Below are 144179 nucleotides of genomic sequence, written 5' to 3' on the forward strand. Positions count from 1 at the left end.
AAATCCAAGTATTTCATTGCCTTGAGATGTCTGGATCTTGTTGTTTCAGACCTTAGGTGGCCATATATTTCCTAGTACAGTAGGGAAAGTACAGTAGGACTGGTTCATACAGGGTTTGAGAACAAAAATACAAACGGCTACAATGTAATTTAGTATTCACTACTCTTTGTTTTAGCCACAAAAAAAATGAAATAAAACAAAATTGAAAAAAAAGAAAAAAAATGACATCAAAAACTGAATATTGTATGCCTGGTCCTTATGGTTTGTTTGAATATGCCAATAGTGGTGTTGCAAAAATCTGTTCCAGTACTGTACTACGAAAAGATATGTCTGAACATAGACTGAGGCTGGATCCACATCATAGATATATAGATACTGAGTCAGAGTTGCATCTAGACAATTTTTTATATGTGTGATGAATTTATATATCCATGGAGTAGATGGACTTGGAGACCATTATCAATACTATTGTAGTGTATGCATACTGCAATGTTTTTCTACATGGAAGAGATGTGTGATGTGCAACATGCCTCTACCGTAGGTAAACGTGCACACTACTGTAAACCTACCCAGCACATGGACCAAAAATACAACTGTGTGAGTAAGACTGTAGTCCTATTTTGTGACACAAGTATTTGTTGCAGGTTCTCTGTCACTTTTTTTTTTTTTTTTTTTAGAAACATAAGCACATCACTGATGATATGTTCACATCTGGGCTGGGTGGGCCATTGGGGGACCAGAAGAATGGTCCAAATTATGATGAAAGTAATGACGGCCACAAATGTATCCCAAGGGACCCTACTGACTTTTTTTCCCCACCCTACCATTATTACAGTCGGTTGCTGTCACCCCCCTCCTATTAGAGGCTCTTGCTAATCCCCTTGATAATTTTTCTGCAGTGTTTTTCACAGAAAGTCTGTAGTTTTCCGCTGCGGCCTTCCTGCCTCCATTATACTCATATAGAAAATGCCAGTGTTTCCGTAGTTATAATTGGCGTGCTGCGATTTACAAAAACATTTCTGCTGCAGATTTTATTTATGGATGGGATTAGCACGTTTTTGCTACGCGGGCCCCCAGCCTTAGGCTACATTCACATTGCAGACCAGTGTACACCTGAGGAGAATCGGACTTCGCAGATCCCCCATAGACATGACTCTACTAAGGGATCCACAAATTCATGCGTCAAATGCAATGTTCTATTTTCTCTCAGATCAGTCACATGGCCATTAAAACAATAGTATTGTGAATAGATCCATGGGGCCATGCACTGGCTTTGGAAAACTGTCATGTGAATGAGCTCTTAATGTTTGATGCTCTAATTCGGTGATGGATGAGAGCAGTGGGCATAGAATAATGGTGGTGTGAACCCCCATAATCTGATAGAAATTCAGCATTGCAGCACCTTTTCACCTCGCATTTTCTTATTGATCTGTGATGGCTGGACCCCAGCACAGGTGTGAACATAGTCTTAAGGTTATTTATAACTATAATGAGCTTACACCATGTTTATGATACATAAGCTTTCTGTATTTGATTTGCACAACCATAAACCAGGTAATTATTTTAAGGACCACTGAGCAATATTTATAAATATTCATCTCCAAGATACGAGAAGACGGTGCATACATCATAGAGTGACGCTGTATGAGCCACACAGCCCCGGCTCCTGCACGTCACCGCCTCACTAAGCAGACCCTCCACTGGCGACCCCCAGTACCTCACAGCGCTCACTACTCCCTGTGCCCCGCCCGCCGGTCACTCTGCCAATCACAGGTCACATCTCTCCGCAGCCCCTCTTCCCGCTGACCAATGAGCGCGCCCCTGACAAATCTCGCCCCTGTGCCTGGCAGCACCGGACTGTGGACGCGCAGCGAGTGCTCGTATTGTAGAGGCAGAGAACGGTGGAGGTAGAACATGATGTCGGGGGGAGGGGGGGACCGGAGCTGACAGGAGCTGCCTGTCCGGGACCGGATACAGGTGAGTGACATCTCTAAGGACTTCTCCAATGACTTACTAGGAGGTACTAACCGTACTGTGTGCATAGCCCGGTATTATGGAGCGGCGCGTAAGTTATTTCCTGCCAATGTGTTGTGATGGCATCAGCATTGTCCATTACTTCAGGGTTGGGGCACATTGGCACAGGGTAATATCTCCCTGCTGGGAGAATAGAGTCCATAGCCCTGGCGGGCTGGGTGGCTGTGCCCGGTGCATTGAGGTAGTCAGAGATTCTGTGCCCTAGAGCTACATGTATGACAGACAGGGCTATGTGCATGCCAGCTCTCTGGGCATTGTAGTGCCATCTGGGTCATTGCCCAGTCCTGGTCTGCAATCCTCAGGTAGGTGCTGGCTGCTCACTAGCTAGTCCCTGCTATAGAACTACTTTCTTACCTACAGCTGGGGTTCCTGCCATGTTGCCACATCTTGCCCATGGGCTACTTCTATCCTAAGTGCGTGACTCCTGGCAAGCTTGCTATATTTCTGGAACCAAAGCGGGTCATTTTACAATTCCCAATAACTGTCCCAAAAGCGACTTATTGCCCTGCAGCCTGTATGTGGCACTGATCCAGACTCTAGCTGACAACAGTCTGTCCTGTTAGTTGGGCAGTAGATGCATGGGATTCTGCAGGGAAGTCTTTCTCGGTGTCCTGGATTGCTTACCTGATTATTGCACAGATCCGCATAGCTAGTAGTCATTTACAGATACATTTACACTCGTGGTGCTTTGTCTTTTGTTTAAGACATACGAAGCACGTCAGTGCCCACAATGAAGCAACGCTGACATTCTGCCACTTCAGACCACTTGTTATAGTTTCATTCCTATTGCACTATGTAACATTTTTATCCATTTTGTGACCAGCATACACAGCGCTGATCTTGAATTTATACCATGAGTCAAATGGACAGTGCTTTTGTAGATTTGATATTGGAAAGCTTTTTTTTTTTTTTTCTCTAAATCTTGTCTATAAATCGTTTTATTGTCCAAACAATTGTTTCTCCCATTGTCACTTTGATCTACTTGAAGAGATCAAACATAATGCTGATACAATGGGGCATGTCTGCTATTGTAGAGTTTCAGTGGAGCATGTACAAAGGTTTGTGTGAGGTCATCTAGGTGAGACTAAAAGCAGGCTATAATACCTTCTTCGCGTAGATATTAGATAGTGTTTTAACCCTACCTGAGATCCAGATCTCACGTTAAAATCTGCTGCCCACAATATGCTGTGCAATATGATTTTGTTTAATAGGCCAGAAATAACACGAAAAGCTGTATGATTGCCAGCATTCTTTATAACATCTTACTGTATGAATCATCAGATCTACAAGTGATAAATTACATTTTTGTCATCCCTGATCTGTTTGTTGTATACAAGTAGAAATTATACTAAGTTAGTTATCACAACTGCAGTTCGCTTGGCGAGATATTGGACTTTGCGAATCATTTTTCTACCTGGTTTGTTGCTCCTCTTACACAGCAGTAAGACTCCAGATGTTTTGTTTTAATGAATGGGTAGTAATGAATTCCTATTTATGTAAGGCGCTAGTATAATATGCCGTCTTCAGCTAGTTTTAGATTGTAGTGATAAAGCTGCTAAAGAGAAAAACACATGTGTATTGTCTACATGTGTTACTGCATGTGTGGGTTTCCAATGGGAAACATCTCTAGGAACATTTCCTAAAACATTCAAAGAAGTCCAGCATGTTTATTTTCATATCCGGAATATACTGCCAAATAAAAGTCAAACTGGCAAAATATAGAACTATATTGGTATTTTAGGATCCTTAAAGGGTATATCCACATGGGACATATACACTGAAGATTTTACAGGGGGAAACCCTCATCTTTCATGGATGATCACTTTTAGGCTGGGCCCCACATGGTGGAAATGTAGTATTTTACAGTTGCAGCAATGTGGATGGGATTCTGTTGTATCCCATACTAACTTTGGGTTAAAATATGTGCTGTGGACATGCAGCGTTTTCCAAAACCGTTGAGGATTTGGAAATCACAGCATGTCAATTATATCTACAGAAATGCTGCTGGTTTCCCTATAGATATAATTGAAACAGAACAACCACAATGCATTGCTGTGGCGGCTTTTCCCACAGTGCTTTTTTGCTGCAGGGTGCCACATAGGGCCTTAGCCTAAGGCACATCTTAAAGGGGCTCTATCATTACATTTTAGTGTTTTGAGATAAAGATATGCCTGAAAAAGGCTATTCAGGTGCTGTTAGTCGTTTTTAATAAGACCCCCCCCCCCTGTTTTTTTTTTTTATAATTACCTTTGAAATGGTTATGTAAATCACTCTCTTCGTGCACAGTGGGAGTTCTGTGCACTCCCAAGCGTCATCTTGCTTTTGCTGCATAACTCCTCCTGCTCCTTCTTCTTCACCGCCTCCAGCATTGTCCTTCCCGGCGGTTTCTATTGAAAATTACTGCATGCGCAGTAGCTATTGTGCTATTGTGCATGCTCCAGCGCCAGCTCGCAATGTTCTCTACAGGAAAATGGTGCTGGAGAGTGCACAGTAGCGATCCAGAGGGAGCTCTACTGCGCATGCGCAAAATTTCAATAGAAACTGCCGGGAAGGACAATGCTGGTGGCGGTGAAGAAGAAGGGGGGGGGGGTGTTACTTAAAATGTATATGAAATATGACTAATTTATTTATACCCTTTTTTGTAGCTAATGTTTGTTTGTCTTTTATATCTTTGGACTTCAACCTGGTCACTCCCAAGCTGATAATTCTACTTTTCTTGAGTTTACTTACTTGGTGGGATCTTTTGGTGTTACTACACATACCCGTGACTCAAAAAACATGCAACTAAAATTTAATACCTCAATCTCATCTTAATGGGTGTTGTTGGTGTGAAGCACATGGGCTCCTGGAAGATACATTTCAGATAAATGTGACTATAGAATCTATAGAAATTTCAGCAATTACCATATATGCATATGTTTTCTTTTGTTCAGATGGTTCAATTGGTCCTTCCAAACAAATTTACCGTATATGTGAGAAATACATTTAAGGCTAAGGCCCCATGTCACTGGCCACAGCAAAAAATCACTGCAGGATCACTGGCATTATTAGAAACCTCCACCTTCCATTATACCTATAGGGAAACACCCGGCGTTTCCGAAGGTACAATTGACAAGCTACATTTGTAAAACTGTGGAGGTTTTTTTCCGCCAAGTTTATGCTACACGGGGACCCGTCCTAAAATTTCTGTAAAATTGGTTGAAACTGGTTACAGATCTAATGTGCATACCCCAAGTATTGTTTTTTATGAGTAACCTGGTACAGTGCACCTGAGATTACAGCCTTATTGATAATAAAATGTCTGTGTAGAATGCGTCACGTCTTGAGAAGTTGGCATTTTATAGCTGGAGAAAGGCACTGAGTTTGCCAGTGGTTACAGCCGCTTTGGTGTGAGCGTTGCTAATAAGGAGGCTTCTCTGTGTATTATTTCGATGCTGTTTGTGAGTAAAATACATTATGCCATGCTTCATGAGAGACAGTCTATCACAGTTACTGATCTGACTGTGTATATACATTGGATATGGGGGATATTGTCACTCCTTAGGGAGAGACCACCATATAGGTGTGTGGAGACTTGTTAAGCCTTTAGCACTCCACTTTGCAAGGAACTATGGGAAGAATATGCAAATCTGCCTTCCATGATGTAATTAGGAAGACAGTTGCTGCCTCATTGTTGCAAACCAATAGAGGGCGCTCACTGGAATGTGCAAGCCCGTCTTAAGACAGGATTCCAGTGAAACAACCCAATAATGGCTGCTCCCTTTAGCCTCATGCCCGACCTTCCAAGAGGCCTTTGTTTAGCAATGACGCTGGGATTAATACCAGGTATAGTTTCTCAATCGAGGACAGCTGTTTCGATCTGGTTGGATCTCATCAGCCCGATGTAGAGAGGACTATAACCTGGTATAGGTGAGAGGCTTAGACAGGGTTTGGGGGATATTGTCACTCCTTAGGGAGAGACCACCATATAGGTGTGTGGAGACTTGTTAAGCCTTTAGCACTCCACTTTGCAAGGAACTATGGGAAGAATATGCAAATCTGCCTTCCATGATGTAATTAGGAAGACAGTTGCATGTATACATTGGATAGGAAGTTGTTGTTACATCCTGCACTGTCAATGTGTGTGGCATGGATATGTCACACTGTGGTTATCAAAAGGAGAACTTTCCCTGACCTCTTCTCTAACCTTATATTTGTCTAAACTCCTAAAAACCAATAGAATTTCTGATGCAGATCTATTGTGCATCCATTTTTGAGTGTTTAGCAATTCACAGAATGCCCAGTGAGAACATGCCTATATAGTGCAATCCCGTGCGTGTTCATGGCATATATGGTGTCCTTCTGGCTACATTTCTGCATATTAAATGGTAAATGATACATCTAGAACATTGGGAATGTATAGAGATACTAAAAAGGAGCTATTGCATCTTACCCTTTAAGGGCTAAGCCAATTTTCATTTTTATACTTGTGATTTTTTTTTCTCCATCTTCCAAAGACTATAACTTTTTTTTTTTTTTTTCATTGACCCAGCTTTATATGAGAGCTTTATTTTTGCATGACAAATTGTATATCACCGTGGTGCTACTTATTGATGGATTTTGAAAAATTCAGAAAACAGCAGTTGTACCATTTTCTTACTGGTTTTTGCTTTCACTGCATTCAGTGTATAACGGGTTGCCTGCATTCTGTGGGTCAGCACCATTCAGGCTCGTTCACACGGGGCCAGTGGGGCGGAATTTGGATGCGGAATACGCCTCCATACAATAGTGGTCTATGTAGACTGCTAGCGTTCGTTCTTCCGCTAGCGTTTTTTTGTCGCTAGCGGAAAAAAGAAGCTACATGACCTTTCTTGTGGCGGATTCCACCTCAGGAAATCAATACAAGTGAATGGGAGGTGGAAACCATGTCGCGGTTTTTTGGCAAAAACCGCCAGGCGTTTTATCAAGGTCCATTCACTGTGCTGGAGGGAAAAAAACACCTGGGGTTTTTTTGAGGCAGTTTTTACCGAAAACCGCTACAAAAAACGTCTCTGTGTCAAAAGACCGCTTCCTAATTCCTGAAGTGGTTTTTTTTCAGTACCAAATTCTGCCACCCCCTATTCACGTGTGAACTAAGCCTTATGGCAATACCACATTTACATAGTTTTTGTTTTGCTACAATATCTTAAAAAATGTAAATCTTTGAAAAAACAATAAATATCTTGGCTGTGCCATATTCTTTCCTAGTGTGGTACTGATACTATTTATACTATTTTGGGGAATGTCTGATGTTCTGATCACTTTTTATTACGTTTTTTGGAGGAGAAAAAGCAAAAAATTACCTCTGATTTTTGCATTAAAAAAAAAAAATAAAAAAAAATTCTTCTTCAATCCATGTCATTCACCTTGTGGGATAATATTTTTTTTATATTTTAACAGACTGAGCACTTTCAGAGTACAGAACTGAAATCTATGGATAGATAGATAGAGGAAAATAGGCACAAGAGACTTGGTAAAAGTCCCCCCTCAGTCTTTCCTGTATGAACAGGTGGATAAACTATCACTGCAGGTTTGTGGGAGATTGAGGCTGTATTAGACTTGTTCTCACCTCCTCTGATCCCTGTCCATCTCTGCCTACTTTTCTCGAATGTGCGAGTAGGGTGGAAAATGGATAAACTGGTACTGTGATTCATAAAGAACATTTAATATATGCTTTTCTGAGCAAACTGTTCTGCTTAAATCAGTAGGAATGTTTTCTAACCATACAGTGAGTTGGGTTGTCTATTGGCAAACGCCACCTTTGTCCAACAGATTGACCTACGAAGGGGTCTGTTGAGTTTTATTTCATGTTTTTTTACACTGGTCATTTGTTGTAATGTCTTCTCATTCCAATTACAGATATACACACTCATTAACCTTAAAGCTGATTAAAACTTTCACTGCTTACCTGCAATCACTCACATGCCAGCTGTCTAGTGTATGTGCAGGTCACTTACAGAAGAAGTCCGATATCACTTTTAGTAGACAGCGGACACAGAGGTTTGAGAAGTAGAAACATTAGCAGACAGGGCCTTGTGGAGGATAACAACAAGGTTGGGAAGGGAAAAATTTGACTATAAGGCTGTTGTGTTACTAAAACTGATGTTTCCTGGGCTGCTGGGTGTTGATGTCAGCCCTGAAGGGAGCATATAACTTCATATTAAGGCCCTTTCACATGAATTCTTTTTCTGTCCAAATGCTGTCTGTGGAAAAAAAAATGGACGTTATCTATGTAATGTCCATGTTGATCCATTTTTGACACATTCAGTGCTAAGTGATGCTGAAAAATAGAGACTGCATTTTTTGGGGGCACTTTAAACCCCCCTCCCCCCACAGATGTGATGCAGATTGAAAATGGATGCTGTACATCCTAGTGTATTTCCATTATTTTTATTTTTTTGTAAGTACAGTAGGTTGTATTGATATAAAAAGTTGTCTAGAATTGTGTGTCTCTGCAATGTAGATCAGCTTATTTGGCGACTGTACAGTGATAACAGTTTGATGAGGAACTCCCTGACAATATAATGATGTAGTACATGGTAGTAAAGCCGTACTAAATTACCACACTGGCGTGTGCTGCTTTGGCGAGATTACAGTGTGGTTTTCATTGACTGTTTCAGCTGTTTGTTGGGTAGCTTACTACATGCCAGCCATTGCAGTTTTGGCAAAGCATCTGTAACACTGGGTTCCGGTACTATGATGTGACACTTTTTGACAGGAGATGGATTTTATTGTGCAGCGCTGGCATGACTGCAGTTTAAGAATGTAGGAAAAATTAGCCAGACATCAATTCTCCTCGGAACAGGTTTTAAGAATTACACAGTCAATTAGGAAGCGAAATAAAATATCAGAAATATATCCTTGCACTATATAAGCCAACTGTTGCCAAGTCCTTGACATTTACAAAGGCTAAGATTGTATATGTCGTGCATGCAGCTTTCAGTGTGAACGTGCTACCTTTCTTATTATTCTTCTCTTTTGGTCTACTTTTAACTTACATCTTTTAAATATATATGCAAAACTCACATTTTTGCTAAATGGTGCAATTGTTAAGTTTCTAGCATATACACCTGTATCCAACCAAGGTTTCAACAGTACGGACAATGATGGTTGATAGGATTGTTGATTGCTATTAATGCTAAAGATAATATACATTACCGAGGAGTTGGACTTTGTTCACATTATGCTTTGGTCATACATCAGATTTACACTAGCATTGACTTATCTGTTGTACCGGTCTGTCAGAGCACCAGAACAACAGATAGGCGGACCGCTGTAATAACAGTTACATATGGAGTCTGATGGACCCCATTGACTATAAAACTAATGGAAGAAAAAATTCTTTGTGCACAACTTTTTCGTCCACTGTTTTCAGGCGGACGTTGTGATGGATTAGAGAAATGGTACTTGTACAGACGTAGCAGAGGTTAACATGACTATTAACACGCTAACAACGCTGTGGCGCGGAATGTTAACTTGACTCAATTCATTTTTAATGGTTTTTGATGTCTTGTGAGATAGGATATAACACTAGACAGTCATGTTTAAACCATTATACATCTGTATATAGAATACTAGCATCTGCCTGCGACTTCGTCTGTGGGTTGGTGTTGGCGCTGATCTACCTGCGGCCACGTGTCGGCTCTGTAACTGTGCAGTATACCTAGGTGTGCCCCGGCCCCGCCTCAAGCCACTTCCCGTGGGCCCCACTACCCGTGGGTATCGGCTTTCATTTGATATTTCACAAGACAATGTTTTTTTATATTTGTTTTGGATAAATGAAATTCAAAATTTCGACGCGCAATTGTGTAAAAAACATATGTTTTAAAATTGTGAAAAAATGGTTATATTTGTACAGGGTTTCAACTTGATCCTAGTTTTTTTTTTTTTTAAGCCTTGAATCATCTGATGTTATGTTGGTGTGGCTTCTTCCTTTTTTCTTTTCAAATTACAACTTGCTGAATTCAACATGCAAGAATGAAGAAATATAAAACACAAATCCTGTAAGTGCCTGAATAAATACATCTTATCATCAGAACACAACTTGTTCAGTATTTTCAACCTGAATGCATTGAACAAACCAAAAGAAAAAAGGTGATCACATCCGCAAGTATAGTCGCAAGATTTTGCGCGGACATTAGCATCGGACACTAGCTATCGGACACCGACGGTAGTGCAAACGCTCCTTAAGACGTGTATTTTCTTGTCTTGCAGCAGTAGGGACACACAACTGTATAGTGCACACTGCAACTGTTAAAGATTTATTTATTTTTTTAAAATAAATACAAGAATGTATTCTTACAGTCAGTGGTTGGTGCATGGGAAGCCACTTCTGGTACTAGTGATCCCTGACATACTGCTTCTGCAGGAAGAGATAAGTAGCCTCTATGTTACACCAGAAACCAGTACAATTGTCAGGTTCTGACGTTGGAACATGATATTTCTAGAAATATTATTTACGGCTTGTCAATGAACATTTTCTATAACCTTTTCTAATGGTATTATTTAAAAAACACTCTAAACACATATCCCATCATTATGTGATGTTTCATTCACAGCACAAATGCAGCAGTGCTAACACTTCCAGCAGTACTGAGCCATCTGTTCTCCAATTCTCTCTGAAGTGGCCATAGATGCTGCTATGTGACAAATGGATGCTGCATGCTTTTCCTATGAAGTCACTACAACGTCTGTCATAGAAACCCCCTGTTGCTTCTAATGGGGAAGTGTTTTTTTCCCCACTTAGTTCAGTTGAGCAAGTTCCCCCCACTGTACATAGTGTGCACATATGCATTGCTTTTTTTTCCTATCCTTCTGTACCATCTCTAGGAACGAAGAACTGAAAGAGCAGTGAAAATGGATTCCTTTAACATTGGTCACCAATGGAGATCGACAAATCTTATTGGCTTTAGGGCTTATTGATTATAGGGCTATAAACAGAACTAGAAAGAAAATTAAAATTATCCAGAAACAAAAGTATTTAGAGGTCCACATGGAATACAAGACTGGTAAATCTCAAATACCAATTTGTGCTGGATGCCCCTAAGTTGTGTCATTCAGAATAGTGGTATGTTTTATGTGGTAAAGGGTAAGTTCACACTGGGTTTTTTGGTCAGGAACCTGAGGAGGAGGCTTCCTCAGTTTCTGGACCAAAATACGGGTAGCTGCAACTGGATGCCACCGGTGCACTGTACCGGCATCCAGTCGCGCATACACTCTGGATTAGGCCCAAATGAACGGGCCTAGTCGGGAGGGAGTGTCCTCAGGCGGATGTCACGAGGCGAATCCGCCTGAAAGAATCAGCATCTCGCTTCTTTTTCCGGGAGCCGAAACAAACAGCTCCTGGTAAAAAGAACTGACCGGCTCCCATTGATTTAAATGGTATCCGTGTTTTTGGTCAGGATTATGAGACGGATACGGCCTCAAAATCCTGACCAAAAAACGCCATGTGAACTTACCCAAAGGGTTCTTTTGGGACCCTCAGTATATAGAGCTTCGGTAGGTACTGCTACCTTTGCATCACCCATAGCTATACCTCTATTCAAAGTACCCCCTCAGCCTGGTATTGTTAGGGCATGTAAAGCTTAAAGTGTACCTCCAGTTATAAACAGCATTTAATAAATGAATAATACAAGTGAAAATAAGAAAGTTTGTAATATCTTATTAAGGTGAACTGTTCTCTTCATCACTTTTTAAGCTATCCTGCTTCTCTTCAGTCGGCTTAGATTCTGTCTCCAAATCCAGCCTCATACACAGAGCTCTATGGAGAAGGAAGATTTTGAGTACGGGGCTGCTATTGACTGGCTAATTGATTCATTGTCTCGTTCTATGCGCTGGTAGCCTCTTATCTACAAGCCTAGCAGTGTTAAAAATAAATAAATAGCATTGAATGGCAAATAGCAATTATTAGCAACTGCACTTTAATAAGATTGCAAAACCTGTTTGAAGGGCCTTTTCTGTGCCTCCAATTTTATTTTTTTTTGTGTAGGCTTCTACATTACTCTGGAGGAAAAAACTGTGATCTGCTCCTTCCGAATCTCTCTGCACAGTGGTATTGTAGTCTAAAAGCGTTTCCTCTCTGTGGCAGTGCATGTTTGGGTGCCATCTGTACAGGCTTCATTGTACTGGTCTTTGCAAAGCTCTGCTAAAGATACCCAGTGTACTTGCAGCCTTTGTTTTCTGCCGGTCCAAAATGCTTACAATATTCTCAGTTGGAGTTCCCATAGGATTTTTTTGTTGTACATTCTTGTGTTTTAAGTTTTTCTCCTTGGAGACGCAGGCAGCTGCTATAGTTTTTAGATCCCTTGTTAAATTGGCCAAGTTTACACGTCGTCCTATGCAGTTTCCATTGCTCTTGTGAGTAACATAAGTGATTTTTTTTTTTTTTTTTTTTAAATCCTCTTCCTATTCCTGCTCTTACAAACTGTTTGTATAGCGTATATAACATTTTAATTGAAAATATATTAGCCTCGGTCCTTGCTGCAGGGTTCTACGTGATCGGTTGTTATCTGAATGTCCAGTTTTTAGTTAAAGCAGAACTACATATTATTATATACCCCAGAAACCTCCTGCAGTTCTCTTGCATATAGTACTTTACCAGTTTGTGATTTATCTAGCAGATGCTGGATTTTCAAATGTGAGCTGTGTCTTCTGGATTATTGTGTAGTTACACTGTATTTTGTATCTACCATCATCCATTACTGCCTGTGTGCCTATGCACACAGGACCAGGACTACAAAGCAACTTAAAGGGTGTCTTTCATTGCAAAAAGGCCTATTCCAAGGTTATTCCAGCAGTAGATTTTGAATAAAGTGACTTTTGCTCTTCACTGCAGCATCTTCGGTGAGCGGGGTGTTTTCTTTCTTTCACAGAGCACAGACTCATCACTGGATCCCACCTATTTATTGTTAGGTGCCATCCTCTTCTGATTGTAGAGCCTTCCTCCTAGTCTTCATGTCAGTGTTGTCACTAGCATCTCAGCGCTGATGTGATGAGATTTTTTTTACATGTTTTTACTTTATATCCAGGAAAATATAAACAAAAGAGGAGGGAAAATGTTAATTTATTTTGATTTAATAGCACAAAGTGCTACTAAAATTTTTTTTACAATAGTTTTTCCTCTCCGTTACGGTAATTTTTATTTTGTATTTGCCATCGGGTTGGGGCTAGAACTTGTGATGAGGGCATGTTATTGGCATATTTTTTATTTATATTTTAAAGGGATTCTATCACTCTCACACAATTTTTTTTCTGGGTACCACGTTGGAATAGCCTTAAAAAAGGCTATTCTCCTACCTTTTGTTGTCTTCTCCACGTCGCCGTTCGCCTACAATCCCGGTGTCTCTTGGTGTGCAAATTAGCTCTCTCGCAGCACTGTGGGTGGGCCCCAGCGTTCAAGCAGCACTGGGGGCGGGCCCCAGCGTTCAAACAGCACTGGGAGCGTCCCCAATGCTGCGAGAGAACTCTCTCCAGCACCACCTTCATCTTTGTCAGCAGTGTCCTCTTCATCCTCTTCTTCCGGCGGTGGCTTGTAACTTCTAGGCCTCGGGCCTTGGGCAAAGCAGACTGCGTATGCCCACAGGCTACGAGAAAATGGCCGCTTACAATACTAGTCTTGGTTCTGGAGTCCTGGATTTCGAATCCCCCCAGGAACAACATCTGCAAGGAGTTTGTATGTTCTCTCCTCCATGTTTGCGTGGATTTCCTCCCATTCTACAAAGACATATTAATAGGAAAAAAAAAATTACATTGTGAGCACTATATGGGCACTCCAATGATAGAGCCCCTTTCAGTTTGCCACCATATACACATACTCAAAAGCTGTGAACTAAGTAGCTTACCAGTGCTGCATCAGGATTACCTAATACAATGGGTAACAATGGAGTAGGACACAAGACAATAGAGCTGGATTCCTATAACAGGAGAGAGTCGGTGGGAATACTGTACTCAGAAGAGTTGTTCGAGTAGGTACATAGTTACCGACTACTGTCTGATGGGCCACTACTGGTCGATTCTCGTCTCTCCAGTGGTTTTCTTTGTACGAGTTGTGTTTTCCTGTGTATTGGAATATGTGACAACCAGCCAGTTTTCCTTGCCGTGGGGGCAGCTGTGTTTGATCAGATCTGTTTTGAGTTGAGAAGAATGTCTAAACAGAAATGCAGTTATTGCTGGGAGGACGGTCCTCGTGTATATTCCACAGCTCTGCCACGCAGTCATCCTGGTTCATTGTCTGCTCCACTTCCAGGAGACTTTATGGATGTGAATTTGTTGGTGTTTAATGGCAATCACATTCCTGGAAAAACTGAGTAAGACGGCTCTGTCTGAGAAAAACCTGTGTTGTGGTTCAGACGAGAGGTTTCGAGTAACCGAGAGAGCTATTGCTGGCTCTAGACTGTGGCACATCCTTCTGTTTAGTAGGTTTTACTGTGACTAGCGTAAAGATCAGGTAGCAATGACTGAGGTGTATTATTGGGAATTTCCTTATTATATTAGTCCTTCCCATTGTATGAAGACTTTACATATATAAGAACGGGTTGTCTAGGGTATAGGTTTAGGGTAGGCAATGTATTGGGCTCTCTTCATGGCTACACTTTGTAAGTTTATGAGGTGGATGACCCTGTCTGCCATGAAGGGGAGGGTAGAAGTGAGCTTGGGGATCATGCTCTTGTAGTTTCAGAGTGGAGGCAGGGAGACATGACTACAGTTCCTTGAGGTTGTCATATGTCACACACACTTTCCTGGTCTTGGATAAATCCCCCTCAAAAGAGCTAGAGGTTCACGTTAGCTATATGTTTATTACACACATGGAACAGTTTATTTTACGGGCTACATTAATTATATAAATACAAGCTTGTAATATCCTTAGAGCTTAATACCCCATATACATAGACAACCCTAACCCATGGATTTTGGCATTATTAGAGTATCTTTCCTGACAGATGATTTCAGGTGAAGGAAGGATGGCACATGTTAAATTATATTATGTCCGATCCTTTATTTTCCCAGGATAAAAACCACTGCCATAGTATTCCAAAGTGGCTTACTCCCCTCTTCCTGTTGAGAAGATATGAATGCTGAGTGTGCCAACAGCTATTGAAGGTGTATGGGCACCTTTTATATCTATATGTAACCTTATTACACAGTCACAATGTATCTGCTTTGTTCTTTGAATATTCAAACTCACTGCCACAGAGTAGAAGTAGCTCTGTATGTGTTGTTTATTTCTACACAGTCAAGTTATATTATTATGACCCCCTCCTACTTATGACTTCAGAAGTGCGGAGCTCATTTAGGACGTGACTTGTAGTGGATGGCTTGTTGGCTATATAAGGCGTGCAATAGGCTGTTTGAACACATATCACATTAGCTGCAAATATGTGCAAGGACCAACCAGCAAGCTACAATGGAGCAGCTCATCTTTAAAATGGACCAGAGGGCTACCAGATGTGTTTCTGAAACAGATCGGTAAACCGTACTGCGTATGGGCTTCCAAATCATACCAAATTTGACCACCGCTGATTGGCAAAGGGTTGCCTTCTCTAATCACATATTCTGCTTCATCGAACAGATGGACACCGGTGTGTCAGATGAGAAACATTGAGAGAACAAACACCATGTAACCATTGCTGGAATAGCTGCCAGCAAACAGTAGTACCCACCGATAACCCATGCGAACATGAAAAAAACCTTAGAACTTATTACTTATACATTTTTAGGCACAACTTATGTCAATTCTATGCACTTTTAGCACCTGTCATTTGTCCAAAGCTGCTGCATGCTTCTGTATTTCTCTGCCAAGCTCAGACAACTTAGGAACCTGAACACTGGGACACAAGAATAAATGAGTTCCATACTTCTGAATCCACCCCCTCCATATTTAAGGAATGTTTCAGATGTGTTCTCACTTATGGTGACAACCATGTCAATAGCAGGTAGATATTCCTTGTGTCCTATGACTCACTGAAGGCAGATGCTACTAGCTCTGAAGATCAGTGCATTATTGGGTGTAAGATAACGTATGACATTTCTTTTTCATCAATGTGTCACTTTCCTGCATGTCATAGACATTGTTGCTTGGTAGCAAGTACTCCAGAGTGTATACTAATGACTTCAGCTCTGTCAAACTTCCTTCCTAGGAATGTATTAACATTTAATAAATCTGACCTGAAAATGACACTGTTGGACTTTTCGATCATGGTAGATTTGACACCAGGATGTTCACTTGTTTCATGTGGTTGGTCTTTTTTCAATCCCCTGTGTGTGTGTGTGTGTGTGTGTGTGTGTGTGTATGTATATATGTGTGTATGTATGTCTATCTATATATATATATATATATATATTTGTAGAACTGTGTAATGTTCTCCTATGGATCGTTACCCAATTGTACCTAATGAAACCTATATGTTGTATCAATCTGCCTACTAGCCCACGTAGTCTAGTTTGTGGTAGGGATGTCATCAAGCAGACTTCTCGAATCATTGCACCTTAGCCATGCATGTAACTCCATGAGAACATATTGGCAGCTGTGGTGTCCTCATATCCCATATGATTCACTGTAACAGAATAGAGCTCTAAATGTTGGCTCTGATGTTTCCTCTGCTTTGGCCATTCTCCAGACTGAATGGTTCTCGTAAGTTAATTCATTGTAACTCGCTTCTTTACTGAATGCGTGTCTACAGCTGCTTATTAGCCATGTCTAACCAAAGGCATGCTCCCATGCTGTGTGCATATTACAGTAATAGGGTAACTGACATGGATGTACTCGTTGTTAGGTCAGGATTTGGGAGTCATGGCTTAAAAAGAATGTTCTGGAATGTAGATTAAAGCAAAATAAGCCCTGCAACAAGTGTGTATGATCAGCTTACAGCTGTACTTCCATTAGCTGCTGTGCTTGGTCTTCTGGTGAATATAGTTCTTCCTGATATTGGCCTCACAAGCTGGCTATATATACCATTAAAGGGATAGGCCAAGGTTAAATGTTATCTCTTATCCATGGAATAAGGAATGGGGTTCCTATTAGAACAGGGCCTGTTCCCCATCGAAATGGAGTGGTAGGCTGAGTATCAATACTGCCAATTCATTCATTGTCAGTGGTTCTGATAGCTGAGCACTCAGATGTCTTCAGCAGTTCCATAGACAGTGAAAGAAGCGGTAGTGTGTGTGCTTGGGGTTTCACTTAATTTTGATGGGGGGAACGGGAATCTGTTCTTGTCTTCATTGGGGGTCCAAGCAATTGGACCATGACAATTGGTCCATGGTGGCACTGCAGGATTGGCATATATTGGCCTTAATGACCTGATCCCCTTTTTTTTTTTTTTTTTGAGTTGTAATTTTCTACTTTTTCCTTCCATATAGTTTATTGAAGGCTTGTTTTTTGTGGGTTGTGTTATAGTTTTCTAGTGGCAGTACATGTGTATCTTAGACTCCCTTTAGGAAAAGTTAAAATTGCTATCATTGGCTCTAGTGATTTTTCAGGGAGGCTGCTGCTGATGACTCTTCAGCCTTCCCTGCTCTGAAATAGATTCTACACTATATGTTGTGTATAAGATTGTCAGTATTTTTCCAACTGGACTCACAAAGCACAGTTGGATGCAGAGTGTTGCTAACAAGTGGATCCCGAAGAATGTAAAAGGCACAATCTCTTGTTTTTTATTTTATCCAATAAAATCCTATATCCAGTGTTAGAAAAGTATCAAGATAACCTTTCAATGTTTTTAAATAATAAAAAAAAAATTGGATGCATTGACTACATAGAAATTTATGGCTGTAAGCAGACTCCAGTTTACATTTGTGGCCATCAAACAAGATGTGTTTCCTGTGTAGTTTTCCCAGCTGAGCTGGCCTAATGAGTGTGTTTGGATGTTTAGCGATCAGATGTTAGCACATATGTTACGGAATAAATAGAGGAGGGGGAGACAGACACTACCCTTCAATTTTCCCGGCAAACAGGTCAATATGCGGTTCTGTGGTCTAATCTAGCGTATAAATAAGATGGAAAACGACTTCTTTACACATTTTATTTACAAGCTGCTAAAGTGTACATTATGTGCAACCAAAATATGTTATTGACAATTTCAGGAATATGAAAAAATACGAGTTTTTCTTTAGTCTGGTCATTCTTTGTATTTTATCAATGTATTGATCATCTGTGAGGGATTAATGATATGAAGGATGGCCCAATATGCAATGTCTTATTAATGTGCCTATGAAGTTCTAGATGGTGGGAATGTAATAATACGGTAATATTCAGTGGAAATGCATACAAAGAAAATGAATGTAAATTATGGTTTGTATGATGGACACAAACAAATCCTTGTTCTTGTATGGTGGCCCACAAGTATACAGTCAGTTTCCAGAGGAATGAATTGTAACTAGAGAGGCTCTAAATGAACAGGTATTCACATCATAATAGGGAGATGCTTTTTATGCAGTTACAGAACAACACCAGGAAGACATTGGCTAAGATTTACTGATGAATAGACATTGGAAATGTAGACCCCAGGAAGATTGCAATCTCTCTTTGTGACATTGTATATATTGATCGTGAATATGAATGTGGTCTTAGAAATCCATATCTGCAGGATTTTTTTGCCTTACGTCTGTTTGTTATGATAGACTTCAATATATGGCTGTGCTCACAAAGGTGCCCCAATGGTCCTTATTGACTATAGTTAGTCCCATCTTCTTTCTGCCATGGAGCTTGCCCGGCATGCTGTATTTTGTCTGCTTTTTTGGAGATAAAGCCCCATATGGACCTTCAAGTTTAGATGTGAATTTGGCCCTAGTAGCACATAATTGTGACATGCTTGTGACATCTCTAGATATACATATAATTCTTTTTTTTTTGGTTGAGATCTGATCACATTTAGAAAAATATATTTATCCCGGGAAGACTGATAGCAAATACGGAGTGTAAATCCATCCTAAGGGTGCATTCACACTGAGTAAACGCTAGCTTATTTTGTAGAGTAAAATTACACTTGTAAATTTTGCTATCCCATTGACTTCAATGACATTTTACAGGCGTATTTTTACAGGCGTATTTTTTACAGGCGTATTTTTTACAGGCGTATTTTTACACTTGTAAAAAAATATCATTGAAGTCAATGGGATAGCAAAATTTACAAGTGTAATTTTACTCTACAAAATAAGCTAGCGTTTACTCAGTGTGAATGCACCCTAAGGGTGCATTCACACTGAGTAAACGCTAGTTTATTTTGTAGAGTAAAATTACACTTGTAAATTTTGCTATCCCATTGACTTCAATGATATTTTTTTACAAGTGTAAAAATACGCCTGTAAAAAATACGCCTGTAAAAAATACGCCTGTAAAAATACGCCTGTAAAATGTCATTGAAGTCAATGGGATAGCAAAATTTACAAGTGTAATTTTACTCTACATAATAAGCTAGCGTTTACTCAGTGTGAATGTACCCTAAGGGTGCATTCAGACTACGTAACGCCGGGCGTGTATGAGAGCCGTACACGCCGGCATTACGGCAGACTGCCGAACACTTCCCATTCACTTCAATGGGAGCGCTCGTAACAGCGGCGTTTACGAGCGCTCCCATTGAAGTGAATGGGAAGTGTTCGGCAGTCTGCCGTAATGCCGGCGTGTACGGCTCTCATACACGCCCGGCGTTACGTAGTCTGAATGCACCCTTAGGCTGCATCCTGCTTTTTACATCAGTCATACAGCTGTTACATGCACAAACCATGCTCCCCATGTTCACTAACTTCTGATTAGTTCTTTTTCAGTTTGATTTATGTTGTGCAGTATAGATGTATTTATTATGCATTTATATGGCTGTGAATATACATGATTACATGTACTATTGTGGAATGAGTTGTGGCTATTTCTAGTTCTGTGTCTTAATGATAGTACGACAAGTGACATTTTTTTACTACAACCTTTTTGGAGTTCTTTTTATCACACCTCTTTCTTAAATGTGCAAAACATTCTAAGTATTTATATGATGTTCCACCTGTCTCACATGGAGGTTACATTTACACGTCATGCATTTAGAATTCAGAAAGCAGATTTGAATGTTCAGATGAAACCCTTTTCATTTCCTGTACACATGTAATCTGCTGATATTGGTATAAACAGTAACGCTCAAGTCTAGACGTGTGCCCTGAAATTAAGAAATGCTATGTAAAGACATTCCCTATTATTGGTATTGCGGCCTACATTCTAATTACAGGTCTCGTGGCCCTTTTATCATGACTGCTGCCCTGTCTTCTGCACAGTCTCTCTAGCTGTCTACACCTGTTAATTGCACAGATTACTGGATTCTGGGTATTATTATTTCTAAATTTGTATCCTTCCTGAATAAACTACAGAAGCTTTCAAGTTGTAAGGCCAAGTTCACATCTGTACATGGGTTTCTGTTCAGGATGTCCGCTTGGGGACCCTGCTGAATGGAAACCTAATCCACATAAAAAAGCTGTTACCTAAGGAAACCTGCAGAACCCATAGACTATAATGGGGTCCGTGTGATTTCTGCATGAAAAATGTTGAGAGAAAAGTGCTACTTTTATCCTTATGGCAGTCTTATAAAAAATCTTTTTAATGGTCACAGTTGTTTTAGCATACTTTGCATAAATCAGTAGTACAGTAGTACATCCCTGCTAAAACTGACTTTCACTTATCTCTGTTACATTCAGCTCAAGGTGGACTCAAGATTATACATGTCTAGAGGAGTCGGTGGAGAACTTAGGGGAGCTAAAAGTGTGTCGGCGTAGACTGGTCCACAGAGAAACAGATGAATCGCTGGTGGGCCCAATCCCTTTCATGAGCAGTGTACAGAGATGTTTAATAATGTATCTACCTGACTATGAAAACAAAATTTTATGATAACATTGAACTTTCTACTTTTCAATGTAATCCCCCTTGACTTCAACACCCTTATTCCACTTTGACTTGAGTGTTTCGATGCCCTCAGAATAGCAGGACCCTGTTACTGCCTCTTTTACTGCATTGTCATCAGGAAATAGTTTCCTATGCAGGAGTGTCTTCAGGTTATAAAAGGGAAAGTAATGACTGGGAGCCAGGTCTGGACTGTAGGGTGGATAGATTGTAAGCCCTCACCTATAGATTGTAAGCCCTCGTGGGCAGGGCCCTCTACCCCACCGTGCCAGTCGGTCACTGTTAGTATTATATCTACCTGTATATTTTGTGTAGTGTATGTAACCCCCAAATGTAAAGCTATATAAATAATAATAATGGTTAACCCCTTAACATTCAGCACTGTAATAGTGGGTGCTGTAAGGGTGCGGGCACAAGAGCCGTGCCTGTGGTATTATTTCTGGCTCTCAGCTGGGGTAATATCCTGGGTTCCAAGGGGTTGCCACGACAGCGAGGAGGCTGGGCAACAGCCGCCTGACTGCTTATGCATTGTTCCAATAGGAACTACTGTGCAGGGATCTGCAATACTATGTATCTATGGATCTGAGATCCCAGCTTCAAGTTCCCTTGTGGGACATGTGAAAAAAGCACACAAAAATAAATAAATAATAAAAAAGGGGGGAAAAAATCCAAACGAAAAACTTTTAGATTTAACATCCACGAAAAATGTGTCCAACAAACCAATATTCATAAAACACATAACTTTTGCTTCATTTGTTAAATAAAAGGAAACATCTTACATATGATTCCAGGAACATGATGATGAAAGTGCACAGATGCCATGGGCATTCAGGACTGAATACCATGTCCTGAAACGCGTAAGCCTTGGTATCTTCTTTTTGTTCCTGGAATCATATGTAAGATGTTTCCTTTTATTCAAGAAATGAAGTAAAAGTTATGTATGTTTTATGAATATTGGTTTGCTGGACACATTTTTCGTGGATATTGAATGTTGTTTAGCCCTATTTAAGTCCTGGGCTTGTTCTGTGCAACCATAGGAGTTCTACTTTTGAGCTAGATGTAGCGGTAATCATTTTGGAAATTACTTTGTATTTAACCCCTTAACGACCAAGGGCGTAATGGTATGGGGATATATGGAAAGGGCTCTGGAGCGGAGCTGTCTCCATACACGGCAGATGCCAGCTGTAGAATACAGCCAGAATCTGCAGCTTAATAGATGCAATTGGTGCTGACCCCAATCACAGCTGTTAATCCTTTAGATGCCACACTCATGTTTAACTGCAGCATTTAAAGTGCACAGATGCCATGGGCGCCACCATCTTTGACCGATTGCAGTGATTGGTTGCAATGACAACAAGGAGCGTATTGAAGGCTCTCAGGCTTGCCATTACATCAGTTCTATTACATGCTGCCATATGCAGTGTGTAATAGAAGTGAATGGATTATTAAAACAAAAAAACACAAGTTCAAATCATCACACCCACCATAAGCATAAGTAAACATAAACACTTGGTATCTCTGTGTTCAAAAATGGCCAAACTATTAAAATATGAAAAATATTTTATCCTATATGGTGAACAGCAAAGTAGTGGGGGAAAAAATCAAAATAACCAAATTGTGTATTTTTTCAGCACTTTGCCTCCTAAAAAAATTTAATAAAAAGTGGTTAAACCATCAGATGGTATCAACACAACGTCATCTTGTCCTGCATAAAAAGACGCCATACCCAGTTCCATACTTGTATATTTGAAAAAGTTACAAGTGTCAGAACGTGGAGACACATTTTTTTTTTCGATTTGCAAAGATTTTCATTTTTTTTAAGGTATTGTAACATTACAGATACTATATCAATTTGGTATTGCCGTGATTGTACTGACCCACAGAATACAGGTAACATCATTTTTACCACACAGTGAATGCTGTAAAAATTAAACCCATATGAAATTGGCAAAAATGTGTGCAATCATCCTCTCTTGGATTTAGGCTTCTTTTATTCCTTTGTAAGTAATTTAATCAAGGAACAATACTCCAAATCCGTCCTTTTTTTTTCTAAACCTGCACTTGCCATCCTATCACTTCCTGGGCTTTTATCAGACTGAACAGCTATTGTGTGTGGTGCATATCTAGACTTGTCTCAACCTGCACAGACACTGACAACATAACGAGGTAGATAACTTATTAAACGCTCCTGGTATATGGATTGTGTCTGCAGAATAACGAGGAAGTATTGGTAGTAACCAAATAGTACAAAATTCATAGATTAAGAGAAGAGGTTGATAAGTCAAAATCAAAGTTGGAGGGACTAGATTGAGCAGAAGGTAGAAGTATAAGATCTTTTTATCCCAATCCCCCCCTCTAGGATTCGCCTGTACTTCTTCGATCCCTTGAAAAGACAATGTTTGAAGATTCCCATCATGAACCTCCCACATATGACGGCTGAGGGTACGGTCCTCCCGCCGTCTAATATTGCTGATATGGTCTAGAACGCGCCTGCAAAATTTGCGGCGAGTTTTCCCCACGTAATTCTTAGGACATCCACAGGTGGCCATATACACAAGGCCGGAGGTCTGACAATTAATAAAGCTGCGGATATCGTACGAATTTTTTGTAGTGACACTAGTAAAAACAGAGCCTGCTTTGATAAAGTCACATGCTTTACAATGTCCACAACGGAAGTTCCCCGTTGGGATATGTTTATTAAGCCATGTAGTGTGTATTGTTGGGGACAGGTGGCTATGGACCAATCGGTCCTGGAGGTTTCTACCCCTGCGATATGTTATAGAGGGGGATGGTGTTAATAACGCATTGATGTCTGGATCCAACCTCAACACATTCCAGTGTTTAGCGATGATTGATCTTATTCTAGAATTTTGATTGTCGAATGTACCAATGATTCGTAATTGATTCTCTCCTGTGGCTTTTGGACGAGGATTAAGTAGAGCTGTACGATTTTGTATGGATGCTTGTCTAAAGGCTTCCTGCAACACTTCAGATGGATAACCACGATCCACAAAACGATTAGTCAAATCGTCGCAAGCCTTACGGAAGTTTGAATATGATGAGCAATTTCGTCTTATGCGAAGGTACTGTCCCCTAGGTATCCCTTTACGGAGGGGAAGGGGATGAAAACTGTTCCAGGATAATAAGCTATTTGTTGCTGTTTCCTTCCTGAAAATTTTTGTGGACGCGGGGGATGGCCATGGGCAGTCCATACTATGGAACATGTGACTGCTTGCTAGCGAAAACTATATTTCCCAGGTGCACCTTACTTTGTGTGCTTCCTTCATGCACTGCATATGCTCCATCTGTTACTTAGGCTTGATCTAATATGCAGCTACATTGAAGTCATAGAAAACCTGAGCATGCTCATACTGGATGAAGATGGACTACAGGTTGTATTTATTGGTGACAGTGCTCAAACTTTGGTAGGGTGGGGGAGGGAGTTTCATTGGGAGTTTTCTAGAGACGTACACTTTTGCTAATTGCTTTCAATGGGTGACAATGATATTTTGCAAAGTACTTCTACTCCTTTCTCTCTCCTGTGGTGTTAGTACACTAAGCTCAGTCAGTCACAGTTCCCTGAAATCTCAGTCTCTATCTAAAAATCAATAGTGGCTTCCTTAATTGTCAGTGATAGAGACTACTTTCTAGCTGTGATTGGTCCCAGACATTTCATGCTGACCTTCTCCACATAGTGCAAAAATCTATAAATACTGGCAATGTGCGTCACTGCATCATAATACAATTGTGCACTAAAGCAACGGTTGCTGCTGCTTTGTGCCATTAATACGTAAACTCTTTAGTTGGTGAGGCAATCCACTGAAGGGCTAACTCACTGTGAACACTGCCTGTCAGATCCGGTTATGTCCTCTGTCCTCATCCTGTGAGCTCTGTGTGTACAACAGTAAGTAAACTCATGGTGGTAACAGAATTACTGCTAAGAGATTTTTATTATTTTTTAAGAATTTTTTTTGTCGTGATGATTTTTTTTTCATTCAGTATATTTTATGCCATACATATTTCAATTTGCATACAGGGTAAAGGCACTTTGGTTGCAGAGAACCTACTTCCTCTCCTGACATGCCTAGTTTAGTGAATACTTGCATTCACTATGAAATAGTAATTGCGTCTCATTCTTTTTTGTAAGTCTGCCTTGTGCCGCTCCTCTGTAAATCCTTCTCAGTGTTTGTGAATAAGCTGACAGCTGGGCGGTACCATGCAAAGGGATGTGTCCCTATATAGCCTGGCACTGATTGGCTAGTATAAGACTATCGCCTTTAACAGGTAATACCCGTTGTCAGACATTTCTCAGTGGAATAACAGAGGAACCGCACCATGAAGAGTTCTAAGAAAAAAAATGCTCAAGGGCTGCTATTTTATGCTGGAAGCAATTTATTTACTTAAGCAGACATTACATAGTTTCCGCAGTTTATCAGCTAGACGTCAGCATTTCGGCCCCCTCCAATGTTGAGAAGTAACTGGTCGCACTTCATAGTCAGGTGAGCGCTCCTACGGGGTCACTGCTCCATACAATCTGGTGGAAGTTATGAATGGCAGACCCCCCACTGAGGCTCTTATGATGTATATCATTGACTTTTCATACATGAATAGTAATGAGCGTTATGTCTATAGATGAGTGTTCCAGACTTGAGTTCTCAGAGCTTGCTAGGATAGTCACATGGATACGTTATTAAATCTGTATAGCTTCTCCTTACTACTTGGTTGTTGTTTTTTTAACTGTATGAACAGGATATATTGTAGTAAGAAATGAATTGAATTTTATTATGGTTGCTTTAGTGTGTGTGTGTTTTTTTTTTTTTTTTTCCAGATGGTAATTTTTATTGTATTCTGTAAGTGAAGGTTGGCTGTATTACACAACTTGTGTCTTTTTGTCTATCCTAGTTAATGTGAGTTTGTTTTCTTCTGCAGATAAAGCAGATGGCGCTCATCTTTTTGGAGTAGAATCTATTTGGCATGCTGTTATAAATAAAACCGCAACAATTCCATCCACCTCGTTCAGGGAGGCCCGGCTGTCAAAATGATTGGAAAACTAAAACAAAACTTGCTGCTGGCCTGCCTTGTAATAAGCTCAGTGACTGTGTTCTACTTAGGGCAACACGCAATGGAATGCCACCATCGAATAGAGGAACGCAGCCAGCCTGTCAAAATGGAAAGCCCCAAAGCAACACTAAGAACTGAGCAAAGAGCAAATTCTAGTTTTGCATATAACAAGGACATGCCATTAATATTTATTGGAGGAGTACCTCGCAGTGGAACTACACTAATGCGTGCCATGCTTGATGCCCACCCTGAGATTCGATGTGGAGAAGAGACAAGAGTTATTCCGCGAATCTTGGCTGTCAAACAGATGTGGGCGCGATCCAGCAAAGAGAAATTACGCCTAGATGAGGCTGGGGTCACAGATGAAGTATTAGACGCAGCCATGCAGGCGTTTTTACTGGAGATTATAGTTAAACATGGGGAACCTGCACCATACCTGTGTAACAAAGATCCATTTGCTTTAAAATCTCTGTCTTATTTAGCCAAAATATTTCCCAATGCCAAATTTGTGTTGATGGTGAGAGATGGACGTGCTTCAGTGCATTCGATGATCTCTAGAAAAGTTACTATCGCTGGCTTTGATTTGAATAGCTATAGAGATTGCTTGACCAAGTGGAACCGCGCTATAGAGACCATGTATAATCAGTGCATTGAGGTGGGCTATGACAGGTGTATGATGGTGCATTATGAACAGTTGGTTTTACATCCAGAACGCTGGATGAAAACATTACTGAAATTCCTCATAATACCTTGGAACGATGCTGTGCTACACCATGAAGAGATGATTGGCAAAGCCGGAGGTGTATCTCTGTCCAAGTAAGTATTGGTTGTATAACTTCTAATCAATGTCCATGTATCCCTATGTATATCTTCTTTCTGCATTACCAGATTCCAAGCCCATTGTATCATTATAGACCCCCAGAAATTCAGCCAATGACATTTCTAAGTTAAACCTCACTACATTCCGTGTTTTTCTTTTTATTCAAGGTGATATAATGTACTAATAACATAATAGGACAACTGCTCTAAGGGCTAGTTCACACGTGAGTATAAGGGGAGGTTTTTGACAGCGTTCGGGTCTTCGTTCTGTGGTTTCCGTCTTCTGCGTGCAGAAGACGGAAAGCTGTCAGAGCGGGTCCGGCCGTGAGCGGTGGTGAGCGTTTTATGCTCTCCGCCGTGAAACCGTTTTTTTTTAAATCGGACACAGAGTACTGCGTGTCCGACTCTGTCTTCGGTTTAAAAAAAAAACGGTTTCGCGGTGGAGAGCATAAAACGCTCACGGACGGACATCTTTCAAACTCATTCAAATGAATGGGTATGAAAGAGTCCTGCAGGTTTCCGTTTCCTGCCTCTGTTTTGTGCAGGAAACGGAAACCTGCAGAACGGAGACCGGGCGCAGATGTGAACGATCCCTAACTGATGCTAGTCCGTTTTTTTTTTTTGTTTTTTGGTTTTTTTGATTGATCCATTAAATGGATCAGTTAAAAAACTGGCGATATTAACATCAGTTAATGTCTGTTAGGATAGGTGTCTGTTTTTTATTTATTTATTTTTTAACGGACACCTTCATAACAGAATTTAACTGTACTGTGAACCCAGCCTAAGCTGCGAGACATTTTATGGAATGTGTCACAAATATCACTGATGCGATATTTTAACTAATTGTAATTCCTGTTCCTACGACCTTGATTCTGTGGTGGTTTTCATGATCCATGTGTAATATAATTCACAATAGTCTGCACTGTTTATTTTAGCCATGCCTGGTCATTGTATTTTGCAGTATGGTGTCTGGTAATATTTGTATTGTACAGCTGAACTTGTTAGTTTACAACATGGATAAAAATGCTACAAGGTTTGTGGATTGTGAATCCTGTCTGTATAGTAAGATGAACACATAGTAGTGGTAAAGAGCCTGGCATTCATCAGACACATGTGCTTTCATAGCGCTTATTCAGAATGCAGGCCATGAAGTCTTGAATCACAATTTTGTATAGAGCGAGGCAGCTAAGAATGTCAGTGTAACCTTTAAAACATGGCTCTCTCCCCCTTTCTTTGTCAAAGATAAAGTATATTGGAGGTTTCACACTAGACTAGAAATTCATTGCTAAACTGAAGCAATATAAGTATTTCAAGGTCTAAATCAGTATATGAAACTGAAGGCTCTTATTGGCCGTGTTTAGATGTAGACCTACTACAGTACCTGGGGCCATATAATACGCATGGTGGAAAACAGGGTATCCTAAGATATTTTTTTTTGTCAAAATGTGTCATGTAGAAAGTTTATTGACCTTGCCAATTCCAGTAAAATAATAATAATAAATTTTATTAATATAGCGCCAACATATTCCGTAGCACTGTGCAATTAGTACTAAAAAGAAAAAGTGTCGCTATTGGTGGAAAATTGCACGGATGGTGCAGCTTTTTGATGCCAGGAAACGTAAAGTGATGAGTAAGTTCTCTCATTTGTCTATCATTTTAAGTACCGTATTTTTCGGACTATAAGACGCACTTTTTTCCCCCCAAATTTGGGGGGAAAAGAAGGGTGCGTCTTATAGGCCGAATGTGGCGCCTGGCATCCGCTGTAATAGAGAGGCGGAAGCCGGCAAGTGATAGATGCCATTACAGGTGCCGGGGCCTGCGACATCGCTGCGCTCCTCTGCCCTGCATGAAGCCAGCAGCGGGAGGAGTGATGCTATTCCGCTCCTCCGTCCCCCCGCCGCTGGCTTCATGCAGGGCAGGGCAGCGATGTCTCAGGCCCCGGCGTCTATCCCTCCCCGGCATCCGCCTCTCTAGTACAGCGGATGCCGGGTCAGTATCAGCGGCCCCTTCTCCCCCGGGCTGGTCCCCACCGGCCCCGTACATGTAAAGTTGCAGGCCGGCTCCTGCGCGGCGATATCGCAGGAGCCGACCTGTTCGAGAGACAGCCGGGAGCCTAATGAGGCTCCCAGGCCTGTCACTGCTATATATTAGTACTGCGGCTGGGCCTATGACCAGCCGTAATACTAATACACAGAATGTCCCATAGACGGCAATACAGTTGTATTGCCGTCTATGGGACTTGCAATCAAGTGACCGCAGGCTCAAGCCCCGGGGGGGGGGGGGGAATAAAATAGTAAAAAAAAAAAAAAAAAAAGCTTTAAAAATATATAATAAAAATATGAAATAAATAAAAGTTCTAAATCACCTCCTGTCCCTAGAATATATATATAAAAGTAGAAAATCATATATCATAAACCACCGTTTTTTTTTTCAATAAAAGGTGATCTAAGCAATAGATATTCCCCAAAATGATATAACTAAAAAGTACTTCTGGACCCGCAAAAAAAAACACTCTATGCATCCCCGTACAGCTGCAGGGTCACCTGTCAATGTGGCCTTGCAGCTGTTGCAAAACTACAACTCCCATACATTAAATATTTTACCAGTTTTTGCTTCAAAATTTTTTTTCCCTATTTTCCTCCTCTAAAACCTAGGTGCGTCTTATAGTCCGAAAAATACGGTATATTAAATAAAGTTTCCATTTCAGCAGTCACTTCATATTTACAGCAAAGTTCTCTTCATGTCTTGGACCTTATAGCCAGCTGCTGGTGCTGGTACCGGTTGTTGCCCCTATAGACCACTTGTCAGTATACCTTACAAGTAGGGGTGAACCTGCCCCTTTTGCCGCCCAAGGCGAACTACAGAAAGCCGCCCCCCCCCCCTCGGGAAGAGGGGGTGGAGCGAAGGGGCGTGGCCGCGTGAAGGGGCGGGGCTTAGCACCGTTCGCAGGCAAAGAGCAGGCACGGAGATGACCTGCTCTCTGCCTGAGTGTGAGGGGAGGCTGCTGGAGCAGCCCTGCTCCAGTGGCCTCCCCAAACCACCGCTCGGTGCTAAGCCAGTCCAGGACAGCTTGTCCTGGACTGGCTTAGGTAATCAAAAATGCCGCCCTCCCTGGGGTCCTGACAAAGCGCCGCCTGAAGCGCTCGCTTCAGGTCGCCTCATGGGAGGTGCGGCGCTGCTTACAAGCTGTTAGTTTCCAAAAATCTTACATTAAAGGGGGCCACACGGTGGCTCAGTGGTTAGCACTGCAGCCCTGCAGCACTGGAGTCCTGGTGTTCAAATCCCGCCAAGGGCAGAAAACCATCTGCAAGGAGCTTGTATGTTCTCCCCGTGTTTGCATGGATCTCCATCCCATATTCCAAAAAAGACATACTGATAGGGAAAAATGTACATTGTGAGCTCTATGTGGGGCTCACAATCTACATTTAAAAAAAAAATAAAAAAAAAATCTTACATTAATTTATTGGCAGCAAAATAGCTCAGCTTTGAGGTCCTAGGCTTTGAATACGACTAAAAAAGACACATACATAAAAAGGTTGTGTTCCCATATCTGCAAATCATGGCAGAGTCGGGAAGAACTGGCCACAAGTCCAGACGACCAGGGTGAGAAGTGAGTAGACAAGCTAACAGTTCTGCCATATTGTGACCATAGATCTCCAATAGAAGTGAATGAGGGCTATGGAAACAGTGTAACTAGGCTGTGCTAGTAATTGGGAAATATGAAACCAGCATAGAGCAACACCACTTGCCTGTATCAGTATTTGTATGCCAGATCCAAAAATAGGTCCAAAATACAGATGAGGTGCAAATTTTTACAGTATAACTTTATCTCTATAAAGTCCTCTTCAATTCTGGTGTTGGCTTGTAAACACTGATGCAAAACACTGGCGTGTGAATAAGGCTGACCTATTTATGTCCGTTTTCATGGATCTTTTAATAGATTAAAGTCTATTGCTACCTCACGGATGCAAAACCGCAATGAAAATCTGACTAAACAGACGGCTCAATACTGTTTTCATGGCCGTTTTTTTTTTTATTAACATTTGTCTTTAATATAGCCTGACTGAATATAAGCAAGCTAGGCAGTAATAAGAAATAGCGAACAACATTTACCCAGGAAGCTTTTACCTTCTTCTTGACTAAAATTGCTAGGGCTTGTGAAAAATTGAACATGACAACCATAGTTAACCATGTAACTACTGAAAGATGTTTTAGGAAATCTGAGTTTCCATAAATGCTCTTTCTGGTGTGTCATCTAGGCTGTGTGTGCTTGAAATCCTGTAGTAATACAGTATATATATGGTACGGTATGTATTGGATATTCTAGTTGTGTTGACTACTCAGCTGAATATTGAATTCATCGGATGTGATGAGCTCTGTATAGTCATGGATGGAATGCCAGAGGCCCTGCAAGGAGGAATATAGGATGTGTGCCAGGCAGTTTACATGAGGTAAAGTTATGGGGGGGGGATGCATTGAGTGACTTTAGTAATGGAAAGTAAGGGGAGCCATAGATGAACACATTTATACCATGAAAGCAAATGTCTGTAGAGAACTTACATAGACTCCATGTATGCTGTGACTTGGCGTTTTCTCATCACTTGCCACCTAGTTGGCAGAGTCATATCCTGTGAAAGGGACTGGTAATTACTCACTTGGCACATCCTTGCTGATGGCTCACACTACTGTGTGAGTGACTGTCACAACTACATTACTTTTCTGTCTGCAGTACAAAGCATCTGGAGTTATAGTTTAGAAAAGAGATCAGTGAGAAAAATCCGCATACATTATAAATGCTTTTAAATAATAAGAAAAAACCCAATAAGCAAAATTCTTGTTGCCTATTTTCTTAACTTGATTTCAAATCGGCAAACCTGAAGACTCTTGGATCACCCCTATGTTCCTGTGTAATATGTTCAATTAACCGGGGTATCCCGTCTCCAGTTGTAACAGATTTATACAAACATCTGATTAATTTACCAATATAAAATTATCCATATGAGAAGAGGTGAGATGGATTTCCTGGGCAAATGCCCTTGGACAGCTGGGTCTAAGTGACAAAATTGATATGTCAGTATTTCTCTAATTTCACTTCAGAGTCCTATATGCTTCATTAATATGTATGTGAGCAGCCTCCTAATCTGATAGAGAATGGTTTCTTTTGTATGATCACTATATTGTACTTAACCTCATAAACTTAAGGAAGGGCTCCCAGTTTCCAGTTGGCGAAACTTCACTTGCCTGTGTGACCAAAGGGGTGAGAGCCTGAGAATGAGGATTAGTGTATTAGTGAGGGTGTGTTCAAGGAATCGCAGATCTCGCTGGATCTGAACAGCCATAGTGTCATTTGACATCACTTCAGCTGCCGTAATAGGAAGCTGTTTTTAAAGAGATGCCGGTGAGAAAGTTTGAAGTGCAGATGCACAGTACAATATGTTATGGCGTCTTTGTTCATGGGGAAGCGCATGTAATGCGAATCTTTACAATCTTATTGGTATCCATGTGCATTTCTGTCACCATACTGTACAACTATAAACACTTTGCTGTATTAGAAGCTATGTTTCATGGACAGCACTGGTACCTTGTACTCTATCCTCTCATTTTAAAAGTGCCAGAATAAAGAACTGTTCTTATTTCTTTGGTAATTGTTAGTTCTTTTTTTCTATTCTGTTGCTTTTTAATAATCTGTGACCTCACAGTGCCAGTTTCTGCCCTCCAAAGGAGAGCAATTGCACCCAGTGAGTGTTTTCAAAGTAAGGTCCTCCCATATGCGTGTACTGCCATATCGCATATTATTCCACCATTTGTAACACAAAAAAACGACAGCTACATTATATCATTGCATTAATTGATATAGCACGAGGATATGTCACAGTGCCGCACAAAGACTGGCATCACTTGCCTCAATACCTATCCTCATTTGGGCTACAGTGTGCTTTTGGGGTTTGAGAAGCAACCAAAGTACTTGGTAGCAACACAAGCATATACAGGAGAACATACAAACTCCACGCAGATGTTACCTTAGTTTGGATTCAATCCCAGGACTCCAATGTTGCAATGCACCATTGCTAACCACTGTCCCACATTACTGTGTGATCCTACTATACAAGACTCACTGTAAGAATTTCTCATATTGTAACACCACAAAGGGTATCTACACAGGAGTGCCATAGGAAACTCCACAATGACTTTTTTAGCATAATTAATTTGATATTACAGAGTATGACTTAGCCCACTGTAAGGCTTTGATAACTATGAAGATGGCAAAATCCTATTTCCTTGTGTTGAAGCTGCAATACTGTGTCTGTTACAGGATCTCATAGCCAATGGGGCCACCTCCATTTAGATGATGATAACTGGATGATAGAGTGGTGAACAGGAATAGTACAAAGGGAGGAAAAGACCCCAGGGCAGAATGGAGATTAAAATCATTGTATTACTATGATGCCCTGACCTCACTTGTTACTTCAGGTAATTGTTAGAATGCAGAGGAACAAGCCTGTCTTCTAAAACCTTTGACCCCACTTTCTGTGTGTCTGGCTAGGTTACTGCTTGTGTTCTTTAGAATGTAGACCGGTTACTGTAACTGATAAATATATCATTTGTCTATATATACCTGTAGAATAAATTGCCCCTACCAGGGTAAAGGAAGCATCTCGGATTATAGAAGAAGAGTTAGGACACTTTAGTGTTTTATGGGATTCTAATCCGTCACGCTGTTTATACATGATGTGACTATGAGAGGACAACCATTAATGATTTCCAGCAATTTCATTCAGCACTCATCTCCATTTCCATGTGGCTTAATGGAAAAAAAAATGTGTTATTAGTTAACAATTGGGCACAATCTGTTCCTGGGCAGTCATACTCACGTATGAGTGTTGTGTATTTGCTTACTGATCCACGTTATACATCTCTGGCCATTAGACATGTCATTACCCTTGTAGTTGTCATGTTTACCTGGAAGCAGTTGTCATATCATCTGCAAATAATGTGGCTATCTGGAGTGCATTAGAGCTGTCACTTCACTTTAAGCGTTTGCTGGAAAGCCCTATTTTTTTCCTTTATCTCTCACCTATCCTTCAACACTTACTTAAAATTTAAGTGAAAGAAATGCCATTAACATGACAGCGAGGCCACTGTAAAATACAAAAATCTGATTTATTAAATCATATAATAAATGTTAGTCTATTAAAGGGGACGTCCTGCAGATAACAGTTGTCTCACAATGGATCAAAATAAATAAAAGAAGCCATGCTTACCTGACTAATAGTCCACTGATCCTGTTCTACCAATGTCTGGGTCCAACTATATTGCATGCGTGACTTTTCCATTGGTGGTTTCTGTTAAATCTAAAAACTAGGACACACAACAGACCTACTTATAGTCCACAGTTCTGTCATTTGTGTTTGTTTGCTATTTTAGCAGCCCTTGTGTCTGTTTTTCTGGTCCTAACAGACCAGAATAATGGACGCCATGTTGCAGATTTGAACGTACCCTCAGCTGTTTTTATAAATTCGGTTGATCCCATTTGCCAGTTATTCCACATTGTCCTTACTAACAGATACAAAAGAGAGAGGCAGATATGGCCAAATAACCATTAGTAACTCCTGTGAGGGGGTACAGATATATATAGGACTTCATGTTTGTAGGTTAGGACTACACGGTGAATTAGTTTGAGGCATTCTATGAAGTTGTACTACAAACGTTGGTGGAGATTTGTTAAGCAAAATGCGCCAGAATTCTGGCAGAATTTGTGCCAAAACTTATGAAGTGTTTTAGACACTTTATACAACTTGGGACATTGTCGTCCAAAAAAATTCACTACAATGTTGGTGCACATTTGGTTAAGTCAAGACAATCTGAAAAAATTACAGGTTCATCAAACCGAATTAGACACTTTGTGAAGTCTCATCGATCTGCGCAGAGCTATGACTGGAAGGCCTGCCCACAGTTGATGATGTGGTGGGTAATGGTTCGTGGAGACTGGTATACATCACTTACACAGAAGTTAATGGAACTGAGTGGTGTATCACCAGACAAGTACATTTTCAGTAATCTAGTTTAGTTGGGTACTTTTATTTTAGGGGTTTAGGGGTTTATTTTAGCGCAACAGGGGAATTTGTATTGGGGTTTTGGGTCCTGGAGTAACCACTTACTGTAGGGATTGTAGGGTTATACGTTGGACTTGATGGACTAATGTCTTTATCCAATCTCATCTACTATGTAAAACTATATGTAATATAGTATTACATATATACAGCAACTACTGCACCTACTTCAGGTGTCCTGTGATGTTGGTAAAGGTGGCAGTATATGGAGAGATTTTAGACTTTACTCTGTTCATAGCTGTGCTTCACATGACGTTCCCTCTTCTCTCAGCATGTGTACAGTATTCAGTTAATCCTTAATCCATTAAAAGCCATCTCCGTTCAGTCTAGTGTCCCACTCCCTTCATTAGCGGCAATGCCGCTGACCTCTTTGGTAGCCGTACTACTCAGGTACTACTTGCTAAGCGGCTGACATTTTGCATACGTCTTTCATGTTTCAATCCATGAATAAATCCTTGTTCTTCTGTAGTTCTTGTCAGATCTTCATGTCAAAGTCTGGTGTTTGCTAATGTAGCATTTAACTGTGTCACTGCCAACCATTATTAAAATATCTACTGTGGTTGGTTTTACGTAGTGCATAGACATGTAGTATAACTCTGAAGCCTGCTGGACTTTTGTACTGCATATGTAAGTCACAATACCTATTGAAAGGGTACTTACTCTAGTGAAACCACAGCATAGAGGAGCCTCACTGATACTGAAAGATGCAACCTGGCCACCTAGGAGATCAGATTGACCTGTATGTGGTGCGTATGTGTGACCACATAGTACAATACAGCCACTACTTTTATTTATTCATCCAACATATTCCACAGCACTGCACACCATCACTTGCATCAGTTCATGTCATGGATAGAACTCCTTTCTTTATTCAAGAGCCATACACATGCTAAGGCTAATTTCCTAAGAAGAAAATCGCCTTATGGGTATGTTTTCTGGAGTGTGAGATGAAATGTTGTAACCCACGAAAAAGATAAGAAAACATCCAAATTACTACACTTGTAAATGTTGCTCTTGGTTGGATTTAGGCCCAAGATTCCAGCATTGCAGAGAAACCGTGTCAGCCATTGAGCCACTATGTAGTCTCACCTACTCACATGCCCTACCTAGTGGAGGACAGGATACTACATGTACTGGTTTACCATCAGCCCATCCATCCTCCCATAGTAGTCACAAGTCTGTTCTCCATCATCTCCCCCCTCCCCTCCACCTAGCACTAGGATTTAGTCTCTACAAATTACCTTTCCTCAAAGTAGCCACAAAGGTGGTTCCCCATTGCCTTTCTCCTTCAGTTCAGATTCTCCATGCCCCCTTTCCTAAGTATGTTCAGACTCACCTTCCCTTCTGTTCAAGAGCCTCATATCTGTACTGAAGGAGTCTTAGAGCAGCTGAACAGAGACAAACTGCTGGGGCAACAGCAACGCTAAGCCAACTTTCGTCTACCTCGTCTTTTTTTGGGCATTGTGAGAGGCGGACCTGTTCTTACCAAAAGTGGCTGTCCAACATGTGGTATGTTTGTCTGTTAGGTGAAGGCAACTTTTTTTTTTCCTTAACCTTCTTCTAGCAGGAATAGTGCAGTGGCAGGGCTAGTTGCAAATGGCGACAAGACTGGAAAGTTTTGGTGCCACTTTCAAGTTTATAATTGCATTGGCAACCATTTTTTTCTCTCCATCTGGAGCCCTGGCAGACAGGTCAAGTGTTGCAATCTGGTGGACACATGCCTGGGAAACCATTGCTGTGTGTGATCGAGCGTTATTCTGCTGAAAATTCTAGATGGAAACCCTGTTGAGAGAAGTAACACTTGTGGCCATAGGATGTCCTGCATGTAACACTGAGTTGTTACTGTCTCTCACTTTACTACTAGGAGTGACAGACTGTTGTATGTGTTTATTACATCAGCTGCCATGTTGGTGAGTATCTCCACAGGAGTGAAGTGCTTACCACGAGGCCTCCATACTCTAACCTAATCACTATTAATCTTCAGAACAACCTGGATTTGTCGCTAAAGATGATACAGTTCAAGACCTTAGCAGTTCAAATTTCTTATGTACCAACGCAAACAGCAACAGCGACTGGCTGTCAATGGCAGGACACGTAATGGGCTCTGTGAGTCCAAATTTCCTTCTGCTAAGGTCCTGCAAATGGTCCAGGTAGAGACTGGGTTGTGTAATGAAGCTTCCACCTGAGTCTGGATGGACGAATCAGTTGAAGTGTTTTTTGGACGATATAACAACCCTCTCTACTGGTGGTCTTCTTGGGCCATCTGGAGCCTGTTCACTGTGTGTGCATGCCCTCACGTAACCACTTCTCCTAACAGCTAGAACTCAATGGCCTAAATAACAAAGTGTTGAATAGACCACCCTGCTTCTTTTAGTCCAATGAGGAGCTCGTGGGTAAAATGTCTGAGTGCATTGCAGAGGCATATCTAGTAGTCACTCTCACAAGAGGTAACTGCCCAAAAGTAGTTTCTGAAAGCCTTTTTATAAGGCAGTGGAGCAATCCCTTTTATGTCCTCTTGAGGCAAGATCCAGTGTCTAATCCTTTACATGCTGTATCTACCTCAAATATAACTGTATGCTGAGTTTTGGAGCAATCCCGTATATCTATCTGGGTGCATGTTTTTTGTAAAGTTGTAGTATGGTTCGAACTTCTTAGCTAGTTTGATGTGACAAGCACTGCCTACAGCTTGAATATCACTGATCTTTTTTGACCTTTTATCCTACTGTCAATTGCCTTGAGCTGTAATATCAGACAGACTGGTAACTAGAGACACCATTTGACAACAGGAAGCAAGAGACACCACCTGTGTATTTGTCTGTCTAAACTGCTTGCATTGACACATTACCAACAGGATAGACAGAGGGCTAGTTCACACGGGGCAAGAGGGGGAGGATTTTTACGCAGAATTAGCCTCAAAATCTGCCCCCTCACAATAGAGGTCTATGTAGACCGCTAGCATTCTTTTTTCCGCTAGCAGTTTGTTCCCGCTTGTGGAAAAAAGAAGCAAGCTGCCATTTCTTCAGGCGGCTTCCGCGGCTGATTCAGCCGCGGCGACCGCCTCGCGACACCTTCCTCCGGACTAGGCCCATTTGGGCCTAATCCGGAGCGGAAAGCCACGACTGAATGTGTTGACCCTGAGCCCCGTGTGAACTAGGCCAAACTGTTTAAAGGAAATGTATTGTGTAAACTTTTTGACTATATATTGACACAATCTTTTTTTTTTTTTTTTCCTGTTTTTATTTCTCATTGCATTATTCTACTATAGTAGTGGGGGTTTTTTTGCTACTCTCAGGTGCTGTGTGGCGGACATTATTGTAATATACTTTATTAATCTATCAAGCTTCATTGTAATATAAAACAGACTGTAAAGTTCCCATTAGTAATGCTCTAACTAAGCATTGTCAGGGAGACTCTGTACACATGTACTCAATGTAGTACATAGAGCTGCAGTATTTACCAAAGGAGGGTGGTCATTTTTAAATGGCTATATCTCTGGTTTGATACCACCTAGAAATATGGTTTTGGTATCACAGTTCATGCCTAGTCCCTAGTTTGTAGGCAGTGCATTTTACTACCATTCCTTACTGTCCAGTGATGACGTTGAGCTATAAGGCTGGCCTTTTGACAGTGCAGTGATATCGGTACCATAATTAACGGCATCTATATCTCTGCAGTCGGGGCAGATACCAGCAAAACTGATAATGCACTTTGCATTACTGTCAGCGTCGCAGTGGCATAGGACGCTCGTGTTTGAAGACATGAGACTAGGGGTATCTTAGTTTTTGATGGAACTTTACTAATATGCATAATGGGGATATTGTTTTATTGATGTCTGACCCATCAAAAGTGTTAATATAATGTTTTGTTTTGTTTTGTGGGGATAATCTCCCCATTTTGCTGGCACCTTGATTTACAGTTCACTCAGAGCAAAGGGGCTGGTACATAGTGGGAACCTCTGGCAGTAGTTTTCTGAGCAGAACTCCCATGAATCTCAGGTGTATGTGTTTTTATATATTTTCATGCTTGTTAGGGTACGGTTTGTACAGATCCTATATATTCAATGTACTGTATATACTAAATAATGCCTGTGGTCCTACAGAAGCTGATCTTTTCACAAGCTCCTCTCTCCTTGTCCCCATGCTGAGTCAGAAAAGTTAATTATTTTACATGTCTTTTCCCTGCTCGTCTGTTATCATGGAAACAGCTCTTTGCACTAATAAACATAACTCGCTCTTGTCCAGCTGCTGGACCCACCCACCTATTTCTTACATTCCCATCTTAGCAGTTAAGACATATTTTACTAGCTAGTGAACAGAAAGGTTAAAAGATAGGAGCCCCCTAGTGGCAGGACTTTCAGAACTGTTTTAGGCTGAGTCCCGACATGGTGTCCCGCAGCAAAAAAAAACAAAAACAAGAAAAATGCACTGCGGGAAAAACCTCAGCGGTAACACATCACGGTTCTTCCCACAGTGCTTTGAACAGAGAGTTTGCTGAATTTCCTCGCAGGTTTCCTTAGGTATAATTGACATGCAATGGTATGTAGTGCTGACCACTGAGCCACCGTGCTGCCGTAAAAAGCCAATGTTTTTTCCACAGTTGGCAGACTGCAGCATTTACGCTATGTGGGGGCCCTGTCCTTAGGGTGTAAAACTTTTTTTTTTTTTTAAAGTGATTTTCAATTATCTTCAGGATTAGTTACCATTTGAAGGAATTATTAAATAACCAAGACAAGAAATGTTGTTGCATCACCATGTTATTGTCATAACACTGAAGGAATACTTCATGTCAGAAGTGTTATTCAGCAACTAAATTTGTTTTTATGTTGTACTTTAATATTTGTTCATGTGAGTAAACTTTTACAGTAGAAATACTATATAATGTGCAAGTCTAGATTCAGGGTCAAAATTTGATACCTAGTTGTAAGTATGCAAACATTCCCCTCCAGTTCACGATTATAGCACAGCAACCTGTCAGGGGTAGTCTCCTCGCACCAACGCAATTGACTCTGTAAGTACATTCAACCAATAGTCATTTAGAAATACAGCAAGGGGCACTAATGGTTTAAAGAGGACCTTTCACCATCTGGGGCACATGTGGTATAATATACCACTAGAAATCCGACAGTGCACTGAATTCAGCGCACTATTGGCTTTCATGTTCTGTGCCCGGGGTGAAGATCTATCGGTGCCGGTACGGTAGCTCTTCACTGTCAGAAGGACGTTTCTGACAGTCAGTCAGGAACGGCCTTCCTCACAGTAGCGTCTATTGTGCTGTACTGTGAGAGCGGGGAGGAACGCCCCCTCCCTTCCTGATAGTACTCGCTCATAGACGAGTACTGGGGGGGCGTTCCTCCCCGCTCAGCGTCATCGCTGGGCAGTAAGCAACAACCGCTCTTACAGTACAGCACTATAGACGCTGCTGTGAGGAAGGGCATTCCTGACTGACTGTCAGAAACGCCCTTCTGAATGTGAAGAGCTATCGGTTCTGGTACTGATTAGCTCTTCACTGGGGACACAGAACAGGAAAGCCGATAGTGCACTAAATTCAGCACACTGTTGGCTTTCTAGCGGTGTATTAAACTGCATGTGCCCCAGATGGTCAAAGGTCCCTTTTAAAGGGGTTGTGGTATCTTAGACAAGCCTTTATTATGAAAACATCTCCTGGGACCCCAAAGAAGAGCCAATTTTACTGCAAGAAGATATAGCATTTTAGCATATGGCACCCTTTCAGATGATGTCTATACGCCCTTTGGAATGACCATATCTTATCTTGTTCTTTTCAGGGTTGAGCGGTCCACTGATCAAGTCATCAAGCCAGTGAATGTGGATGCTTTGTCAAAATGGGTTGGCAAAATCCCACCGGATGTCTTACGAGATATGCCAGTCATTGCACCAATGTTGGCCAAACTAGGCTATGATCCGTATGCCAACCCTCCCAACTATGGAAAGCCCGATCAGAAGGTTATTGATAATACAAGAAGGGTAAGTATTAATATTATATGAGGAACACTTATAACTTGCATTATTTTTTATTTTTATAGGCCCAGCACTTAAACATTATCAGATGCTTGAACTGATGTACACAAGTTACTCTGAGCACTTATGAGCACTGGTAACTTTGATGTCCTCATCTTGACCTCCTTTTCTCACCATTTTTGTGCATTAAAGTAAGAGGTCAACTACCTATATATTATGACTTCTATTGTTTATTGTGGCAGCGCTCTTTATATCTCAGATATATGTATATATATGTTTTTTTTCTGTACTCCCATGAAAACAGCAGTATTCTTTCTAGACCAGATCAGGGGTTGGCAGCAACTGAATCGAATTCTGACCAGCATAGTAATTGTACTTGCTACTGTCGAGTGCTTCACCCCCCAATATGTGGTATACACTATGTGATCAAAAGTATCCGGAAACCTGGCTGAAAATGACTTACAAGATCGTGGCGCCCTCCATCGGTAATGCTGGAATTCAATATGGTGTTGGCCTACCCTTAGCCTTGATGACAGCTTCCACTCTCGCAGGCATACGTTCAATCAGGTGCTGGAAGGTTTCTTGGGAAATGGCAGCCCATTCTTCACGGAGTGCTGCACTGCGGAGAGGTATCGATGTAGGTTGGTGAGGCCTGTCACGAAGTCGGCCTTCCAAAACATCCCAAAGGTCAGGACTCTGTGCAGGCCAGTCCATTACAGAGATGTTATTGTCGTGTAACCACTCCACCACAGGCCGTGCAGTATGAACAGGTGCTCGATCGTGTTGAAAGATGCAATCGCCATCCCCGAATTGCTCTTCACCAGTGGGAAGCAAGAAGGTGTTTAAAACATCAATGTAGGCCTGTGCTGTGATAGTGCCACGCAAAACAACAAGGGGTGCAAGCCCCCTCCATGAAAAACACGACCACACCATAACACCACCGCCTCCGAATTTTACTGTTGGCACTACACATGCTGGCAGATGATGTTCACCGGGCATTCGCTATACCCACACCCAGCCATCGGATCGCCACATTGAATACCATGATTCGTCATCCACACAACATTTTTCCATTGTTCAATCGTCCAATGTTTATGCTCCTTACGCCAATTCGGGCGTCGTTTGGCATTGACCTGCGTGATGTGTGGCACCCAATCACCTGACCACGTTCGAAGTCCATGAGTTCCTCAGAGCGCCCCATTCTGCTCTCTCATGATGTCTAATGTCTACTGAGGTCGCTGATATGGAGTGCCTGGCAGTAGGTGGCAGCACAATGCACCTAATATGAAAAACGTATGTTTTGGGGGGTGTCTGGATACTTTTGATCACATAGTCACATTTAATCACATGTAGTTTCTGGAATATGTCAGTTTGTGAACTCTTTGTGATGTTTCATGTTTCATTAGATATATTTATATAGATAAATTGTGGTCCCAGCCTGAGGTTACTGTGGTGCAATGTAAAACTCTGCTGTGCTGTTGCATCAGGAACTTGTAACTCTCCTTGCACTGCAGATTTTGGGGGGAGATAAAGATCAGACAGTTGGATTGCCCAGCAGCAGGTCCTGCTCCAGGTTTTAGTGGGCCCTTGGGTGACAGACTCAGGGGGCCTCCTGTCAATCATGGTAAGAGACCCAATTGGTTACATCTACTGAGCACTGCAGGCAGATGGCAGCAAGTTTAGCAAGGGTTTTCCTATTAACAGATGTTTCTAGTTTTCAGCTGAGCATTGGACACCCTTAATCTCAAACTGCTCTGGCATCTTGCTGGGTGCTGATGCCAGCCTTGCCCAGCAACAGTGTCCAACCTTGTGTGTCAGGTCTAGTATAAAGCCCTCCCAGACGGGTAGAGGCTGTTTTTGCTTTAGTGGTCATGGTTTTGGAATAGGATATTGAACAAAAGGTCTGCACGTACAATAGCCATGTAGCAGGGGTGATTTTAGCATGCGATCACTGTTTATATACGTTAATGCCATTATATCATTTTTACTTTTTAATACTGATGCAGAAGAAATTCTAGTCATGTTATTTCTCTTCCCTGCAGTGACTGCCATCCCAAATAGATTAGTACCGTTACCATGGCCAAAAATATATACTAATTATCTGAAAAGCTTGATATTGTAGCAAACACTTGAGTTAATGTACGTTCTCCATAGCAACAATATTACATTTGCTATACAACTCCCAGTGACATCACACCCATTGACGGCTGGGAAGAGTTGTGTTGTCTCGTTTCCCTGCCACTCTGAATAGCATTGGGCATCCTCTACTACATTTCTGTTTTTTTTTTTTTTAAGTTACTATCCAGTACCTTTGAAGTGAGACACCGCCATGTCTATCAAACTAATTAAAATGAACCTTATGACTTGTGTCTTTGAAGTGCTGAGAAATATGCCTTGTTAATTCAGCCGCGGCCCCCAGAGAACGGATGTAGTAGCTTGGTATTGTATCAAGATTTGTGAGTTTCAATTGAAAGCATCTGTTTCTGAGTATTTTTCCTTCTGCTTTGCGGATAAATAGCGGCATGTAAAACCTGACAGAAAAAGGAAGGAAAGTGCTTTTGATAATAAGCTATGCATACGTTATAAAAGTTTATGTTGCGTTTTAGTAGGATGAGCTTGGTGGAAAGTCTCAGAACTAAGCTATTATTTAGTAAGCAGCTCCACATTATTTGTAATGGATGAAGATGAGGCCACAGCGTTCTTTGGAATCTACTCACAAAAGCATTTCCTAGCTGGAGGAATGCACACTATTATTTCTGATACAGAACAGTTGTTTCCAAGATGCCGATGTGATAAAGTTTATGTGTATATATAACTCCTAAACCAGTAAATACAACTGTATGGTTAGAAGCAGTTGCTAAAAAGGAGTTTAGAAACAATAACTTGTATGAGAGAACATACAAGTTAAATACACACGTCGTATTTAACTCATTAACTGCCTCCCCCCCCCCTTCAATAATATGGGAACTGCATTGTGAAAATGATCTCGTGTGCTCAAGGCAATGTATGCACATGATCAGTTTAGGTTTCCTGCTGGAGCACTTGAATGTCCTGCTTCTAGTCCTCAGTGACAGATGGCGTTCATAGGCGGGTTAAAGTACCCGATCCCTAATTGTGGATCATGGCAGGTAATGGGTTAAATTGAACATGTCACATTACAAATATAGTATAATTTTAAGGCAGCATGTTATGGAGCAGGAGGAGCTAAGCAGATTAACCCCTTCAAGTACCTTGCTGTAACTGTACATCTAGGTGCTGAGATAGTTTGTACACCTGGATGCACAGTTACATCATGGTCACACAGTCAGAAGCTGTGCCTACTTAATAGTCATCGGCAGAGGGTATGTTCATAACAGACATTGGCGTTTAACCCATCAGATACATATGAGTGTGGTATCTAAGACTTACCAAGGCTTTGTGCTAGTGGCAAGGCTTCATAGATTTGTCATTAACAGGTAATAATGTTTTTATACAGATGCTAGGTTCACATTAGCTTCACCTGTCTATTGTTCAGGTTTGTTGGGGGCCCAGAACAACAGACAGCTGGACCACTAAAATCTTGGTTGCATATGGGGCCTCGTGAACCCCATTGACAATAATTGGTCTGTTGTTTACAAAAGCAAATCGGTGAATGAAAAGCAGCATCCCATAGAGGGGCTAAAAGCAGAATGCAAACTAAAATAAAAATCTACACAATGGCAAACAATGTTCATTATTTGTTTACACCTGATAAAATGTGTAGTAACATTTTAACTGTGTGGTGAACACCGTAAAACAAAAAAAAAAAAACAACAACATATAAACCACTCAAACAGCTGTATCAACTATAAAGTTATGGGAGGCCAAAGATGGGTTGATCCTAAGGGGTTAATAATTTACAGTAGGGAGTATGATCTACAAGGGAGTTCTTCAGCGTAGTTTATCTTCCAATAAACACCCTAATTTATGTAATATTTCAGGTTTTGTTATAGTGTATTGTTTTTTCCTTCTATTGTATTAACAGTCAGCAATGTTTGTCTAGCAATACTTTATTCCTAGAGCTGACTAGTTGTACATCTGACAGTGACTCTTTATCTTAGGTATATATGGCCAGTAAAGTATTGCTCTTCTCCATCTGTAAAGGTATGGCTATATGCTGCCAGGTATGTTTGTCTGGGAGACTCGTGGAGAGCAGAATGCCAGGCTATCACATGTAGCTGTAAATGTTAAACATGACCATTATTATGGAGATGAGACGTAAGTAGTATGGTGCACCTCCTCTAGCAGACTGCAGGCTGCAGAACATCTTGCTAGAATAGACTGAGCAGTGTTGGAAGATAAAGCTAAGACAGACTAACAAGAAGGCCATTGTTACTGTAACCTTCACTCCGATGCTCTTGTTTTCTTTCCTGTGCTGAGTTTTCATCTTGAAAAGGTCATATTACCGTATGACAGAAACCACATTATTGGTGGACCCTCACTGCTTAATATGGATGAAGCTCTTCAGTGGAGTCTTCATAGGAAACCAGATTATTAACTGAGTAAACACTGTAGTTGTCTTCTCACATATCCTGTTTTGTGCGATGTGCTTGAACAGACAGCTTTTCTATTCATCATCTGAATATTCCATTTTTATAGACACTCTTTAATGGCTCCGCCAGAAACAACCATGAGCTTGTATAATATGTCTATTTATGTCAGTCAATATTGCTGGACTACTTGGGAGAAGACCTGGCAAGTGAAGTTTAATGTGTAAAAAAGTAAGGTTATTAACCCAAACTGAGGAAATAATCCTAACATTATGTATTAAAAGGTAGTACTAAGTAAAATTGCTCCTGAAAGCGTCAAGATATTAGTGGACAGCAAAGTTATGGATATCGAACGTGTGATGTAATTACGGCCATGGCTTTATTGACTTTGCAGGCCATTTATGAAACACATGGTGTGCACTGTAAACAGTGAAGAGGTCATGGGTTGACCCCTTCAAACAGCTGATCACAAGTCAGACACCCCCAGATCTTATTGATGACCTATCCTGAAGGTACAGTAAGTCATTAAAAACAGAACAGGGCTTAAGTTTAGATATCTGCCACAACATCAAGACGGAGATTCATGAATGAGTCTAAAAGAAAAACTGACTTTGTTGTCCATAGCAACCACTCACAGCACAACTTTTTCTCTTAATAAGTGTTGTGATTGCTTGCTATGTATCTGTCTTTACTGTAAGAGCAGTAAGACTATGAATCTCTCTGACACGCTGTTGTAATGGTTGAATGTATGTTTTATTTAACCCCTTCCTGCTGTGCACTGTACCATTGTGTCTCGTTGAGCATATAGTTAATGCACTGCTACACAATATACCGCACATCAGTGTAGCAGGCACAGGAGCCATCTCCTCTACCTCTCTTCCAGGTTACAACTGTATTATACAATCAGGATTCCAATCAACACTGTCCTACCTACCATGAACAGATGTGTAATGGGCCATGGCCTAATCCGCATACTGTAGACAATAATGTACGATATACTGAAATCCAGAAGTGTTGTCGCATATGATACAGATGACGCGAGCCCTGGTTTTAGATCCCTTGTGGGACAATTAGAATAAATAAATAAAAATAATAATGCTTAATTAACAAACAAACAAAAAAATGTGTTAACAAAATTGGTAACAACTAAAAATGCTATTTGTCACACAAAGAATAAGCCCTATGGCTAAGTCATTGGGATAAAAAGTCAATTTGGAGTTTGGAGAATTATGAATTTGGAGGGCGGGTATGGAAAATATGAAAATGTTTGTCAAGCCATAGCGCCCAAACTACCCTGCATCCTTAAAGGGTTAAAACATAAAATCTAAGAATCCGTAGTATTAGATTCAATGGCATTTCCAGATTTGTCAGGATGGAATGCTAAACAAGCAGTTTTTGCATATAGTATGATAATATATCTCTTCCTGCTAGAGTAGTATTACACGCGTTGAATAAAAATGACATATCCTACAGTAAAGACTTTGTCCATTGTCAACTGTACTCCCCATGGAAATTCTATTCATAGAAAGCTGCCAGCGGAGAGAGGACTGCTATCTATGAAGACTCCTTCAGGCCACGTGCTCGGTAATAAACTTGTCTAGACATCCACCCGCTGCTTGCCCTCTTGATGCCCTTTGTCTTCTGGTTATGGGTCACTGTGCAGTCCTTGATGTAGGAGGTGAATAGCACGCAGTCCATTACTTGTGGGGAACATGCGCAGTAACAGTGTGACTGTGTATGCTTCTATACTGTGACCTCTCCAGCTGCTGTGTACAGTTATAGGCCTCCTTCTAAATGGTTAATATAACTGAAGCCCAGCACCACTACAGCAATCTTAGTGTGTATATTTTGTGTACATTGTGCAGTCTGTGGAATTTTATATTAATTTTGTATGAGATTTAACTTTTACGCACTGCAAGCAGCAATGGTCTTTCAGTGAAGAAATTCTCAGAATCATTTCTATTTGCAAGTGTTGACTGTGGGCAAAATTTGGCATAATAGTACAGGATACGACAGAGAAGGGTAAGGTCACATTCACTGGTGTGTAGCAGGCCCAGTACAGGGCAAATGGAAGCCACTAATAGTCTGTAAACAGACTGGATCGGTAATACAACAGGAAGCACACTTATAGAATCTTATTGCTCAGAAATTATACAGGTCTCCTCAGACAGGACGTATATCAAGCTTGGGCCAAGAAATTCACATTATTGATTAGCACATCAAATACCTGTGCCTGTTCTCATGTTGTTTTTTTCCAGGTTCTTCTACACACACTGGCTGGTACTATATTCAGATAGATGGCTGCCTGAAGGACTTCATCAAGTTCTAGTATCACAGTTGTACAAATATACAATTAGTAAGGCCTGATTCACATCTGCGTTCGGTAGTCCGTTCAGGGAGTCCGCATGTGGAGTCCCCGAGCGGAACACCGAACACATTGAGAAGTGGTGAGCTTATCACAGGACACAGACCTCATAGACTATGTTGTGGTCCGTGTGCTTTTCGCGCGATGTCTGCACAGAATATGTGGACAGAAAAGTACTTAATGATCTACTTTCCTGTCCGCATCACTCAGACAGAAAGCACACCGTATATACACAGACATTCTAGTCTATGGGGTCCATGTACTTTCACTGCTCACCGCTTGCCAATGCGTTCGGTAATCTGTTCGGGGAGTCCGCATTAATGCTGATGTGAACCGGGCCTAAGTCCCCTTTAGTCCATACGCAGAATATACCATACTGCTACAGTGCCTAGTAACATAACATTAAAGCAGGTTCTGGCAGCTCTACCAGCTGTAGGGGGAGGGGGGTTGCAGTAGATGCAGCAGGCACAGAGGAAAGATGTGTTTTCATATTTCCTGGCTGTAGGTCACTACTATAAGGATTACTGAAGCAATCCGTTAATTGGATCTGCTTTTTTCTCTCTCTGCTTAGTAATCTGTGAACAGGTTGTGAAATAGCTGGTATAGTATGATGTTGAATTACTCAGCATGGCTTGCACTACATAATCACACAATATAGGAGGTACAAGACACTCTAGACTGTGGGGTGACACAGTTTAACACCATAGAATTAAAGAGGTTTCTAGGAATCATACATTGGAGACCTAGCCTTTTTCATTTTTTGGCCTTGTAATTCACAGGAATGCTAAGGGATATCAGTTGGAAATCTGAATCAAATTCCCCATTCACTTCCTCCCCTTTGGCCTCCTGTGGCTCTTCATATCCTGCTTTGATCTTTGCCTTCCTTTGAAAACAATGGAAAGCAGAATGAGTGCAGAATCTAGCTGAAGATCAGCCCCAGATTCTGCCATGTGAACATACCCTTAGGGCGAATAAGCCAGGCAGGGGTCATGGTGATCCAGGGAAAATTGCACCCCTTTCTTTCTGCTGATTGGCAGGGTTCAGGTTCCTGCCCCGTGACATACTAATACATCAGTAGCGGGAACCTGTTTCCGTGAACTGAGATAATAGTATGTCATGAAGATGGAACTGGCTCTGGGCTGAGCCAGTGCCATTGGAAGAGGACACACAACTGACATCGTCCTCTAATGGTTGTCACAATGAAAACACTGTTTGTGCGCGTTTAACTCCTTAGATGCCACCATCAATAATGTTGTTGACCTCCTAAGTGGTGTCTTAGTGTGTCAGTCTTGGGGTGCAAATGTGATTGCGTCGTGACCGGGATGGGGGAGGGAATGGTTTAGTGAACAAATAAAAACTCTTTAAAGGGGTACTCCCATCTCAAGGATCCCATCTAAACAGCTAACTTTATGTCAATTTAAGCGTTACGGTCCCGATACCGTGCTCTTTACAGTCAGAAGGGCATTTCTGACAGTCAGTCAGGTACGTCCTTCTTCAAAGCAGAGCCTACCACGCTCGAATGCCCCCTCCCCTCCTGATAATACTCGTCTATAGACGAGCACTGTGAGCTGAGGGAGGGGGCGTTCCTCCCCGCTCACACTGTGCAGCGCGATAGGTGCTGCTGTGGAGAAGGATGTTCCTGACAGACTTTATCCGGATATTTTAACAGAATAAAATAATTTTAAAAAATTGCTATGAAAATAAAATGTTATTTATCCTGTATGATAAACACTATAAACATTACAACAAAAATGCTGTTTTTGCCTTAAGAAAAAAAAAAAGTATAGAAAAAATGGTCAAAAAATCGGATATACCCCAAAATGGAACCAATAGAAATAACAGGTATTCCTGCAAAAAAAAAAAAAAAAAAAAGTCCTCACAAAGCTTTAATGATGGTAAAATAAAGCTGTGGCTCTTAGAATATGTTGCTATTAAAACAAAGTATTTTTGGCAATAAGTATTTGAGAAAAAGTAGTATGATAAAAAAAGAACTTGGCATCACCATAATCATACTGACTGAATAACAGTAACATGTAATTTATGATGTCTAGTGCATAACACAAAATTTAGAACAATTTGGTATAGAAAATGTCAACTGGTTGCTATGTCAACCTTAAAATGAAAAAGATATATGGCTGTTAGAATGTGACTCTGTTCCAGCTCTAAGGTTAAAGGGATCCTATCACTCAGACATGATTTTTTCTAAGTGCCACGTCGGAATAGCCTTGAGAAAGGCTATTCGTCTCCTACCTTTCGTTGTCTTCTCCGCGCCGCCGTTCACCTACAATCCCGGTTCTTGTCGGTATGCTAATGAGCTCTCTTGCAGCACTGGGCACAGGCCCCAGCGCTCAGACAACACTGGGGGTGTCCCCAATGCTCTGAGAGAACTCTCTCCAGTGCCGCCTACTCTTCTTCAGCAGCGCCATCTTCAGCCTCTTCTTCCAGCGGTGGCTTGTAACTTCTAAGGCCTTGGGCCATGTGCAGACCAGACAGCGCATGTCCACATGCCACGAGAAAATGGCCACTTCCAATACTGTGCAAGTGGCCATTTTCTTGTGGCCTGTGGGCATGCGCAGTCTGCTCTGCCTGAGGCCTTAGAAGTTACAAGACACTGCTGAAGATGACGCTGTTGAAGAAGAAGAGGAGGCGGCGTAGAGCGTTCTCTCGCAGCATTGGGGACGCCCACAGCGCTGTCTGAGCCCTGGAACCCGCCACCAGTGCTGCGAGAGAGCTCATTAGCATACCAACAAGAACCAGGATTGTAGGCGAACGGCGGCGCAGAGAAGACGAAAGGTAGGAGACGAATAGCCTATCTTAAGGCTATTCCGACGTGATACTTAGAAAAAAAATCATGTCTGAGTGATAGGATCCCTATAAGACCACACACTGCGGAAACCCTGCTTTTTTTTTTATTTTTTTTTTGTTGTTGCAGATTTTGCTGGGGGGAGCGGTGTTGAGCTACGCCTAGTAGTGAGTAAAGGAGGAAAGGGAAATCTCTAGGAAGCCCTTATACTTCTCCCTTCTGTTCAATCCATTGATATAGCTACGGCTCAAAAAAACCCCAAAAAACAGCAAAATCTGCATCAACCACAAAAAAAAGCCGCTTTTCAGCAATTAAATCAGGGCTGCTGCATCGCTCTCATTACTTTTAATATCGCTGCCTGTCCACTAGCAGCTTATGATCCCCGGAGGTTGCTGGAATAGCTGATATGTACGGGATCCAGGTGTCGACCCCTCAAACCTCACATACTGATGAACTGTAGAGAAGACGTCGGTATGAAAAATCGATTTAAGCTAGAAAACCCCTTTTAAGAATCCAACTAGGTTGCGTCCTTAATGGGTTATGGATCAGGCCACCACCAATTTATCATTGATTGCCTGGCCTAAATCTAGACTTCGGTATTTGGAACATCCCTTTAATAAAACCTTCCTGATGAGATGATCATAGAGAAGCAATAAAATGTCTTTAAAAGAAGGCATGTGATAAAAATGATATACTATTGAATCCTATTTATAACCTGTATCACAATTACTATCATCCAAGAGAAAAATGCAGCAGAACTCCGGTCTTAATTTTTTACAGAAATGGCGATCTTGTTGCCCCTGGTAAATAATTCTTAGAACAATGGAAGAAATGACAGATGTGCTCTAAATAGTTGCTGCACGGGGAGCTATGACTATCCACTGATTTAAGTGGAATCCTGGATGGAGACGAGCAAACGCTAGTGTGAACCAAGCGTAATCTAGTATGGAAGAAAAGCAATAGATCAGGGCACTCTACATCCCCTTCTTGAGAAATGATGCTGATTCCTTAGACCACAAGCTGTACATATCTGATTCAGGCTCATTAATTTATGTGGCGATGTTGTCTGGATGAGAGATGTGCCTAGACTTCAGTGTAGGAGATCAGCCCTGGGCAATCTGTAGAACGGTATATTACAGAGGTATAGATGTATACTTTTTCTTTAGTTTAACCGTACAACTAAAGTTAGAGGGATTCTATCGTTAAAAAAAAAAACTAAAACTTTTTAAATTAAAAGCACATGGAATATCCTTTATAAAAGCTATTCATATTACCTTTATTTTGCAGTTCCGCACTGGTTTCAAATTCTTCACGTTTTATTTTTTTATGCTAATTATGCTCAGAGAGCACAGGGGCGTTTCAGCTTTATCAGCGCTTCCAGCGCCGCCTCTGTCCTCTCTTCCTGTTTCATCTCCTCCTCTTTGCTGCGTTGGCCATTTTGCGGTGGTCTCTTACATAAGCATACTGCTCATATAGTTCAAAGGAGTACAGAGCGTACTCAGTAGAGACCACTGCAAAATGGGCAACAGAACACACACAGTCTGCTCTGTCCAAACCAGAAGTGGCAGAGCCAACTGCGCATATGCAGGATTTTGATCCCGAAGAAGCGCTCCGCAGTTGCTGAGGCAAAGCACAATAATAATGAATGTTTGTACCATCTCTGTGCCAGTATCGGTGTACCCCTACTCTGCATTCTGCTCACCTTCTTGTCTGTATTGAAACCCACATGCTTATTGTTCTAAAGCTGTCCATAGTGCTTATCTAGTCTGTAATGTTATAAGTATAAAATTTTGTATCAGCTGTGGGGTAGGCAGCTCTGTAGCAGCAATGGTTCGGACCCAAACAGTCAAAGACAAGGACACACAATATGCAGCAAACAGGTTTATTTGGGGGGGAAAAAAACAGGAAAATAAACATTCACTTCAGGCACAAAATGAGCAAAATAAAATACAGCCTTAACTTAAGGCAAAAACAAAACAAAAATCCTGCTTGTCTGAGCAACTAAATAAACAGAAATGATAACCTAACTATACATGTGGCTTGCTAGCAGCCACATGAACAAAACAAGCACGATATTGTCTCACCAGACTCAGGGTAACAGGACAGACCCAGGCGCCTCCTCTCACACCCTGGATCTGCACTGGAATGCAGGATCTGCAGCCTTATTCTCTCCCAGTAATAAGCCAAGAACTTCCACATGGAGCTGAGGCCTACTGAAGACCCGCACTGGACCACACACAAGTTAAAAACCTGGAGGAGATATAGTGTGATTCCAGCACTCTGCCTGTCACCTTCTCACACACCCCACAGAAGAAAAGACACCTCTAACATATGCCAGGAAATTATTAGTAAATCTCTTTTAGGCCCCCATTGGTAGAACCATCCAGGGGTACCTCATGGAATAAACTGGTGATGTTTTTTTAAATAGGCCCCTACCTACTGGATTATTGCAAAAGGTAGTGGTTGATAGTTTAATCGCCTATCTGCGCTCCTGTCCAGGCAAAGTGCTGATATGGCGCCTGGCTGTGTTCCTCTGTTAATGTCCTTGCAGCTATGCTGTCTTCCACTCTGTGGTACATCTTGTGGTACCATAGTGCAGGTGACATGGTAGCTGGGAGGACAATAGAAGAGGTGCACAGCCAGGCGCTTCATCAGTGCTTTGCAGTAAGAAAAGTTAAATATGAAATTCACCAGTGTTGTGTGGTCTGGATTGTATATGATGTAATTTGTGATGGGATGTGGGTCACCAATACCGATGTGAGGATATTACCTATGTGTGAGGGGGAGATAATTAGGACACTAATACCTATGTGTGTTAAAATGTATTGTCATCCTTATGGTTGCTTTCAATTGGTTATAAATGTAACTACACAAAACTGGCATAGCTGCACTTATATAATCGTGGAATTATTAACGGCCCTTTGAAGACCACCATAAGGTTGATGTTGGCCCTCAGCGGAAAAGAGTTTGACACCTCTAGTTTTGTGCTGTGTATAGCATTTTTTGCGTTGCGTGTCTGTTAGTTCTTCTCATATTTCTGCAAATGTGCTTTAGCTATAGGCTTCCTGCCAAATCCCTAAGAACTTGTAGTTTTCTATACGCAGTAGTGATACGGTTCCCTGCATGTTGTGATTTCTCTTCAGCTGTCTGTAAGGCAGGTGCTGCTTAGATCATGTACTTTGTATTGGCACTGTCATTTATCACCACCGGGTGGGCACAATGCTTTTTTGCTGTTCGTCTTCTATGATAGCTCTATAATTGTGATTCACCTGTGCCATGATGTAAATCACTCCTCGATGCTGGATTGCTGTCTAAAATAAGCCCCCTCCCCCAAGGAATTAACATGTGCAAACATCATAAGCAAAGAGAACAAAAGGTAGCAGCATACTATAAAAAGCCCATCTTCTATTGCTTTATGTCAGCAAGATTTTATAAAATACGAATCACTGCAATGGTTCACATGTCAAAACCATGTGAATCATTGTGCAAATATGTGCTATGGAACAGCAGGACGTGCGTAATCTCCCCACCCCCAGGTTTGCTTTATAAAGACATGCCTGCCTCTTTTTTCCCCTAATACCACCGCTCTCTAATTCACAGCACCCTGCAGGAGAACACAATCTATGTGGTTGAGTTGGTGATTGTAAAGGGCTGTTGTAGTTATTGAAGTGGTGGACGTGAGTGCTGAGGCAACTGGGGGCAAGGGAGAAAACTGAGGACATGAGTGGCACTGCTACTATTCTCTTAGAAAATACACCTATCTGATATTCTGTGTATTTGCGCTCTTCCCTGGGTTACAGCTTGGTTAAATACATTCAATATTTCAAAGTTCATTTGCATTGGAAAATGTTTGCTGAGAGACCTGCTTGGAAGTGCAAACACTGAGGTTACTGGGCAAACTGTGGTGGGTAATGCCAACCCGTGACTGAACAATGTCATATTTGCTGATCGCTCAGGCTAGTATTTTATGCCTCAGGGATCTAAATAATAAAGGAGAGTTGAGTAAGTTGACTTTTTTTTTAAATCTTTTTAAGATCAGTGGAAACTAATGCAAAACGGTGAGCTTTATCAGAGGGGTTGTAATGAATGAACGATTTGTGTTGGGGGGGAGGTTATTGGGGTGCAGGTTATAGTAAAGTTACAGGGAGCCGTAAGGGTTGGGATGTAATACGGAACAGTGAATTTTGGAGAAAGGGGGCTTGAGGGGAGTTTAATAAAGTTATAGAGAGCTGTGGGAGGAGGTATAATAAAGGAACAGTGAAATGTGGGGAGAGTTATGTTGAATGGGGGTGTAATGAAAGAATAGTGAGCCTTAAGGGGGTGTAATGGAAGAATAGTGAGCCATAAGGGGGTGTAATGGAGGAACAGTGATCGTAGGGGGTGTAATGGAAGAATAGTGAGCCTTAAGGGCTAGTTCACATGGAATTTTTTGGCAGTGGATTTTGACGCGGAATCTGCCTAAAAATTCGCTGCCAAAAACGGCTCCCATTAACTTCAGTGGTAGCTGCTCGCTTCTTTTTGTCCGCTAGCTAGTAGCAAAAAAAAAAAAAAGAAGCGACATGCTCCTTCTTCCCGTGGCTGACTCCGGTGGTTGCAGCGCGAGACTCCCTCCCAATTAGACCTATTCATTTGGCTCTAATCCGTAGTAGAATGCCGCGTCAGGATGCCGGTGCACTACATCGGCATTCTGTCATGGCTAGCCGCGTGGTATGTTCATACACTGAATCCATTTCCCACCCTATGAACATACCCTAAGGGCGTGTAATGGAGGAACTGTCAGCCGTGAGGATGTAATGGAGGAATAGTGAGCCACACATGACTCACGGACAATATTTCCTAGAATACGGTGTTTACTAATTATAGTTGATTACACAAACATTTAAATTTGGCAACTGAAAAATTTAGGAGCCAAATCAAATTTTTAGTTAAGGAGCCAATGGCTCCTAGGTATTTTTTTTTTGTTCTGGAGCACTGTATGGGAATTCTGAAAACAACCAAGCTCGCTGCTTTGGAGCAACCATAGAAATTTGGCCGTGTGCATGTAGCCACCTGTCAGTTCACAGTGGCCTGCGAGGTGGGATTCCCTGACATTATTTTTGATATAAGTTCACCATCCAGACATGGGACACACATCTATAAGATATTTATGGCATTTGTGGATATAGTTTACTCCATGTTTGTTGGAAAATACTTCATTTAATCTTTGTGTTTTTCTTTTAGGTCTATAAGGGTGAATTTCAACTTCCAGACTTCTTGAAAGAGATACCCCAGGTACACTTTACCTTTACATTACTGGTTGTGTTGTCAGCTTTGTAGCACATTATTGTTAGGTGTCTACTGGATCATGAATGTCTTAACTAGAATGGCTGCATCATGGTCATGCTAACTATAGATGTTTTATCAGGAAAATCTGGAATAAATTTAGCTACATATCAGGCTATACTCAAATTTGCGCCTTTGAATTGTCTACTTGAAAATGGGCAGAAGAAAAAATGCTGTATACTGTAGAGAACCTTTCCTCTGCTGGTTTGCTTTAAAGTGACAAATGCCCAACGGACCTCATTATAATCAATGGGGTCCATCGGACTCCATGTCTTACTGCTATTCGTGGTCCACCTCCAAACCAGAACAATGGAGTGGCGATGCTAGGGTGACATAAATAGTCTGTATAGCACACCGGAGAACAGTGGTTTGGTGGAAAGGACTAGATTGTCATATTATGCTACCTGATATTATATAATGGTTGCAATCACCTTTGTATATATCAGGGATATTCAACTGACGGACCATAGTCTGAACCCAGACTGCACATACCAGCTGTCTGGACCCCTACTTCGGTCTTTTCATAATCACCATGGGTGAGAGAAAGGGAGAGAGCAATTGTTCAAGAGGCTAAAAAATGGCACCCGACAGGGAACAGACATTGGGGAGATTCAGTCCTGCTGTACATTTCTGGCACAGATTTGACCACAGTGAACTTACCATGAAATCTTGTCATGTGCAGATTTCCATACTTGCTGTGGAGTTCAATCTTAGCAATACGTAAAAGTTGTTTGTAATTGCAGAACTTCTTTTGGTGCCAGGAGTTGGAAAAAAGACTTCTACAACCTTGTGCTAGATGTTAGTGCCACTTTTGTGACATAAGTTGTGTCACTGCAGCCGCGGCGCATTTCAGCTGCTGTGGACTTCAGTATTTGTTGTATGGCTGGCACATAGACAGGTCTTTTTTTTTTAATCGGGTACCTTCTTTTAATAGAGTACATTTTTTTTGTTTGCTTATTTCTTTTTGCGTTCAATTATTTTCTTCATTTTTTTGTGTGTTTTTAAGACTAAATGAGATGCCAGTTTTGCCCTTTCCAGGCAGCGAGTACAGATTAAGCTGAAATGAATTTGGCTGTAGGTATAAAAGGTTCTCTAGCAAGCTTGGGAACATTAATGGGAAATTGTCCTTTCATTACTTATCTTCCACGCAGGTTCCACTATTCTAATAACGTCCATTGTGGGATCTTTTCAATATAGTTTTCTACTTCTGTGAGAAGAAGATAAAAATGTTGTATTCATGAGAAGAACTCTATTAATAAGAGTGCAGGGTACATGTATACATCTGCAAGGGACGCTGCTCCCGAGAACTATGGAGCAGCAGCTACATAGATGAGTTGTACTGATACCTTTCTATTCTAATTGTTAGAAAACTTGATCTTGTGGGTATTTGTATGTTCTTCTTATTGGAGCTTTGCAGTTAATAAAATAGAAAGAATCAATATGGTGTTTTGTGTTCTAGCCAAAGAAGACACGGGAAGGAAATTCTTGAGGCAAGATTTCTATCATCTTGAACTATTGCAGATAACTCACTTTTGTGCTTTTATGCAGCACGCTTATATCTGGGCAAATCTTGTCCTCGTTCATATGGTGACTTCTAAGGCTGGCATTTCTGCATATCTTCATTCCACTTCTCTTCCTATTAGTGGACTGAATAGATTGGATGGGGCGATGCATACACATAGATTATGATCTATGCTTTATGTCATAACTCCTATTTTCTCTTTGCGCTATTGACATTTTGAAACGAGCTGAAGGTCATGAAAATGGTTAGATGCTAAATTTAAGCAGGACACATTGGTTATTCCTCAGATCTCGCATCTTAGTGCGCTAGCAATGTGTTTCCCGCAGAGCATTTATCTATCCATAAGTAAGAATGACAATTTGTCCAGAGACAGAGTGTGTTAGCCAGTCCTCTGTTCAAGAGGAGTCAGGTTTGTGCCTATTTAGGGTGCATTCACATTTGCATGGCGCTTACTATCAGTTTCCCTCCGTTGTGATACATACAAGCCTGAGGGAAACTGATCAGTTCTGCAGCGTCTTTCCATTGGTCTCCCTTAAAATTCCTGCAGCACCAGATGCAAAAAAACTCCCTGATACTGATGCAAATGATATATGTGAACATACAAACTAGGTATCACTATAAGGCATATGACCGCCCACAGTCGTCAGGTTGACAGGGCGCTAAAGAATATTTCCATAAATTATTGATTAAACCATTGTGTAGTTAATCATGGCCGTTCTATGCAAATGACTTCATAAAATCCTTCCAGGAAGGAGTCCTAAATTCTGAACAGTCCCGCAGTGCTTGGCTAGGCTGGAAATATTCCCAAGCTTCTCTGCATTTCATGCATAATTCTTGGCATGTTGTCATTTTATTGGCACTTTGATCACAATATTGGAGGACAATGGAAATGAGTAGAATTAGAAAATAAGAGTGTAGAATAGGACAGTGGTTACACCCAGTTATGAGAATGAGGGTATGACTGGAGCAGCAGTATTTTGTATTTTGCTGACTTTTCTAGTTTGTTCCTATTGTACATACACATGGATTTTGTTATCATTTTGTATATGCTGTGGAAGAAACTCATGTGCGTATATAGATTGTCTCTTATTCTTTACCTAAATGTACAAAGCAAATGCAAAAACAAGTCCGTGTTCCACGTCTGCTTTAGAGAGACCTATAATGGTGTGCAGTAAACTCTTCTATATCTCATCCCTGTTACTGAATCCTGGGACAACACAGCACCGTGTCTCAGAGGATCCTTTATTTGTGTCATGTCCTTATTAATAGTTTATTAAAGAAAAATACAGAAACATGCAATCCCTCCCAGTAGTCCAGTGCCCCAGCAGCAGTAATGTGCTTACTATTGGCTTGTGGTTTGTAATGCGCTGCTAATGCTTCACTGTGCATGCCTTCTTACCATTAACAAATCTAAAATGCTTGCAAAGTAACATAAATCAATGGGATTATCTTATCTTTGTAAACATGACTCCCTTATGTTTTACAGACTGAAGCAGTAAAGTAGCTGTACTCAAGCCGTGTCAAGGTAAGTGCTTTGCTAGACAGTATATACTGTTCAGTGTATGGAGAGAGATTCTTTGATTTATCATATGCAGTTAAAAGGTTAAGACCATGCCAGTAGTTTAAGGTGTGCATTTACTACAAAGGGGGGCGCGATTCAGAGATCGAAATGGCCAGTGTCAGGCAGGAGCAGACAAGGGGTGTGATTCTGAGCTCTGACACCGCCCCTTCTGAAAGTACAGAGACTAAATAGCATATTAGGCATAAATATTAACAGAATTGATTGCTCAGGAATGGTGGGGGCTAGAGAAAATTTTCCAGCTGTGCCAGAATCAGTGAAGCCGCAGATTTTAATTGATGTAAAGATCTGGACTTGTTGGAGGTGGAGAAGGGTCCTCTTTAAATAATAGTGTGAGCTTATTCCTAAAGGCAATGCCGAAAAGACCAGAGATTGATGCACTAATACATTTTTTTTTAAATGTTTTTAAGGCATTCTGGGCAAAGCAAGTAAAATTCTTGTGTAATTTCGTCTGTTATCTCTTGGGTTAGTGCCCCACACCATTTCAGTTATCCCTATGCCACCTCTTTTCATTTTTGCTGAGTTAGCATGGACTATTAGAAAAGGAAGGACTAAGAGAGTACAGACAGAACCAATATGCTCTATAATATATTTATATAGAATATGGTGGTTGATGTAAGTTTATAATCATTTATTTCTTGTGTTCCCTCCACACAGGTGCTGTTGACTGGCAAAGATCAGACCATGAAGATGATTTCCATACTAGGAGCAGACTATGATGTGTATGTGTTGGCTGTGCCCTGACCAGTCTCCATGTGTGTGCGGCTTACTACCTGTCTCCACAAGGGCACAAATTCATCTTTTCTGGTTTAATGACACTTTCTTATGGCTGGAGCGTCGCTCCTCTGGCAGTGGTGTAGTACTGTAGTTACCAGCTGTATTATGTTTTTAATTAAAAAAAAAAAAAAATCACCTTCTTTAATGACATCCTGATTTCTCCTATCACTGTGTGGCCTCTCAACATTGCAACGCTGTGACCTTTATTTCATTTTCATGATGGAGCCTAGGGTGCGATAAATTTTAGCACAGTATATATTAGATGAATATACTTGGATGCTTGGACACATGCCCTTATTTCTCACCAGCAGTGTAATGATGTATATTGTATACATGTTCAGTTACAAAGACACCCTTTCTTCTAAGCGTGGTGGGGTTTATACTGGAATTTCAATGCATGCATGGCAAATTATACAGCATTGTTCTGTCAGCCTGGAAATCGAGTGAATCCTATCACTGAACAATGGTATCAAATTAACACGACAAAAGCAGAAATATGTGCAATGTTATTTCTTCATCTCAGTATATGCCATTCAGACAAAGAGCATAAATCCCCATTTACAAAACAAATGGCAAGTAGTGATCTCAGAAGACGAATGGAAAGGTTATTGTGAATGCAGGTATTGAAAACCTCATTTTTACATTTTAACAAGAAATGATATTTTTATACAGTTTTAAGTAGGCTTTGGTGTTTATGCGCTTAGAAAATTCATTTTGTGGTGAAAATGTATTCATCTTTCTAAGCGTTCACATCTGTGTCATCTCTGTCTTTGTTTAGAGCCTATGGTGCAGAGTACACTTGCTATAGCGATCAAGACAGTCCATGGAATCCCTTGGGATCCATTAGTCATTAGACGGATGCGCTTTATTGTTTTATCTATTCTTCTGGTGCTACAAAAGTCCAGAAAAAATGGATTAAACTACACCAATGTGAATTCACTCAAATAGTTTTAATTTTTGCCCATTTTCCAGATCTATGCTCATATACTGAAAACCTGTCCAGACCATGTGCTGCTCACACAGTTGTACGGTACATTACAATCCACTATGGATTTTGCCGCATATCTTTTCTGCAGAACTTGGATGAGACTTTTGTTTAAGGGCTCGTTCACATCTGCGTTGTCCTCTCCGTAATGCAGGTTTCCGTTTCCTGCATAAAACAGAGGCAGGAGACGGAAACCTGCAGGAGTCTTTCTCACCCATTCATTTGAATGGGTGAGAAAGATGTCCGGCCGTGAGCGGCGGTGAGCGTTTTGCGCTCTCCGCCGCGAAACCGGGTTTTTTAATCCGGACACAGTCGGACATGCAGTACTCTGTGTCCGGATTAAAAAATCCGGTTTCGCAGCGGAGAGCATAAAACGCTCACCGCCGCTCACGGCTGGACCCGGTCTGTGCTTTGCGTCTTCTAGCATGCAGAAGACGGAAACCACAGAATGGAGAGTAGAACGCAGGTGTGAACCTAGCGTCAGTTGCATCCAGTTTGTCAGTACTATATTGTTCACATTTTGAGCCCTCAAATCTCAATTGAAAGCGTGAATGCTCCCTTAAGACTCTTTTTGCCATGATTGAATGAAAAGTCTATCCAAAATGGTGTAGTTACAAAACACCACGGGGGGTTTTGGTTGTATTTTATGCAAGAACCCCACCAAACTTTCCTGCATGAATATACACATAGAAAGTTGACAACCATTTCATTATACTATGATGGCTTATTTAAAGGAAATCTCTTTGGGTTGAAGTCATACATACAGGACGACTTATTTAGTTTGTGCCTGAATTGTGGCGTGTTTCAGTGGATTTTTAAAAAAACTTTAGGCCAAATTTACGAATACTGGCTGCCATTTTTATAATAATTTGCACTTATTGCGTCTTTTATCAAAACTGTCTGTTAATGTGAGTGCAGTTTACCTGGTGCTTGGGTAAAGCCTAATTTATTACTTAATTTACTACTTTTTAAAAAATCCTTAGGCTACGTTCACACTACTGTTATTAATGTCCTGCATTCTGGACTTTTTCTTCTGTCAGAAAAGAATAAAAAAAACATGGTGGAAAGCTTCCGTCATGGTTTTTTTTTTTTTTTTTTTTTTTTACATCATCTGTCTTTTAAAGTCTGTTGCAATGGACGTTAAATAACAATAGTGTGAACCTAGACTTAGTGGATTCTGGAGTCCTTACTCTAAGGCTGCGTTCACACGGAGTTATTTGGTCAGGAAACTGACTCAAATTCCTCCTCCAAAAAACACCTCACCATAGGACTGTATGGTGAGGCGTTTTTGGAGGAGGAATTTGAGTCAGTTTCCTGACTAGGGTTGAGCCGATCTTGAGATTTCAAGATCGATTTTAAAATCTGATTTCCGATCATTTTCCAGCCGATCTCGATCGTGAAATTTGCCCGATCGCCGATAGGAATCCGATCTTTTCCGATCCTGATCCTCAACCCTAGTCAATGCTTCTCTATGGGAAAAGTCACTCTTAGGGTTGAGCCAATCTTGCGATAACCTCCGACCTCGATGGAAAGCTCAGGTCGGAATTCCGATCGCGATTGTGAAATTTACTCGATCGCCGATCGGAATCTGATCTTTTCCGATCCCGATCGCTCAACCCTATTCCTGACCAAAAAACTCAGTGTGAATGCAGTCTTAGAGAACTGTGAGACGTTTATGAACCAGTATGAGACTTTTTGATAAACTTGTCGCAATAAAAAAATAAAAATTACTTGCCGAAACGAAGTAATATCACAAAAGTGATGCAGGAATGACATGCCCACCATGCACACACGACTGCTGCGGCCACTGCTTGCCACTATCTGCTTTGGGTCGTTTCTTTTTTCTTTAATCCTGGACAGTTCCTTATGACCATAAAGATGATCATTCTGGTTTGATAAATTTTATAGTGATTATTGATAATGATTTCCACTAATAGAATTGATAATGATAATTTGTCCAAATCATTGTTTATACTCCAATGGCATTGTGTCAATGGGCCATAGAGCATAGCCAGTATTCTGCAGTGTACTTTCCACCACCATTGCTGGATGTGTCACAGATAAATCACAGGATATCTTATTCTGTGGCCAAAAAAAAGTTATTTAAATGGACAGATCCCCATTTCATGGAGAAATATGTAAAACATTCCTGCCACTGCTGCAAATTGTTCTCTAGTTGCAACGAGAGCACCCTGAAAGACCATTTCATGTAACTGCTTTTACACTTAGAAACCTGAACTCAAGACTATAATGTATTCTATAGAATGTCTGGGGTGGTAGCTCCAAACTCAAAGTACAGTACCGTGAGAGCCTACTGTGTATACATACAGAATGCAGATATCATTTCAGTTATTTAAAGAAAACTTCCAAAGAAGTTGGGTGGGGAATGGGGTTTGAGAAGAAAATGTACATTTACAATTTTATTGACCTTTTTGTATTTTATTTTTCAAAATAAAAGCTTTAAATGTGGATGTTTGTTGTGCTTTCATCTTATGGACTCTCTTCATTTAGCGGTTCTTTACATGGGCACTCACTAGTTCCATTTACAAGGAGCCGACATCTAGATTGTAACCAAGTGACTTCATACCAACGTTTGTTCACATAAGTTTTATTGTTGGGAGCACATCCCTATTTCCACGTGGGGACGTGCTACCATGCACACATGAGATTAGCCGACATGTACTGGTTTCTCAGCTGATCATAGATGGCCACATGGTGCAGTAACCGGGAACGAATGTTGTTAGACCATTAGAAAGGTCTGGCCAAAATGAATATATTAGTGTTTCTAAGCTCTGAAATATTAGTGAAGATTTCCATTTTACTGCTTATACAAAATAAAACTGAGACTGTAAGAACTGAGACTCTAACCAGGGAGCATATGGGCCGCCTTGTTATACAGGCCCTGCAATGCAGTTTACCTCATAGATAAGCCAGGTATATAGAGAATTATTATTTATTTATATAGCACCATTAATTCCATGGTACTTTACATTTGGGGGTTATGTACACAGTCAATAGAATAAAATGTTCACATAACTCATTTTCCTTGTGTATTTTGGCACTTGAAGCCTCCCACTATTTGCAGTGTAAATTTATATGCAGATTTAAAAGCTGAGTTTCATGAAAAAAAAAAAAAAAAGTGTAATTTCTTAAGGTAAAACGCTGGAGTAGCCATACATGGTTTATCCACATTGAATGAGGCTAACCCACGATCAGATCTGCTGCAGTGTAAACTGGAAATTCTCCTCATATTTCTACTGTGAAATTACTTTTCATACTGTAAAATAAGACATCAATTTAGGAGGGGTTGGGCCAAGTTTACAAGTTATAGAGGATAGTGATTACGAGACTGGGGGTCTTGTTTTCCCTCTGGGGTTTTCATTACCTTTGGTGGTAGACTTCATTATAAACCATAGTATACCACCAGTCGCTATTTGGATCCATCATGTGATCGATCCTTTGCAGCATCATAATCTGCATTATTAACCTAGCAAAGCACAATTTTATATATATATATATATATATATATATATATATATATATATATATTTTTTTTTTCCCCAATAAGATGATGGAGACTGGCAGAAACTTGACAGACATTGTTGTCTGTCGTGCAAGGGGGCTTTCACACTTGCGCTTGTTGTCCTGTTTGTGCATTCCTTCGGGTTTCTGTCTTCAGCCTCGACAAAACTGGACAGGGGATATGCAGGACTTTATGTCCGGATAAAAAAAACAAACCGTTTCCCTGCGGACAGGCAGCAGGCGGTCACCTTTAGGGCTCGTTTACACGGGCAATAGGGGGAGAATTTTGGCACTGAATTCTCCTCAAAATCTGCCCTCTCACAATGGAAGTCTATGCAGACAGCCAGCATTCTTTTTTCCGCTAGCGGTGTGTTCCCGCTAGCGGTAAAAAGAAGCGAGCTTCCCTTTCATGAGGCGGATTCCGCGGCTGCCTCGCGACAACACCCTTCGAGACTATTCCCATTAATTTGAACCTACTCCGGAAGTCGCGGCAGGCACATTTTGGTCCTATACTGACGTGGCTTCCTGCGTCAAAATCTGGACCAAAATACGCCAATCCCATGAACGGGGCATTACAAACCCATTCAAGTGAATGGGTTTTAAAACTGACTGCTGGGTTTCTGTCCCCTGTCCAGTTCGCCAGGACTGAAGACGGAAACCCGGCGGAATGCAGAAACAGGACACCGGGCGCAAGTGTGAACCACCCCTAACTGTGGTGGTTTCTTTTCTGTTTCTCTAACACAGGCAGAAAAAGGGAGATACCAGTGCAGATGTCGATCTAGCCTTACACTAGGTTCACACCGGCGTTTGGGTTTCTGTCGTTCGGGTGCGCATGAGGACAAGAGCTTCAGAGTGAGTCTGATCTGCAGATTTTCCTACAGAAAGTTGCAAATGCTTTGGCTCTTATCTAGAATTTGTGAACAGCGGCTCTGTATTAGCTGGGGCATTGTGGATCTGATAAATGTTTCCTTTATATATTCCATGTACAGAACCGTTACGAACCAGTTTGTTTTCATCTTTCCACATTCCGAATAAACAGTTGGCTGGATCGCAACACCGAGGGCATGTAGGCCAGGACTGTGAACACAGCATCTGTATCAAATTAGTATATTATTGTGACATGGTGCTAGAATGAAAAGCAAGCCTGGATGTACAAACGTAACATGCCGGACTCATAAAGTTACAGATGGACTATCTAAAGTCTTATTTCCAGCACCTGCATGCTTTGTTGTTTAAGGCTATTACTGTGTAGTTGTTTACTGAGCTCCCTGCATTCTTAACAGCACTCCAGGGGTAATGGAAGCAGCAGGCGTCCACTGTGAATGATTCTGATTAGGATTTATATGTACATTATGTCCCTGCAATGCAATCAGCATAGTAATAAAAAGCAAGGCGAGCAGCTGTTGCTATACCAACAGCCTTGCTTTTGTGCACAGCCTATGCTGGAAGAGCCTTCACGATGTTGCCGTACAATGTTCACACAGAAAGGAACTATACTCCCTTTGCTTCTTCACCCCTTGACATAGAAGAGATGGATAAAGTGTGTAAGAAAGAATACTGCTTCTTATTTCTATGGGAATGATAGAAAAGTCTTCACAAGGTATTCCTTAAATTTGACCATACAACAGGTAGTAACTCAGACTAAGATTTTCCCAAGATTTAACCTATTCCCAGGATCGGAGATCAATTTCTCCCACTGATCACTGGAATAGGAGTCCCAATCCCTCCCCTATTCAAATAGAGGGGCAGCCAAGGAAACGTATTGTCACACTACCATCATTACTGTCTGCTGATGTAATCTGTCATAAGAAAATGCATTGGACATTGAAGGTAGGATTCCGCCCAGAATCTACTTTCCATTTAAAGCAATGAGAGGCAGAGAGCACATCATGATGCTGAATAGAGATGAGCGAACACTAAAATGTTCGAGGTTCGAAATTCGATTCGAACAGCCGCTCAATGTTCGTGTGTTCGAACGGGTTTCGAACCCCATTATAGTCTATGGGGAACAGATACTCGTTAAGGGGGAAACCCAAATCCGTGTCTGGAGGGTCACCAAGTCCACTATGACACCCCAGGAAATGATGCCAACACCTCTGGAATGACACTGGGACAGCAGGCGAAGCATGTCTGGGGGCATCTAACACACCAAAGACCCTCTATTACCCCAACATCACAGCCTAACAACTACACACTTTACACACTCAATACCACCTCTCTGACAGTAGGAAAACACCTTGAAACATGTGTATTTGGCACTTGCAGTGAGGAGAGCTTGTCACCAGCAGTGAATTTGGCCCTTGTAGTAAGTTGAGGTTGGCACCAACATTTGTTTTGAAAATCAGGGTGGATTGAGCCTCTAACCAGCAGAGTTTGGGCAAATTCATGGTGGAGGGAGCCTCTAAAAACCCCAGTTTGGACCAATTCATGGTGGAGGGAGCCTCTAAAAACCCCAGTTTGGACCAATTCATGATGGAGGGAGCCTCTAAACAGCCCAGTTTGGGCAAATTCATGGTGGAGGGAGCCTCTAAAAACCCCAGTTTGGACCAATTCATGGTGGAGGGAGCCTCTAAAAACCCCAGTTTGAACCAATTCATGGTGGAGGGAGCCTCTAAAAACCCCAGTTTGAACCAATTCATGGTGGAGGGAGCCTCTAAACAGCCCAGTTTGGGCAAATTCATGGTGGAGGGAGCCTCTAAACAGCCCAGTTTGGGCAAATTCATGGTGGAGGGAGCCTCTAAAAACCCCAGTTTGGACCAATTCATGGTGGAGGGAGCCTCTAAAAACCCCAGTTTGGACCAATTCATGGTGGAGGGAGCCTCTAAAAACCCCAGTTTGGACCAATTCATGATGGAGGGAGCCTCTAAACAGCCCAGTTTGGGCAAATTCATGGTGGAGGGAGCCTCTAAAAACCCCAGTTTGGACCAATTCATGGTGGAGGGAGCCTCTAAAAACCCCAGTTTGAACCAATTCATGGTGGAGGGAGCCTCTAAACAGCCCAGTTTGGGCAAATTCATGGTGGAGGGAGCCTCTAAACAGCCCAGTTTGGGCAAATTCATGGTGGAGGGAGCCTCTAAAAACCCCAGTTTGGACCAATTCATGGTGGAGGGAGCCTCTAAAAACCCCAGTTTGGACCAATTCATGGTGGAGGGAGCCTCTAAAAACCCCAGTTTGGACCAATTCATGATGGAGGGAGCCTCTAAACAGCCCAGTTTGGGCAAATTCATGGTGGAGGGAGCCTCTAAAAACCCCCAGTTTGGACCAATTCATGGTGGAGGGAGCCTCTAAAAACCCCAGTTTGGACCAATTCATGGTGGAGGGAGCCTCTAAACAGCCCAGTTTGGGCAAATTCATGGTGGAGGGAGCCTCTAAACAGCCCAGTTTGGGCAAATTCATGGTGGAGGGAGCCTCTAAAAACCCCAGTTTGGACCAATTCATGGTGGAGGGAGCTTCTAAAAACCCCAGTTTGGACCAATTCATGGTGGAGGGAGCCTCTAAAAACCCCAGTTTGGACCAATTCATGATGGAGGGAGCCTCTAAACAGCCCAGTTTGGGCAAATTCATGGTGGAGGGAGCCTCTAAAAACCCCCAGTTTGGGCAAATTCATGGTGGAGGGAGCCTCTAAAAACCCCAGTTTGGACCAATTCATGGTGGAGGGAGCCTCTAAACAGCCCAGTTTGGACCAATTCATGGTGGAGGGAGTCTCTAAAAACCCCAGTTTGGACCAATTCATGGTGGAGGGAGCCTCTAAACAGCCCAGTTTGGGCAAATTCATGGTGGAGGGAGCCTCTAAACAGCCCAGTTTGGGCAAATTCATGGTGGAGGGAGCCTCTAACCAGCCCAGTTTGGACCAATTCATGGTGGAGGGAGCCTCTAAAAACCCCAGTTTGGACCAATTCATGGTGGAGGGAGCCTCTAAACAGCCCAGTTTGGACCAATTCATGGTGGAGGGAGCCTCTAAAAACCCCAGTTTGGACCAATTCATGGTGGAGGGAGCCTCTAAACAGCCCAGTTTGGACCAATTCATGGTGGAGGGAGCCTCTAACCAGCAGAGTTGGTGGAAATCAGGGTGGAGGGAGCCTCTAACCAGCAGAGTTGTGGGAAAGCAAGGTGGAGGGAGCCTCTAACCAGCAGAGTTGGTGGAAATCAGGGTGGAGGGAGCCTCTAACCAGCAGAGTTGTGGGAAAGCAGGGTGGAGGGAGCCTCTAACCAGCAGAGTTGTGGGAAAGCAAGGTGGAGGGAGCCTCTAACCAGCAGAGTTGGTGGAAATCAGGGTGGAGGGAGCCTCTAACCAGCAGAGTTGTGGGAAAGCAGGGTGGAGGGAGCCTCTAACCAGCAGAGTTGGTGGAAATCAGGGTGGAGGGAGCCTCTAACCAGCAGAGTTGGGGGAAATCAGGGTGGAGGGAGCCTCTAACCAGCAGAGTTGTGGGAAAGCAGGGTGGAGGGAGCCTCTAACCAGCAGAGTTGGTGGAAATCAGGGTGGAGGGAGCCTCTAACCAGCAGAGTTGGGGGAAATCAGGGTGGAGGGAGCCTAGTATTAGCAGAATTGTGCAACGCTTATGGTGGATGAGTATGAGGATGCGGAGGAATTGGAGAGGTTGAGTACAGACATGGAGTTTCATGTTGGGGTGCTTTACACAGGTGGGCACAAAAATGAAGGCTCTATCCAGTGGTGGTTCATTTTTATCAAAGTGAGCCGGTCGGCACTCTCAGCTGACAGACGGGTGCGCTTGTCAGTGATGATGCCACCGGCTGCACTGAACACCCTCTCAGATAGGACACTGGCGGCAGGACAGGACAGCACCTCCAAGGCATATAGGGCAAGTTCAAGCCACAGGTCCAACTTCGACACCCAATACGTGTAGGGCGCAGAGGGGTCGGAGAGGACAGGGCTGTGGTCGGAAAGGTATTCCCGCAACATGCGCCTATACTTCTCACGCCTGGTGACACTAGGACCCTCCGTGGCGGCACTTTGGCGAGGGGGTGCCATCAAGGTGTCCCAGACCTTAGACAGTGTGCCCCTCGTTTGTGTGGACCGGTGAGAACTTGGTTGCCTACTGGAGGAACTGCCCTCCCTGCCGCCAACGTCACATGCTGGAAACATCTCCATCATATTCTGCACCAATTGCCTGTGGCAAGCATTGATGCGATTGGCCCTCCCCTCTACCGGAATAAAAGACGAGATGTTGTTTTTATACCGGGGGTCAAGGATAGCAAAGATCCAGTACTGGTTGTCCTCCATGATTTTGACAATACGCTTGTCAGTTGTAAAGCACCCCAACATGAAGTCAGCCATGTGTGCCACAGTGTTAGTTGGCATGACTCCTCTGGCCCCACCGGAAAGTTCAATCTCCATTTCCTCCTCATCCTCCATGTCTACCCATCCGCGCTGCAACAATGGGACGATTCGAAGTTGCCCGGAAGCCTCCTGTATCACCATCACATCATCGGACAACTCTTCTTCCTCCTCCTTCTCCTCCTCCTCCTCCTCCATCAAACGCAGTGAAGCGGACAGATGTGTGGACCTACTCTCCAGCTGTGACGGATCGGATGCTATCCCTAACTCCTCTGTGTGATCTGAGTTATCCCTGATGTCAATCAGGGATTCTCTCAGAACACACAAGAGCGGGATTGTAAGGCTCACCATCGCATCCTCAGAGCTCACCCTCCTTGTGGACTCCTCAAAGACCCGTAGGATGTCACAAAGGTCTCTCATCCATGGCCACTCATGGATGTGAAACTGAGGCAGCTGACTTTGTGGCACCCTAGGGTTTTGTAGCTGGTATTCCATCAAAGGTCTCTGATGCTCAACCACTCTATTCAACATCTGAAACGTTGAGTTCCAGCGTGTGGGGACATCGCACAAAAGCCGGTGTTGTGGCACATGCAGGCGTTGCTGGAGAAATTTTAAGCTAGCAGCGGCTACTGTCGACTTGCGAAAGTGGGCGCACATGCGCCGCACTTTCACCAGTAGCTCTGGAACATTGGGGTAGCTCTTTAGGAAACGTTGCACCACTAGGTTGAAGACGTGGGCCAGGCATGGAACATGTTGGAGTCCGGCAAGCTCCAGAGCTGCTACCAGGTTCCGGCCGTTATCACAAACGACCATGCCTGGGCCCAGGTGCAGCGGCTCAAACCATATTGCCGTCTCATCGAGGAGGGCATCCCTCACCTCGGAGGCAGTATGCTGTCTGTCCCCCAAGCTGATCAGCTTCAGCACAGCCTGCTGACGTCTACCAACGCCAGTGCTGCAACGTTTCCAACTCGTAGCTGGGGTCAATCTAACAGCGGAGGAGGAGGCGGAGGCGGAGGCGGTGGCGGAGGAGGAGGAGGTAGAGGAGGAGGAGGAGGGGGGTGTTCTTCTCGTGTCCCTGCCAGGAATGTTAGGCGGGGAGACGAGGTACACCGGGCCAGTTTGGGAAGCAGTCCCAGCCTCAACTACATTCACCCAGTGTGCCGTCAGTGAAATGTAGCGTCCCTGTCCGCATGCACTTGTCCACGCGTCGGTGGTCAAGTGGACCTTTGTGCAAAGCGCGGAACTAAGGGCCCGCCTGATGTTGAGGGACACGTGCTGGTGCAAGGCGGGGACGGCACACCGGGAGAAGTAGTGACGGCTAGGGACGGCATAGCGAGGTGCCGCAGTTGCCATCAGGTCCAGGAAGGCGGGAGTTTCAACAAGCCGGAACGCCAACATCTCCTGGGCCAGCAGTTTAGCGATGTTGGCGTTCAAGGCTTGCGCGTGTGGATGGTTAGCAGTGTATTTCTGCCGCCGCTCCAATGTCTGAGAGATGGTGGGTTGTTGTAAAGAAGCGCCTGATGGTGCCTTTGATGGTGCAGGAGAAGGAGATAAGACAGGAACAGGGGAGGATGAGGGAGAAGTCAACAAAGTGGCGGAGGCAGATGAAGTGGTGTCCTGGCTCGTCCTCTGGAGTGCATCGCCAGCACAGTCAGCAGTGGCAGTGGCAGAGGCAGAGGCAGTGGCAGAGGCAGTGGCGTGAACGGCAGGCGGCCTTTGTCCTGCCGTTGCTGCCTGCCACTGATTCCAGTGCTTGGATTCCAAATGACGGCGCATTGAAGTGGTGGACAGGTTGCTCTTCTCAGAGCCCCTAATCAATTTCGAGAGGCAAATTGTGCAGACAACACTATATCTGTCCTCGGCGCATTCCTTGAAAAAACTCCACACCTTCGAGAAACGTGCCCTCGAGGTGGGAGTTTTTCGGGGCTGGGTACGAACTGGAACATCTTGGGAGATTCCGGGTGTGGCCTGGCTTCGCCTAAGCTGCTGACCTCTGCCTCTAGCTACCCTTTTTGGTGCTGCACCTGCCTCAACATCCACACTACTTTCCCCGCTTGACATCCCCCCTGTCCAGGTCGGGTCAGTGTCCTCATCATCCACCACTTCCTCTTCCAACTCCTGTCTCATCTCCTCCTCCCGCACAATGCGCCGGTCAACTGGATGCCCTGACGGCAACTGCATCACATCATCGTCGATGAGGGTGGGTTGCTGGTCATCCACCACCAAATCGAACGGAGATGGAGGAGACTCTAGTGTTTGAGCATCTGGACACAGATGCTCCTCTGTTAGGTTCGTGGAATCGTGACGTGGAGAGGCAGGTTGAGGGACAATGAAAGGAGCGGAGAACAGCTCTGGGGAGCAGGGACAGTTGGGGTTATTGTTCTGTGAAGCTTGGGAATTTTGGGAGGAAGGAGGACAAGACTGCTGGGTAATAGGAGGAGAGGAGGCAGAGTCTGACTGGCTGCTGGACAATGTGCTGTAAGCGTTCTCTGACAGCCATTGCAAGACCTGTTCCTGGTTCTCGGGCCTACTAAGGTTTGTACCCTGCAGTTTAGTTAATGTGGCAAGCAACCCTGGCACTGTGGAGTGGCGCAATGCTTGCTGCCCCACAGGAGTAGGCACGGGACGCCCTGTGGCTTCACTGCTACCTTGCTCCCCAGAACCATTCCCCCGACCTCGCCCACGGCCTCGTCCACGTCCCTTTCCGGGAGCCTTGCGCATTTTGAATTCCCAGTTAGAAATTGGCACTATATACCAGTAGCAAAAATTGTGGGTGCACGTAACCCCAATATATTCTTTGAATTCCCAGTCAGACAATGGCACTATATACCAGTAGCAAGAAATGAGGGTATTTATAACCCCAATATATTCTTTGAATTCCCAGTCAGACAATGGCACTATATACCAGTAGCAAGAAATGACGGTATTTATAACCCCAATATATTCTTTGAATTACCAGTCAGAAACTGGCACTATATGGCAGTAGCAAGAAATGAGGGTATTTATAACCCCAATATATTCTTTGAATTCCCAGTCAGACAATGGCACTATATACCAGTAGCAAGAAATGAGGGTATTTGTAACCCCAATATATTCTTTGAATTCCCAGTCAGACAATGGCACTATATACCAGTAGCAAAAATTGTGGGTGCACGTAACCCCAATATATTCTTTGAATTACCAGTCAGAAACTGGCACTATATGGCAGTAGCAAGAAATGAGGGTATTTATAACCCCAATATATTCTTTGAATTCCCAGTCAGACAATGGCACTATATACCAGTAGCAAGAAATGAGGGTATTTGTAACCCCAATATATTCTTTGAATTCCCAGTCAGACAATGGCACTATATACCAGTAGCAAAAATTGTGGGTGCACGTAACCCCAATATATTCTTTGAATTACCAGTCAGAAACTGGCACTATATGGCAGTAGCAAGAAATGAGGGTATTTATAACCCCAATATATTCTTTGAATTCCCAGTCAGACAATGGCACTATATACCAGTAGCAAGAAATGAGGGTATTTGTAACCCCAATATATTCTTTGAATTCCCAGTCAGACAATGGCACTATATACCAGTAGCAAGAAATGAGGGTATTTGTAACCCCAATATATTCTTTGAATTCCCAGTCAGACAATGGCACTATATACCAGTAGCAAAAATTGTGGGTGCACGTAACCCCAATATATTCTTTGAATTACCAGTCAGAAACTGCCACTATATGGCAGTAGCAAGAAATGAGGGTATTTGTAACCCCAATATATTCTTTGAATTCCCAGTCAGACAATGGCACTATATACCAGTAGCAAGAAATGAGGGTATTTGTAACCCCAATATATTCTTTGAATTCCCAGTCAGACAATGGCACTATATACCAGTAGCAAAAATTGTGGGTGCACGTAACCCCAATATATTCTTTGAATTACCAGTCAGAAACTGGCACTATATGGCAGTAGCAAGAAATGAGGGTATTTGTAACCCCAATATATTCTTTGAATTCCCAGTCAGACAATGGCACTATATACCAGTAGCAAGAAATGAGGGTATTTATAACCCCAATATATTCTTTGAATTCCCAGTCAGACAATGGCACTATATACCAGTAGCAAGAAATGAGGGTATTTGTAACCCCAATATATTCTTTGAATTCCCAGTCAGACAATGGCACTATATACCAGTAGCAAAAATTGTGGGTGCACGTAACCCCAATATATTCTTTGAATTACCAGTCAGAAACTGGCACTATATGGCAGTAGCAAGAAATGAGGGTATTTGTAACCCCAATATATTCTTTGAATTCCCAGTCAGACAATGGCACTATATACCAGTAGCAAGAAATGAGGGTATTTGTAACCCCAATATATTCTTTGAATTCCCAGTCAGACAATGGCACTTTATACCAGTAGCAAGAAATGAGGGTATTTGTAACCCCAATATATTCTTTGAATTCCCAGTCAGACAATGGCACTATATACCAGTAGCAAAAATTGTGGGTGCACGTAACCCCAATATATTCTTTGAATTACCAGTCAGAAACTGGCACTATATGGCAGTAGCAAGAAATGAGGGTATTTGTAACCCCAATATATTCTTTGAATTCCCAGTCAGACAATGGCACTATATACCAGTAGCAAGAAATGAGGGTATTTATAACCCCAATATATTCTTTGAATTCCCAGTCAGACAATGGCACTATATACCAGTAGCAAGAAATGAGGGTATTTATAACCCCAATATATTCTTTGAATTACCAGTCAGAAACTGCCACTATATGGCAGTAGCAAGAAATGAGGGTATTTGTAACCCCAATATATTCTTTGAATTCCCAGTCAGACAATGGCACTTTATACCAGTAGCAAGAAATGAGGGTATTTGTAACCCCAATATATTCTTTGAATTCCCAGTCAGACAATGGCACTATATACCAGTAGCAAAAATTGTGGGTGCACGTAACCCCAATATATTCTTTGAATTACCAGTCAGAAACTGGCACTATATGGCAGTAGCAAGAAATGAGGGTATTTGTAACCCCAATATATTCTTTGAATTCCCAGTCAGACAATGGCACTATATACCAGTAGCAAGAAATGAGGGTATTTATAACCCCAATATATTCTTTGAATTCCCAGTCAGACAATGGCACTATATACCAGTAGCAAGAAATGAGGGTATTTATAACCCCAATATATTCTTTGAATTACCAGTCAGAAACTGCCACTATATGGCAGTAGCAAGAAATGAGGGTATTTGTAACCCCAATATATTCTTTGAATTCCCAGTCAGACAATGGCACTATATACCAGTAGCAAGAAATGAGGGTATTTGTAACCCCAATATATTCTTTGAATTCCCAGTCAGACAATGGCACTATATACCAGTAGCAAAAATTGTGGGTGCACGTAACCCCAATATATTCTTTGAATTACCAGTCAGAAACTGGCACTATATGGCAGTAGCAAGAAATGAGGGTATTTGTAACCCCAATATATTCTTTGAATTCCCAGTCAGACAATGGCACTATATACCAGTAGCAAGAAATGAGGGTATTTGTAACCCCAATATATTCTTTGAATTCCCAGTCAGACAATGGCACTATATACCAGTAGCAAGAAATGAGGGTATTTGTAACCCCAATATATTCTTTGAATTCCCAGTCAGACAATGGCACTATATACCAGTAGCAAAAATTGTGGGTGCACGTAACCCCAATATATTCTTTGAATTACCAGTCAGAAACTGGCACTATATGGCAGTAGCAAGAAATGAGGGTATTTGTAACCCCAATATATTCTTTGAATTCCCAGTCATACAATGGCACTATATACCAGTAGCAAGAAATGAGGGTATTTATAACCCCAATATATTCTTTGAATTCCCAGTCAGACAATGGCACTATATACCAGTAGCAAGAAATGAGGGTATTTATAACCCCAATATATTCTTTGAATTCCCAGTCAGACAATGGCACTATATGGCAGTAGCAAGAAATGAGGGTATTTATAACCCCAATATATTCTTTGAATTCCCAGTCAGACAATGGCTCTATATACCAGTAGCAAAAATTGTGGGTGCACGTAACCCCAATATATTCTTTGAATTCCCAGTCAGACAATGGCACTATATGGCAGTAGCAAAAATAGTGGGTGTATATAGCCCCAATTCTATTGCTAGGGGACTTGCAGTGTATTTCTGGGGTGAAGGTGGGGGGGGCACACCGTTGGAACGGGTATCGGGGGTATATATCGGGTATACGGGAATACACTGTCAGTGTATTCCATTCAGGATCCTGGGAAAGCTGGGTTGCGGCGATTGAGCCCGTCAGTGCCACGTTACACTGACAAGCTTCTCCCTGTAATTGAAGTTATATGTAAGCCCAATATATTCTTTGAATTCCCAGTGAGACAATGGCACTATATGGTAGTAGCAAAAATAGTGGGTGTATATAGCCCCAATTCTATTGCTAGGGGACTTGCAGGGTATTTCTGGGGTGAAGGTGGGGGGCACACCGTTGGAACGGGTATCGGGGGTATATATCGGGTATACGGGAATACACTGACAGTGTATTCCATTCAGGATCCTGGGAAAGCTGGGTTGCGGCGATTGAGCCCGTCAGTGCCACGTTACACTGACAAGCTTCTCCCTGGAATTTAGCTCTTATAAGAGCTGTTGGTTGTCTTCTCCTTCCTATCCTAGCCTGTCCCTGCCTACCCAGAATCTAAGCCCTAGCTAACTGGACGGAAACCTCCGTCCCCGGTGAATTGCAAGCTCAGAATGACGCGAAGCTGGGCGGCGCTGTTCTTTTAAATTAGAGGTCACATGTTTTCGGCAGCCAATGGGTTTTGCCTACTTTTTTCAACGTCACCGGTGTCATAGTTCCTGTCCCACCTACCCTGCGCTGTTATTGGAGCAAAAAAGGCGCCAGGGAAGGTGGGAGGGGAATCGAGTAATGGCGCACTTTACCACGCGGTGTTCGATTCGATTCGAACATGCCGAACAGCCTAATATCCGATCGAACATGAGTTCGATAGAACACTGTTCGCTCATCTCTAATGCTGAAAAGAAATCCTGCAAGATCTTGATGCAGATTCCTTGGCTTAAGACTCCCAGCGGATTAGGCCTATTCACAGGATAAAAAAATGCAGCATTTTACAGTTGCAGCAAAGAGGATAGGATTCTAGGAAATCTTATCCACACATTGTGGTAAAATATGTGTAGCAGACACGCTACGATTTCTAAAATCATTGCGGTTTCCCTATAGGTATGACTGAAACAGAAATCTCTGAGGACTTTCTGCGAAAAGCCCCATGGAAAAAAATTGCAATGCGTTGCCACTACAGTTATTCCTGCAGTACGCTATGTGGGGCCTTAGCCTAAGTGTGTTGCTACTCCATTCACCTCTATAGGACTGCTGAAGATTGTCCAGCACTGTAATCATAGTGTTGCTGTGCATGCTTGAGCTCCACTTTGGTCAAATTATGGAGGGAGGGCCTGTGTTATGTGAACAGAGTTTTGCTATTCCTCACCCTGATGCCCCATGGTACGGTTCTACAGTACCACCTATGGTATGCTCCTTGTTACTCTACTTTCTCTGATTCCCCCCCACCTGCAGGTTACAAAGACGATTATTTGTACTGGATATATCGTATGGTCTATGGTGTTACAGTCGCATGGCAGTAAAAATTCTACATTAGACAGAACATTGGCAAAGTGGAACACTGTAGATTTCCCAAGGCCCACATTCTCACATTTAAGTTGGATGCTCCTTTGATCATGCATAAAATTTGATTCCCTTAGACTGTTTTATAATAATAATAAATTTTATTTATATAGCGCCAACATATTCCGCAGTGCTGTACAATTAGTAGGGTTCAAATACAGACAGAAAGATACATTACAAAGAAAGTCATTTCACACAATGGGACTGAGGGCCCTGCTCGCAAGAGCTTACAATCTGTGTTTTATGTGATTGTCTAAATGTAAATATATTTAGAAGTGGTCAATTTAGGAACTACATGTAACTGCAGTTATTCGATGGTCTGACAATTAAGAGTTGTCCAGGATAAATCAACATTTTAATAACAAGACCCCCATGCACCCCCTACCCCTTCAACTTCCTAATGTACATCTTTTTTTCAATATTCCTTTGTTGTTTTTGCAATATATAAAGATCATGTGACATGCATATATTACATTTTTTGCCTTTTCATTGATATAGTGAATTCTAGGTTTAATTGATATCCTGACCTGCTATATCAGTGCTAAGGGCCTGCCCCCCAACCCTATTGTACTCACCTTTTTCTCTTGTGAGATCCAAACCCGATACGTCATCTTTCTGCAAAGGTGTGCATGACTGAGGCACTGACTTCCTAATTACATCATGGAAGTCAGATTTGCATATTCTTCAGGTCAGTCTTCTCTGCGCTGTGCTGACGAGATGCAATAACATTCAAACAGCTGTCCTTGGCTGAGAGACTACCTGGTAAAATCCCAACATCATTGCAAACAAATGCCTCTGAGAAGGTCGGCATGATGTTAAAGGGAGCGCCCTCTATTAGGTGGCTTGACTGAGGCACTGACTGCCCAATTACATCATAGAAGTCAGATTTGCATATTCCTCCCATGTTCCTTTGCACAGTGGAGCGCTTATGGCTTAATAAGACTCCACACACCTATATGGTGGTCTCTCCCTATGGAGTGACGATATCCCCTCAACCCTTGGAAAATTATGGGATAGATTAAGATTTGGCATAGATAGATGGGCCATTAGTGATTGGTTAACTACTTAAGAGAGAAAATCAGAACAAGAACTCCTCACCAACAGACATGGGTTTCTACTGTAATATGCCTGCAGCTTCTGCTATAGTAGTTGAAAATGTGATTCCATTTTTATTCCCAGCTATAATGGGTAAATCCAAAAGGTAACATGTAGATACCCTCAGGGCTCCTATCTGATGCTCTGGATAAGTTCCAAGTACCATACAATGATATCCAGCCATGATGTGCTAGAATTTCATGGTAAGACCAGGTTCACATCTGTGCCGGAGTCGACTACCACCGATTCTGTCGAAAACTAGCCGGAGGTGCTACACTACAGACTTTTCTTTCTGCCAGTTTCAGTATAAAATGGTGGAAACCCGGCAGACCCCATTATGGCCTATGGGGTCCGCGAGTAACCGCTGGTTTAGCAGCATGGTTCTAGTGAGAGACTAGTGTCAGTCTGTTATCATTGACAACACCGTACATTACTGACTGCTAACAGTGAATTCTACAAGCAAGATGGCTGGCAGCAGGGGTGAACTTGCCCCTTTCGCCGCCCGAGGCGAACGACAGAAAGCCGCCCCCCCCCCGGAGGAGGGGGCGTGGCAGAGCGGAGGGGTGGGACTTAGTGAAGGGGGCGGGGCTTAGCACCGTTCGCAGGCACGGAGAGGACCTGCTCTCTGCCTGAACGTGAGGGGAGGCTGCTGGAGCAGCGCTGTTCCAGTGGCCTCCCCAATCAGCTTGTCCTGGACTGGCTTAGGTAAGAAAAAATGCCGCCCTCCCTGGGGCCCTGGCATAGCGCCGCCTGAAGCGGTCGCTTCAGGTCGCCTCATGGGAGGTGCGGCGCTGGCTGGCAGTAGCTTGACTGTTATGACCTAACAAGCAAGTAAATGGGGTGTCGTGGAAAACAGAAGAACACTGTTATAGTGTGGCCTGGATTAGGGAAAGGCAAATTATTTCTTCTATTCAGGATAGATGTCTATGTATAATTTATACACTACTGTTCAAAAGTTTAGAGTCACTTAAAAATTTCCTTATTTTTGAAATATCTAAATAGGTGTATAGAGGTCCATTTCCAGCAACCATCACTCCCGTGTTCTAATGGTACATTGTGTTTGCTGTGTAAGAAGGCTAATGGATGTTTAGAAAACCCTTGAAAACCTTTGTGCAAGCATGTTATCACAGCTGAAAACTGTTTTGCTGGTTAGAGAAGTTATAAAACTGACCTTCCTTTGAGCTAGTTTAGATTCTGGAGCATTACATTTGTTGGTTCCATTAAACTCTCAAAATGGCCAGAAATAGATAACTTTAATGTGAAACTCAACATTCTATTCTTGTTCTTAGAAATGAAGGCTATTCCATGCGAGAAATTGCCAAGAAACTGAAGGTTTCCTACAACTGTGTGTACTACTCCCTTCAGAGGACAGCACAAACAGGCTCCAACCAGAGTAGAAAGAGAAGTGGGAGGCCCTGCTAGACAGCTGAGCAACAAGACAGGTACATTAGAGTCTCTAGTTTGAGAAATCATTGCCTCACAGGTCCTCAACTGGCAACTTCATTAAATAGGACCCGCAAAATGCCAGTGTCAACGTCTACAGTGAAGAGGCGACTCCGGGATGCTGGCCTTCAGGGCACAGTGGCAAAGAAAATGCCATATCTGAGACTGGTAAATAAAAGGAAAAGATTAATAAGGGCAAAAGAACACAGACATTGGACGGAGGAAGATTGGAAAAAAGTGCTATGGGCAGACGAATCGAAGTTTGAGGTGTTTGGATCACACAGAGGAACATTTGTGAGAATCAGAATTGAAAAGATGCTGGAAGAGCCTGAGGCCTTCTGTCAGGCATGACGGAGGTAATGTGAGGGGCTGCTATGGTGCAGGTAAAGTGGGAGATTTGTACAAGGTAAAAGGGATTTTGAATAAAGAAGGCTATCACTCCATTTTGCAATGCCATGCCATACCCTTTGGGCAGCGCTTGATTGGCTCCAATTTCATCTTACAACAGGACAATGACCCAAATCACACGTCCAAATTATGAAAGAACTATTTAGGGAAGGAGCAGGCAGCTGGTATTGTACCTGTAATGGAGTGGCCAGCGCAGTCACCAGATCTCAACCCCATTGAGCTGTTGTGGGATCAGCTTGACCGTATGGTATGCAAAAACTGCCCATCAAGCCAATCCAACTTGTGGGAGGGGATTCTAGAAGCATGGGGTGAAATTTCTTAAGATTACATCAGCAAATTAAGGCCAGAGCCCCATGGGCCGGAAACGCTGCGGGAAAAATCGTGGTGTTGTACACTATTTGCAAAGTGGATGGGATTCATGCGAAACCCATCCCCACTTTGTGGAAAAAAATCACAGCGCGGACACGCTGAGATTTCCAAAACCGTTGCGGTTTTGAAAATCACAGCTTGTCAATTATATCTACGGAAACGCTGGAGGCTTTCCCATAGATATAATTGTAACAGAAAGTCAGCGGAGGAAAACTCTGTGAACTTTCTGTTCAAAGTGCTGCGTGAAGAAGCGCAATGCATTCACGCTGCAGTTGTTCCCGCAGCACTTTAGCGCGGTGGTTCCGGCCCATAGGGCCTTAACCTAACAGCTAGAATGCCAAAGGTCTGCAATGCTGTAATTGCTGCAAATAGAGCATTCTTTGACGAAAGTAAAGTTTGAAGGAGAAAATTATTATTTCAAATAAGAATCATTATTTCTAACCTTGGCAATGACTTGACTATATTTTCTATTCATTTTGCAACTCATTTGATAAATAAAAGTGTGAGTTTTCATGGAAAACACAAAATTGTCTGGGTGACCCCAAACTTTTGAATGGTAGTCTACATATTTTCAAGATATATTATTAACCTATTCACAAATCATTTATTTAATTTCTCTGATTTAGTCTGTAGACATTGTGTGTTTATGGCTCCATCTAGGGACTGAATTAAGGTATTCAGGCAATAATATAGCAATGAATGTGTAAGAAATACCTTTGCATTAAACATAATAAAATAAACTCTACAATAAACCCAACTTTATTATACACTGAAAAAGACACAAATCTGCAGGTACAGTCCTATGAAAAAGTTTGGGCACACCTATTAATCTTAATAATTTTTAGTTCTAAATATTTTGGTGTTTGCAACAGCCATTATGCATGCAGAGGAACAATTACAATGTTCTGGAATGGCCATCCCAGTCCCCAGACCTGAATATCATTGAACATCTGTGGGATGATTTGAAGCGGGCTATCCATGCTCGGTGACCATCAAACTTAACTGAACTTGAATTGTTTTGTAAAGAGGAATGGTCCAAAATACCTTCATCCAGGATCCAGGAACTGATTAAAAGCTACAGGAAGAGACTAGAGGCTGTTATCTTTGCAAAAGGAGGATGTACTAAATATTAATGTCACTTTTCTGTTGAGGTGCCAATACTTTTGCACCAGTCAAATTTTGGTTTAATGTATATTGCACATTTTCTGTTAGTACAATAAACCTTATTTCAATCCAGAAATATTACTGTGTCCATCAGTTATTAGATATATCAGACTGACATGGCTGCTGCAAACACCAAAATATTTAGAACTAAAAATGATTAAGATTAATAGGGGTGCCCAAACTTTTTCATAGGACTGTAGTTACGTCACTGAGGGGCGGCATATATTAATGGCCTGGGGCATGACGGAAAACACGCCGCCTCACATCGCCTCATTAGAAGTGCGGCCCTGAATAGAGGTGTAATAGATATTATAAATAAACTGCTGGGTTTGTCTGGAACCTTCTATTATCTTTCTGTTCATTGTAGTTTTAGCCATTTCCTTTTGATTCCTCAATTTTTTCCTTCCCCTTTGACATGTTCCATTATCAGTTCACTGGTTCTGATCTGGTCTTCTAGTTAAATACCCAATATCCCCACTGCTCAAGAAGTTATGCAATTGCATGGATAGACAGTATGTCATGGAAATACTGCCCACAGAGTAATGGAAGGGAACTGCCTGAGAATTCTCACCTTGAGTCATAGTCTATGCATCTTATCTCCGGGATAGGAGATAAGTGTCTGACTCCTGGGGTTCCACCACTACAATCATAAAAATGGGTGTCCCATGTCCTCTCTTTCTTGCACATGTATGCTGCTTCTTCATTCCAAGTCTATGGAGCTTGCAGAGATAGCCACATGCGTGAGCACTGTTCCATTGAAACAGAGTATTTAAGACCCCAGGCTTATACTCAATTGGGGTCCAAACAATAGTCCTCCCAATCATCAGACACCTGAAATAACATACAGTGAAGATGGTCTCCTTAAGATACTGGTTCCTACAACACGCATGGGAACCAGCGCCAAACATCACTGCGGAAAATAATGCGGCATATATGCATCACATTTTTTTACGCATTGCTTTTTCTGTCCCTATTATACCTATATGGACAACGCAAGCAGTATAGGTTTAATTCACAAGCTGTGATTTACAAAAACACAAGTTTTTAAAATTGCAGAATTTCCACTGTGGATGTTTTTCTGCATTAGTCAGAATCCCTTGCATTTTGCAAGTACTAAAAATTGTGGCGATTTTGCAATGTGGAATCCCAGCCTAAGGGTGCATGCACACTACGTAACGCCGGGCGTGTATGAGAGCCGTACACGCCGGCGTTACAGCAGGGCTGCCGAACACTTCCCATTCACTTCAATGGGAGCGCTCGTAAACGCCGCTGTTACGAGCGCTCCCATTGAAGTGAATGGGAAGTGTTCGGCAGTCTGCCGTAATGCCGGCGTGTACGGCTCTCATACACGCCCGGCGTTACGTAGTGTGCATGCACCCTAAGGGAGATTTTTTTTTAAATATCTGATTGGTCAGGGACTAAGGTCTAGTTCCTGTACTAGACAGTGCAAGGAGCTGAAGCAGGCGCCATTACTATAGCTCAGTTCCTATTGATGTCTATGAGCTGCAGTAATGGTTCCCCAGCACTATAGAGGGCCTGGAGCATCTGCTTCTGATACCATGCACTGTATCTTGGCCCCCCACAATCAATTATTTATGGCCTACACTTAGGAGTTTACACCCCCTGGTATCCTGGATGGCCGTCTACTTGGCCAACCCCTTATCCCAGCGCTGCTAATAAACAATGGTCAGTTTCCTGAGGGGAGCAAATTATATAACTTTTATTGGTTGTGTCAAAAATCTCAGTAAAAGTGATAAAATGGGCTCATAAATCAATAGTGTATAGAATTATATTTCACAAAGCAAATTGTGGCGCAAATCCCACCAAATCTCACCCCATGGTGCATGCTAGATAATATATTGGCCATTTCTCACCGCATTGTATTTGGTGTAACCATTACATGTTGTTTGGTCTCCCATGTAATGTATTTGTATTACAGTTGTCATACAGGTCACAGAACACATCTTACATAAATATGGCAGATGTTTGTGCCACATTTACATTGCTATGAATTAAAATTAAATCCATTACAATGTATTAGGACATATCAGTTCATGTATAATGTATAATATAAGTCAATGGCTGAGCTGTAATGGTCAGTTACTGATCACATGACCAGTGCCAGCCGTGCGGCCAGTCTGATGTAGATACATGAACGGTGACTGGCAAGTGACAGTGATAGTTGGAGTTGACTGGTGACGTTGGAGAATCGGCTGACTATTTTGAAAGCGTTGATTTGGAGGAAGAGGAGATTGTTTTGAGGAGGAGAAGAGTGAAGAAAAGAAGACCTAGCTCTGTCTCATCGGCTGATGAGCAGAGTCATGGATAAAGAAGATTTAATCTTCAAGAAAGCACCGAAAAAACGGCGTGCTGTCCTGCCCTCATCGGCTGATGAGCAGAACATTATGAAGAAAGCACCGGAAAAACGGCGTGCTGTCCTGTCCTCATCGGCTGATGAGCAGGACATGAAGGATGAAGAAAAGGACTTCTTCATCAGGAAGGAGGGAAAGAAGAAGCGATGTACCGTCCTGACCCTACTGGATGAAGATACAAAGACATCTAAGAAGAGGAAAAGAACCGTCCTATCCAGCTCCTCCAAGATGTCTTCTACCATTCAGGATGAGAAGGAAGATGTGACTACCCACCGGAAATGTGCCAAGAAGAGAAGATTCATCAAGACCTCTTCAACTGAAGAACAGAAGGCCGGTGAAGATGTCCACAAGCCCCAAGTCTGGCCGGAAGACCAGAGAGCCTCAGGTAGGTTCATACATACATGCATACATACATAGAATTTATTTAGAGGGCTATTTTCGTAGTATCAGGTTAGCACCTCTCCAGTTCTATTGCACTGAGACAACCAGAAGTAAGAATATTCTAGATTTACACTTCACCTTTACAGCTGTACTGTGACTAGGGGGTAAGGAGGAAGAGTGCTAGCGGGGCATGTACCCTGGGTGCTAAGTTAACTGGTGGTAGTAACATGGCATTCTGCCTTGGTCGGGTTATTTAGATACTAGTGATACTAGGGCAGTGAGCTGAAGTGTGAATTCAACTGCTACAAAACATCATTCACCATGAAATGAAATCTATCATTTCCAAAATACAAGAACAGAGCCAAGACGGCCATGCAAATCATCTGGCAAGTGCAGAATGGTTTGGAGACATTTTGGACTGGACAGACTCCATTTATAGGGGTATCCAGGACTAAAACATTTTTTCATCTGAGATACATTATGAACTGCCTTTTAGGCCTACTTGCTAGTTTGATGCAATAGGTGCGTGTTCACATGGTAAGTTAATTATTGATGCTACTCCATGTATAATTATAAACATAAAAATATGCATGCAATGACTTGTGTGAACAGGCACTTAGAATCCCCCATTGCGGTACATACACAGATAAAACTTCAATCAATTAAAACAGTCATTATAAGCATGTCAGCCGGGACGCTGCATAAGCGGCCCGGCTTCTGACTGGGTGCGCTTGCGCATCCCTTCCTCGCTCCCCCTCCCCTTGCGGCCGTTTACGTCGCCGCGGGGGGATCTGGGAGAGGGGCGGAGCCTCAGTTAGTTTATTTAACCGTCGGCGCTGGGCGGGGACTTCCTCTCGGATCCCCGCCAGCGCCGACGGAGTTTATTTTTCTTCGGCTCGTCGTCCGGGATGTCTGAAGGACCGCAGCATCAGCAGCTCATGGAGCTGCTGCAACGAAGGGTAAGCGAGGAGGGGACGGCTTGGCTGGCTTCCCTGCTCACTCCGAGCGGGGGGTCAGTCCAGGCTCCCGCTCCACCGCTGACGTTGCCGGCGGCCTCTACCCGGTCTATTAGGACGGCAAGGCCGCCGGAGCGTTTATCCCCCAGCGCGGCCCCCAGCACCAGGAGTAGAGCTCCTGTGCGGAGGGCTGCGCGTTCACAATCGCACGCCGGCTGGGCTTCTGGGCGCACCGGTCGGCGTGCTGCTTCTGCTGCAGGCAGTGCCGGCTCCAGGTCACGTGGGCGCCGGACTGCCTCTCAGCGTGTACAGGCCGCAGTGGGCGGGGCCTCAGCCCCGGCGGCCATTTTGGATGCTGTGCCTCAGGCTACCCCTTCTCAGGCTTCCCAGGTAGGCCCAACACCGGAGGTCAGCCTTGCCAGCGCCCCCCCTTTAGTGGCCCATACGATTTCATTGCCTCCCCCTGGGCCTAGTGCTGCTTCGTCTTTGCCCGTTATGCCGCCGCCACCACCTCCACCGGGTCGTCTAGCCAGGTGGTTTGGGCGCGTGCCTGCCGCTACTGCTGCAGTTGGGGCTGATGCTCCATGTGTTCAGTCCAGTGTAGTGCCCGTCGTTCCACCTCAGGGCCCTTCCTCAGCTCCGGTGGTAGATGTGCCGGTTGCTGGGGGCGTTTCGGCGAGTGTAGTTATGGACACCGACGAAGAATTTTTCGAGTTGGACTATGTGCCTGGCACTCCGCACGTGTTGCCACGGTCTGCGTCCAGTAGAGCCTGTTCGGTTAGGGGTTCAGAAGCGGGTTTTTCGTCGGGGCGGTCTCGCTCCCGTCGCTCTCATAGTCGGTCTCGTTATGGGCGGAGTCGCCGTGATTCCGGTAGGCGTAGGGGTAGGCGCTCCCGAAGCCCTGATTCAGAGCGGTCGGAGTCGCGCTCCTCTTCTTCCTCTCGTGCTTCCTATTCTTCGCGGCGTGCGAGTTATAGCAGGAGTTCCAGGAGGCGGAGAAGGAGGCGAGAATACGGATCCGTCCAGGACGCCAATGTCGTGCCTGCTGTTGCGGTTCCTGTTACTGATCCGGCTGCGGCTCCGCCGCCTTCCTCCCTGTTTCCATCGGCGCAGCCTTCCACAATTCCGGCTGGTGAGTTAGCCTGTTCGCAGGCCTGGTCTGCTCATCCGCCATCTTTGGGTGTCGATGTTTTAGATATGCTGAAAGCTATGGTATCCCAGCTGGAGGGCAAGGGATCGGTGGTTGTATCTCCAGGGGCGGTCTTGCCGCAGCCTGAGCCGGCCCCCTCGCCCTCCGGCTTTAGATTTCGGGATACGTATTTTTGTGGGGTAGCCCCCCTTGGGATACATGTCCCTGGGGAGCTCAGAGAAAAAATAGTTAAGGGTGAATATGTTGACATTTGGTCTTTGTTATCTGTGGACCAAGTCACGGTGGATAAAGAGAGAAGTTTTGGCCGTGGTGAGGATAGGAAGCCTAAAGTGGTGAAAACATTTTCTAACTGGCTTCAAGCCTTTGCCACTTTTTCTTGCATTCTTTGCCAGGCCAATCCAGTTATGTCACCAGATCTCTTTATATATTTGGATACCATTTTCTCCGCTCACAAAATGTATGGTGGTACTTCCTGGTGGAAGTACGATGAAGAATTCCGGCGGCGGTTAGCCATTCAGCCGGAGGTCGGGTGGGCTTCCAAAGCCACCGACATTTGGATACAGCTCATGCTGACGCCGAAGCCGACTGTTCCCCCCTTTCCATCCGCGGCCGCTGGAGGAGCCTCCGCCCCTTCTGCGGCCGCCCGGAGGCCAGGGGCCTGTTGGATGTTCAACGAGGGGAGCTGCCGTTTTCTTGCGTCCTGTAGGTTTAGGCATGAGTGCTCCATCTGCGGTGGCGCCCACTCAGCCCTGCGCTGCGCCAAGCGCGGCAGGGCGGCCAAGGCCGGATCGGGTAAACCCGAGGACGCCGGTGAGCGCGGTAAGGATGCGCCCTTGGCTAGACCTGTACCCCAGGAGGCAGACCTGCTCCGTGAGGGGTTTACCTCTGGTTTTTATATTCCTCATGTATATAGTTCTTCCGTTCTGTTAGTTGATAATTTGAGATCAATTAAGAAAGATGTATCCGTTGCACGGGAAAAAATTGAGAAAGAGGTCGAGTTGGGCCGCTTGGCTGGCCCCTTTGCCACCCCTCCCTTCCCGAATTTTAGGGTGTCACCGCTTGGCCTGGTGCCCAAGAAGGAGGCTGGGAAGGTTCGTTTAATCCATCATCTCTCCTTCCCTCCGGGCGAGTCGGTGAATGATGGCATTCCGAAGGAGGAAACGGCAGTTTCATACGTATCTTTTGACAGAGCCGTCGCCTTGGTGGTTAAAGCGGGTCGGGGTGCGTTAATGGCGAAATCTGACATCGAAGCGGCTTTCCGCCTCTTGCCGGTACATCCAGATTGCTTTCATTTGTTGGGTTGTCGGTTTGAGGGTTCATTTTATTATGATATGTGTTTGCCGATGGGGTGCTCGATTTCCTGCCGCTATTTTGAGATGTTTAGCACTTTCTTAGAATGGGTTGTTCGGTTGGAAGCGGGTTCCTCCTCGGTTATACACTATCTTGACGATTTTTTCTTTGTTGGTCCTGCGGGTTCCGGTAGGTGTGCTTATTTGCTTGATACTTTCCGTTTCTTCGCAGGTCACTTTGGCGTCCCTCTTGCACGCGACAAGACTGAAGGTCCGGTTACCTTTCTCTCATTCTTGGGTATTTCTATTGATTCCGAGAGAATGATCCTTCAGCTCCCGCAGGACAAGTTGTCTCGTTTGCGTGCGGATGTCGACTTCTGTTTGGAGGCCAAGAAGGTTCAGTTGTCTCGACTCCAGTCGCTTTTGGGGCAACTGACCTTTGCATGTAGGATTTTTCCTATGGGGCGGGTTTTCTCCCGCCGATTAGCTATGGCCACGGCAGGGGTTCGGCTACCGCACCATTATGTGAGGATTACTAAGGTCCTGCGGGATGACTTGAAGGTTTGGAAGTCCTTTTTATTGGATTATTCTGGGCTTTCTTGTTTCCCGGAGGGAGAGTTGGGCAATTCGGATCTTCAGCTTTTTACGGATGCTTCCAGTTCTTGGGGTTATGGGGCAATTTATGGTACGCATTGGTCTTCCGCCCCTTGGCCTCAGAGCTGGTTGGATTCGGGTTTGACGCGCAACCTCACTTTGTTAGAATTGTTCCCCATAGTGGTTGCCTTGGAAGTTTGGGGCGCCTCTATGGCGAACAAGCGCATACTTGAGGGTGCGGTTTCTTCAATTAACAGTTTGTCCTCTAGCTCTCTACCTGTTCTTGCTTTGTTGCGTCGGCTGGTTCTTAGATGTTTGCAGCTCAATATTGTCTTTAAAGCTCGTCATGTCCCAGGCATTGATAATTCTGTTGCTGACGCTCTTTCTCGTTTTCAGTGGGGTCGCTTCAAAGACATGCATCCGAAGGCGGATTCGGAGGGTTTCCCGTGCCCTCCAGAGCTTTGGGACCTGGTTCTCCTCTCTTGACCCTCTTGTTGCGGGATTCGGTGGCAGCATCCACGTGGTCTGCTCACGGTAAGGCGTGGAGTGAGTGGTTAGCCTTCTCCTCCCCCGATAGGTTGTTAGATGTTGCTTGCTGCCGGGAGCTCACTTATGCGTACCTCGCGCTCTTGAAATCAGAGGGTGTGTCATCGGCCACAGCAGCCCGGCGTGTGTCTGGTGTGGCCTTTGGTTTGAAGTTGTTGGGTTTGGTGGATGTGACGAAAGATTTTCCTTTTCAATTAATTTTGCGTGGCTGGAAGAAGTCTGCGCGTCCGGTTGATTTTCGCCGTCCGGTTTCCTTTTTACTTCTTCTGCGTTTGTTTTCTGTTACGCGTACAGTTTGCTCCTCTCCTTATGAGGCTGAGCTTCTGGGCTGCGCCTTTGTGCTGGCCTTTTTTGGTGCGCTTCGGGTAGGTGAGTTAGTTGCCCCGTCTCGACGTGCCTCGGGCGGCTTGGCGGCGGACGACGTCGTCATACTTCAGGATTCCCTCCGGATTAGGGTGAGGCGCTCCAAGACTGACATTTATGGTCAGGGTACTTGGTTGTCCATTTCTGGTTTGGAGGGTCCCCTGTGCCCGGTTGCAGTGGTGTGCCGTTATTCTTCGGTGCGGCCGCTTTCTCCGCAGTTTTTGGTGCATAGCGACGGCTCTTTCCTTACCCGTTTCCAGTTCGATTCTTTATTTAGGCATTGTTTGCAGGCGGTCGGTGCCCCCCCGTCTGAGTTCGGTACTCATTCCTTCCGCATTGGCGCTGCAACAGCTGCGGATGCGGCAGGTTTGACCGAGGAAGAGGTCAAGCGCATTGGTAGGTGGAGGTCCAGTTGTTACCGGCGTTATGTTCGTCCGGGCCTGCTTACTGTGTAGCCTCCTCTCATGTTTTTTCCGTTTTTTCTTTAGGTACGGTTTAAAATATAAAAAAAAAAAAATAAAAATTTGTGATGTTGTGTCTTGTTTTTATATTATCTTGTATTTTCCCCCTCAGTTTTGTTTTTTCTCTTGCCTGGTTTTGATTGTCTTTTTTCTTTCAGGCTTGTCTCCTATTGTTTGGATCTTGGGGCATTCGTACAACTTCTGGGCGGCTCGGCGTGCTGCTGTCCGGCCGGGAGGTTTGCAGTTGGGCTTCATCAATGCCGAGCTCCGGTGGCACAGAGTTCGGGGTTTGAGCTGGCTGCAGATGTTGCCCCAGATCGTTTCCATAGGTCGTTCCTCCCAGGCCCCTGTGGTGCTGGTGTTGCATGCTGGGGGCAATGACCTTGGTGTGGTTCGCCTCTCTGAACTTATTTCGCTTATCCGGTCGGATTTTGACCGCTTTGGTGCCTTTTTCACAGATGTCATTTTTATTTGGTCTGAGATTGTCCCTAGAGCGCACTGGAGAGGTGCTAGGGACCCCGCTGCCTTGGAGAGAGCTCGCCGTTTGCTAAATTTGCGAGTATCTCGCCATGTGAGATCTCGTGGTGGCGTGGTGGTGCGCCACCGGCAGCTTGAAGGAGACAACAGGGGTCTTCTCCGAAGGGATGGTGTGCATCTCACGGACATAGGCCTTGACATTTTCCTGTCCGGATTGCAGGACGGTATTGACAGGGCCTTGTTCATGTTGATGGAGGGGGGTCGGACCCCGGTGTAGGGTTACACCGTGATCCGGTGGCATGTTGGCAGGACCTTGCCCATCCCCCTATGGCCTTTTGGTAGAGAAGATGAAAGGCGCGTCATTCGCGGAATATCACCCACATGCCCACCGTCGGTGGCGGGGCATACTGGCGACGCGCCTTCTGCTGCAGTCATGGGGTGGCAAGGTTTCTGCGGATATGTTAATTTATTTAATAAAGCTGTGGCCGACCCCCACAAAATTCATCCATACACCAGTGTTTGTGTTTTATTGTATAGTATAACTACTCAGGAAGGGGAGGGGGAGGTTTCTGTGGTTTTTTGCTGGTTTATGGCATTGCGCCCAGTCTAAATATACATGGAGTAGCCTCAATTCTAAACTTATGCTTATTATTAATTAATTAATGTTTATAATGACTGTTTTAATTGATTGAAGTTTTGCATTATCTGTGTATGGATTCTAAGCGCCTGTTCACACAAGGCATTGCATGCATATTTTTATGTTTATAATAACTGTTTTATTTGGTTGAAGTTTTCCCTTTCTGTGCATGCAAGACTGTTGAGGACATTAGGTGTTTGTTCACACAATACGTCATGTACTCATGTCATTGTACGTATATCCATGCTGTTCATTTTGATGGATATCCAGCAGTAAGTGCATGCAATATAGTGGAGGATACTAAGTGCCTGTACACATGATGCATTACTCACTGATGTTATTCTATGTATATTTATGCTTATAATGACTGATTTATATGGCTGAAATCTGAGCTGTCTGTACATGCCACATAATAGGAATGTTAGATGCCTAGTCACATAATGCTTTATTACAATGACTCCACATTTTTTTGCCTACAATTTAAAGTGGTTATCCAGGTGTATGATACTGAGCCCCACTTCCTCTTCTCAGGAATTGACATCATGTCCTTTGGTCACATGGCTATGCTGCAGCTCAGTCCCATTCAAATGAATGAGGCTCAGCTGTTGCAGGGTCACGTATCAAATGGTTATGATGTCACTGCCTGAAAAGAGGAACTGGAGCTCAATATCATATACCTGGACTTAATAAGTTATATAGGTGAGGTAGCATTCATCTTAAAGGGGTTGTCCACGACTAGGATAGTGAGCTTCACTTCCTCTTCTCAGGCAATGACATCATGTCTGTTGGTCATATGGCAATGCTGCAACTGAGCCCTATTCATTTGAATGGGACTGAGCTGCAGCATGAATGTGATGTTACTTCCTGAAAAGATGAAGTGGAGCTCACTATCATAGGCCTGGAGATCCCCTTTAAGTTGCATGTTACCCCACCCATACAACTTATTAAGACAAATAAGTGTCTAAAAGGGATTGTCCAAGACTAGGATACTGATCTCCACTTCCTCTTCTTAGGCAGTGGTATCATATCTGTTGGGTTGGTCACATAGCCATGCTACTGCTGATCCCTACTCATTTGAATGGGACTGAGCTGCAGCATCGATATGATGTGACTTCCTGAGAAGAGGATGTGAAGCTCAATATCATAGAAACCCCTTTATGTTGCTAATATAATTCTGGGAGACTTTAGCCCCTCCCCCTGACCCAACCACAAACCAACTGACAACACCTTTACACACCCAGGAATGCCCACCAACTATGCCCTCTTGTGTCTGGTCATGCCCATTTCCTGGGTGTATTGGCAACTATAGTTTAAACAACCCTCTTGTTAAATTCATGTTCACTTACAAGTCTCCTATGAGTGTATGGCCCTTTAAATCAGTCATAGTCTCAGTCATGACCCACCAGACACATCATGTGACCTCTGGTATCCAGTCAGGGTTACCAGACACATCATGTGACCTCTGGTATCCAGTCAGGGTTGCGTCTAGAATGGAGTTGCTCCTGGTAGGTCCTCCCTCCAGCAACTCCAATCTAGTCACCTCACTAGTGAACGGGCTAGAATGGAGGTGCTGGAGGGAGGACCTACCAGGAGCAACTCCAATCTAGACAATTCAGTAGTGAGGTGACTAGATTGGAGTTGCTGGAGGCAGGAACTACTAGAATCAACTCCTATGTAGACTGTTCAGTACTGAAGTGACTAGAATGGAGTTGCTAATAGGAGCTGCCGCCAGAAACTCCAATCTAGTCACCTCACTACAGGAGCAGCTACGGTAGAGTGGAGTGTCTATAGGAAGGAGCCATAACTGGCCAAGAGAGACATTGTATATGTATATGATTATCAATAAGAATACAGGAAATACACATTCCTGGACATAGATACATCCTGTGAAAGTTTGTGAGTTTGGATGTTTGTGGGTTTGTGTGTTTGGATGTTTGTTACTCAATCACGCAAAACCCGCTCGACCGATTTGGCTGAAAGTTTCCATAAACATAGTTAATACACCCAATTGCGCAATAGGCTACTTTTCGTCACAATAGCGCACATACGTTTGTGCCAGGACCCCCACAAAACTCAAACTCACACCACCATCTCTGCAATCTCACACACTTTGGACCATAGCAAGCCACAAAATTCATATTTCCCTCTACAGCCTCGCCCCTAACCCCACACAATCACATATACATATACTTTACCACTTTGCCCCTCACCTTAACGATACTCCAGTTCTCTTTAACGCTCCGGAGCAGCCATGTTTGCCGACCCCCACCGCTCTGACAATCCGCGACACCGCCCACCCATGTTAATACCCCTAGGAGGTCTAATAAATGCAAAAAAAAAAGTTTAAAAAAAGTAAAAAAAATATAAAAACAAATAAAAAGGATTAAAAATTCAAATCACCTCCCTTTCCCTAGAACACATATAAAAGTAGTTAAAAACTGTGAAACACATACATGTTAGGCATCACCGCGTCTGAAATCGCCCGCTCTACAAAGCTATACAAATATTTTTCCTGTTCGGTAAACGCCGTAGCGGAAAAAATGGTCAAAAGTGCCAAACCGCCGTTTTTTCACTGTTTTGATTCGGATAAAAATTTGAATAAAAAGTGATCAAAGCAATAACATTTCCCGAAAATGGTAGAACTAAAAAGTACACCCGACCCCGCAAAAAAAGACGCCCTATACATCCCCGTACACGGACGTATAAAAAAGTTACGGCTGTCGGAATATGGCGGCTTTTAGAAAAAAAATTTTTTAACACAGTTTTGGATTTTTTTAAAGGGTCAAAAAGTAAATAAAACCATATAAATTTGGTATCCCCAGCATCATAACGAAACACAGAATACAGGGGACATGTCATTTTGGTTGCACAGTGAACGCTGTAAAACCAAAGCCCGTAAGAAAGTCTCAGAAATGCATTTTTTCGTCAAATCCACCCCATTCTGAATTTTTCCCCTGCTTCCCAGTACATTATATAGAATAATTAATGGTGGCATCAGGAAGAAAAATTTGTCCCAGGAAAAATTAAGACCTCATATGACTCTGGGAGCGGAGAAATAAAAAAGTTATGGGGTTTAGAAGGAGGGGAGTCAAAAACGAAGAACGAAAATCAAAAAATGCCATCGGCGGGAAAGGGTTAACTTCAAATACTTCTGTCCCAAAGTCATTATGTAAAGTTTCTCACAACACCGTATAGCGGCTCAAATACAAATTAACTTCAACACAAAAGTCTCACGTATTCTCTGAATTACAGCAAAAACAAGATACAAAGTTACATTTGATATCCCATACCTTATACACAGTACCAAAACCTTACCCGCGCCTGTATCTACCCACTTCTACAATCACCGCAGATGAAGTCGCGGGTACCAGCTAGTATATTATAATTGTGAAATGTTTGTGGGTTTGGATGTTTGGCGGTCAATCACGCAAAACCCGCTCCACCGATTTGGCTGAAATTTTCCACAAATATAGTTACTACACTGGATTGCGCAATAGGCTTCTTTTCGTCACAATAGTGCACATACGTTTTTACCAGGACCCCCACAAAACCCAAACTCACATCACTATCTCTGCAATCTCACACACTTTGGACCATAGCAAGCCACAAAATTCATATTACCCTCTACAGCAGAGGTCAGCAACCCCTGGCACACGTGCCAAGAGTGGCACTCCTGCCATATTTCACTGGCACACCAGCAGCACAGGACCTGCAAGAGTTAAATGAAGTCGGAGCGTCCCTTCAGTGCTCTGCTAGAGCTGAGGTATAAGGACACTCCCCTTCTCTCACTGCCCTCCAATGAGAGGGGTGCAGGAAACCCAGGGGGTGGAGCTTAATCGCTCAGGTCTCTGCCTGCTATAGTGATAGCTCCTGCCGTCTGCATCCTGCAAACGTTCCCGAGGAGGAGAGGAAGCTGCTAGCAAAGTGAAGAAACACACAGGTCCCTTCCTGTAGTTCCTATTCTCACTAATGTCAGGCATTTGGGGTTATTAGTTTAGTGTTAGTAACTCCATGTGCCTCACATTAATAGGAATAAACCCCATCATGTCCCTCATATTAACCCCTGTGTGCCCCATATAAAGGTTACTAATATGTGAGACATATGGAGGTACTAATAAAAGACCTCAATAATGAAGATACTTAATTATTACCTCCAAGTCTCTCACATATCAGTAACTCTTACACAAGGGTTAATGTGAAGGACATGATGGGTTACTAAACTGTCATGCACAGGGCCAGACTTTATGTTGCTTGCTCAAGAGTATCCTGTGCCCAAAACTTACATGTACTGGCGGAAAATAACAAATCATACAATGTCGTATATCGAAGTATATTAACCTGAAATACCTCTGTCCCAAACACACTATGTACAGTTTCTCAGAACACCGTATAGCAGCTGAAATACAAATTACATTCAACACAAAAGTCTCATGTGCTCTCAGAATTACAGCAAAAACAAGATACAAAGTTACATTTTATATCCCACACCTTATACACACTACTAAAACCTCACCCGCGCCTGTATTTACCCAGTTCTACAATCACCGCAGACGAAGTCGCGGGTACCAGCTAGTATACACTCACCGGCCACTTTATTAGGTACACCTGTCCAACTGATCGTTAACACTTACTTTCTAATCAGCCAATCACATGGCGGCAACTCAGTGCATTTAGTCATGTAGACATAGTCAAGACAATCTCCTGCAGTTCAAACCGAGCATCAGTATGGGGAAGAAAGGTGATTTGAGTGCCTTTGAACGTGGCATGGTTGTTGGTGCCAGAAGGGCTGGTCTGAGTATTTCAGAAACTGCTGATCTACTGGGATTTTCACGCACAACCATCTCTAGGGTTTACAGAGAATGGTCCGAAAAAGAAAAAACATCCAGTGAGCGGCAGTTCTGTGGGCGGAAATGCGTTGTTGATGCCAGAGGTCAGAGGAGAATGGCCAGACTGGTTCGAGCTGATAGAAAGGCAACAGTGACTCAAATAGCCACCCGTTACAACCAAGGTAGCCAGAAGAGCATCTCTGAACGCACAGTACGTCGAACTTTGAGGCAGATGGGCTACAGCAGCAGAAGACCACACCGGGTGCCACTCCTTTCAGCTAAGAACAGGAAACTGAGGCTACAATTTGCACAAGCTCATCAAAATTGGACAATTGAAGATTGGAAAAACGTTGCCTGGTCTGATGAGTCTCGATTTCTGCTGCGACATTCGGATGGTAGGGTCAGAATTTGGCGTCAACAACATGAAAGCATGGATCCATCCTGCCTTGTATCAACGGTTCAGGCTGGTGGTGGTGGTGTCATGGTGTGGGGAATATTTTCTTGGCACTCTTTGGGCCCCTTGGTACCAATTGAGCATCGTTGCAACGTCAAAGCCTACCTGAGTATTGTTGCTGACCATGTCCATCCCGTTATGACCACAATGTACCCAACATCTGATGGCTACTTTCAGCAGGATAATGCGCCATGTCATAAAGCTGGAATCATCTCAGACTGGTTTCTTGAACATGACAATGAGTTCACTGTACTCCAATGGCCTCCACAGTCACCAGATCTCAATCCAATAGAGCATCTTTGGGATGTGGTGGAACGGGAGATTCGCATCATGGATGTGCAGCCGACAAATCTGCGGCAACTGTGTGATGCCATCATGTCAATATGGACCAAAATCTCTGAGGAATGCTTCCAGCACCTTGTTGAATCTATGCCACGAAGAATTGAGGCAGTTCTGAAGGCAAAAGGGGGTCCAACCCGTTACTAGCATGGTGTACCTAATAAAGTGGCCGGTGAGTATATATATATATATATATATATATATATATATATATATATATGTGTGTGCATATATATGTGTGCGTGCCTATATATGTGTGTGTGTGTGCGCATATATATGTGTTTGTGTGTGTATATATAGATGTGCGCGCATATATATATATGTGTGTGTGCGCACATATATATGTGCACACATATATATGTGTGCACATATATATGCGCCCCACCCAGTATATGCGCGCACATATACAGGGTGTCCAAAAAATGTATACACATTTTAGCAGCTGATAACTCAATTATATTCTTTCTTTACAGACTGAACCCATTAAACCGAGTGATGGCATACAGACTTGACTTTGAAGAAAGGAAATTTATTCTAAAATGCTACTGGAAGTATGAAAACGCAGTAGAAGTGCAAAGACAATTTAGGAGGGAGTTTAACAAAGAACCACCTACACGAGTTACCATCACTCGAATTAGAGATAAGTTTGAAGCTGATGGAAATGTTCAGGACATCCATAAGAAGCGTTCCGGAAGACCACGCACCTCGACAAGCCCCATAAAAGAAGAAAGATGGGGCACCTCCACACTACCACGTGTTATTCTCAGGTCCCCAGTAGGTGCAATTGTGTCTGTTAATCGAACCATTTAATTTGAATGTGGCCTCATCACTCCACACAATCTTTGTGGGAAAGTGTGCATCTTCGTTACATCGTTCCAAGTACCATTTGCAATACTGTTCGGTCTGGATCATCGTCATTAAGAGCATGGACTAATCTTGGAATGTAACTTCTCCACTGACGTTTCATGATGCAATGAACTGATGAGTTTGAAATCCCTACCTCACGACTAGCTTGCCGCAAAGAGTTTCTTGGACTTCGTCGAAACGTTTCCAGTAATCTTTCTTCTTTTATGGGGCTTGTCGAGGTGCGTGGTCTTCCAGAACGCTTCTTATGGACGTCCTGAACATTTCCATCAGCTTCAAACTTTTCTCTAATTCGAGTGATGGTAACTCGTGTAGGTGGTTCTTTGTTAAACTCCCTCCTAAATTGTCTTTGCACTTCTACTGCGTTTTCATACTTCCAGTACCATTTTAGAATAAATAGAATAAACCAAGGCCGAAATAAAGGCGACCACAGAGGCAAACAGAGAGCGGTACATTGAAGAATGGAGAAACGAAATAGATAACTCCAAGAAACTCACCGTGTACCAATCCCTACAAAGGGACTACACCATGACCACCTACCTGGAGAGAATACGCCACCCCAAGCACAGACAGACCCTGAGCCGGTACAGACTGAGCGCCCACAACCTGGAGATAGAGAGGAGGCGATACAGGCAGACGTACAAGCCACGGGAGAACAGACTGTGCCAGCACTGTGACCAGGGGGCCCTAGAAGACGAGACCCACTTCCTGCTACACTGCACCAAATACTCAGCTGTGAGGGCCGTCTACTACCAAAGACTCTCTGCCCACATCCCAGACTTCATATCTGCAAACGAGAAGAGGAAACTCTACATCCTACTGGGAGAAGAAGAGGCCACTGTGCGCTCGCTCGCATATACACCCAGTACACCCAGGGTGCTTGCATTTTTTTTTGAGACACCCAGTATATATATGCGAGCACCATGTATATATATATATATATATATATATATATATATATATACATACATACATGAGCACATATATATATGGGACACCCGCATGAGCGCATATATATGCGATGTCAGAGCCAGAATCAGTGTGAGAGGTCAGAGCCAGAATCAGTGTGAGAGGTCAGAGCCAGAATCAGTGTGAGAGGTCAGAACCAGAATCAGTCTGAGAGGTCAGAGCCAAAATCAGTGTGAGAGGTCAGAGCCAGAATCAGTATGAGAGGTCAGAGCCAGAATCAGTCTGAGAGGTCAGAGCCAAAATCAGTGTGAGAGGTCAGAGCCAGAATCAGTATGAGAGGTCAGAGCCAAAATCAGTCTGAGAAGTCAGAGCCAGAAGTAGTATTAGACGTCAGAGCCAGAATCAGTCTGAGAGGTCAGAGCCAGAATCAGTCTGAGAGGTCAGAGCCAGAATCAGTATGACAGGTCAGAGCCAGAATCAGTCTGAGAGGTCAGAGCCAGAAGCAGTATGAGACGTCAGAGCCAGAATCAGTATGAGAGGTCAGAGCCGGAATCAGTATGAGAGGTCAAAGCCAGAAGTAGTATGAGACGTCAGAGCCAGTATCAGTCTGAGAGGTCAGAGCCAGAATTAGTATGAGGTCAGAGCCAGTATCAGTTTGAGAGGACAGAGCCAGAATCAGTATGAGAGGTCAGAGCAAGAATCCGTCTGAGAGGTCAGAGCCAGAATTAGTATGAGAGGTCAGAGCCACAATCAGTCTGAGAGGTCAGAGCCAGAATCAGTATGAGAGGTCAGAGCCAGAATCAGTCTGAGAGATCAGAGCCAGAATCAGTCTGAGAGATCAGAGCCAGAATCAGTCTGAGAGATCAGAGCCAGAATCAGTCTGAGAGGTCAGAGCCAGAATCAGTCTAAGAGATGAGAGCCAGAATCAGTGTGAGAGTTCAGAACCAGAATCAGACTGAGAGGTCAGAGCCGGAATCAGTCTGAGAGGTCAGAGCCGGAATCAGTCAGAGAGGTCAGAGCCGGAATCAGTCAAAAAGGTCAGAGCCGGAATCAGTCAGAGAGGTCAGAGCCGGAATCAGTCAGAGAGGTCAGAGCCGGAATCAGTCAGAGAGGTCAGAGCCGGAATCAGTCTGAGAGGTCAGAGCCAGAAGCAATATGAGAGGTCAGAGCCAGAATCAGTCTGAGAGGTCAGAGCCATAATCAGTGTGAGAGGTCAGAGCGAGAAGCAGTATAAAAGGTCAAAACTGGAATCAGAATGAGAGGTCAAAGCCAGAATCAGTCAGAGAGGTCAGAGCCGGAATCAGTCAGAGAGGTCAGAGCCGGAATCAGTCAGAGAGGTCAGACCCAGAAGCAGTTTGAGAGGTCAGAGCCAGAATCAGTATGAGAGATCAGAGCCAGAATCAGTCTGAGAGGTCAGAGCCAGAATCAGTCTCAGAGATGAGAGCAAGAATCAGTATAAGAGATGAGAGCAAGAATCAGTATGGGAGATCAGAGCCAGAATCAGTCTAAGGGTGCATTCACACTACGGAACGCCAGCGTGTATTACAGCCGTACACGCCGGCGTTACAGCAGGGTTGTCGGATACTTCCCATTCATTTCTATGGGAGCCCGCATGCGAGAGCTCCCCATAGAAATGAATGGACTGCTTTTTTCCATTCATTTCTACGGGGAGGGCTCGCATGCCGGCTCCCATATAAATGAATGGGAAGTGTCCGGCAGCCCTGCTATAACGCCGGCGTGTACGGCTGTGATACTCGTTGGCGTTCCGTAGTGTGAATGCACCCTAAGAGGTCAGAGTAAGAAGCAGTATGAGATGTCAGAGCCAGAAGCAGTCTGAGAGGTCAGAGCCAAAATTAGTCTAAGAGGTCAGAGCCAGAAGAAGTATGAGATGTCAGAGCCAGAAGCAGTCTGAGAGGTCAGAGCCAAAATCAGTATGACATAAGAGCCAGAATCAGTATGAGAGGTCAGAGCCGGAATCAGTATGAGAGGTCAGAGCCAGAATCAGTATGACAGGTCAGAGCCAGAATCAATCTGAGAGGTCAGAGCCAGAATCAGGATGAGAGGTCAGAGCCGAAATCAGACTGAGAGGTCAGAGCCAGAATCAGTCTGAGAGGTCAGAGCCAGAAGCAGTATGAGATGTCAGAGCCAGAAGCAGTCTGAGAGGTCAGAGCCAGAAGCAGTATAAGGTCAGAGCAAAAATCAGCATGCGATCAGAACCAGAATCAGTCTGAGAGATCAGAGCCAGAATCAGTCTGAGAGGTCAGAGCCAGAATCAGTCTAAGAGATGAGAGCAAGAATCAGTATGAAAGATCAGAGCTACAATCAGTATGGGAGATCAGAGCCAGAATCAGTCTGAGAGGTCAGAGCCAGAATCAGTCTAAGAGGTCAGAGTAAGAAGCAGTATGAGACGTCAGTGCCAGATGCAGTCTGAGAGGTCAGAGCCAAAATTAGTCTAAGAGGTCAGAGCCAGAAGAAGTATGAGATGTCAGAGCCGGAATCAGTATGAGAGGTCAGAGCCGGAATCAGTATGAGAGGTCAGAGCCAGAATCAGTATGAGAGATCAGAGCCAGAATCAGTCTGAGAGGTCAGAGCCAGAATCAGTATGAGAGGTCAGAGCCGGAATCAGACTGAGAGGTCAGAGCCAGAATCAATCTGAGAGGTCAGAGCCAGAATCAGTATGAGAGTTCAGTGCCAGAATCAGTATGAGAGGTCAGAGCCAGAAGCAGTATAAAAGGTCAGAGCCGGAATCAGTATAAGAGATCAGAGCCAGAATCAGTATGAGAGATCAGAGCCAGAATCAGTCTGAGAGGTTAGAACCAGAATCAGTCTGAGAAGACAGAGCTGGAATCAGACTGAGAGGTCAGAGCCAGAATCAGTCTGAGAGGTCAGAGTCAGAATCAGTATGAGAGGTCAGAGCCAGAAACAGTCTGAGAGGTTAGAACCAGAATCAGTCTGAGATATCAGAGCCAGAATCAGACTGAGAGGTCAGAGCCAGAATCAGTCTGAGAGGTCAGAGTCAGAATCAGTATGAGAGGTCAGAGCCAGAATCAGTCTGTGAGGTCAGAGCCAGAAGCAGTATGAGAGGTCAGAGCCAGAAGCAGTATGAGAGGTTAGAGCCAGAATCAATATCAGAGATCAGAGCCAGAATCAGTATGAGAGGTCAGAGCCGGAATCAGTCTGAGAAGTCAAAGCCGGAATCAGACTGAGAGGTCAGAGCCAGAATCAGTCTGAGAGGTCAGAGCCGGAATCATTATGAGAGGTCAGAGCAAAAAGCAGTATGAGAGGTCAGAGCCGGAATCAGTATGAGAGGTCAGAGCCGGAATCAGACTGAGAGGTCAGAGCCGGAATCAGACTGAGAGGTCAGAGCCGGAATCAGACTGAGAGGTCAGAGCCAGAATAAGTCTGAGAGGTCAGAGCCAGAAGCAGTATGAGACGTCAGAGCCAGAATCAGTCTAAGAGGTCAGAGCCAGAAATAGTATGAGAGGTCAGAGCCAGGATCAGTATGTGAGGTCAGAGCAAGAAGCAGTATGAGACGTCAGAGCCATAATCAATCTAAGAGGTCAGAGCCAGAATAAGTCTGAGAGGTCAGAGCCAGGATCAGTCTGAGAGGTCAGAGCCAGAATCAGTCTGAGAGGTCAGAGCCAGAATTAGTATGGGAGGTCAGAGCCAGAATTAGTATGAGAGATTAGAGCAAGAATCAGTCTGCGAGGTCAGAGTCAGAATCAATATGAGAGATCAGAGCCAGAATCAATGTCAGAGATCAGAGCAAGAATCAGTATGAGAGGTCAGAGCGGGAATCAGTATGAGAGGTCAGAGCTGGAATCAGTATGAGAGGTCAGAGCCAGAAGCAGTATGAGACATCAGAGCCAGAAGCAGTGTGAGAAATCAGAGCCAGAATCAGTCTGAGAAGACAGAGCCGGAATCAGTCTGAGAGGTCAGAGCCAGAATCAGTCTGAGAGGTCAGAGCCAGAATCAGTCTGAGAGGTCAGAGTCAGAATCAGTATGAGAGGTCAGAGCCAGAATCAGTCTGAGAGGTCAGAGCCAGAATCAGTCTGAGAGGTCAGAGCCGGAATCAGTCTGAGAGGTCAGAGCCAGAAACAGTCTGAGAGGTTAGAACCAGAATCAGTCTGAGATATCAGAGCCGGAATCAGACTGAGAGGTCAGAGCCAGAATCAGTCTGAGAGGTCAGAGTCAGAATCAGTATGAGAGGTCAGAGCCAGAATCAGTCTGTGAGGTCAGAGCCAGAAGCAGTATGAGAGGTCAGAGCCAGAAGCAGTATGAGAGGTTAGAGCCAGAATCAATATCAGAGATCAGAGCCAGAATCAGTATGAGAGGTCAGAGCCGGAATCAGTCTGAGAAGTCAAAGCCGGAATCAGACTGAGAGGTCAGAGCCAGAATCAGTCTGAGAGGTCAGAGCCAGAATCATTATGAGAGGTCAGAGCAAAAAGCAGTATGAGAGGTCAGAGCCGGAATCAGTATGAGAGGTCAGAGCCGGAATCATACTGAGAGGTCAGAGCCGGAATCAGACTGAGAGGTCAGAGCCGGAATCAGACTGAGAGGTCAGAGCCAGAATAAGTCTGAGAGGTCAGAGCCAGAAGCAGTATGAGACGTCAGAGCCAGAATCAGTTTAAGAGGTCAGAGCCAGAAATAGTATGAGAGGTCAGAGCCAGGATCAGTATGTGAGGTCAGAGCAAGAAGCAGTATGAGACGTCAGAGCCATAATCAATCTAAGAGGTCAGAGCCAGAATAAGTCTGAGAGGTCAGAGCCAGGATCAGTCTGAGAGGTCAGAGCCAGAATCAGTCTGAGAGGTCAGAGCCAGAATTAGTATGAGAGGTCAGAGCCAGAATTAGTATGAGAGATTAGAGCAAGAATCAGTCTGCGAGGTCAGAGTCAGAATCAATATGAGAGATCAGAGCCAGAATCAATGTCAGAGATCAGAGCAAGAATCAGTATGAGAGGTCAGAGCGGGAATCAGTATGAGAGGTCAGAGCCAGAATCAGACTGAGAGGTCAGAGCTGGAATCAGTATGAGAGGTCAGAGCCAGAAGCAGTATGAGACGTCAGAGCCAGAAATAGTATGAGAGGTCAGAGCGGGAATCAGTATGAGAGGTCAGAGCAAGAATCAGTATGAGAGGTCAGAGCGGGAATCAGTATGAGAGGTCAGAGCCAGAATCAGACTGAGAGGTCAGAGCTGGAATCAGTATGAGAGGTCAGAGCCAGAAGCAGTATGAGACGTCAGAGCCAGAAATAGTATGAGAGGTCAGAGCCAGGATCAGTATGTGAGGTCAGAGCAAGAAGCAGTATGAGACGTCAGAGCCATAATCAATCTAAGAGGTCAGAGCCAGAATAAGTCTGAGAGGTCAGAGCCAGGATCAGTCTGAGAGGTCAGAGCCAGAATCAGTCTGAGAGGTCAGAGCCAGAATTAGTATGAGAGGTCAGAGCCAGAATCAGTCTGAGAGGTCAGAGCCAGAATTAGTATGAGAGATTAGAGCAAGAATCAGTCTGCGAGATCAGAGCCAGAATCAATGTCAGAGATCAGAGCAAGAATCAGTATGAGAGGTCAGAGCCAGATTTAGTATGAGAGGTCAGAGCCACAATAAGTCTGAGAGGTCAGAGCCAGAATCAGTCTGAGAGGTCAGAGCCAGAATCAGTATGAGAGGTCAGAGCCAGAATCAGTATGAGAGATCAGAGCAAGAATCAGTCTGAGATGTCAGAACCAGAATCAGTATGAGAGGTCAGAGCCAGAATCAGTATGAGAGGTCAGAGCCAGAATCAGTAATAGAGGTCAGAGCCAGAATCAGTCTGAGAGGTCAGAGCCAGAAGCAATATGAGAGGTCAGAGCCAGAATCATTGTGAGAGGTTAGAGCGAGAAGCAGTATAAAAGGTCAAAACTGGAATCAGTATGAGAGGTCAAAGCCAGAAGCAGTCTGAGAGGTCACGGCCAGAATCAGTCTGAGAGGTCAGACCCAGAAGCAGTTTGAGAGGTCAGAGCCAGAATCAGTATGAGAGATCAAAGATAGAATCAGTCTGAGAGATAAGAGCCAGAATCAGTCTGAGAGGTCAGAGCCAGAATCAGTCTCAGAGATGAGAGCAAGAATCAGTATAAGAGATGAGAGAAAGAATCAGTATGGGAGATCAGAGCCAGAATCAGTCTAAGGGTGCATTCACACTACGGAACGCCAGCGTGTATCACAGCCGTACACGCCGGCGTTACAGCAGGGTTGTCGGATACTTCTCATTCATTTCTATGGGAGCCGGCATGCGAGAGCTCCCCATAGAAATGAATGGACTGCTTTTTTCCATTCATTTCTATGGGGAGCGCTCGCATGCCGGCTCCCATATAAATGAATGGGAAGTGTCCGGCAGCCCTGCTGTAACGCCGGCGTGTACGGCTGTGATACACGTTGGCGTTCCGTAGTGTGAATGCACCCTAAGAGGTCAGAGTAAGAAGCAGTATGAGATGTCAGAGCCAGAAGCAGTCTGAGAGGTCAGAGCCAAAATCAGTATGAGATAAGAGCCAGAATCAGTGTGAGAGGTCAGAGCCGGAATCAGTATGAGAGGTCAGAGCCGGAATCCGTATGAGAGGTCAGAGCCAGAATCAGTATGAGAGGTCAGAGCCAGAATCAGTATGAGAGATCAGAGCCAGAATCAATCTGAGAGGTCAGAGCCAGAATCAGGATGAGAGGTCAGAGCCGGAATCAGACTGAGAGGTCAGAGCAAGAATCAGTCTGAGAGGTCAGAGCCAGAAGCAGTATGAGATGTCAGAGCCAGAAGCAGTCTGAGAGGTCAGAGCCAGAAGTATAAGTCAGAGCAAAAATCAGCATGCGATCAGAACCAGAATCAGTCTGATAGGTCAGAGCCAGAATCAGTCTAAGAGATGAGAGCAAGAATCAGTATGAAAGATCAGAGCTACAATCAGTATGAGAGATCAGAGCCAGAATCAGTCTGAGAGGTCAGAGCCATAATCAGTCTAAGAGGTCAGAGTAAGAAGCAGTATGAGACGTCAGTGCCAGATGCAGTCTGAGAGGTCAGAGCCAAAATTAGTCTAAGAGGTCAGAGCCAGAAGAAGTATGAGATGTCAGAGCCGGAATCAGTATGAGAGGTAATAGCCGGAATCAGACTGAGCGGTCAGAGCCAGAATCAATCTGACAGGTCAGAGCCAGAATCAGTCTGAAAGGTCAGAGCCAGAATCAGTCTGAAAGGTCAGAGCCGGAATCAGTCTGAAAGGTCAGAGCCGGAATCAGTCTGAGAGGTCAGAGCAAGAAGTAGTATGAAAGGTCAGAACTGGAATTAGTACGAGAGGTCAGAGCCAGAATCAGTATGAGAGTTCAGTGCCAGAATCAGTATGAGAGGTCAGAGCCAGAAGCAGTATAAAATGTCAGAGCCGGAATCAGTATAAGAGATCAGAGCCAGAAGCAGTATGAGACATCAGAGCCAGAAGCAGTGTGAGAAATCAGAGCCAGAATCAGTCTGAGAAGACAGAGCCGGAATCAGACTGAGAGGTCAGAGCCGGAATCAGACTGAGAGGTCAGAGCCAGAATCAGTCTGAGAGGTCAGAGTCAGAATCAGTATGAGAGGTCAGAGCCAGAATCAGTCTGAGAGGTCAGCGCCGGAATCAGTATGAGAGGTCAGAGCCAGAAACAGTCTGAGAGGTTAGAACCAGAATCAGTCTGAGATATCAGAGCCGGAATCCGACTGAGAGGTCAGAGCCAGAATCAGTCTGTGAGGTCAGAGCCAGAAGCAGTATGAGAGGTCAGAGCCAGAAGCAGTATGAGAGGTTAGAGCCAGAATCAATATCAGAGATCAGAGCCAGAATCAGTATGAGAGGTCAGAGCCGGAATCATTATGAGAGGTCAGAGCAAAAAGAAGTATGAGACATCAGAGCCAGAAGCAGTCTGAGAGGTCAGAACCAGAATCAGTCTGAGAGGTCAGAGCCAGAATCAGTCTTTGAGGTCAGAGCCAGAAGCAGTATGAGACGTCAGAGCCAGAATCAGTTTGGGAGGTCAGAGCCAGAAGCAGTATGAGAGGTCAGAGCCAGAATCAATATAAGAGATCAGAACCAGAATCAATATCAGAGATCAGAGCCAGAATCAGTATGAGAGGTCAGAGCCAGAATCAGTATGAGAGGTCAGAGCCGGAATCAGTATGAGAGGTCAGAGCTGGAATCATACTGAGAGGTCAGAGCCGGAATCAGACTGAGAGGTCAGAGCCAGAATAAGTCTGAGAGGTCAGAGCCAGAAGCAGTATGAGACGTCAGAGCCAGAATCAGTCTAAGAGGTCAGAGCCAGAAATAGTATGAGAGGTCAGAGCCAGGATCAGTCTGAGAGGTCAGAGCCACAATCAGTATGAGAGGTCAGAGCCACAATCAGTATGAGAGGTCAGAGCCAGAATTAGTATGAGAGATTAGAGCAAGAATCAGTCTGCGAGGTCAGAGTCAGAATCAATATGAGAGATCAGAGCCAGAATCAATGTCAGAGATCAGAGCCAGAATCAGTATGAGAGGTCACAGCGGAAATCAGTATGAGAGGTCAGAGCCGGAATCTGACAGAGGTCAGAGCTGGAATCAGTCTGAGAGGTCAGAGCCAGAAGCAGTATGAGACGTCAGAGCCAGAATCAGTCTGAGAGGTCAGAGCCAGAATTAGAATGAGGTCAGAGCAAGAATCCGTCTGAGAGGTCAGAGCCAGAATTAGTATGAGAGGTCAGAGCCACAATAAGTCTGAGAGGTCAGAGCCAGAATCAGTATGAGAGGTCAGAGCCAGAATCAGTATGAGAGATCAGAGCAAGAATCAGTCTGAGATGACAGAACCAGAATCAGTCTGAGAGGTCAGAGCAAGAATTAGTATGAGGTCAGAGAAAGAATCCGTCTGAGAGGTCAGAGCCAGATTTAGTATGAGAGGTCAGAGCCACAATAAGTCTGAGAGGTCAGAGCCAGAATCAGTATGAGAGGTCAGAGCCAGAATCAGTATGAGAGGTCAGAACCAGAATTAGTATGAGAGATCAGAGCAAGAATCAGTCTGAGAGGTAAGAGCCAGAATCAGTATGAGAGGTCAGAGCCAGAATCAGTATGAGAGGTCAGAGCCAAAATCAGTCTGAGAGGTCAGAGCCAGAAGAAGTATGAGAGGTCAGAGCCAAAATCAGTCTGAGAGGTCAGAGCCAGAAGAAGTATGAGATGTCAGAGCCAGAAGCAGTCTGAAAGGTCAGAGCCACAATCAGTATGAGAGGTCAGAGCCGGAATCAGACTTAGAGGTCAGAGCCGGAATCAGTCTGAGAGGTCAGAGCCAGACTCAATCTGAGAGGTCAAAGCCAGAAGCAGTCTGAGAGGTCAGAGCCAAAATCAGTCTGAGAGGTCAGAGCCAGAAGAAGTATGAGATGTCAGAGCCAGAAGCAGTATGAGAGGTAAGAGCCGGAATCAGACTGAGAGGTCAGAGCCAGAAGCAGTCTGAGAGGTCAGAGCCAGAATCAGTATGAGCGGTCAGAGCCGGAATCAGACTGAGAGGTCAGAGCCAGAATCAGTCTGAGAGGTCAGAGCCAGAAGCAGTCTAAGAGGTCAGAGCCAGAATTAGCATGAGAGATCAGAGCCAGAATCAGTATGAGAGATCAGAGCCAGAATCAGTATGAGAGGTCAGAGCGAGAATCAGTATGAGAGGTCAGAGCCAGAATCAGTATGAGAGGTCAGAGCCAGAATCAGTATGAGAGGTCAGAGCCAGAATGAATATGAGAGGTCAGAGCCAGAATTAGTCAGAGAGTCAGAGCCAGAATCAGACTTAGAGGTCAGAGCCAGAAGAAGTATGAGAGGTCAGAGCCAGAATCAGTCAGAGAGTCAGAGCCAGAATCAGTATGAGAATTCAGAGCCACAATCAGTCTGAGAGGTCAGAGCCAGAAGAAGTCTGAGAGGTCAGAGCCAAAATCAGTCTGAGAGGTCAGAGCCAGAAGAAGTATGAGATGTCAGAGCCAGAAGAAGTCTGAGAGGTCAGAGCCAGAAGAAGTCTGAGAGGTCAGAGCCAGAATCAGTCTGAGAGGTCAGAGCCAGAATCAGTATGAGAGGTCAGAGCCAGAATCTGTCTTAGAGGTCAGAGCCAGAAGCATTCTGAGACGTCAGAGCCAGAATCAGTCTGAGAGGTCAGAGCCAGAATTAATCTGAGAGGTCAGAGCCACAAGCAGTCTGAGAGGTCAGAGCCAAAATCAGTCTGAGAGGTCAGAGCCAGAAGAAGTATGAGATGTCAGAGCCAGAAGCAGTCTAAGAGGTCAAAGCCAGAATCAGTCTGAGAGGTCAGAGCCTGAATCATTATGAGAGGTCAGAGCAAAAAGCAGTATGAGACATCAGAGCCAGAAGCAGTCTGAGAGGTCAGAACCAGAATCAGTCTGTGAGGTCAGAGCCAGAATCAGTCTTTGAGGTCAGAGCCGGAATCAGTATGAGAGGTCAGAGCTGGAATCATACTGAGAGGTCAGAGCCAGAATAAGTCTGAGAGGTCAGAGCCAGAAGCAGTATGAGACGTCAGAGCCAGAATCAGTCTAAGAGGTCAGAGCCAGAAATAGTATGAGAGGTCAGAGCCAGGATCAGTATGTGAGGTCAGAGCAAGAAGCAGTATGAGACGTCAGAGCCATAATCAGTCTAAGAGGTCAGAGCCAGAAATAGTATGAGAGGTCAGAGCCAGGATCAGTCTGAGAGGTCAGAGCCAGAATCAGTCTGAGAGGTCAGAGCCAGAATTAGTATGAGAGGTCAGAGCCACAATCATTGTGAGAGATCAGAGCCACAATCAGTCTGAGAGGTCAGAGCCACAATCAGTATGAGAGGTCAGAGCCAGAATTAGTATGAGAGATTAGAGCAAGAATCAGTCTGCGAGGTCAGAGTCAGAATCAATATGAGAGATCAGAGCCAGAATCAATGTCAGAGATCAGAGCCAGAATCAGTATGAGAGGTCACAGCGGAAATCAGTATGAGAGGTTAGAGCCGGAATCAGACTGAGAGGTCAGAGCTGGAATCAGTCTGAGAGGTCAGAGCCAGAAGCAGTATGAGAGGTCAGAGCCAGAATCAGTATGAGAGATCAGAGCAAGAATCAGTCTGAGATGTCAGAACCAGAATCAGTCTGAGAGGTCAGAGCAAGAATTAGTATGAGGTCAGAGCAAGAATCCATCTGAGAGGTCAGAGCCAGATTTAGTATGAGAGGTCAGAGCCACAATAAGTCTGAGAGGTCAGAGCCAGAATAAGTATGAGAGGTCAGAGCCAGAATCAGTATGAGAGGTCAGAACCAGAATTAGTATGAGAGATCAGAGCAAGAATCAGTCTGAGAGGTAAGAGCCAGAATCAGTAAGAGAGGTCAGAGCCAGAATCAGTATGAGAGGTCAGAGCCAGAATCAGTCAGAGAGTCAGAGCCAGAATAAGTAATAGAGATCAGAGCCAGAATCAGTATGAGAGGTCAGAGCCAAAATCAGTCTGAGAGGTCAGAGCCAGAAGAAGTATGAGAGGTCAGAGCCAAAATCAGTCTGAGAGGTCAGAGCCAGAAGAAGTATGAGATGTCAGAGCCAGAAGCAGTCTGAAAGGTCAGAGCCAGAATCAGTATGAGAGGTCAGAGCCGGAATCAGACATAGAGGTCAGAGCCGGAATCAGTCTGAGAGGTCAGAGCCAGACTCAATCTGAAAGGTTAAAGCCAAAAGCAGTCTGAGAGGTCAGAGCCAAAATCAGTCTGAGAGGTCAGAGCCAGAAGCAGTCTGAGAGGTCAGAGGCAGAATCAGTATGAGAGGTCAGAGCCGGAATCAGACTGAGAGGTCAGAGCCAGAAACAGTCTGAGAGGTCAGAGACAGAATCAGTATGAGCGGTCAGAGCCGGAATCAGACTGAGAGGTCAGAGCCAGAATCAGTCTGAGAGGTCAGAGCCAGAAGCAGTCTAAGAGGTCAGAGCCAGAATTAGCATGAGAGATCAGAGCCAGAATCAGTATGAGAGATCAGAGCCAGAATCAGTATGAGAGGTCAGAGCGAGAATCAGTATGAGAGGTCAGAGCCAGTATCAGTATGAGAGGTCAGAGCCAGAATAAGTCTGAGAGGTCAGAGCAAGAAGCAGTATGAGACGTCAGAGCCAGAATCAGTCTAAGAGGTCAGAGCCAGAAATAGTATGAGAGGTCAGAGCCAGGATCAGTATGTGAGGTCAGAGCAAGAAGCAGTATGAGACGTCAGAGCCATAATCAGTCTAAGAGGTCAGAGCCAGAAATAGTATGAGAGGTCAGAGCCAGGATCAGTCTGAGAGGTCAGAGCCAGAATCAGTCTGAGAGGTCAGAGCCAGAATTAGTATGAGAGGTCAGAGCCACAATCAGTGTGAGAGATCAGAGCCACAATCAGTCTGAGAGGTCAGAGCCACAATCAGTATGAGAGGTCAGAGCCAGAATTAGTATGAGAGATTAGAGCAAGAATCAGTCTGCGAGGTCAGAGTCAGAATCAATATGAGAGATCAGAGCCAGAATCAATGTCAGAGATCAGAGCCAGAATCAGTATGAGAGGTCACAGCGGAAATCAGTATGAGAGGTTAGAGCCGGAATCAGACTGAGAGGTCAGAGCTGGAATCAGTCTGAGAGGTCAGAGCCAGAAGCAGTATGAGACGTCAGAGCCAGAATCAGTCTGAAAGGTCAGAGCCAGAATTAGAATGAGGTCAGAGCAAGAATCCGTCTGAGAGGTCAGAGCCAGAATTAGTATGAGAGGTCAGAGCCACAATAAGTCTGATAGGTCAGAGCCAGAATCAGTATGAGAGGTCAGAGCCAGAATCAGTATAAGAGGTAAGAGCCAGAATCAGTAAGAGAGGTCAGAGCCAGAATCAGTATGAGAGGTCAGAGCCAGAATCAGTCAGAGAGTCAGAGCCAGAATAAGTAATAGAGATCAGAGCCAGAATCCGTATGAGAGGTCAGAGCCAAAATCAGTCTGAGAGGTCAGAGCCAGAAGAAGTATGAGATGTCAGAGCCAGAAGCAGTCTGAAAGGTCAGAGCCAGAATCAGTATGAGAGGTCAGAGCCGGAATCAGACTTAGAGGTCAGAGCCGGAATCAGTCTGAGAGGTCAGAGCCAGACTCAATCTGAGAGGTTAAAGCCAGAAGCAGTCTGAGAGGTCAGAGCCAAAATCAGTCTGAGAGGTCAGAGCCAGAAGAAGTATGAGATGTCAGAGCCAGAAGCAGTCTGAGAGGTCAGAGGCAGAATCAGTATGAGAGGTCAGAGCCGGAATCAGACTGAGAGGTCAGAGCCAGAAACAGTCTGAGAGGTCAGAGACAGAATCAGTATGAGCGGTCAGAGCCGGAATCAGACTGAGAGGTCAGAGCCAGAATCAGTCTGAGAGGTCAGAGCCAGAAGCAGTCTAAGAGGTCAGAGCCAGAATTAGCATGAGAGATCAGAGCCAGAATCAGTATGAGAGATCAGAGCCAGAATCAGTATGAGAGGTCAGAGCGAGAATCAGTATGAGAGGTCAGAGCCAGTATCAGTATGAGAGGTCAGAGCCAGAATCAATATGAGAGGTCAGAGCCAGAATTAGTCAGAGAGTCCGAGCCAGAATCAGTTTTAGAGGTCAGAGCCAGAAGAAGTATGAGAGGTCAGAGCCAGAATCAGTCAGAGAGTCAGAGCCAGAATCAGTATGAGAATTCAGAGCCACAATCAGTCTGAGAGGTCAGAGCCAGAAGAAGTCTGAGAGGTCAGAGCCAAAATCAGTCTGAGAGGTCAGAGCCAGAAGAAGTATGAGATGTCAGAGCCAGAAGAAGTCTGAGAGGTCAGAGCCAGAATCAGTATGAGAGGTCAGAGCCAGAATCAGTATGAGAGGTCAGAGCCAGAATCTGTCTTAGAGGTCAGAGCCAGAAGCATTCTGAGACGTCAGAGCCAGAAGAAGTCTGAGAGGTCAGAGCAAGAAGAAGTATGAGATGTCAGAGCCAGAAGCAGTCTAAGAGGTCAGAGCCAGAATCAGTATGAGAGGTCGGAGCCGGAATCAGACTGAGAGGTCAGAGCCAGAATTAATCTGAGAGGTCAGAGCCACAAGCAGTCTGAGAGGTCAGAGCCAAAATCAGTCTGAGAGGTCAGAGCCAGAAGAAGTATGAGATGTCAGAGCCAGAAGCAGTATGAGAGGTCAGAGCCAGAATCAGTCTGAGAGGTCAGAGCCAGAATCAGTCTGAGAGGTCAGAGCCAGAATTAGTATGAGAGGTCAGAGCCAGGATCAGTCTGAGATGTCAGAGCCAGAATCAGTATGAGAGGTCAGAGCAAGAATCAGTTTGAGAGGTCAGAGCCAGAATCAGTCTGAGAGGTCAGAGCCAGAATCAGTATGAGAAGTCAGAGCAAGATTCAGTCTGAGAGGTCAGAGGCAGAATTAGTATGAGGTCAGAGCCAGAATCAGAATGAGAAGTCAGAGCCAGAATTAGTATGAGAAGTCAGAGCCAGAATCAGTATGAGAGGTCAGAGCCAGAATCAGTCAGAGAGTCAGAGCCAGAATCAGTAATAGAGGTCAGAGCCAGAATCAGTATGAGAGGTCAGAGGCAAAAATCAGTCTGAGAGGTCAGAGCCAGAAGAAGTATGAGAGGTCAGAGCCAAAATCAGTCTGAGAAGTCGGAGCCAAAAGAAGTATGAGATGTCAGAGCCAGAAGCAGTCTGAAAGGTCAGAGCCAGAATCAGTATGAGAGGTCAGAGCCAGAATCAGACTGAGAGGTCAGAGCCGGAATATGTCTGAGAGGTCAGAGCCAGAATCAGTCTGAGAGGTCAGAGCCAGAATCAGTATGAGAGGTCAGAGCCAGAATTAGTATGAGAGATCAGAGCAAGAATCAGTCTGAGATGTCAGAGCCAGAATAAGTCTGAGATGTCAGAGCCAGAATAAGTCTGAGAGGTCAGAGCCAGAAGCAGTATGAGACGTCAGAGCCAGAATCAGTCTAAGAGGTCAGAGCCAGAAATAGTATGAGAGGTCAGAGCCAGGATCAGTCTGAGAGGTCAGAGCCAGAATCAGTATGCGAGGTCAGAGCCAGAAGCAGTATGAGACGTCAGAGCCAGAATCAGTCTAAGAGGTCAGAGCCAGAAATAGTATGAGAGGTCAGAGCCAGGATCAGTTTGAGAGGTCAGAGCCAGAATTAGTATGAGAGGTCAGAGCCACAATCAGTCTGAGAGGTCAGAGCCACAATCAGTCTGAGAGGTCAGAGCCACAATCAGTATGAGAGGTCAGAGCCAGAATTAGTATGAGAGATCAGAGCAAGAATCAGTCTGAGAGGTCAGAGTCAGAATCAATATGAGAGATCAGAGCCAGAATCAATGTCAAAGATTAGAGCCAGAATCAGTATGAGAGGTCAGAGCCGGAATCAGTATGAGAGGTCAGAGCCGGAATCAGACTGAGAGGTCAGAGCTGGAATCAGTCTGAGAGGTCAGAGCCAGAAGCAGTATGAGACGTCAGAGCCAGAATCAGTCTGAGAGGTCAGAGCCAGAATTAGTATGAGTTCAGAGCAAGAATCCATCTGAGAGGTCAGAGCCAGAATTAGTATGAGAGGTCAGAGCCACAATAAGTCTGAGAGGTCAGAGCCAGAATCAGTCTGAGAGTTCAGAGCCAGAATCAGTATGAGAGGTCAGAGCCAGAATTAGTATGAGAGGTCAGAGCCAGAATTAGTATGAGAGATCAGAGCAAGAATCAGTCTGAGATGTCAGAACCAGAATCAGTATAAGAGGTCAGAGCCAGAATCAGTATGAGAGGTCAGAACCAGAATTAGTACGAGAGATCAGAGCAAGAATCAGTCTGAGAGGTCAGAGCCAGAATCAGTATGCGAGGTCAGAGCCAGAAGCAGTATGAGACGTCAGAGCCAGAATCAGTCTAAGAGGTCAGAGCCAGAAATAGTATGAGAGGTCAGAGCCAGAATCAGTATGAGAGGACAGAGCCAGAATCAGTATGAGAGGTCAGAGCCAGAATCAGTCAGAGAGTCAGAGCCAGAATCAGTAATAGAGGTCAGAGCCAGAATAAGTATGAGAGGTCAGAGCCAAAATCAGTCTGAGAGGTCAGAGCCAGAATTAGTATGAGAGGTTAAAGCCAGGATCAGTCTGAGAGGTCAGAGCCAAAATCAGTCTGAGAGGTCAGAGCCAGAAGAAGTATGAGATGTCAGAGCCGGAATCAGTCTAAGAGGTCAGAGCCAGAATTAGTATGAGAGGTTAGAGCCAGGATCAGTCTGAGAGGTCAGAGCCAGAAATAGTATGAGAGGTCAGAGCCAGGATAATTCTGAGAGGTCAGAGCCAGAAATAGTATGAGAGGTCAGAGCCAGGATCCGTCTGAGAGGTCAGAGCCACAATCAGTATGAGAGGTCAGAGCCAGAATTAGTATGAGAGATCAGAGCAAGAATCAGTCTGAGAGGTCAGAGTCAGAATCAATATGAGAGATCAGAGCCAGAATCAGTATGAGAGGTCAGAGCAAGAATCAGTCTGAGAGGTCAGAGCGAGAATCAGTATGAGAGGTCAGAGCCAGGATCAGTCTGAGAGGTCAGAGCCAGAATCAGTATGAGAGGTCAGAGCCAGAATCAGTATGAGAGGTCAGAGCCAGAATCAATATGAGAGGTCAGAGCCAGAATTAGTCAGAGAATCAGAGCCAGAATCAGTCTTAGAGGTCAGAGCCAGAATCAGTATGAGAGGTCAGAGCCAGAATCAGTCAGAGAGTCAGAGCCAGAATCAGTCTTAGAGGTCAGAGCCAGAATCAGTATGAGAATTCAGAGCCAGAAGAAGTATGAGAGGTCAGAGCCAGAAGCAGTCTGAGAGGTCAGAGCCAAAATCAGTCTGAGAGGTCAGAGCCAGAAGAAGTATGAGATGTCAGAGCCAGAAGCAGTCTGAGAGGTCAGAGCCAGAATCAGTATGAGAGGTCAGAGCAAGAATCAGTCTGAGAGGTCAGAGCCAGAAGCAGTCTGAGAGGTCAGAGCCAGAAGCAGTCTGAGAGGTCAGAGCAAGAAGAAGTATGAGATGTCAGAGCCAGAAGCAGTATGAGCGTTCAGAGCCAGAATCAGACTGAGAGGTCAGAGCCAGAATCAGTCTGAGAGGTCAGAGCCAGAAGCAGTCTGAGAGGTCAGAGCAAGAAGAAGTATGAGAGGTCAGAGCCAGAATCAGTATGAGCGGTCAGAGCCAGAATCAGACTGAGAGGTCAGAGCCAGAATCAGTCTGAGAGGTCAGAGCTAGAATTAATCTGAGAGGTCAGAGCCAGAATTAATCTGAGACGTCAGAGCCACAAGCAGTCTGAGAGGTCAGAGCCAAAATCAGTCTGAGAGGTCAGAGCCAGAAGAAGTATGAGATGTCAGAGCCAGAAGCAGTGTAAGAGGTCAGAGCCAGAATCAGTATGAGAGGTCAGAGCCGGAATCAGACTGAGAGGTCAGAGCCGGAATCAGACTGAGAGGTCAGAGCCAGAATCAGTCGAGAGGTCAGAGCCAGAATCAGTCTGAGAGGTCAGAGCCAGAATTAGTATGAGAGATTAGAGCCAGGATCAGTCTGAGAGGTCAGAGCTAGAATCAGTATGAGAGGTCAGAGCAAAAATCAGTTTGAGAGGTCAGAGCCAGAATCAGTCTGAGAGGTCAGAGCCAGAATCAGTATGAGAGGTCAGAGGCAGAATTAGTATGAGGTCAGAGCCAGAATCAGAATGAGAAGTCAGAGCCAGAATTAGTATGAGAAGTCAGAGCCAGAATCAGTAATAGAGGTCAGAGCCAGAATCAGTATGAGAGGTCAGAGCCAAAATCAGTCTGAGAGGTCAGAGCCAGAAGAAGTATGAGAGGTCAGAGCCAAAATCAGTCTGAGAGGTCAGAGCCAAAAGAAGTATGAGATGTCAGAGCCAGAAGCAGTCTGAAAGGTCAGAGCCAGAATCAATATGAGAGGTCAGAGCCAGAATCAGACTGAGAGGTCAGAGCCAGAATAAGTCTGAGAGGTCAGAGCCAGAAGCAGTATGAGACGTCAGAGCCAGAATCAGTCTGAGAGGTCAGAGCCAGAATTAGTATGAGGTCAGAGCAAGAATCCGTCTGAGAGGTCAGAGCCAGAATTAGTATGAGAGGTCAGAGCCACAATAAGTCTGAGAGGTCAGAGCCAGAATCAGTCTGAGAGGTCAGAGCCAGAATCAGTATGAGAGGTCAGAGCCAGAATTAGTATGAGAGATCAGAGCAAGAATCAGTCTGAGATGTCAAAGCCAGAATAAGTCTGAGAGGTCAGAGCCAGAAGCAGTATGAGACGTCAGAGCCAGAATCAGTCTAAGAGGTCAGAGCCAGAAATAGTATGAGAGGTCAGAGCCAGGATCAGTCTGAGAGGTCAGAGCCAGAATCAGTATGCGAGGTCAGAGCCAGAAGCAGTATGAGACGTCAGAGCCAGAATCAGTCTAAGAGGTCAGAGCCAGAAATAGTATGAGAGGTCAGAGCCAGGATCAGTCTGAGAGGTCAGAGCCAGAATTAGTCTGAGAGGTCAGAGCCAGAATTAGTATGAGAGGTCAGAGCCACAATCAGTCTGAGAGGTCAGAGCCACAATCAGTCTGAGAGGTCAGAGCCACAATCAGTATGAGAGTTCAGAGCAAGAATTAGTATGAGAGATCAGAGCAAGAATCAGTCTGAGAGGTCAGAGTCAGAATCAATATGAGAGATCAGAGCCAGAATCAATGTCAGAGATCAGAGCCAGAATCAGTATGAGAGGTCAGAGCCGGAATCAGTATGAGAGGTCAGAGCCGGAATCAGACTGAGAGGTCAGAGCTGGAATCAGTCTGAGAGGTCAGAGCCAGAAGCAGTATGAGACGTCAGAGCCAGAATCAGTCTGAGAGGTCAGAGCCAGAATTAGTATGAGCTCAGAGCAAGAATCCGTCTGAGAGGTCAGAGCCAGAATTAGTATGAGAGGTCAGAACCAGAATTAGTATGAGAGATCAGAGCAAGAATCAGTCTGAGATGTCAGAACCAGAATCAGTATGAGAGGTCAGAGCCAGAATCAGTATGAGAGGTCAGAGCCAGAATCAGTCTGAGAGTTCAGAGCCAGAATCAGTATGAGAGGTCAGAGCCAGAATTAGTATGAGAGGTCAGAGCCAGAATTAGTATGAGAGATCAGAGCAAGAATCAGTCTGAGATGTCAGAACCAGAATCAGTATGAGAGGTCAGAGCCAGAATCAGTATGAGAGGTCAGAACCAGAATTAGTACGAGAGATCAGAGCAAGAATCAGACTGAGAGGTCAGAGCCAGAATCAGTATGAGAGGTCAGAGCCAGAATCAGTATGAGAGGTCAGAGCCAGAATCAGTCAGAGAGTCAGAGCCAGAATCAGTATGAGATGTCAGAGCCAAAATCAGTATGAGAGGTCAGAGCCAAAATCAGTCTGAGAGGTCAGAGCCAGAATTAGTATGAGAGGTTAAAGCCAGGATCAGTCTGAGAGGTCAGAGCCAGATTCAGTATGAGAGGTCAGAGCCGGAATCAGTCTAAGAGGTCAGAGCCAGAAATAGTATGAGAGGTCAGAGCCAGGATAAGTCTGAGAGGTCAGAGCCAGGATCAGTCTGAGAGGTCAGAGCCAGAAATAGTATGAGAGGTCAGAGCCAGGATAAGTCTGAGAGGTCAGAGCCAGGATCAGTCTGAGAGGTCAGAGCCACAATCAGTATGAGAGGTCAGAGCCAGAATTAGTATGAGAGATCAGAGCAAGAATCAGTCTGAGAGGTCAGAGTCAGAATCAATATGAGAGATCAGAGCCAGAATCAATGTCAGAGATCAGAGCCAGAATCAGTATGAGAGGTCAGAGCCGGAATCAGTATGAGAGGTCAGAGCCGGAATCAGACTGAGAGGTCAGAGCTGGAATCAGTCTGAGAGGTCAGAGCCAGAAGCAGTATGAGACGTCAGAGCCAGAATCAGTCTGAGAGGTCAGAGCCAGAATTAGTATGAGGTCAGAGCAAGAATCCGTCTGAGAGGTCAGAGCCAGAATTAGTATGAGAGGTCAGAGCCACAATAAGTCTGAGAGTTCAGAGCCAGAATCAGTATGAGAGGTCAGAGCCAGAATTAGTATGAGGGGTCAGAGCCAGAATTAGAATGAGAGATCAGAGCAAGAATCAGTCTGAGATGTCAGAACCAGAATCAGTATGAGACGTCAGAGCCAGAATCAGTATGAGAGGTCAGAGCCAGAATCAGTATGAGAGGTCAGAGCCAGAATCAGTATGAGAGATCAAAGCCAGAATCAGTCAGAGAGTCAGAGCCAGAATCAGTAATAGAGGTCAGAGCCAGAATCAGTATGAGAGGTCAGAGCCAGAATTAGTATGAGAGGTTAGAGCCAGGATCAGTTTGAGAGGTCAGAGCCAGATTCAGTATGAGAGGTCAGAGCCGGAATCAGACTGAGAAGTCAGAGCTGGAATCAGTCTGAGAGGTCAGATCCAGTAGCAGTATGAGACATCAGAGCCAGAATCAGTCTGAGAGGTCAGAGCCAGAATTAGAATGAGGTCAGAGCAAGAATCCGTCTTAGAGGTCAGAGCCAGAATTAGTATGAGAGATCAGAGAAAGAATCAGTCTGAGATGTCAGAACAAGAATCAGTATGAGAGGTCAGAGCCAGAATCAGTATGAGAGGTCAGAGCCAGAATCAGTATGAGAAGTCAGAGCCAGAATTAGTATGAGAAGTCAGAGCCAGAATCAGTATGAGAAGTCAGAGCCAGAATCAGTATGAGAAGTCAGAGCCAGAATCAGTATGAGAAGTCAGAGCCAGAATCAGTATGAGAGGTCAGAGCCAGAATCAGTATGAGAAGTCAGAGCCAGAATCAGTATGAGAGGTCAGAGCCAGAATCAGTCAGAGAGTCAGAGCCAGAATCAGTATGAGAGGTTTAGAGGCAGAATTAGTATGAGGTCAGAGCCAGAATCAGTATGAGAAGTCAGAGCCAGAATCAGTATGAGAAGTCAGAGCAAGAATCAGTCTGAGAGGTCAGAGCCAGAATCAGTATGAGAGGTCAGAGCCAGAATCAGTATGAGAGGTCAGAGCCAGAATCAGTCAGAGAGTCAGAATCAGTAAGAGAGGTCAGAGCCAAAATCAGTCTGAGAGGTCAGAGCCAGATTCAGTATGAGAGGTCAGAGCGGGAATCAGTCTGAGAGGTCAGAGCCACAATCAGTATGAGAGGTCAGAGCCAGAATTAGTATGAGAGATCAGAGCAAGAATCAGTCTGAGAGGTCAGAGTCAGAATCAATATGAGAGATCAGAGCCAGAATCAATGTCAGAGATCAGAGCCAGAATCAGTATGAGATGTCAGAGCCGGAATCAGTATGAGAGGTCAGAGCCGGAATCAGACTGAGAGGTTAGAGTTGGAATCAGTCTGAGAGGTCAGAGCCAGAAGCAGTATGAGACGTCAGAGCTAGAATCAGTCTGAGAGGTCAGAGCCAGAATTAGTATGAGAGGTCAGAGCCACAATAAGTCTGAGAGGTCAGAGCCAGATTCAGTCTGAGAGTTCAGAGCCAGAATCAGTCTGAGAGTTCAGAGCCAGAATCAGTCTGAGAGTTCAGAGCCAGAATCAGTATGAGAGGTCAGAGCCAGAATTAGTATGAGGGGTCAGAGCCAGAATTAGAATGAGAGATGAGAGCAAGAATCAGTCTGAGAGTTCAGAGCCAGAATCAGTATGAGAGGTCAGAGCCAGAATTAGTATGAGGGGTCAGAGCCAGAATTAGAATGAGAGATCAGAGCAAGAATCAGTCTGAGATGTCAGAACCAGAATCAGTATGAGAGGTCAGAGCAAGAATCAGTATGAGAGGTCAGAGCCAGAATCAGTATGAGAGGTCAGAGCCAGAATCAGTCAGAGAGTCAGAGCAAGAATCAGTATGAGAGGTCAGAGCCAAAATCAGTCTGAGAGGTCAGAGCCAGAATTAGTATGAGAGGTTAGAGCCAGGATCAGTCTGAGAGGTCAGAGCCAGATTCAGTATGAGAGGTCAGAGCCGGAATCAGTCTAAGAGGTCAGAGCCAGAAATAGTATGAGAGGTTAGAGCCAGGATCAGTCTGAGAGGTCAGAGCCGGAATAAGTATGAGAGGTCAGAGCCAGAATTATTATGAGAGATCAGAGAAAGAATCAGTATGAGAAGTCAGAGCCAGAATCAGTATGAGAAGTCAGAGCCAGAATCAGTATGAGAGGTCAGAGCCAGAATCAGTATGAGAAGTCAGAGCCAGAATCAGTATGAGAAGTCAGATCCAGAATCAGTATGAGAGGTCAGAGGCAGAATCAGTCAGAGAGTAAGAGCCAGAATAAGTATGAGAGGTCAGAGGCAGAATTAGTATGAGGTCAGAGCCAGAATCAGTATGAGAAGTCAGAGCCAGAATCAGTATGAGAAGTCAGAGCCAGAATCAGTATGAGAAGTCAGAGCCAGAATCAGTATGAGAGGTCAGAGCCAGAATCAGTCAGAGAGTCAGAGCCAGAATCAGTAATAGAGGTCAGAGCCAGAATCAGTATGAGAGGTCAGAGCCAAAATCAGTCTGAGAGGTCAGAGCTAGAAGAATAATGAGAGGTCAGAGCCAAAATCAGTCTGAGAGGTCAGAGCCAGAAGAAGTATGAGATGTCAGAGCCAGAAGCAGTCTGAAAGGTCAGAGCCAGAATCAGTATGTGAGGTCAGAGCCAGAATCAGACTGAGAGGTCAGAGCCGGAATCAGTCTGAGAGGTCAGAGCCAGAATCAGTCTGAGAGGTCAGAGCCAGAATCAGTATGAGAGGTCAGAGCCAGAATTAGTATGAGAGATCAGAGCAAGAATCAGTCTGAGAGGTCAGAGCCAGAATAAGTCTGAGAGGTCAGAGCCAGAAGCAGTATGAGACGTCAGAGCCAGAATCAGTCTGAGAGTTTAGAGCCAGAATTAGTATGAGGTCAGAGCAAGAATCCGTCTGAGAGGTCAGAGCCAGAATAAGTCTGAGAGGTCAGAGCCAGAAGCAGTATGAGACGTCAGAGCCAGAATCAGTCTAAGAGGTCAGAGCCAGAAATAGTATGAGAGGTCAGAGCCAGGATCAGTATGTGAGGTCAGAGCAAGAAGCAGTATGAGACGTCAGAGCCATAATCAGTCTAAGAGGTCAGAGCCAGAAATAGTATGAGAGGTCAGAGCCAGGATCAGTCTGAGAGGTCAGAGCCAGAATCAGTCTGAGAGGTCAGAGCCAGAATTAGTATGAGAGGTCAGAGCCACAATCAGTGTGAGAGGTCAGAGCCACAATCAGTCTGAGAGGTCAGAGCCACAATCAGTCTGCGAGGTCAGAGTTAGAACAAATATGAGAGATCAGAGCCAGAATCAATGTCAGAGATCAGAGCCAGAATCAGTATGAGAGGTCAGAGCGGGAATCAGTATGAGAGGTCAGAGCCGGAATCAGACTGAGAGGTCAGAGCTGGAATCAGTCTGAGAGGTCAGAGCCAGAAGCAGTATGAGACGTCAGAGCCAGAATCAGTCTGAGAGGTCAGAGCCAGAATTAGTATGAGAGGTCAGAGCCACAATAAGTCTGAGAGGTCAGAGCCAGAATCAGTCTGAGATGTCAGAACCAGAATCAGTATGAGAGGTCAGAGCCAGAATCAGTATGAGAGGTCAGAGCCAGAATCAGTATGAGAGGTCAGAACCAGAATTAGTATGAGAGATCAGAGCAAGAATCAGTCTGAGAGGTAAGAGCCAGAATCAGTAAGAGAGGTCAGAGCAAGAATCAGTATGAGAGGTCAGAGCCAGAATCAGTCAGAGAGTCAGAGCCAGAATAAGTAATAGAGGTCAGAGCCAGAATCAGTATGAGAGGTCTGAGCCAAAATCAGTCTGAGAGGTCAGAGCCAGAAGAAGTATGAGAGGTCAGAGCCAAAATCAGTCTGAGAGGTCAGAGCCAGAAGAAGTATGAGATGTCAGAGAAAGAAGCAGTCTGAAAGGTCAGAGCCAGAATCAGTATGAGAGGTCAGAGCCGGAATCAGTCTGAGAGGTCAGAGCCAGACTCAATCTGAGAGGTCAAAGCCAGAAGCAGTCTGAGAGGTCAGAGCCAAAATCAGTCTGAGAGGTCAGAGCCAGAAGAAGTATGAGATGTCAGAGCCAGAAGCAGTCTGAGAGGTCAGAGCCAGAATCAGTATGAGAAGTCAGAGCCGGAATCAGACTGAGAGGTCAGAGCCGGAATCAGACTGAGAGGTCAGAGCCAGAATCAGACTGAGAGGTCAGAGCCAGAATCAGTCTGAGAGGTCAGAGCCAGAAGCAGTATGAGAGGTCAGAGCAAGAATCAGTCTGAGAGGTCAGAGCCAGAATCAGTATGAGAGATCAGAGCCAGAATCAGTATGAGAGGTCAGAGCGAGAATCAGTATGAGAGGTCAGAGCCAGAATCAGTATGAGAGGTCAGAGCCAGAATCAGTATGAGAGGTCAGAGCCAGAATCAATATGAGAGGTCAGAGCCAGAATTAGTCAGAGAATCAGAGCCAGAATCAGTCTTAAGGTGCATTCACACTGAGTAAACGCTAGCTTATTTTGTAGAGTAAAATTACACTTGTAAATTTTGCTATCCCATTGACTTCAATGATATTTTTTTACAAGTGTAAAAATACGCCTGTAAAAAATACGCCTGTAAAAATACGCCTGTAAAAATATGCCTGTAAAATGTCATTGAAGTCAATGGGATAGCAAAATTTACAAGTGTAATTTTACTTTACAAAATAAGCTAGCGTTTACTCAGTGTGAATGCACTCTTAGGGTCAGAGCCAGAATCAGTATGAGAGGTCAGAGCCAGAATCAGTCAGAGAGTCAGAGCCAGAATCAGTCTTAGAGGTCAGAGCCAGAATCAGTATGAGAATTCAGAGCCAGAAGAAGTATGAGAGGTCAGAGCCAGAAGCAGTCTGAAAGGTCAGAGCCAGAATCAGTATGAGAGGTCAGAGCCAGAAGCAGTCTGAGAAGTCAGAGCCAGAAGCAGTCTGAGAGGTCAGAGCAAGAAGAAGTATGAGATGTCAGAGCCAGAAGCAGTCTGAGAGGTCAGAGCCAGAATCAGTATGAGCGGTCAGAGCCAGAATCAGACTGAGAGGTCAGAGCCAGAATCAGTCTGATAGGTCAGAGCCAGAATTAATCTGAGAGGTCAGAGCCACAAGCAGTCTGAGAGGTCAGAGCCAAAATCAGTCTGAGAGGTCAGAGCCAGAAGTATGAGAGGTCAGAGCCAGAATCAGTACGAGAGGTCGGAGCCGGAATCAGACTGAGAGGTCAGAGCCGGAATCAGACTGAGAGGTCAGAGCCAGAATCAGTCTGAGAGGTCAGAGCCAGAATCAGTCTGAGAGGTCAGAGCCAGAATTAGTATGAGAGGTTAGAGCCAGGATCAGTCTGAGAGGTCAGAGCCAGAATCAGTATGAGAGGTCAGAGTAAGAATCAGTTTGAGAGGTCAGAGCCAGGATCAGTCTGAGATGTCAGAGCCAGAATCAGTATGAGAGGTCAGAGCAAGAATCAGTTTGAGAGGTCAGAGCCAGGATCAGTCTGAGAGGTCAGAGCCAGAATCAGTATGAGAGGTCAGAAGCAGAATTAGTATGAGGTCAGAGCCAGAATCAGAATGAGAAGTCAGAGCCAGAATTAGTATGAGAAGTCAGAGCCAGAATCAGTATGAGAGGTCAGAGCCAGAATCAGTCAGAGAGTCAGAGCCAGAATCAGTAATAGAGGTCAGAGCCAGAATCAGTATGAGAGGTCAGAGCCAAAATCAGTCTGAGAGGTCAGAGCCAGAAGAAGTATGAGAGGTCAGAGCCAAAATCAGTCTGAGAGGTCAGAGCCAAAAGAAGTATGAGATGTCAGAGCCAGAAGCAGTCTGAAAGGTCAGAGCCAGAATCAGTATGAGAGGTCAGAGCCAGAATCAGACTGAGAGGTCAGAGCCGGAATAAGTCTGAGAGGTCAGAGCCAGAAGCAGTATGAGACGTCAGAGCCAGAATCAGTCTGAGAGTTAGGAGCCAGAATTAGTATGAGGTCAGAGCAAGAATCCGTCTGAGAGGTCAGAGCCAGAATTAGTATGAGAGGTCAGAGCCACAATAAGTCTGAGAGGTCAGAGCCAGAATCAGTCTGAGAGGTCAGAGCCAGAATCAGTATGAGAGGTCAGAGCCAGAATTAGTATGAGAGATCAGAGCAAGAATCAGTCTGAGATGTCAGAGCCAGAATCAGTCTAAGAGGTCAGAGCCAGAAATAGTATGAGAGGTCAGAGCCAGGATCAGTCTGAGAGGTCAGAGCCAGAATCAGTATGCGAGGTCAGAGCCAGAAGCAGTATGAGACGTCAGAGCCAGAATCAGTCTAAGAGGTCAGAGCCAGAATTAGTATGAGAGGTCAGAGCCACAATCAGTCTGAGAGGTCAGAGCCACAATCAGTCTGAGAGGTCAGAGCCACAATCAGTATGAGAGGTCAGAGCCAGAATTAGTATGAGAGATCAGAGCAAGAATAAGTCTGAGAGGTCAGAGTCAGAATCAATATGAGAGATCAGAGCCAGAATCAATGTCAGAGATCAGAGCCAGAATCATTATGAGAGGTCAGAGCCGGAAACAGTATGAGAGGTCAGAGACGGAATCAGACTGAGAGGTCAGAGCTGGAATCAGTCTGAGAGGTCAGAGCCAGAAGCAGTATGAGACGTCAGAGCCAGAATCAGTCTGAGAGGTCAGAGCCAGAATTAGTATGAGAGGTCAGAGCCACAATAAGTCTGAGAGGTCAGAGCCAGAATCAGTATGAGAGGTCAGAGCCAGAATTAGTATGAGAGGTCAGAGCCAGAATTAGTATGAGAGATCAGAGCAAGAATCAGTCTGAGATGTCAGAACCAGAATCAGTATGAGAGGTCAGAGCCAGAATCAGTATGAGAGGTCAGAACCAGAATTAGTACGAGAGATCAGAGCAAGAATCAGACTGAGAGGTCAGAGCCAGAATCAGTATGAGAGGTCAGAGCCAGAATCAGTATGAGAGGTCAGAGCCAGAATCAGTCAGAGAGTCAGAGCCAGAATCAGTAATAGAGGTCAGAGCCAGAATTAGTATGAGAGGTCAGAGCCAGAATTAGTATGAGAGGTTAAAGCCAGGATCAGTCTGAGAGGTCAGAGCCAGATTCAGTATGAGAGGTCAGAGCCGGAATCAGTCAGAGAGTCAGAGCCAGAATCAGTAATAGAGGTCAGAGCCAGAATTAGTATGAGAGGTCAGAGCCAGAATTAGTATGAGAGGTTAAAGCCAGGATAAGTCTGAGAGGTCAGAGCCAGAAATAGTATGAGAGGTCAGAGCCAGGATAAGTCTGAGAGGTCAGAGCCAGAAATAGTATGAGAGGTCAGAGCCAGGATCAGTCTGAGAGGTCAGAGCCACAATCAGTATGAGAGGTCAGAGCCAGAATTAGTATGAGAGATCAGAGCAAGAATCAGTCTGAGAGGTCAGAGTCAGAATCAATATGAGAGATCAGAGCCAGAATCAATGTCAGAGATCAGAGCCAGAATCAGTATGAGAGGTCAGAGCCGGAATCAGTCTGAGAGGTCAGAGCCAGAAGAAGTCTGAGAGGTCAGAGCCAAAATCAGTCTGAGAGGTCAGAGCCAGAAGAAGTATGAGATGTCAGAGCCAGAAGAAGTCTGAAAGGTCAGAGCCAGAAGAAGTCTGAGAGGTCAGAGCCAGAATCAGTCTGAGAGGTCAGAGCCAGAATCAGTATGAGAGGTCAGAGCCAGAATCTGTCTTAGAGGTCAGAGCCAGAAGCATTCTGAGACGTCAGAGCCAGAAGCAGTCTGAGAGGTCAGAGCAAGAAGAAGTATGAGCGGTCAGAGCCAGAATCAGTCTGAGAGGTCAGAGCCAGAATTAATCTGAGAGGTCAGAGCCACAAGCAGTCTGAGAGGTCAGAGCCAAAATCAGTCTGAGAGGTCAGAGCCAGAAGAAGTATGAGATGTCAGAGCCAGAAGCAGTCTAAGAGGTCAAAGCCAGAATCAGTCTGAGAGGTCAGAGCCTGAATCATTATGAGAGGTCAGAGCAAAAAGCAGTATGAGACATCAGAGCCAGAAGCAGTCTGAGAGGTCAGAACCAGAATCAGTCTGTGAGGTCAGAGCCAGAATCAGTCTTTGAGGTCAGAGCCGGAATCAGTATGAGAGGTCAGAGCTGGAATCATACTGAGAGGTCAGAGCCAGAATAAGTCTGAGAGGTCAGAGCCAGAAGCAGTATGAGACGTCAGAGCCAGAATCAGTCTAAGAGGTCAGAGCCAGAAATAGTATGAGAGGTCAGAGCCAGGATCAGTATGTGAGGTCAGAGCAAGAAGCAGTATGAGACGTCAGAGCCATAATCAGTCTAAGAGGTCAGAGCCAGAAATAGTATGAGAGGTCAGAGCCAGGATCAGTCTGAGAGGTCAGAGCCAGAATCAGTCTGAGAGGTCAGAGCCAGAATTAGTATGAGAGGTCAGAGCCACAATCAGTGTGAGAGATCAGAGCCACAATCAGTCTGAGAGGTCAGAGCCACAATCAGTATGAGAGGTCAGAGCCAGAATTAGTATGAGAGATTAGAGCAAGAATCAGTCTGCGAGGTCAGAGTCAGAATCAATATGAGAGATCAGAGCCAGAATCAATGTCAGAGATCAGAGCCAGAATCAGTATGAGAGGTCACAGCGGAAATCAGTATGAGAGGTTAGAGCCGGAATCAGACTGAGAGGTCAGAGCTGGAATCAGTCTGAGAGGTCAGAGCCAGAAGCAGTATGAGACGTCAGAGCCAGAATCAGTCTGAGAGGTCAGAGCCAGAATTAGAATGAGGTCAGAGTAAGAATCCGTCTGAGAGGTCAGAGCCAGAATTAGTATGAGAGGTCAGAGCCACAATAAGTCTGATAGGTCAGAGCCAGAATCAGTATGAGAGGTCAGAGCCAGAATCAGTATGAGAGATCAGAGCAAGAATCAGTCTGAGATGTCAGAACCAGAATCAGTCTGAGAGGTCAGAGCAAGAATTAGTATGAGGTCAGAGCAAGAATCCATCTGAGAGGTCAGAGCCAGATTTAGTATGAGAGGTCAGAGCCACAATAAGTCTGAGAGGTCAGAGCCAGAATCAGTATGAGAGGTCAGAGCCAGAATCAGTATGAGAGGTCAGAACCAGAATTAGTATGAGAGATCAGAGCAAGAATCAGTCTGAGAGGTAAGAGCCAGAATCAGTAAGAGAGGTCAGAGCCAGAATCAGTATGAGAGGTCAGAGCCAGAATCAGTCAGAGAGTCAGAGCCAGAATAAGTAATAGAGATCAGAGCCAGAATCAGTATGAGAGGTCAGAGCCAAAATCAGTCTGAGAGGTCAGAGCCAGAAGAAGTATGAGAGGTCAGAGCCAAAATCAGTCTGAGAGGTCAGAGCCAGAAGAAGTATGAGATGTCAGAGCCAGAAGCAGTCTGAAAGGTCAGAGCCAGAATCAGTATGAGAGGTCAGAGCCGGAATCAGACTTAGAGGTCAGAGCCGGAATCAGTCTGAGAGGTCAGAGCCAGACTCAATCTGAAAGGTTAAAGCCAGAAGCAGTCTGAGAGGTCAGAGCCAAAATCAGTCTGAGAGGTCAGAGCCAGAAGAAGTCTGAGAGGTCAGAGCCAGAAGAAGTATGAGATGTCAGAGCCAGAAGCAGTCTGAGAGGTCAGAGGCAGAATCAGTATGAGAGGTCAGAGCCGGAATCAGACTGAGAGGTCAGAGCCAGAAACAGTCTGAGAGGTCAGAGACAGAATCAGTATGAGCGGTCAGAGCCGGAATCAGACTGAGAGGTCAGAGCCGGAATCAGACTGAGAGGTCAGAGCCAGAATCAGTCTGAGAGGTCAGAGCCAGAAGCAGTCTAAGAGGTCAGAGCCAGAATTAGCATGAGAGATCAGAGCCAGAATCAGTATGAGAGATCAGAGCCAGAATCAGTATGAGAGGTCAGAGCGAGAATCAGTATGAGAGGTCAGAGCCAGTATCAGTATGAGAGGTCAGAGCCAGAATAAGTCTGAGAGGTCAGAGCAAGAAGCAGTATGAGACGTCAGAGCCAGAATCAGTCTAAGAGGTCAGAGCCAGAAATAGTATGAGAGGTCAGAGCCAGGATCAGTATGTGAGGTCAGAGCAAGAAGCAGTATGAGACGTCAGAGCCATAATCAGTCTAAGAGGTCAGAGCCAGAAATAGTATGAGAGGTCAGAGCCAGGATCAGTCTGAGAGGTCAGAGCCAGAATCAGTCTGAGAGGTCAGAGCCAGAATTAGTATGAGAGGTCAGAGCCACAATCAGTGTGAGAGATCAGAGCCACAATCAGTCTGAGAGGTCAGAGCCACAATCAGTATGAGAGGTCAGAGCCAGAATTAGTATGAGAGATTAGAGCAAGAATCAGTCTGCGAGGTCAGAGTCAGAATCAATATGAGAGATCAGAGCCAGAATCAATGTCAGAGATCAGAGCCAGAATCAGTATGAGAGGTCACAGCGGAAATCAGTATGAGAGGTTAGAGCCGGAATCAGACTGAGAGGTCAGAGCTGGAATCAGTCTGAGAGGTCAGAGCCAGAAGCAGTATGAGACGTCAGAGCCAGAATCAGTCTGAGAGGTCAGAGCCAGAATTAGAATGAGGTCAGAGCAAGAATCCGTCTGAGAGGTCAGAGCCAGAATTAGTATGAGAGGTCAGAGCCACAATAAGTCTGATAGGTCAGAGCCAGAATCAGTATGAGAGGTCAGAGCCAGAATCAGTATGAGAGGTAAGAGCCAGAATCAGTAAGAGAGGTCAGAGCCAGAATCAGTATGAGAGGTCAGAGCCAGAATCAGTCAGAGAGTCAGAGCCAGAATAAGTAATAGAGATCAGAGCCAGAATCAGTATGAGAGGTCAGAGCCAAAATCAGTCTGAGAGGTCAGAGCCAGAAGAAGTATGAGATGTCAGAGCCAGAAGCAGTCTGAAAGGTCAGAGCCAGAATCAGTATGAGAGGTCAGAGCCGGAATCAGACTTAGAGGTCAGAGCCGGAATCAGTCTGAGAGGTCAGAGCCAGACTCAATCTGAGAGGTTAAAGCCAGAAGCAGTCTGAGAGGTCAGAGCCAAAATCAGTCTGAGAGGTCAGAGCCAGAAGAAGTATGAGATGTCAGAGCCAGAAGCAGTCTGAGAGGTCAGAGGCAGAATCAGTATGAGAGGTCAGAGCCGGAATCAGACTGAGAGGTCAGAGCCAGAAACAGTCTGAGAGGTCAGAGACAGAATCAGTATGAGCGGTCAGAGCCGGAATCAGACTGAGAGGTCAGAGCCAGAATCAGTCTGAGAGGTCAGAGCCAGAAGCAGTCTAAGAGGTCAGAGCCAGAATTAGCATGAGAGATCAGAGCCAGAATCAGTATGAGAGATCAGAGCCAGAATCAGTATGAGAGGTCAGAGCGAGAATCAGTATGAGAGGTCAGAGCCAGTATCAGTATGAGAGGTCAGAGCCAGAATTAGTCAGAGAGTCCGAGCCAGAATCAGTTTTAGAGGTCAGAGCCAGAAGAAGTATGAGAGGTCAGAGCCAGAATCAGTCAGAGAGTCAGAGCCAGAATCAGTATGAGAATTCAGAGCCACAATCAGTCTGAGAGGTCAGAGCCAGAAGAAGTCTGAGAGGTCAGAGCCAAAATCAGTCTGAGAGGTCAGAGCCAGAAGAAGTATGAGATGTCAGAGCCAGAAGAAGTCTGAGAGGTCAGAGCCAGAATCAGTATGAGAGGTCAGAGCCAGAATCAGTATGAGAGGTCAGAGCCAGAATCTGTCTTAGAGGTCAGAGCCAGAAGCATTCTGAGACGTCAGAGCCAGAAGAAGTCTGAGAGGTCAGAGCAAGAAGAAGTATGAGATGTCAGAGCCAGAAGCAGTCTAAGAGGTCAGAGCCAGAATCAGTATGAGAGGTCGGAGCCGGAATCAGACTGAGAGGTCAGAGCCAGAATTAATCTGAGAGGTCAGAGCCACAAGCAGTCTGAGAGGTCAGAGCCAAAATCAGTCTGAGAGGTCAGAGCCAGAAGAAGTATGAGATGTCAGAGCCAGAAGCAGTATGAGAGGTCAGAGCCAGAATCAGTCTGAGAGGTCAGAGCCAGAATCAGTCTGAGAGGTCAGAGCCAGAATTAGTATGAGAGGTCAGAGCAAGAATCAGTTTGAGAGGTCAGAGCCAGGATCAGTCTGAGATGTCAGAGCCAGAATCAGTATGAGAGGTCAGAGCAAGAATCAGTTTGAGAGGTCAGAGCCAGAATCAGTCTGAGAGGTCAGAGCCAGAATCAGTATGAGAAGTCAGAGCAAGATTCAGTCTGAGAGGTCAGAGGCAGAATTAGTATGAGGTCAGAGCCAGAATCAGAATGAGAAGTCAGAGCCAGAATTAGTATGAGAAGTCAGAGCCAGAATCAGTATGAGAGGTCAGAGCCAGAATCAGTCAGAGAGTCAGAGCCAGAATCAGTAATAGAGGTCAGAGCCAGAATCAGTATGAGAGGTCAGAGGCAAAAATCAGTCTGAGAGGTCAGAGCCAGAAGAAGTATGAGAGGTCAGAGCCAAAATCAGTCTGAGAAGTCGGAGCCAAAAGAAGTATGAGATGTCAGAGCCAGAAGCAGTCTGAAAGGTCAGAGCCAGAATCAGTATGAGAGGTCAGAGCCAGAATCAGACTGAGAGGTCAGAGCCGGAATATGTCTGAGAGGTCAGAGCCAGAAGCAGTCTGAGAGGTCAGAGCCAGAATTAGTATGAGGTCAGAGCAAGAATCCGTCTGAGAGGTCAGAGCCAGAATTAGTATGAGAGGTCAGAGCCACAATAAGTCTGAGAGGTCAGAGCCAGAATCAGTATGAGAGGTCAGAGCCAGAAGCAGTATGAGACGTCAGAGCCAGAATCAGTCTGAAAGGTCAGAGCCAGAATTAGTATGAGGTCAGAGAAAGAATCCGTCTGAGAGGTCAGAGCCAGAATTAGTATGAGAGGTCAGAACCACAATAAGTCTGAGAGGTCAGAGCCAGAATCAGTCTGAGAGGTCAGAGCCAGAATCAGTATGAGAGGTCAGAGCCAGAATTAGTATGAGAGATCAGAGCAAGAATCAGTCTGAGATGTCAGAGCCAGAATAAGTCTGAGATGTCAGAGCCAGAATAAGTCTGAGAGGTCAGAGCCAGAAGCAGTATGAGACGTCAGAGCCAGAATCAGTCTAAGAGGTCAGAGCCAGAAATAGTATGAGAGGTCAGAGCCAGGATCAGTCTGAGAGGTCAGAGCCAGAATCAGTATGCGAGGTCAGAGCCAGAAGCAGTATGAGACGTCAGAGCCAGAATCAGTCTAAGAGGTCAGAGCCAGAAATAGTATGAGAGGTCAGAGCCAGGATCAGTTTGAGAGGTCAGAGCCAGAATTAGTATGAGAGGTCAGAGCCACAATCAGTCTGAGAGGTCAGAGCCACAATCAGTCTGAGAGGTCAGAGCCACAATCAGTATGAGAGGTCAGAGCCAGAATTAGTATGAGAGATCAGAGCAAGAATCAGTCTGAGAGGTCAGAGTCAGAATCAATATGAGAGATCAGAGCCAGAATCAATGTCAAAGATTAGAGCCAGAATCAGTATGAGAGGTCAGAGCCGGAATCAGTATGAGAGGTCAGAGCCGGAATCAGACTGAGAGGTCAGAGCTGGAATCAGTCTGAGAGGTCAGAGCCAGAAGCAGTATGAGACGTCAGAGCCAGAATCAGTCTGAGAGGTCAGAGCCAGAATTAGTATGAGTTCAGAGCAAGAATCCATCTGAGAGGTCAGAGCCAGAATTAGTATGAGAGGTCAGAGCCACAATAAGTCTGAGAGGTCAGAGCCAGAATCAGTCTGAGAGTTCAGAGCCAGAATCAGTATGAGAGGTCAGAGCCAGAATTAGTATGAGAGGTCAGAGCCAGAATTAGTATGAGAGATCAGAGCAAGAATCAGTCTGAGATGTCAGAACCAGAATCAGTATAAGAGGTCAGAGCCAGAATCAGTATGAGAGGTCAGAACCAGAATTAGTACGAGAGATCAGAGCAAGAATCAGTCTGAGAGGTCAGAGCCAGAATCAGTATGCGAGGTCAGAGCCAGAAGCAGTATGAGACGTCAGAGCCAGAATCAGTCTAAGAGGTCAGAGCCAGAAATAGTATGAGAGGTCAGAGCCAGAATCAGTATGAGAGGACAGAGCCAGAATCAGTATGAGAGGTCAGAGCCAGAATCAGTCAGAGAGTCAGAGCCAGAATCAGTAATAGAGGTCAGAGCCAGAATAAGTATGAGAGGTCAGAGTCAAAATCAGTCTGAGAGGTCAGAGCCAGAATTAGTATGAGAGGTTAAAGCCAGGATCAGTCTGAGAGGTCAGAGCCAAAATCAGTCTGAGAGGTCAGAGCCAGAAGAAGTATGAGATGTCAGAGCCGGAATCAGTCTAAGAGGTCAGAGCCAGAATTAGTATGAGAGGTTAGAGCCAGGATCAGTCTGAGAGGTCAGAGCCAGAAATAGTATGAGAGGTCAGAGCCAGGATAATTCTGAGAGGTCAGAGCCAGAAATAGTATGAGAGGTCAGAGCCAGGATCCGTCTGAGAGGTCAGAGCCACAATCAGTATGAGAGGTCAGAGCCAGAATTAGTATGAGAGATCAGAGCAAGAATCAGTCTGAGAGGTCAGAGTCAGAATCAATATGAGAGATCAGAGCCAGAATCAGTATGAGAGGTCAGAGCAAGAATCAGTCTGAGAGGTCAGAGCGAGAATCAGTATGAGAGGTCAGAGCCAGGATCAGTCTGAGAGGTCAGAGCCAGAATCAGTATGAGAGGTCAGAGCCAGAATCAGTATGAGAGGTCAGAGCCAGAATCAATATGAGAGGTCAGAGCCAGAATTAGTCAGAGAATCAGAGCCAGAATCAGTCTTAGAGGTCAGAGCCAGAATCAGTATGAGAGGTCAGAGCCAGAATCAGTCAGAGAGTCAGAGCCAGAATCAGTCTTAGAGGTCAGAGCCAGAATCAGTATGAGAATTCAGAGCCAGAAGAAGTATGAGAGGTCAGAGCCAGAAGCAGTCTGAGAGGTCAGAGCCAAAATCAGTCTGAGAGGTCAGAGCCAGAAGAAGTATGAGATGTCAGAGCCAGAAGCAGTCTGAGAGGTCAGAGCCAGAATCAGTATGAGAGGTCAGAGCAAGAATCAGTCGGAGAGGTCAGAGCCAGAAGCAGTCTGAGAGGTCAGAGCCAGAAGCAGTCTGAGAGGTCAGAGCAAGAAGAAGTATGAGATGTCAGAGCCAGAAGCAGTATGAGCGTTCAGAGCCAGAATCAGACTGAGAGGTCAGAGCCAGAATCAGTCTGAGAGGTCAGAGCCAGAAGCAGTCTGAGAGGTCAGAGCAAGAAGAAGTATGAGAGGTCAGAGCCAGAATCAGTATGAGCGGTCAGAGCCAGAATCAGACTGAGAGGTCAGAGCCAGAATCAGTCTGAGAGGTCAGAGCTAGAATTAATCTGAGAGGTCAGAGCCAGAATTAATCTGAGACGTCAGAGCCACAAGCAGTCTGAGAGGTCAGAGCCAAAATCAGTCTGAGAGGTCAGAGCCAGAAGAAGTATGAGATGTCAGAGCCAGAAGCAGTATGAGAAGTCAGAGCAAGATTCAGTCTGAGAGGTCAGAGGCAGAATTAGTATGAGGTCAGAGCCAGAATCAGAATGAGAAGTCAGAGCCAGAATTAGTATGAGAAGTCAGAGCCAGAATCAGTATGAGAGGTCAGAGCCAGAATCAGTCAGAGAGTCAGAGCCAGAATCAGTAATAGAGGTCAGAGCCAGAATCAGTATGAGAGGTCAGAGGCAAAAATCAGTCTGAGAGGTCAGAGCCAGAAGAAGTATGAGAGGTCAGAGCCAAAATCAGTCTGAGAAGTCGGAGCCAAAAGAAGTATGAGATGTCAGAGCCAGAAGCAGTCTGAAAGGTCAGAGCCAGAATCAGTATGAGAGGTCAGAGCCAGAATCAGACTGAGAGGTCAGAGCCGGAATATGTCTGAGAGGTCAGAGCCAGAAGCAGTCTGAGAGGTCAGAGCCAGAATTAGTATGAGGTCAGAGCAAGAATCCGTCTGAGAGGTCAGAGCCAGAATTAGTATGAGAGGTCAGAGCCACAATAAGTCTGAGAGGTCAGAGCCAGAATCAGTATGAGAGGTCAGAGCCAGAAGCAGTATGAGACGTCAGAGCCAGAATCAGTCTGAAAGGTCAGAGCCAGAATTAGTATGAGGTCAGAGAAAGAATCCGTCTGAGAGGTCAGAGCCAGAATTAGTATGAGAGGTCAGAACCACAATAAGTCTGAGAGGTCAGAGCCAGAATCAGTCTGAGAGGTCAGAGCCAGAATCAGTATGAGAGGTCAGAGCCAGAATTAGTATGAGAGATCAGAGCAAGAATCAGTCTGAGATGTCAGAGCCAGAATAAGTCTGAGATGTCAGAGCCAGAATAAGTCTGAGAGGTCAGAGCCAGAAGCAGTATGAGACGTCAGAGCCAGAATCAGTCTAAGAGGTCAGAGCCAGAAATAGTATGAGAGGTCAGAGCCAGGATCAGTCTGAGAGGTCAGAGCCAGAATCAGTATGCGAGGTCAGAGCCAGAAGCAGTATGAGACGTCAGAGCCAGAATCAGTCTAAGAGGTCAGAGCCAGAAATAGTATGAGAGGTCAGAGCCAGGATCAGTTTGAGAGGTCAGAGCCAGAATTAGTATGAGAGGTCAGAGCCACAATCAGTCTGAGAGGTCAGAGCCAGAATTAATCTGAGAGGTCAGAGCCACAAGCAGTCTGAGAGGTCAGAGCCAAAATCAGTCTGAGAGGTCAGAGCCAGAAGAAGTATGAGATGTCAGAGCCAGAAGCAGTATGAGAGGTCAGAGCCAGAATCAGTCTGAGAGGTCAGAGCCAGAATCAGTCTGAGAGGTCAGAGCCAGAATTAGTATGAGAGGTCAGAGCCAGGATCAGTCTGAGATGTCAGAGCCAGAATCAGTATGAGAGGTCAGAGCAAGAATCAGTTTGAGAGGTCAGAGCCAGAATCAGTCTGAGAGGTCAGAGCCAGAATCAGTATGAGAAGTCAGAGCAAGATTCAGTCTGAGAGGTCAGAGGCAGAATTAGTATGAGGTCAGAGCCAGAATCAGAATGAGAAGTCAGAGCCAGAATTAGTATGAGAAGTCAGAGCCAGAATCAGTATGAGAGGTCAGAGCCAGAATCAGTCAGAGAGTCAGAGCCAGAATCAGTAATAGAGGTCAGAGCCAGAATCAGTATGAGAGGTCAGAGGCAAAAATCAGTCTGAGAGGTCAGAGCCAGAAGAAGTATGAGAGGTCAGAGCCAAAATCAGTCTGAGAAGTCGGAGCCAAAAGAAGTATGAGATGTCAGAGCCAGAAGCAGTCTGAAAGGTCAGAGCCAGAATCAGTATGAGAGGTCAGAGCCAGAATCAGACTGAGAGGTCAGAGCCGGAATATGTCTGAGAGGTCAGAGCCAGAATCAGTCTGAGAGGTCAGAGCCAGAATCAGTATGAGAGGTCAGAGCCAGAATTAGTATGAGAGATCAGAGCAAGAATCAGTCTGAGATGTCAGAGCCAGAATAAGTCTGAGATGTCAGAGCCAGAATAAGTCTGAGAGGTCAGAGCCAGAAGCAGTATGAGACGTCAGAGCCAGAATCAGTCTAAGAGGTCAGAGCCAGAAATAGTATGAGAGGTCAGAGCCAGGATCAGTCTGAGAGGTCAGAGCCAGAATCAGTATGCGAGGTCAGAGCCAGAAGCAGTATGAGACGTCAGAGCCAGAATCAGTCTAAGAGGTCAGAGCCAGAAATAGTATGAGAGGTCAGAGCCAGGATCAGTTTGAGAGGTCAGAGCCAGAATTAGTATGAGAGGTCAGAGCCACAATCAGTCTGAGAGGTCAGAGCCACAATCAGTCTGAGAGGTCAGAGCCACAATCAGTATGAGAGGTCAGAGCCAGAATTAGTATGAGAGATCAGAGCAAGAATCAGTCTGAGAGGTCAGAGTCAGAATCAATATGAGAGATCAGAGCCAGAATCAATGTCAAAGATTAGAGCCAGAATCAGTATGAGAGGTCAGAGCCGGAATCAGTATGAGAGGTCAGAGCCGGAATCAGACTGAGAGGTCAGAGCTGGAATCAGTCTGAGAGGTCAGAGCCAGAAGCAGTATGAGACGTCAGAGCCAGAATCAGTCTGAGAGGTCAGAGCCAGAATTAGTATGAGTTCAGAGCAAGAATCCATCTGAGAGGTCAGAGCCAGAATTAGTATGAGAGGTCAGAGCCACAATAAGTCTGAGAGGTCAGAGCCAGAATCAGTCTGAGAGTTCAGAGCCAGAATCAGTATGAGAGGTCAGAGCCAGAATTAGTATGAGAGGTCAGAGCCAGAATTAGTATGAGAGATCAGAGCAAGAATCAGTCTGAGATGTCAGAACCAGAATCAGTATAAGAGGTCAGAGCCAGAATCAGTATGAGAGGTCAGAACCAGAATTAGTACGAGAGATCAGAGCAAGAATCAGTCTGAGAGGTCAGAGCCAGAATCAGTATGCGAGGTCAGAGCCAGAAGCAGTATGAGACGTCAGAGCCAGAATCAGTCTAAGAGGTCAGAGCCAGAAATAGTATGAGAGGTCAGAGCCAGAATCAGTATGAGAGGACAGAGCCAGAATCAGTATGAGAGGTCAGAGCCAGAATCAGTCAGAGAGTCAGAGCCAGAATCAGTAATAGAGGTCAGAGCCAGAATAAGTATGAGAGGTCAGAGCCAAAATCAGTCTGAGAGGTCAGAGCCAGAATTAGTATGAGAGGTTAAAGCCAGGATCAGTCTGAGAGGTCAGAGCCAAAATCAGTCTGAGAGGTCAGAGCCAGAAGAAGTATGAGATGTCAGAGCCGGAATCAGTCTAAGAGGTCAGAGCCAGAATTAGTATGAGAGGTTAGAGCCAGGATCAGTCTGAGAGGTCAGAGCCAGAAATAGTATGAGAGGTCAGAGCCAGGATAATTCTGAGAGGTCAGAGCCAGAAATAGTATGAGAGGTCAGAGCCAGGATCCGTCTGAGAGGTCAGAGCCACAATCAGTATGAGAGGTCAGAGCCAGAATTAGTATGAGAGATCAGAGCAAGAATCAGTCTGAGAGGTCAGAGTCAGAATCAATATGAGAGATCAGAGCCAGAATCAGTATGAGAGGTCAGAGCAAGAATCAGTCTGAGAGGTCAGAGCGAGAATCAGTATGAGAGGTCAGAGCCAGGATCAGTCTGAGAGGTCAGAGCCAGAATCAGTATGAGAGGTCAGAGCCAGAATCAGTATGAGAGGTCAGAGCCAGAATCAATATGAGAGGTCAGAGCCAGAATTAGTCAGAGAATCAGAGCCAGAATCAGTCTTAGAGGTCAGAGCCAGAATCAGTATGAGAGGTCAGAGCCAGAATCAGTCAGAGAGTCAGAGCCAGAATCAGTCTTAGAGGTCAGAGCCAGAATCAGTATGAGAATTCAGAGCCAGAAGAAGTATGAGAGGTCAGAGCCAGAAGCAGTCTGAGAGGTCAGAGCCAAAATCAGTCTGAGAGGTCAGAGCCAGAAGAAGTATGAGATGTCAGAGCCAGAAGCAGTCTGAGAGGTCAGAGCCAGAATCAGTATGAGAGGTCAGAGCAAGAATCAGTCTGAGAGGTCAGAGCCAGAAGCAGTCTGAGAGGTCAGAGCCAGAAGCAGTCTGAGAAGTCAGAGCAAGAAGAAGTATGAGATGTCAGAGCCAGAAGCAGTATGAGCGTTCAGAGCCAGAATCAGACTGAGAGGTCAGAGCCAGAATCAGTCTGAGAGGTCAGAGCCAGAAGCAGTCTGAGAGGTCAGAGCAAGAAGAAGTATGAGAGGTCAGAGCCAGAATCAGTATGAGCGGTCAGAGCCAGAATCAGACTGAGAGGTCAGAGCCAGAATCAGTCTGAGAGGTCAGAGCTAGAATTAATCTGAGAGGTCAGAGCCAGAATTAATCTGAGACGTCAGAGCCACAAGCAGTCTGAGAGGTCAGAGCCAAAATCAGTCTGAGAGGTCAGAGCCAGAAGAAGTATGAGATGTCAGAGCCAGAAGCAGTGTAAGAGGTCAGAGCCAGAATCAGTATGAGAGGTCAGAGCCGGAATCAGACTGAGAGGTCAGAGCCGGAATCAGACTGAGAGGTCAGAGCCAGAATCAGTCGAGAGGTCAGAGCCAGAATCAGTCTGAGAGGTCAGAGCCAGAATTAGTATGAGAGATTAGAGCCAGGATCAGTCTGAGAGGTCAGAGCTAGAATCAGTATGAGAGGTCAGAGCAAAAATCAGTTTGAGAGGTCAGAGCCAGAATCAGTCTGAGAGGTCAGAGCCAGAATCAGTATGAGAGGTCAGAGGCAGAATTAGTATGAGGTCAGAGCCAGAATCAGAATGAGAAGTCAGAGCCAGAATTAGTATGAGAAGTCAGAGCCAGAATCAGTATGAGAGGTCAGAGCCAAAATCAGTCTGAGAGGTCAGAGCCAGAAGAAGTATGAGAGGTCAGAGCCAAAATCAGTCTGAGAGGTCAGAGCCAAAAGAAGTATGAGATGTCAGAGCCAGAAGCAGTCTGAAAGGTCAGAGCCAGAATCAATATGAGAGGACAGAGCCAGAATCAGACTGAGAGGTCAGAGCCAGAATAAGTCTGAGAGGTCAGAGCCAGAAGCAGTATGAGACGTCAGAGCCAGAATCAGTCTGAGAGGTCAGAGCCAGAATTAGTATGAGGTCAGAGCAAGAATCCGTCTGAGAGGTCAGAGCCAGAATTAGTATGAGAGGTCAGAGCCACAATAAGTCTGAGAGGTCAGAGCCAGAATCAGTCTGAGAGGTCAGAGCCAGAATCAGTATGAGAGGTCAGAGCCAGAATTAGTATGAGAGATCAGAGCAAGAATCAGTCTGAGATGTCAAAGCCAGAATAAGTCTGAGAGGTCAGAGCCAGAAGCAGTATCAGACGTCAGAGCCAGAATCAGTCTAAGAGGTCAGAGCCAGAAATAGTATGAGAGGTCAGAGCCAGGATCAGTCTGAGAGGTCAGAGCCAGAATTAGTCTGAGAGGTCAGAGCCAGAATTAGTATGAGAGGTCAGAGCCACAATCAGTCTGAGAGGTCAGAGCCACAATCAGTCTGAGAGGTCAGAGCCACAATCAGTATGAGAGTTCAGAGCAAGAATTAGTATGAGAGATCAGAGCAAGAATCAGTCTGAGAGGTCAGAGTCAGAATCAATATGAGAGATCAGAGCCAGAATCAATGTCAGAGATCAGAGCCAGAATCAGTATGAGAGGTCAGAGCCGGAATCAGTATGAGAGGTCAGAGCCGGAATCAGACTGAGAGGTCAGAGCTGGAATCAGTCTGAGAGGTCAGAGCCAGAAGCAGTATGAGACGTCAGAGCCAGAATCAGTCTGAGAGGTCAGAGCCAGAATTAGTATGAGCTCAGAGCAAGAATCCGTCTGAGAGGTCAGAGCCAGAATTAGTATGAGAGGTCAGAACCAGAATTAGTATGAGAGATCAGAGCAAGAATCAGTCTGAGATGTCAGAACCAGAATCAGTATGAGAGGTCAGAGCCAGAATCAGTATGAGAGGTCAGAGCCAGAATCAGTCTGAGAGTTCAGAGCCAGAATCAGTATGAGAGGTCAGAGCCAGAATTAGTATGAGAGGTCAGAGCCAGAATTAGTATGAGAGATCAGAGCAAGAATCAGTCTGAGATGTCAGAACCAGAATCAGTATGAGAGGTCGGAGCCAGAATCAGTATGAGAGGTCAGAACCAGAATTAGTACGAGAGATCAGAGCAAGAATCAGACTGAGAGGTCAGAGCCAGAATCAGTATGAGAGGTCAGAGCCAGAATCAGTATGAGAGGTCAGAGCCAGAATCAGTCAGAGAGTCAGAGCCAGAATCAGTATGAGATGTCAGAGCCAAAATCAGTATGAGAGGTCAGAGCCAAAATCAGTCTGAGAGGTCAGAGCCAGAATTAGTATGAGAGGTTAAAGCCAGGATCAGTCTGAGAGGTCAGAGCCAGATTCAGTATGAGAGGTCAGAGCCGGAATCAGTCTAAGAGGTCAGAGCCAGAATTAGTATGAGAGGTTAGAGCCAGGATCAGTCTGAGAGGTCAGAGCCAGAAATAGTATGAGAGGTCAGAGCCAGGATAAGTCTGAGAGGTCAGAGCCAGGATCAGTCTGAGAGGTCAGAGCCACAATCAGTATGAGAGGTCAGAGCCAGAATTAGTATGAGAGATCAGAGCAAGAATCAGTCTGAGAGGTCAGAGTCAGAATCAATATGAGAGATCAGAGCCAGAATCAATGTCAGAGATCAGAGCCAGAATCAGTATGAGAGGTCAGAGCCGGAATCAGTATGAGAGGTCAGAGCCGGAATCAGACTGAGAGGTCAGAGCTGGAATCAGTCTGAGAGGTCAGAGCCAGAAGCAGTATGAGACGTCAGAGCCAGAATCAGTCTGAGAGGTCAGAGCCAGAATTAGTATGAGGTCAGAGCAAGAATCCGTCTGAGAGGTCAGAGCCAGAATTAGTATGAGAGGTCAGAGCCACAATAAGTCTGAGAGTTCAGAGCCAGAATCAGTATGAGAGGTCAGAGCCAGAATTAGTATGAGGGGTCAGAGCCAGAATTAGAATGAGAGATCAGAGCAAGAATCAGTCTGAGATGTCAGAACCAGAATCAGTATGAGAGGTCAGAGCCAGAATCAGTATGAGAGGTCAGAGCCAGAATCAGTATGAGAGGTCAGAGCCAGAATCAGTATGAGAGGTCAAAGCCAGAATCAGTCAGAGAGTCAGAGCCAGAATCAGTAATAGAGGTCAGAGCCAGAATCAGTATGAGAGGTCAGAGCCACAATCAGTCTGAGAGGTCAGAGCCAGAATTAGTATGAGAGGTTAGAGCCAGGATCAGTTTGAGAGGTCAGAGCCAGATTCAGTATGAGAGGTCAGAGCCGGAATCAGACTGAGAAGTCAGAGCTGGAATCAGTCTGAGAGGTCAGATCCAGTAGCAGTATGAGACATCAGAGCCAGAATCAGTCTGAGAGGTCAGAGCCAGAATTAGAATGAGGTCAGAGCAAGAATCCGTCTTAGAGGTCAGAGCCAGAATTAGTATGAGAGATCAGAGAAAGAATCAGTCTGAGATGTCAGAACAAGAATCAGTATGAGAGGTCAGAGCCAGAATCAGTATGAGAGGTCAGAGCCAGAATCAGTATGAGAAGTCAGAGCCAGAATTAGTATGAGAAGTCAGAGCCAGAATCAGTATGAGAAGTCAGAGCCAGAATCAGTATGAGAAGTCAGAGCCAGAATCAGTATGAGAGGTCAGAGCCAGAATCAGTATGAGAAGTCAGAGCCAGAATCAGTATGAGAGGTCAGAGCCAGAATCAGTCAGAGAGTCAGAGCCAGAATCAGTATGAGAGGTTTAGAGGCAGAATTAGTATGAGGTCAGAGCCAGAATCAGTATGAGAAGTCAGAGCCAGAATCAGTATGAGAAGTCAGAGCAAGAATCAGTCTGAGAGGTCAGAGCCAGAATCAGTATGAGAGGTCAGAGCCAGAATCAGTATGAGAGGTCAGAGCCAGAATCAGTCAGAGAGTCAGAATCAGTAAGAGAGGTCAGAGCCAAAATCAGTCTGAGAGGTCAGAGCCAGATTCAGTATGAGAGGTCAGAGCGGGAATTAGTCTGAGAGGTCAGAGCCACAATCAGTATGAGAGGTCAGAGCCAGAATTAGTATGAGAGATCAGAGCAAGAATCAGTCTGAGAGGTCAGAGTCAGAATCAATATGAGAGATCAGAGCCAGAATCAATGTCAGAGATCAGAGCCAGAATCAGTATGAGATGTCAGAGCCGGAATCAGTATGAGAGGTCAGAGCCGGAATCAGACTGAGAGGTTAGAGTTGGAATCAGTCTGAGAGGTCAGAGCCAGAAGCAGTATGAGACGTCAGAGCTAGAATCAGTCTGAGAGGTCAGAGCCAGAATTAGTATGAGAGGTCAGAGCCACAATAAGTCTGAGAGGTCAGAGCCAGATTCAGTCTGAGAGTTCAGAGCCAGAATCAGTCTGAGAGTTCAGAGCCAGAATCAGTCTGAGAGTTCAGAGCCAGAATCAGTATGAGAGGTCAGAGCCAGAATTAGTATGAGGGGTCAGAGCCAGAATTAGAATGAGAGATGAGAGCAAGAATCAGTCTGAGAGTTCAGAGCCAGAATCAGTATGAGAGGTCAGAGCCAGAATTAGTATGAGGGGTCAGAGCCAGAATTAGAATGAGAGATCAGAGCAAGAATCAGTCTGAGATGTCAGAACCAGAATCAGTATGAGAGGTCAGAGCAAGAATCAGTATGAGAGGTCAGAGCCAGAATCAGTATGAGAGGTCAGAGCCAGAATCAGTCAGAGAGTCAGAGCAAGAATCAGTATGAGAGGTCAGAGCCAAAATCAGTCTGAGAGGTCAGAGCCAGAATTAGTATGAGAGGTTAGAGCCAGGATCAGTCTGAGAGGTCAGAGCCAGATTCAGTATGAGAGGTCAGAGCCGGAATCAGTCTAAGAGGTCAGAGCCAGAAATAGTATGAGAGGTTAGAGCCAGGATCAGTCTGAGAGGTCAGAGCCGGAATAAGTATGAGAGGTCAGAGCCAGAATTATTATGAGAGATCAGAGAAAGAATCAGTATGAGAAGTCAGAGCCAGAATCAGTATGAGAAGTCAGAGCCAGAATCAGTATGAGAGGTCAGAGCCAGAATCAGTATGAGAAGTCAGAGCCAGAATCAGTATGAGAAGTCAGATCCAGAATCAGTATGAGAGGTCAGAGGCAGAATCAGTCAGAGAGTAAGAGCCAGAATAAGTATGAGAGGTCAGAGGCAGAATTAGTATGAGGTCAGAGCCAGAATCAGTATGAGAAGTCAGAGCCAGAATCAGTATGAGAAGTCAGAGCCAGAATCAGTCTTAGAGGTCAGAGCCAGAATCAGTATGAGAATTCAGAGCCAGAAGAAGTATGAGAGGTCAGAGCCAGAAGCAGTCTGAGAGGTCAGAGCCAAAATCAGTCTGAGAGGTCAGAGCCAGAAGAAGTATGAGATGTCAGAGCCAGAAGCAGTCTGAGAGGTCAGAGCCAGAATCAGTATGAGAGGTCAGAGCAAGAATCAGTCTGAGAGGTCAGAGCCAGAAGCAGTCTGAGAGGTCAGAGCCAGAAGCAGTCTGAGAAGTCAGAGCAAGAAGAAGTATGAGATGTCAGAGCCAGAAGCAGTATGAGCGTTCAGAGCCAGAATCAGACTGAGAGGTCAGAGCCAGAATCAGTCTGAGAGGTCAGAGCCAGAAGCAGTCTGAGAGGTCAGAGCAAGAAGAAGTATGAGAGGTCAGAGCCAGAATCAGTATGAGCGGTCAGAGCCAGAATCAGACTGAGAGGTCAGAGCCAGAATCAGTCTGAGAGGTCAGAGCTAGAATTAATCTGAGAGGTCAGAGCCAGAATTAATCTGAGACGTCAGAGCCACAAGCAGTCTGAGAGGTCAGAGCCAAAATCAGTCTGAGAGGTCAGAGCCAGAAGAAGTATGAGATGTCAGAGCCAGAAGCAGTGTAAGAGGTCAGAGCCAGAATCAGTATGAGAGGTCAGAGCCGGAATCAGACTGAGAGGTCAGAGCCGGAATCAGACTGAGAGGTCAGAGCCAGAATCAGTCGAGAGGTCAGAGCCAGAATCAGTCTGAGAGGTCAGAGCCAGAATTAGTATGAGAGATTAGAGCCAGGATCAGTCTGAGAGGTCAGAGCTAGAATCAGTATGAGAGGTCAGAGCAAAAATCAGTTTGAGAGGTCAGAGCCAGAATCAGTCTGAGAGGTCAGAGCCAGAATCAGTATGAGAGGTCAGAGGCAGAATTAGTATGAGGTCAGAGCCAGAATCAGAATGAGAAGTCAGAGCCAGAATTAGTATGAGAAGTCAGAGCCAGAATCAGTAATAGAGGTCAGAGCCAGAATCAGTATGAGAGGTCAGAGCCAAAATCAGTCTGAGAGGTCAGAGCCAGAAGAAGTATGAGAGGTCAGAGCCAAAATCAGTCTGAGAGGTCAGAGCCAAAAGAAGTATGAGATGTCAGAGCCAGAAGCAGTCTGAAAGGTCAGAGCCAGAATCAATATGAGAGGACAGAGCCAGAATCAG

General features: G+C 44.4%; 1 protein-coding gene across 2 annotated transcripts; it reads left to right on the forward strand.

Moving 5' to 3' along the window:
* The first annotated feature begins 1882 nt into the window (after nucleotides 1–1882).
* TPST1 (tyrosylprotein sulfotransferase 1) lies at nucleotides 1883–60846 on the forward strand. Of its 2 annotated transcripts, XM_075264917.1 has the most exons (7): nucleotides 1883–1977; nucleotides 25850–26797; nucleotides 40694–40892; nucleotides 55783–55833; nucleotides 57344–57374; nucleotides 58893–58931; nucleotides 59643–60846. In XM_075264917.1, exons 2-5 carry the CDS (start codon nucleotides 25959–25961, stop codon nucleotides 57371–57373), a joined length of 1119 nt encoding a protein of 372 aa, XP_075121018.1. In that variant the 5' UTR covers nucleotides 1883–1977; nucleotides 25850–25958; the 3' UTR covers nucleotide 57374; nucleotides 58893–58931; nucleotides 59643–60846. The 2 variants fall into 2 exon arrangements, with proteins under 2 accessions (XP_075121018.1, XP_075121019.1); XM_075264918.1 differs by lacking the exon at nucleotides 57344–57374.
* The last annotated feature ends 83333 nt before the right edge of the window (nucleotides 60847–144179 follow it).

Source organism: Leptodactylus fuscus, chromosome 2, assembly GCF_031893055.1.
Source record: "Leptodactylus fuscus isolate aLepFus1 chromosome 2, aLepFus1.hap2, whole genome shotgun sequence".
Classification (NCBI taxonomy): Eukaryota; Metazoa; Chordata; class Amphibia; order Anura; family Leptodactylidae; genus Leptodactylus; species Leptodactylus fuscus.

What these genes read in the sequence shown, in the direction of transcription:
- TPST1 (XM_075264917.1), top strand. Translation starts at nt 25,959, where the DNA reads ATGATTGGAAAACTAAAACAAAACTTGCTGCTGGCCTGCCTTGTAATA. An exon ending in TTATTGATAATACAAGAAGG is followed by an intron (nt 40,893 to 55,782) that starts GTAAGTATTAAT and finishes TTTTTCTTTTAG; the next exon opens with GTCTATAAGGGTGAATTTCA. An exon ending in TCTTGAAAGAGATACCCCAG is followed by an intron (nt 55,834 to 57,343) that starts GTACACTTTACC and finishes TTTGTGTTCTAG; the next exon opens with CCAAAGAAGACACGGGAAGG.